Below are 112,207 nucleotides of genomic sequence, written 5' to 3' on the forward strand. Positions count from 1 at the left end.
ATCACTAGGCAGGTGGTGTGGATTAGGGATGCTCTCTAAACTTCAGTATGATACATGCATCACACAAGAATGTATAATCCACAAGCCTGCAGCTTTTTAGTGTTTAACAGCCACCTGTACGTCCATATTTTCCTTGATTGCCTCATCTTCTAGCCTCTTTACTCCTCTAATCTTCTTCCTTTTGTCCCATTGTCTCCTGTGCCCCATCAACCAACTCTACCACATTTGTCACAATCTATCATTTCTATTCACCTACCTCTCCTCTGCTGCCTTCCTTACTAATTGAAATTCCACTGGAGCTCAGGGACCTTTAGGTGACCCCTCACGCAACAATTACAATTTATTGATGGAAATCATACTCATCTTCTTCAGTACTCATCAGTAAAACATGTATGAGGTGTGAAGTGTTCCAGTAGGAGCTAAAATCTGAGTAATCTGATACAATTTATTAATACAAAGTTATTTTTTGTTTCCTTTTTTAAAACACAGTCCATAATATTAAGAGATATTAATATTATTATGATATTATTATTAAAATAATCATAACAATAACAATAATAATAATGATAATACACTTTATTTACTATAGCATCTTTCACACATATACTGCAACTCAAAAGGCTCAAATGGTGGCAAACAAAACAAAACAATACAATAACACAGCACAGAATAATAGGAATAAATGAAAATTTTAAAATCTTTTATATAAATAAGTAGGATTCAAAGCTAAATTAAAAAAGGCGGCAGAATTTTAAAACCAATTCTAAAAGAGAATAACTATAACTATAATTTCGGTCCTCATTTAATTTCGAATAATTGTTACAGAACCAATCTTAAGTACTTTTAGTACCACATACAGTTGTATGTCGTCCGCATAGCTATGAAAATACCGTGTTGATGTAGAATTTGGCTGAGTGGAAACATGTATGATGAAAAAAAATGTTGAACAAGTATTGAACCCTGTGGAACACCATATGTAATGTAATGGGATTTAACACGTGCTCACCAAAACAACAGTCTCCCTGTTGAATAGGTATGGTTTTGTTTAGTTGCATTATTTTGTTTTCTATTTGATTTTAATCCCCGGCTGCTCCAGGTCACATGTCGATGTGTCGCTGTCCTTGAGCAAGACACTTAACCCTAAATTGCTCCCGAAGGCTTAGCCATTAGTGTATGAATGTGTGTGTGAATGGGTGAATGCTGACATGTAGTGTAAAGCACTTTGACTGGTCGGAAGACTAGAAAAGTGCTTTATAAATGCAAGTCTATTTACCATTTACCATTTGATGGTTATGTGCTGTTTGTCATTGTGTTTGATTTTGAAAAACAAAATATATTTAAATAAATAAATAAATAAATAGGTATGGTACCAGTTGAGGACCTTTCCAGAGATACCAACTTCATGTTTCAAACTATCTATCAGGACAGTGTGATCTATTGTATCAAATCCAGCACTTAAATCAAGGAGGACCAGTATGATGAAATAATAAAAGGACAACTATTGTAGGTTTCCCATCACTGCCTATAAATCCACTCAGATCAGTCAAGTTGTTTGTCATTTAGATACATTAGATCATTTAAATTAAAAAACAAACATGCTAAGTTAAAATCTAGTAAATAGTCTTTCCCACGCACTTATCCAAGAAACCAAAATTATGGAGACAATGCAAGCATACAGACTGGTTGACCTGCCGTGGTGCACCAGGGCAGGTCAACCAGTCTGTATGCTTGCATTTTAAATTCAACGAGTTATACAAGTGCAGCCTGCAGCCCTTCAACAGATAATGGGCCATGACCACGCAGGAAAACATAAAAGAGAGAAGCAGGGTGGGGAAGACATAACAAAAAAGGGATGAATACCTGGTAATGAAATGGAATCTCATCTTCCATCTGAAAAGAACATCAAAGGAGATGCTTAATCTCAGGAGGCACTACTTTGTCATCTGACGTGCATCCCCTCTGTCTCTCAATCCCTCTCCATCCATCCCGCTCTCTTGATGAGATGGATGATGATGAACGTGCGTGAGGGAGGGAGGGAGGAAGGGAGGGATAATACCTCCTGAATACATGATGAATGTAGTCATTGGGCTTAAAGTGACTGGGGGGCGAGTGGCGCACAGAGCGTGCATGTGAGTGACACAGAGCACCATCATCAACGCTCCCCTGCAGCCTCTCTCAGTCTCCTCCTGGAGAGAGACACATGGCATCACGCAACACACAAGACAAGTCAAAGACAGGATGAAATATTCTTGCTTCCTTTTTTTTTTTTTTTTAAACTGAGGCAAGAGAAAAGAGGCAGTGAGACGCAGAAGTAAAGCAGCATCTTGTGGCATCCAGCTTTTTTTCTAAGCAACAGGATCAGGAGCCGTGCTCCTTGTGCACAGCCTGAGGAGGAGGAGGAGGAGAGAGGATGCTGAACAACATGACGGACTGCGAAGAGGGAGAGGGGGGATCCAACAGCCAGGGTGAGTGACGCTGGCCACTGATGAGAGAGAGGAGTGGGTGGCAGTTTGTGGATGTGGATGCGTATGTGTGTGTGTGTGAGTGTCAGCGTGGGTTCTCAATGTGTGACTGAGTTGGGGAAAGTTAGGGAAACAAGATTATGTCATTTCATCTGCATTTTTGTGTGTGAAGAGCTAAGAGAGACAGAGATGGAGAGAGGAAACTTATGTCTGCTCTGGTTTTATGGACACAAAATATTAATATAATATAATTTATATGTAAATATTAATGATTCACATGTTGAGAGAATGGAAACAACAAGTGGATGTGGTCCAGTCAAGCATCCGTCCGCTCCATAGCACCTTCAACAATTGGCTCACACTTTAATAGGTTACTCTATCAAAAAGTAAGTAGAACTACAAGCCAAGTATACCTTTCTGTAGGCCTATGAGGCAAGAATACTTAATTATACTTTTCTTAAGTATATCTCAATCAAACAATTAAGTACAAGTAGGCCTATCAGCTAAGTATACTTAGACTTTTTTGTATACTTGTCAGTATGAGCCAAGTATAGTTAAGTATACTTTTGTTAAGTATATATCTGATGAGTACATTAAAAGTAATGAATGAATACCAATAGCACACTTGAATAAACTTCTTTTCGGTAAGGGATGCACTGCACTTCCTGGGGTTGCATCACTTTTTCCTCTTTCCTGTTGTTTTTTTAAAAATGAGCTGTTTATGGTCAGGTGGATGGATGAATTTGACATCTTGGTTGCGGTATTTGTGTTTCAGATGTGGTCGGTTCATGTGCCGGTAGATTCATACGTCCATGTCAAACACCTTTAGCACTCTACTACAAAAAGGTTTCCAGCGGACTGAGTGCAGAGCGTCTGGGGAAACCAGCCTTTTACTCTCAAACTCTTTCATGTCTCTCTTCATCAAGAACATCGCCAGGGGCAATATCTGCCTTTCATAATGGTACATGTGTGTGGCCCTGAGTGTTCGTATAAGTGTGTGTGTGTTTGCGTGTGTGTGTGTGTGTGTGTGTGTGTGTGTACAGTCTGAGTGTGCCCAAACATGCATGCAAATATGTCTTGGATGGCACCTTTCCATATAAATTGCAATATGTCACCAATTTCACCTTCATTTTGCTTTCATTAGTTATTATTAGAGCTGCAACGATTAATTGATTAGTCAATCGACAGCAAATTAATTTGCTACTATTTTGATAATCGATTAATTGTTTCAGTAATTTTTCAAGCAAACACATTCTCTGGTTTCGGCTTCTCAAACGTGAAGATTTGGTGTTTATCTTTCAAATATCTTGAGAGTCAACAATGAACCTAACCTGCATGTCTTTGGACTATGGGGGGAAACCTGAGAACCCGGAGAAAACCCTCACTAACACGGGAAGAACATGCCGTTTCTGTATTTGTTATATGAAATAACACTTCTGCACTGCTTACACCATTTCACCTCCCTTGTGTATTTCTTGACAGAGAAGTTAATTTCATTGGAAAGAGTAACTTGTTCCATTGCCAGCCAACTGTTGTATGTGTCTGTGAGGGAGACAGTTCATTTTAACATCACATGAAGTACAAAGATCTTGATCTTTTTTGGCTTGTTGGCTTGATTTTCTTCCCCTCGCACATCGCAGGGCGGGATTGTGAATCCACACATGTGCAGCCAAGACTAATGTATATTTGGAAAAGAGAAACTTTTCTACCTCTAAAGGACGTATTATTGTATCAACTTGCAGACTTGGCGTTCCCCCCGAAGCCTGTTATTCAAAAGTGTAAAGGTAGAAAATTGGATTACACGCACACTTACATTATATTGAGTGGAAATTCAGTCTGCAGTGATCCCTCTCTATTTTCATAAAAATTAACTTTAACCCTCTGAGACATGCGGGATCACCGGTGATTCTGACCGACATTACTGTCTTTAGAAGGTTGTAGCGGGCTCAGTCTTGAAGCTAGAGTGAAATCATGGTAGCTTGGAGGCTAAATAATGCTCCAAAGGTAGGCAACATTTTTGAGGTGGAAAACTGTAATGGGCATTTTCAAAGGGGTCCCTTGACCTCTGACCTCAAGATATGATAATGAAATAGGTGCTATGGGTACCCACAAGTCTCCCCTTTACAGACATGCCTACTTTATATAATCACATGCAGTTTGGGGCAAAACCATGTATAAATGTGTTATTTTGGCATATTCTAATGGTGTGTTTGAATATTTCTACATACTGGGGTCCCTAAACAGTCTTCAATTACATAAATTGGGTATGACTGTAAAGCTGAGACTCTTGTGGATCCAATGAGCTCAGTTGTATTCATGTGTGATGATGTTAATCCCCATAGTAGCCATTTCATTGTAGTGAGACCATTTTTTGAAATTTGACCTCACTTTATAAAATTGAGGTTTGAGGCTGTTCACATTTTAGCTCATTTGACCAAAGCACAGGTGTTACTAATAACAGTCATGAGAGTGACCAACTCTGTGCCCAGCTATGCTGCGAGCTAAACTCACTCCCAATAAAAGACAGCAGTTGGTCTTTGAAGTTTTAACTGGAGGATATTGTAAAACTCTGAAAACAGTATTAGATGAAACACCAAAAAGTCAATGGTAGTGATTACATGTCAGAAAAAGAGGAGATATCATGAACAAGAAGTAATAATACATTACAAGAAAACTGGATTAACAAAAGTATAGATTAGATTATCAAATTAGTTATTGTCCCTCAGGAACAAAAGTGTCACCAGTGAAAGAAGAACAGTAAAGCGAGCCCATGTAATTTATGTTGAACAAAGGCCACTAGGGCCACAAGTGACAATAATCAGATAAGGATAATTCATCAAGTGTAGCAAGTATAACAATAGCACAAGTAGAGAAAGTAAAATAAATTTGTTATAAAGCAATATCTATCTTAATTTAGCTAACATTAGTTACCGTTATGGACATAAACTAATAATCCGTATGCTTGATCTTCCATGAAAATCCCAGAATTGGTGTCCATGTGACCCTGAACTTTCTAAAGAACATGAAAATAAAAAACACACATCAATCAACCCTGATATTGCAAGATTGTGAATAAAAATGTGACTTCATCTTTTGCAAATAATTCCAGACTTTGAGACGTCAGAAAAAAAAATAATAAGCTTCTACAATCATGCTAGGCTCTGTGAGGTTATAATTAGGCCCAGTGCTTTGAACTTCATGCTAAAAAGTGTTGGCAGGTTTACTACCCTAGTTTGGCTTGTTAGCATGCTAACATTTGCTAATAATTAACATTAAACATAAAGTACAAGTGAGGCTGATGGGAAAGTCATGACTTTCCTTGAGGCAGATACTCCTTATGCCAGTAATTTCCAGTCCTTGTGTGTATTAAACTTTAAAACAGAGGGATTATTAACTTTTTACTTTTTAAAGACCACGATTTCAGTGATTACACCACAGGGGTGACTACTGAGGTGGCATTGGTACACTGGAGTGTGATGTGAACAGAGCACACCGAATATGAGTACACTAATGAAATACCTTCTCATTATATTCCTGCCTGATTTATGAGATCCCTGGAGGCTGCACGCTGTAAACGGGCTATAAAAATGGATGTAATCTAATCAATCAGCTCAACAGGAGTGATTGTGAGATGAAAAGAGGAATTTGTCATAGACGGTTCAGTCCTGGTGGAGGTTTACCCTACAAACATTTAAGTTTGTTTTGTTTTTTGTTTAAAAAAAAAACAGCGATCGACTTTTCTCATAAACTACTTTCCTATTCAGTTCCATATCAATGTGTCTACACCCCTTTCAGCTCTGTGTTGTGATTTATAAATTACCTTTTAATACGTTTTAAACATCGTGCAGTATCCATTAAGGCATTTTGTACAACATGCAGTCGAGGCTTTAAGAACTGATGAGTAGCAGTAGTATGTGTGGGAGCTTCCTCCTGTTTAACCATTTCAATCTGAAGACTGACTTGGAAGAACAAAAGATGTCCGTTCGCTAAAAATATTAATATAATATCTTTGAGGAGTTATGTAAATCGAGTATACTCAGAAATACCAGTTTATTAGGTACATCTCTACAGTGAAATGCAGTTCAGTAAAAAAATATCCTGCAATATCTCCTAACATTGTGAGGCTTATATTCAGTTTTTGTTAAGATTGTGTAAACTTTCTGGTAATTTCTGAGGCTGTAGTTAATGGTGTTGTTGTGTTGGACTGCAAAGTGGTGGAATGTGTATTGTCATCTTTTACTGAAGTAAAAATAGCAATATAAATATATCCTATTACAAGTTCAAAATGTCACTTATACAAAAGTATATAAATATTAGGTGTAGCAAAGTGTCATACGTAAAATGCTCATATGGCACCATTCAGACTATTCTTTTTATCATATGTTTATATATTATTGGAATATTAGTGCTGTTTCAGTGCTGTCAAAGTGGAGCTAATTCTAACTACTTTATATACTGTTGGGTAGTTGAATCTATAACAATGCAAATCTGAAAAGTAACTTAACTGTCAAATAAATTCAGTGTAGAGTAAAAAGTACAATACAACCTCCTGAGATCTAGCGGAGTAAAAAATACGAAGTTGCTTTTAGGATGGAAATACTCAAGGAAAGTACAAGTTAATGGATGCAGACTAAATATAAGAAACACATTTTAATACAAAACAATACATTACAACACAATCACATGTCGAAGTGTCCTTGAGCAAGGCATCTAATCTTCAACCATCCAAATTAGGATAGAGTGATACCTGAGTGCTTTTTCAGGCCGTCAAACTGACAGTAAAGTCTTTAAAATGGGTGAAACAGTCATTCACTCCATGTTCATAGTACTGTAGTGTCACAATGGAGCGGTAACCAAAATACTGCTTGTATCATCTGCAGCAGCTGGTGCAGGAGATAAACAAAGGTCATGTCAATGTCAAATTTTTGGCGGAGTTTATATAAAAGCAAGTATTGGCACCACGTGTGAGTAATGCAGGGTCAGACGTGAGGATTTTATTATAGATAATACTGATAGATGAAAATAAATGCACATGCAGAAAGATGCAAACAAAAACAGATAATATTAAATAAAAAAAAAAGAAAGAAGTTAAAGCAGCAAAATAAGACCACTTCTTTGTGGCTTTGGACATACAAACTCAAAATCTGAAATTAAAACATTCAATGTAAATTAATTTGAGACTTAATGTGGTCTTATACTAGTAATTCCACATCTATTTTTAAATGATAAATTAATGATTTAGATTTTTAAAATTTATAACAATATCATTTATAATCTATAATAATTTTTATTATTTTACAATTGAGTGTTAATTATCAAGTAATCCAGCATTTGCTCCAAAATCTTGTCATGTATGAGGTGTACAAGGTTAGTCTTATATATCAGCTGTGTGTTTTAGATATTTAGGACTTTTAATTTTAGCGGTTTGTTCACACATTTATGGCACACGATGGCAGGTTTGCAGGCTGCCACCTGTCTCTGTGTCCTTGTCATTTTGGTCGGTCATTACGAGCTCTGGGGGCAGATGGTCTGGAACTCCCCTCTTAGGGCTGTTCAGACTGGGAGAGATTAAACCTTGGTTGGAGGTGCGTGCACACACACACACACACACACACACACACACACACAACACACATGAAAATGCAAAATATTTGCCTGTGAATATTAGGGCTAAGGCTTTTATTGTGAAAAGCAAGAACGGAATGAATGAGTGGATTTGGTATTTGATCCGTCTTGGTTTGGTTGATGCCTTTATTCACGGTGCGAAAGCTCAGAATACCTTGTTCCGAAAAAAAAGTGCATCGCTTTTAATATTCACGTTCTCTGTGAAAGTAGCTACTCGCACTACACTATGATAAAAACAGCAAAAATAGAAAGGGATCAAGTTAAATAAATGAACTACTGACTTAAGTTTTAACTTAAAGGAATATTATTATACATTAAAGAAAACATCCTTATTAATATATTCCATTTCTGCCAAGATATCCCCCTAATTATCATACACTGGTCCTTTAATGCTTCATTTATGTTAGACACAAAAGTTGTGAACACTTAGTCAAAGTTTTTGTCTCACCCATTTCCCATCCCTTACTAAATATGACAGGAAGTTTTGCAGTGCAGTTACTAAAATTAACGGGAAGTTTTGCATTGCAGTTACTAAAATTAACAGGAAGTTTTGTAGTGCAGTTACTAAAAGTAACAGGAAGTTTAGTAGTGAAGTTACTAAAAGTAACAGGAAGTTTTGCAGTGCAGTTACTAAAAGTAACAGGAAGTTTTGTAGTGCAGTTACTAAAATTAACAGGAAGTTTTGTAGTGCAGTTACTAAAAGTAACAGGAAGTTTAGTAGTGCAGTTACTAAAAGTAACAGGAAGTTTTGTAGTGCAGTTACTAAATGAACATGAAGTTTTGTAGTGCAGTTACTAAAAGTAACAGGAAGTTTTGCAGTGCAGTTACTAAAAGTAACAGGAAGTTTTGCAGTGCAGTTACTAAAATGAACAGGAAGTTTGGCAGTGCAGTTACTTAAGAGGAAGCTTGGCAGTGCAGTTATTGAATATAACAGGAAGCTTGGCAGTACAGTTACTAAAAGTAACAGGAAGTTTTGCAGTGCAGTTACTAAAAGTAACAGGAAGTTTTGCAGTGCAGTTACTAAAATGAACAGGAAGTTTGGCAGTGCAGTTACTTAAGAGGAAGCTTGGCAGTGCAGTTATTGAATATAACAGGAAGCTTGGCAGTACAGTTACTAAAAGTAACAGGAAGTTTTGCAGTGCAATTACTGAATATAACAGGAAGTTTGGCAGTGCAATTACTGAATATAACAGGAAGTTTGGCAGCACAGTTACTAAAAGTAACAGGAAGTTTTGCAGTGCAATTACTGAATATAACAGGAAGTTTGGCAGTGCAATTACTGAATATAACAGGAAGTTTGGCAGTGCAGTTACTAAAAGTAACAGGAAACTTGGCAGTGCAGTTGCAAGCATGAGGGGACAGAGACTTCCTCCAAGTAGCCATGTTGTGCTAGAAGTAACATTAATTGCTCCATGTAACAACAAGCTTCAGACGGGACCACCAGAAGTGCCAGATTCATCTTAATTGGTTGCACTTCACATGCCTCGGTAAGCTAACGTTAGCTTCTCAGTGCTATTTTGCTAGTTTTGTTGTGTGTTTGCAACAAAGTTATTTCCATGTTCTGGCATTTTACTGTGGTTTATGAATATCTAGTATCATCGAGTGTCATATATCGACTAAGACATAGACACAATATACACAATATACACACTAACATAATAATCTTAAAACCTCTCAGATTTATCTTCTGACCTTTAGTGTGGGTCGCGACCCCCAGGTTGGGAATAACTGCTGGTCGCTTTTATCAGTCAATGTACGTTATTGAAATTAATCACTTCAACCTGGATGGTTTTAACTAAATTGCTTGTCCTCTTTCAGGTGAATGGTTAATGGCTGACGGGAAACAAATCAATTAATTCTGCTTAAAGGAACAGTTTAGGGCAATATGCTGATTCGCTGTCCAACACAGAACAAGATGAGATGCATGATAATTGTTTTTCATATTTTTGTTGATGGAGGCTAACTTGCTGAGCATCAAATGGACACATGCAGGACTTGTGGTTAAGAAGGCAAAAAAGCATATTATATATAGTGTTCCTTTAAAGGAATAGTTCAACATTTTGGGAAATACGCTTTATTCCCTATCTTGCTGAGAGTTATATGAGAAGGTCGATACCACACCTCCTGCCCTCCATAACACAACCACAGCCCGCTGAGATGGATTAATCTGCTTGCCAGATGTCGTTAGCTCATCCACTGGTGTTTGAATCTGAATCAATTTGTCTGATTGCCCATACGTTAATGCAGAGTGTCCACCATTGTAATTCCACTGAGAGAGAAGAGTCACCTGACACATTAGCATAGGTGGCTGAGTGGTGCACAAACAAAACCTCCTTCTCCTCCTAATGCAGATGACGATTCATTGCCTTTGCCAGGGTCATAGCCGAAGGCTAAAGGACAAAGAGTCACCCGTTACTACAGCATATTATCACATTATTAGTATTAACCAGAGTAACAGAGGCAGCAGCATCATTAGTATGATTGTGTTGTAATAAACAGGTAATTAATTGGGGAAACAACAGCAGTTACTAAAAGCCTAAGAATAATACTTCAACATGAGGGATATTGTTTGTTTTGTTTAGACATGAGCAGTCACGTAATTGTGCATGAGGAATTATCTCATCACAGAGGACTGCTGCATTATTTAAAGCTGCTCTCTTAATGCCATATAAAGGATTTTCATATCGCTCCTTCTCGGTAATTTCACTGATGTGTCCTCAACTGATTTACAGCTTTAATAGACTGGCTCAAGGCAGGAAACGCACTGTACATTTGTCAATGCTGATACAGGTTTGACATGTCAGATTTACCTTTCACCTCCAGCGTGTGGCGGATGCGGTTACCGAGGGCAGGTTTTGAACAGTGAGCAACAGGAAGATAAGTCATGTCAGTGATTACCAGTAATCCTCTGACGAGCTCTTCAGTTACTGAATGAAGAGTGTGTCAGACACTGACTTTAATCCATAAAGAGTGAGAGGTCACACTGTGGAAGTTGGATTAAGAATATTGTGCACATTTATAGAGATTGATCCAATTCATTATGCTTAATGTGAACATGGTCCATTTTATTTCACAATAAACCCACCTCATGTCTTCTTATTGGACGAGCCTTGGTACGTCGGATAAACACTTTCAATAACCTACTGTAGATGATGTAACATCACTGCACTATTGTTATTGCATGCTGTGATGTTAATATGTGTCATCATACAGAGGGGCCTTTATTTACCTTTATTTTGGCACTTTCCTTTAATGATTTTGGTTGGAAGTAAATTATTAGGGTGGTCAAACGATTAAAATAGTTAATCGCAAATAAATCCCACATTTTTTATGTGTTCAAAATGTACCTTAAAGGGAGATTTGTCAAGTATTTAATACTCTTATCAACATGGGAATGGGCAAATATGCTTGCTTTATGCAAATGTATGTATATATTTATTATTGGAAATCAATTAGCAACACAAAACAATGACAAATATTGTCCAGAAACCCTCACAGGTACTGCATTTAGCATAAAATATATGCTCAAATCATAACATGGCAAACTTGGGCCCAACAGACAACAAAAGCTGTCAGTGTGTCAGTCTGCTGACTTGGCTATGACTTGCCCCAAACTGCATGTGATTATCATAAAGTGGGCATGTCTGTAAAGGGGAGATTCGTGGGTACCCATAGAACCCATTTTCATTCACAAATGTTGAGGTCAGAGGTCAAGGGACCCCTTTGAAAATGGCCATGCAAGTTTTTCCTCGCCAAAATTTAGCGGAAGTTTTGAGCGTTATTTAACCTCCTTCTCAACAAGCTAGTATGACATGGTTGGTACCAATGGATTTCTTAGTTTTTTTTTTAGTTTCATATGAGCCCGCTACAACCTAAAAATCGCAAGTTGCATTAATGCGTCAAATAAATTAGTGGCGTTAAAACAAAATTTGCGTTAATGCGTTATTATCAGGTTAAGTTTGACAGCCCTATAAATTATTCATTAGGGTCAATATTGTGTAACATCAGATTGCTTCCAGGAAACATATGCAAGAGAAAAATTAATAGTATGTCAATGTCTTCCAAAATTACCTGTACGAGCGCCCCAAAAAAGAGAGCGATTTCTGATCTGATGTAGTAACGCTCTGTTGGGCCGGACATTAGACAGAGAGGGATCGATTTTAGATGTTTAGACTGTCATTTACAATTCTACAATTTCATTTAGCTTTTTATGAAAAGTTCATGAAAAATGTATGAAAATAAGTTTGTCATGGTGGTATTGTGCAAAAATTGTACCTAACACCCATTTGTGCAGCATTTAGGTCAATTCTGACGATGCAGAAGTTGTACTTTTTTAGTACGTTTATGTGCCCAAATCATGCAACCTGAATTGTTTTTTTGTCCACTTTGGGGCAGCACAACAAGCTGTAAACAAACATAAACTTGGTAAACAGTTGCTTATTCATACATCCAGCAGATACAGAGCAACTTTAGCATTCATTTAGAGTCGTGTGTCTGACCACCTGATGATCCAATATTCACTCTCTTTTAGCTCTGTTTTTGGTCTCCACCAACTCCTCAGAGAAATATTTGGCTCTTTAGCGACTAAATGTTTCACTATGTTAACCAGCTAGTCTCTAACTGTGTCTGTCTGCTTTTTGGTGCTGATCAAGTAGTACACAGTGTTCTTTAAACAGTAAAGTTGTGGCCTTAAAACCAAAACAGTGTGTTTATAGAAGCTAAAAAAAAAAGCTCAGTAGAGTCGAGGAGAGCTGCAGAGTCGGGGGATGATTATCTGTGGGTTTGTCGACACCTTTCACATTACACATTTGATCCATTGATAATATAAAATATTGGTAATAGCAGCTTTAAGATTGGGGCAAGTGTTTTTCTGGTAATAAGAGCCACACATTAAGATATGTTACGTCTTCCTTGTGCTCCCCTGTGACACCTACTTTCTGCAGCACTTTGCAGTGACATGACTCACTGAGGCTCTGATGGCTTTACTAAGACCATGATCACACTACAGAGGTCGACACTGTGAGATCCAGGAGCAAAGCGATTGAACTGGGGAAAGAGAAGTGGGAATAGTGATAGCGCTCTCCTCTAATCCTCCCAGTGAGCCACAACATCTCTCCCAACCAGTCGTCTTAGATTGGAGATTATTAAAAACAGTGCGGTCTAATCCTTTCTTCCTCATCACTTTCCCCTCCCACAGCTCACTCTCAGCGGTCCAGTCACTTATTTCTCTGTGCCATAGAGCTCCATTGTTGTTCCAAAACTGTTAAAAACACATCAGTGAGGCCCACTTTTAGCCTGACTGACGTGTTCCTTCATTACAATAAACAGTAGTTTCCACACTCCCACATACACGGAAATACTCCTACTAGAGCACCAGATCTGCAGCTGAAAATAGTCCCTAAGAAAATACACAAATTACTCCTGTTTGAGTAAAATTTGATAGAAACTACGGTGTAAAGTTTCATCACAATACGACATTATATTGATTCTTTGGACAATGATACGATATTTGATGATATTACAAAGTCTGCCAGGTGGCGTTTTCGATTTGACTCAATTCATGGGCCTGCAATTGATATGAGACGATTTCATATGTCCATTTAACACAATCAGTTATATTCATATCAACTCAGAAAAAGCAACTAAAACATGATTTTACAATTGTATTACTGGGCTCTGTATGAAGGAGGTGCATTTGGACTTGCCATGGGAATTTCAAAATAAAGGCATATCTTAAAGATGATGTTTTCACTTGCATCGATGATATTGGATCGTTGATCATTTAATCGATATATCGATCCAGGTTGATATATCGTTACACCCCAACTAGAAACTACAGTGCCCAGCTGTACTTTTGACCCGTTTCACTGGAATTGAGTCTGAGAGCCACAGACTGGGTGGGTCAGAAAGTTGAGAGGGACTAATGCATTGTTGAATTTGATCTTTTCATTGGATTTGTTGACAAAACTAAAGAATTCCTACAGTTCGGGTTTCTCTTCTCCCATCTGTCAGTTTACTTTATCACCATTTCTCACCATTACATACATCTATAGAAACCTTTCATTTGACTCTCATATCCCCAAAGTGCCTTTACCTGCACCTGTTTGTTGTATCCATGCACACTCATACCATGTAAAGGAGAGTGATCCAGTAAATAGTGAAGATCCCTTTCCTTTATATCATATGGTAAAATCCCCCTTATTAACCTTCATACACCCTCGAGTGCATCTATCTGTGGATGAATCATTTGCTGTTCCCTTGTTGGGGAAAATGTGGAGAACACTCAGTTACTGCCTGGCCCGCGGCCTGGGATTTGTTTTCATCTAAAAAGTACAGATGAGTCAGTCATTACAAAGACTTTTGGTTGCTTTTCTCTTTTTTTTTTCGTAACAAATAGGCCGAGGTCACTTTAATTATGGGAAAATTGCTTTAGAGCTTGTTCCATTGATGCTAAATCTGCTCCCCACACTCATGTTCTTGGTTCACGGCTTCTATTATATCAATTGTACACTCTTGTGTTGTCTAACTGGAATCAAGACGATACTTTCTATAGGTGTAAAAACTTAAAGGAAAAGTTTGACATATTGGGAAATATACTTATTTGGTTTCTTGCCGAGAGTTAGACGAGAAGATTGATAACATTCTCATATCTGTGAGCTAAATATGAAGAATCCATAGCCTGGCAACCAGCTGAGACTCTTGGTTTGATGTTAAGTTAGAAATATAATGTTTGCTCCTGTGTTTAGGCTATACCTCCTGTATTTACACACTACAGCATATGTGGGTCTGTGTTGCATTGCGTCTTCTCACCACATCTGAGCCTCTCCTGGCTCACAAACACGTGAACAAACACAGGAACAGGGTGGCCTCATTATCAGCAGAGTTATACAACGAACCAGTTCTCACCAGTAACCGAGTGCTATTCTCTCTGGCCAACACGCCCGTACGTGTTGGAGAGACAGAAGTGTAGAGTGATATCAGAGGCAACAACATCGGTTTGACACTAAAAAGTGTCACATCTGGAAATGTTGAGGCTGGTTTGAATTCTGAGCTGTTTTTTGTCTTGAAGCACCATGATTTGATCTGTTGACAAGTTGAAGGGTGCAATCAAGTTTGCGTTCCTGATACATGTGTCTCTTGGACTGGTGAAGTGCTAGTGATAGAATTATTATCTCGCCATCAACACGCAAACTTCAGGACTTTATGCAAATGTACCACATGAGGCAGCTGATGTGAAAGTTCTGTTTGGCTGTAATATCAAACCAAAACTAAGGGGGATGTTACTGAAACTCCACACTGGGCTATTTTGACACGTGTTGTGCGTGTCTGGAAAACAATGGAGCGCAATAGAAAGTATTTTCTGCTGCTGAACATTAGATTTCGGTTCAAGATAAGACATTTTTGGTAGTGCAAGCATGTATTTATCAGAAGAAGAAGGCTGTATGTGGGGATATAAGAACTCCCACTGAGCAATTTGACATTGTAAATATGTTTAACAGATGTATATTATGGGTCTATGTGTCTGTAGACGTTTAGTTTAGATTCAAGGTTGAAAAGTAAAAGTTCAGTAGACATCTAGTCTTAGCCTCGACGTTGTTTCAATCTGTGAATCTGTCAATTAACAAACAGTTATACTGTAAATGCGGGGTGTGGGCAGTGCTTATGTTAAAGATTTACAAGTTTTATGCATTTATAGAATAAGTAATAATGTTTTTAAATTATGGTCTAAAACCGGGCTATATGTAGCCAATAAATCCTGTGATCTATATCAGAGCTAAAGCATAAAGGCGATGTTGAAAAGACATCTGCTGCTCAGTGGGTTGATGTTGTCTGCTTGAGAAAAAGATCAGTGATTGAATGAATCAAAAAATTAAATCAGTCTGGGACACACTGAGCACAAAGCAAAGCTGTGGCTGATCATTAGTTTTGAAGGCATTTGATCATAAACCAAAGCATTGGACAAATTTAAATTCTGACCTTATCCAATGTTCAGGGATCAGCAAAGTGATTACAATTGATCCAGACAGGAACGTGGATTATGTGAACCAAATTTCTGTGGCTAAAAATGTATTCATGAGGTTAGGGAAATGAACGAGCTACTTTAATGTCGGGCTGCTTTTGAGAAGCTAACTTCACGTGTCTTCATGCTCAAATCAGAAACTGAAGAACCTCCAGATTATTTTTGAACATTGAATGACTTCTGCAGGACATTGGAGTGAGGTGAGATCAGCAAGTATCTGTGTGCCAGACACACTCCAAATTAGAAGCAGTGAATCAGGACTATTAATGACTTCCACACATCTTAGCCGAGATGTGTGTCAGCTGGCATATTGGCTGCCTGCGACTCCGTTAATCCAATGCAAGTCTGTTAAAAACTGTAATCAATCTGTTCGTTAGATTTTATGAGATGAAAGAGGCAGTAATTTCATTCTGATGGGAATGTTATTAGTTTTACAGGGATTTGGTCATAAACAAAATATTGGACTAATTCAAATTCTAACCTGATGATAGTGCTAGAAGAAAAGTTAGGCAATGGCAATCTATCCAGTAGGTTTTCAGATATTTCAGACTGGACGAAAGCATTACTAAAACACTTTTTAAAAGAGAGTCCAGCAGGTGCAACAGAGATCCAAGTGACAACATAATTCATCATATGATATTGCTTCTGCTGCAGAAAATGCCATCATATGCCACCATCGTTTAACTCAATATTCTGTCCTCATTCCTGTTTTAATGGCAAGTTTCCATTTTTGTCAGAAAGCATCACATTTCAGTGTCACCCCCGCTGACTACAATCTGTCTGAGAGGCAGAAACACAGTCAGGCAGCCGGCTGTGTGCAACACAGAGTGTCAGTCAGGAGATAGATTTAAATTAAACAAATGACTTCATGGAATTAGCTTTAATTCCTCAGTTACAGCAGGGGAGGTGAAAATGAATGAGGTATGTGTGTGTGGTTGCTGTGATTGTGACGTTTGCTGTGCAGCTGATTGGTGCAGTTCGCTCACATGCAGAAGTTAATTTCTGCCTTCCTCTGTGGCCTCCAGCAGCTGCTGGATAATCCCCTTGAGCCTGCGTCCTATTAAGCTTTTAAAAGCCGGTATAAACTGTCCATTTTGTAATAGCCATGTCACATCAAGGGTACAAATCTACACCGCCCACTGCCTTTCATCTGCATGCTGCGGTCAACTCGCAATCACAGCTCGGCCTGCTGCAGCAGCATCATTATGAACGTTTTCAGATCTTGTAATTCTGTAGTGATGTCATCATTGTGAGCCGATCACTTCTTATCAATAGGCTTGTTCGAGATGAACTGCGCCTCGCCTGGAAAGTAGATGAGATTAAGCAGCAGCAGGGGGCGGTGAGAAAAAGACAAAGATTGATGATTTATTAAATCAGTAAACATTGTAAACATGAGTTTATCTTCTCAATTGCTAGTTTCAAGTCTTCTTCAATACAGCATGATGTTCATTTAGTGAATTAGGGTCCCATTTAGAGTCAAATAGACCACAAAGCAGGGTATGCTTTAAGGCGTGGCTACCTTGTGATTGAGAGGTCGCTACCACGGCGTGTTCAAGATTGGGAGTTGTCCGTGTTTTCATCTTACAACTTTAACCCTTTCACAGTGTGTTTTCAGTTCATGAAAGTTAATTATATCCTTTTTTGGTCGCCTGAAAGTGTCTCATTAAGCGTTCGGTTGTACTTAACTCCACCCTCTCGTGTCACTTCTGGTTGCAAAAAACCAAGATGGCGACGGACAAAATGCCCAACTCAAGGCTTCAAAACGGCAGTCCACAAACCAATGGATGATGTCATGGTAACTCTGTCCACTTGCAGACCACATTCAGATAGTTTGTAATTATATATATGTGGAAATGTGTGTGTGTTTGGCATCGTATTCTATCCTTTATGTCTGCCTTGTAAAGCACTTTGCAATTACTTGTTTTTTTTAAGTATAAATAACTTTCATTTATATTTTATCAGCCACACAAGATGTATTTGTTAACAGATTAAACCTTTGTTACACAACATGAGACTGATAGCCTACAATCTAGCATTAAATATTACAGTTATACAGAAAATTTGTATTTTCTACAAAACGTGTTTGTTGTCAAAACTAAGAGCCAATCAGTCAGGCGTTTCCCATCATGCCTTGGGTTTTTGCAGTCGGGGGAGAGCTGCTGCGGCCGCCTCGATCTCATGAGGTTATCGTTGCCTACGTGTGCATGATGTCAGAGCAACTCGGGATCAAGTCAGATACAAACCTAATCTCATCTCGAACAATCCTAAAAGTCACGTCTGTCTGTCCTGAGGATAAAACAGGGATGTAGACAGATAAATCTTTGAATCTGCTGAACATTTGAATCACATACTTATCTGCAATGTTTTGTTTTCAGGGTACATTTAGGACAAATCCGTCATTTAGCTATTTGCTTGTGTTTGCGTGTTTGCGTGTTTGTGTGTTTGCATGTGTGTGTGTGTATGTTTGTGTTTTGGACAGATCTCGACACAAACATCTCCCTCAAACATAACCGCATAAACTGATGTTGTAGTTTAATATAGAAGCAGAGCAGAGCTCCAGTTAATGAACTCTGTATGCACACAGTTAACCGTTTGTAATGTCAGCTCATTTATTATTTGAAATCTGTAGTTTAATATCTTCTGTGCCCTTTTCCCTTCAAGCACTGAATTAGCTAAATCATAAAGGGTTAGAGCACTATAAACACCCCAACTTTGAGGTGGAGGCTGGGTAATTAACTTTTGATTGTCTTTCCCAGCCTCCCTCTCCACAGCAGAGTTCACACTGTGAACACACACTCGTGGTCCCCAGTAGATTTGACTCTAGCGCCACCATGAGGTTGATATTTTTGGCTTTTAGTAAAATGTTTCAACAACTATTGGATGGATTACCATGAAATTTGGTACAGATAACCATGAATTGCTCTTTGATTAGATATGAATATGTATCTCAGATTTATACAGTAAAACATGACTGAGCCATTAAAGGCTGAACTTATTTACTTACAATCTAAACTGCGTCACCCAACCATTCATCCCTGCATTCATCTCTGCATATACTGAGATACGGGCTGAAAAATTGCAAATGCAATTTTGTGTTTTAGAGGTGCATTCGAAATTAGTTTTAGCGCATGCAATGCATACAGACAAAGGAATACAAAAGAGCTCATCCTGGGGCAGTAATTTGCTGTGGACAAGATGAATATGGGTCAGATGGGGTGACTCATCCTGATCTGACCCGCACATTGAAGACAAAGTCCACTCAGTACTTTTGTGTCGTTGCTTCACATGTTCAGCCCCACAGTGAAACGTCACCTCAAATACACTCATTGTGTCTTTTCCCTCATGCTTTAATGGGCTTCTGCACCTGATGTGCGTATTTTCTGCTTCTAGATTATATATTACAGTTAAGTTTTCATTTCTGTGGTGGTGTTTGGGAGTTGAAGCTTTGCGTGGCAACTTTACATGACAGTTTTTCTTGATATTCTCAGGTAGGCTTTACAACTGAATACAGATAAATCTTAAGTGCTGTTCACACCCGTATGAACCTTGTATTTCTCATCAGTTGCAGGAATTTATCTATGTAGGTCACTTTCGACACTCTTTAATCTCCCAGCCAATGATTCTTCTGTGTTGTGTAATCAAAGGGAAACTGTTGTCTGTGCTTTGATTTCATCAGACGTGCACTAACATTTCATAAGGCTCACATATACTACAGGTTGTCCAAATTGTCACAGACATCTTTTAGCCACTTGTGAGCTCAAACAGAGGCAGAAATCCTCGGGCAGAGCACTTCTAGTTGTGTCACAGTTAAGGCTAAAGACCAAAAATGTGTTATTCTCCCTGCATTACAGCCCCAGGTAGCACTGCCAGACAACCTGACTCAGTTCTATATTTTAAAACATTTATAAACATATTTTGAAATCACATGTCTGCAAGAGACCCAATAAAAAATATTTGGAAAAAAAATGAAAAAAGATTTACAATATATATAGTTTTATATAATAAAACTAATGTCTTACATTTATTTTAAATGAGCATAATGTTAGAGGTAGTCTAATACTTGGATGCATACACTTTATGTCTCCACAGTTACAATAGATTGTAGTGATGTGACCTTGCACTGACAGCAACAGCGACTCTTTCATGCTGTGCAGAGTAAGCATGTTTGATCCATACCGCCGGGCCATTAAGGTCTTTGTAAACCAGGATTAAAATCTTAAAATTATTGCTAAACTTCCCAGGATATTTGAGAGATGGAGCACTGTGGTCAGTTTTAGTTCCTCTCAATAAAACGATCTTCTTTCAAATGCCTGAAAAGAGCTTTAAACCATCCAGGTCAGAGCAAGTTATTCAGAATTGCAGTTTGAAAATATTTTAGTAATATGACTGAATGACTTAGTGCAACACATCAGGGCAGCGCTAAAGATAACTTCAGTTGTACTAATCGACTGACTGAAACTTAATCAATGACAATTCTACTAATCAATCAGTTATTTGTGTCTTTTATCCAGTGAAACTCTTGTTTTTTTCAGATTTTCTACAAAACTGTCAACTATCAAGGGAAAATAAATAGTTGGGTGTCATCTGCATAGCTGCTATATTCGATCCTCAAGTATCATCACTTGTAGTTGTTTTAAAACTGGTAATATAGGCCACAAGAGTTTCATGCCGCTGGAAAGAAATACAGACAATTTCTCTGTCTGGAAAATTCTTCAGAAACTTTAAGGTCTTCCCAGTGCATGTCAGTGGTCCAATTTATGCTGAATCCATGCCTTTGTGCTCTGAGGAATAGGAAGTTATAAAGTCAGTCGTGGTTCATAATATGTGATGTTTCACACAGCTGAGCCCTCGCAGGGAGAGCAGGTCTTTATGCAGGAGGATTTGTGAAGAGAGTGAAACCGTTCAGTTAACTACATCTCTCGTCTCGGACAATATACGTCACCAACACCAGCTAACTAGCTAACTTAGCTATGACCACACAGAAATGAAATGTTATCTTACCTGATGTGTTTTATCCAGCGACTCCTGGTCTTTTTATCAGCCAGGAAGAGAAAGAACAAGCGAGACGCGTTGCTCATGCGAGTACATCCCAGTATGAAACACACAGACATTGTAGCTTCAGAGAGAGAGAGAGATGTCACTTACGCGACTTTTGGGTTTCGTCTTTCTAATTACGTATTTTCACAGTCTGAAACTCCGACTTTCTTTATTTGTAAAATGATGTTTTAAATTGACAAACATCATATGTGTGATTCTTGACGCAATTCAAAGGGGATCAAAAAAATATTTATCTCTCTCCGTTGACTACCGTTTATATTTTTTCCGAAATAAGGTCCCATTGGATCCACACGAAGGAGTGTGACTTAGGCTTTCTATTGTGACACTGACATGTTGATAACACTTTATAATAAGGTTATAAAATGCATAACTTATGCTTTATAAATGCAGGAATTAATACAGGATATGTCATGAATTCTAGTTGCTCACTATTAAGAAAAGATCAAGTCAGTAGTTCCCCTTTAATGATTGTTAACTCACAGTTATTTCATGAATTAGCTTCAATCAGCCTCTCTGAAAGCAGAATCTGTTCTCATAGAAATATGAAGCTGTTTTTATCAAACTGGTAGTCAGACGCAAACATCTACATGTTGCTGCATGGCCCTTATTATAAAGTGTCACTGACACATTTCTAAATGCATGATTCGGGCAGAAATGAAGAAAACTACTATGACAGGCGAAATTAGGCTGATGTAACGTCGTCTGTCACAGTAATGGATCAGGAGATCGATTCCAGCGAGACCTCGGGTTGGTTGGTTACACTCCAAGGTCACTCTCTGATTGCAGTGAAGGATGAGGAGGGGGATGTGGTTTCTAATCTGAGTTAGGAAACACACATGTGAGGTGTGCTTTTGTACAGCTTGTAAATGGATGATTGTTGACATTTGTGGGGTATGAAATACACAAATAGCTCAGCACAGCTTTTATTGTTGTATGTATGTTCTGCAGTGTAATGAAGGTTTATTACACAACACTCACCATCCCATGGGTAACACCTCAGGGCCGCCAGCGGGAATCCATCACTGCTTATTTACTGCTGACTTTGACACGCAAATGTTTTAGCAGCTCATTAAGGGTCAGGATGAAGAAAACAGAGGCTAGATCAGATCCAGACTGAGAAGTGTTTGGTTCAGTTAATTTGCCTCCACTAGAGCCCCAAAATGTTTAATATTTAATAAAAAAAAAAAAAAAAAATGTTCAAATATATAAATTAACCAAAACATGTTGAAATAATTTAAGAAATGATTTAAAGTCAACCTCATTACTTTAAAAAGTTATATAATTTTTATTAATGACACTTCATAACTTCAACGTCACCCTTTTAATTCAGAATATCACACCACAGTGTTACCACAGAAATATGAACAACTTATACTATAAAAAATATGTCACAAAACACATACAATGCTTATACATGCACAGAGAGAAGCCCTCAAACACACACACACACACACAAAGGCATGTCGTAAAACATGGTTTTAAAAGCTGATTTCACTCTAAGCCAAGAGCTGAAATGAGCTTTAAATGCAGATTTAAAATCATGGTGGATTACAGAATACTCAGGTGGTTGGCTTCAACGTAATCTAAACTGCAACTAAGAGTAGAAATAACAGACCTGCTGTGATCCTTAATGTCACAAAATGTAGTTTGACTGGTCAGGTCCTCGTTATTGTCTGCTGAACAGTCTGAGATTATTTGCTTCTTAACCTATAATTAAAGCAAAGTAATAATCACACTTAAAGTCATTTTAAAGGTCTTTTCACATCACTAATGAAGAAGTCAGGAGGAAAGTGGGATATGTGTTGTGTTCAGGTATTGATAGAAAGCTGATAAAAGCTCTAATCCTTCATGCATCTCAAAAAACGACATTCAAATTGAAATGCTGTCTAATCCAATTTGACAGGCAGCGCATCTTTAGGGGAGCAGTCCGTCGTTCAAAGGATTATGTGCTGCGTGAGAGCAGTTTGGCTGGCATTTGACTCTCCTCTTTGCTTTAAAGATTAGTGTATAATGCTGCTGCAGCCTGGGGAACTGAAAGAGACGACTTGATTGTGTGGCTTTCACCGACCAGGAACAGGATGTCCCCTCATGTGGCTCTTTTTCGCAACTTGTACAGGCTTTTAAATGTCATCGTACTCCAAGATAATTTAGCATACCATTTTTACTGCTTTAGAGGTAGACAAAGAGGAAGAAGGCAAAGAGATGAGATATAATGAGACATAATGAGAAGTCATATGGGTGAGGAAAATGTGATGCCTCAAAATGTGAACATAAATTCAAGACTGTCAGACTTGGATTAAAGAGGAGGTGTTCACAGTGCAGACAATCCCATAAAAGAAGATAGGGCTGGGCTATATATCGATATTAAATCAAGATTGTGATATGAGACTAGATATCGTCTTAGATTTTGGATCATAATATGGCGTAAGTGTTGTCTTTTTCTGGTTTTAAAGGCTTCATTACAGTAAAGTGATGTAATTTACTGAATTTACCAGACTGTTGTAGTTGTTCTATTATTTGTCTTTTACACTTAGTCATTATATCCACATTACTGATATATCTCATTGTGAAAGAAATCTTTCTGGCTTTTTCTTAATTTTATATTGTGAGTTATATCTTGTCTTCTCTGTCTCTTCTGTCTGTCTTTGTACAAGCCTGTCTAACCTAGAAATTACATTTATATTACGTTACGTTACATTCCCTTTTGTCCAAAGCGACGTATAGTAAGTATATTCAAACCATGTAGGAGCAAGAGCCTGATATCCAAAATTGGGAGTGCATAGTGTACAATACAACTAAGTGCTTAGTGGTGTACTTTATTTTTTAAGAAATGAGGCATAATGCTTGCAAGGATTGTAGATATGAAGACTGGAAGGGTGTCTATATACTACTAATATGCAACAGCAAATGTGTTTTGTATGAAATGTAATGCTGCCTGGATCACATTTTCTGTCAATAAAATGTGGAAAGGTTGTTAATCAACATATCTGTCATGTCACATACTCAATATATTTCATTTGTTTTTTCTACAAAGCATGATTCAAGGTTTTTATGGTCATGTTCAGGCACTAGCAGCATTTGGTTAATATTATGAAAAGATCATAGTTCTGGTTTAATATTGGAAAAAGTCAACAGTTATTTGAAGCACAAGACAAGACTTGTTTACCAAAACTGTGATTTCTCCCACACCCGAGATTCAGGACGCGAACTCCGCTCTCTGGGTCAAAGTCCTGTGATTTGTACGCTCCTCTCTATGACTCACATGCTGTATATAAATGAAGCACGTTTCCATCCAAAATAATTGAGAAAACAACCTATTTTTTTTACTGTATAAGACGGTAATCAAATGCTCCACAACAAGCAATGAGTGGCCACAAGATGAGATGTGAAGTCTTTAATCAAATCCCTTATTCCAGTAGAAAACCAAATCAAATCCTACACTGGTCCGTCCAGTATTAAATTCCAATTGATGGATATTTTCATCACACTAATTTGATTTATTAAAAATCTACTATTCATTTTGGTGTCAACATAATTACATCATGTCTGCGTGCAGCTGTGAGTGAAGACGACTCTAAATCTGCTGGTTGGTGTTTCTGTGTTTCAGGTGATGGGATGCCCAAAGAGAACAGTCCGTTCATCAACAGCAGTGCAGCCAGCGACGCCGATAAGAGTCAGTATGACGGAAAGAATATGGCTCTATTTGAGGTGAGGAGAGTTTTCACAAACCAGTATAAAACAAACAGTTTCATAAATAATATAACTGTGTGTTTGTGTGTTGCAGGAGGAGATGGATACCAGTCCAATGGTCTCCTCTCTGCTCAGCAGTCTGGCCAACTACTCCAACCTGCCGACAGGCAGCAAAGAGCACGAAGAGGCCGAGAATAACGAGGAGGGGGCACGTCCGTCTAAAAAACCTGTCAAGGTAGAACACTTCGAGTGATCCGTTCATCCCAACCCTGCTGCAATCTGAACCAGAAGAGCAGGTTTATCAGAAAAAAATATCATAAAACTAACTAGGAGGCACCAGAGAGCAAAAGTTTATATACTGTATGCTTTTATATTTATTCCTGTTGTCTGTCTTCATATTCATTCATGATTGTTTAAATAGGTAGATACTTTAATAAACACACATATGTCTTTATAGGTGCATACAACCACATCACAGTGTGTTATAAATAGGGCTGTCAATCAATTAGAATATTTAAATGCAATTAATCACATGATTGTCCATAGTTAATTGCGATTAATCGCAAATTAATCTCACATTTTTTATCTGATCAAAATGTACTTTAAAGAGTTGTCAAGTATTTAATACTCTTATCAACATGGGAGTGGGCAAATATGTCTGCTTTATGCAAATGTGTGTATATATTTATTATTGGAAATCAATTAACAACACAAAACAATGACAAATATTGTCCAGTAACCCTCACAGGTACTGCATTTAACATAAAAAATATGCTCAAATCATAACATGGCAAACTCAAGCCACACAGGCAACAACAGCTGTCAGTGTGCTGACTTGACTATGACTTGCCACAAACTGCATGTGATTATCATAAAGTGGGCATGTCTGTAAAGGGGAGACTCTTGGGTACCCATAGAACCCATTTTCATTCAGTAAGGGGTTAAGGGTAAGCGCAATATGAAGACGCTGCTCAGGCTGAGTCACGCGAAGGATCCTGCGGCGCGGGCATTCAAGAGCATCACCGGCTTTCCCCCCGTGGACAGAACACAAGCAGTTACTTTGATCTGTCCCTTCATCTTTCACACACATCTCCTCATAGAGCGCTCTGCAGAATTTAAACAATTCAGACTTTAAACGACAAACAAAGACTTGATCTGATAAATTATTTTGTTTTCTGGTGTATTCTTTACACTGTCACTTTTTTGATAGTGTTAAAAATGTAAAATATTCTGCCCTCTGCCTCCTGGTGGGAAATGCAACCAGATACAGTAGTTAAGAAATTTGTAATTTAAGGGGGAAAGGGTTATCAATCTTAACATTTGGCCTAATGGGTAAACTTTTCTTCTACACATTGGCAGATATTCATGCAGCATTTGAGAACTGTCAGCAACAGAATAATGATCGATGGACAGATGTATGTAGATATTTATTATTCATACTAAATGTTTGAATTTGTTGCTGCCATTCAAACAGATTCACTGACAGAAACAATGAGGAAAAAGGAGAATGAACATCTGTCTTCCCACTTCTCTGCAGAGAGGTTATTTAGAGGAAATAGACCCATTTAAAGTGAACAAAGAGCTTGTCTTCCTCTCCTCCACCGGATTACCATCTCTTTGTTTGAAAAGAATAAACCTCTTTCTTTCTAATGAAAGAGTTGGACAGCATTTCATGAATTTAAAAGGCAGAATAGATTTATGGAGACAGAGCCTGAACAACAAAGTGCACGACTGACAGATTATAACCCTCAATTTAATCCATTCACATGGAAAGTAAGATGAGCGAGACTGAAAACTAAGACAAAAACTTTGATTAATCACTTTCCATGTTTGTGTTTCTCAGGCTCCACAGCTGGGCACTCTGATGGGCGTGTACCTGCCGTGTATCCAGAACATTTTTGGAGTGATCCTCTTCCTGCGGATGACCTGGATGGTCGGGATTGGAGGCGTGTTCGGCTCCTTCATAATCGTCTTCATGTGTTGCTCCACGGTGAGTACATCTGCTGTTGTTGTGTAACACGACCGCTCGCTATAACTAACTGCTGTTCTCAGAAAACAAATGTTACATTAAAATATGCCTCATAAATTTAATGCAGGACAAGAGAGCTGTAAACATCCATTTACAAGATTATATCAATTTTAAAGTAGTTTTTCAGCACACGCATAGCCAATTTGGGTAATATGTGATTAAACTAAAGGCTGCTATAATATATAACATGTTGTATAATTATAATTTGCATCGCACAGATGCTGCTCCATCAACAACCAACTCATGTGGAAGTCTTTAGGGGGAGATAGCAGGTCAACAGTAGATGTCACATAGAAGTGGTGTACATCATCTGAAAGCTGGGAACCCGAAGATTAATTTGAGATGCAGTTCAGCACTGTGTGTCAAGTTGTTCTAATATAATAAAACATAATTATTTAATAATGTAATTATGTAATAGTTATTATGTCTCATAAGTTGTTGCAGCAATTTTGGGGTTGATACCATTTGTTACACAGATTTGGTGCTAAATATAACCATTTTTTAGTTAAAGAATTGATAAAAAATGATCAAGAGCCCTCCAGAGCACCACATTAGGATACCAAGACCTTGAGGAACACCATGGATAAAGCCATGCTGTGATTTGGTATCAAAAACGTTTGACATTTGGAGATTTCTGTAAGAATTGCATTTTTCTGCGATTGGATGGCGAGCACTTCTGTTCTGGAAACTGCTCAGAAACCCCCTTATTGTCAATCTATCTAGGAAAGCCATCCATCCTCTCTCTAGGTCTCTAGTTTGTGGTTATAAAATGTCATGAGGCTGTGATTATCCTAGAGGTCACCACAGGTCATTTTATACAGTGAGGTCAAATTTCAAAAAATGGTCTCACTACAATGAAATGGCTACTATAGGGACTAACATCATCACACATGAATACAGTTGATTTCATTGGATCAACAAGTCTCAGTTTTACAGTCAAACCCAATTTATGTAATTCCAAGACTGTTTATGGACCCCAGTATGCAGAAATATTCAAATACACCATTTTAGAATAGGTGAAAATAACACATTTATGCTGCATGTGATTATCATAAAGTGGGCTGGTCTGTAAAGGGGAGACTCGTGGGTACCCATAGAGCTCATTTTTATTCACATATCTTGAGGTCAGAGGTCGAGGGACCCCTTTGAAAATCACCATGCCAGTTTTTCCTCACCAAAATTTAGCCTAAATTTGGAGCGTTATTTTGCCTCCTTCCTGACAAGCTAGCATGACATGGTTGGTACCAATGGATTCCTTAGGTTTTTCTAGTATCATACATTCACTCTAGCTCTAGGTTAAAGGTGATTATTAAAATCCTAAATTTAGCTTAAACCTCCTCTGTTGTGTGCTGCTTTTTTCAGACGATGCTCACAGCCATCTCCATGAGTGCCATTGCAACAAATGGAGTCGTACCAGGTGAGTGGATATCTGACGGGATGTATTAGTGTGTTTGTGTGTGACAGAGCAGCTCACTGACTCCTCTGTGTGTTTGTGACTCACAGCTGGAGGTTCATATTACATGATCTCTCGCTCTCTGGGGCCTGAGTTCGGTGGAGCTGTTGGGATCTGCTTCTACTTAGGCACCACTTTTGCAGGTGCCATGTACATACTTGGCTGTATTGAAATTCTGCTGGTAAGTAGCCTTAGTTATTAAATAACTGACATGTTTATTGTTTTTTGCAGCCAGAGGCCTTTTTCTTTGTCATAACAGGAAAAGCACACGTGTAACTATTTACTAATTAGTCCTGTTATTGTGTATGCAGCTGGCTCACTGGTATGACTACAGGGATACTTCAATAGAACAGATGCAATATTAATTTATTTTGTAATCATATATCATAATTAGCTTTATTAGAACCAGTATGCACATCAAGCACCACTGGCATCGTTAGAAAGAAAATCAGATGTTGTCATCACAATACAACATACCATTGTTACAAGAACATCTGTTCATTATAATGACAAAATTATAATCAGAATATTTTCGATTTTGCATCAGATGTTGCAGTTTATTCTTTTCCTTTCTCTCCAACATTCAGTCATCGTTGTGGTTTCTAACATACTGTTGTCCTTATAACTGTGTCACAATAAAAGTATTTTCTTTTAACTAAGGCTGCAACCAATGATTATTTATATTATCGAATAAACTGCTGATTATTTTCTCGATAAGTCATTGCATCATTCCATCTATAAAATAATAATAATAATAATGATAATCTTTATTTACATAGTGCCTTTCAAAACACAGTTACAAAGTGCTTTACAATAAAAACAGAACACATTAAAAACATAAGGATAATGAAATGTACTAAAAGCCGATAACTAAACACATAAAAACCCAGAGTGCAAAACAACTAAAATGTCATAAAACATAAATAAAATCACAGAAAAGCAAAAAAATTAGTTTTTAAAAGTGATTTAAAGGACGCGACAGAGTTTGCATCCCTGATCTCTTGATCTGATTACTATTTCCCAAAACCACAAAGTTTACATATTCAAATGTGTTGTTTTATCCAACAATCTGTCCAAAACCCTAAAATATAAAATGTATTATCATATATGACAAAACAAGCATCAAACAGTCAAATTTGAGAAGCTGGAACCAGGAACATTTTTACATTTTTGCTTGAAAAATGACTGAACTAATTAATCAATTATGAAAGTAGTTGCCAATTAATATTCTGTCAATCGACTAATGGATGAATCCATTATTTCAGCTGTTATAATGGGCAAACTTTCTCATTTGACAACATATAGATATGTATTCATTTTAGTTAAAACAAGTAAATGTTCACATTATAACAAGGCGTTGTTTAGTTGCTCTGCACTGATGTGGAGACCAAATATATAAAAGCACTCTAATTTGTTGTAGCATTTTAGCACAGGGTACCTGTTTAATTATTATTTCCTTGTGCTTCTACCATACTCCACCCTTCTCCACCTCTTTCTCCCTCATTTGTTCCATTATTTCAGATTTATATCATTCCCCAAGCAGCCATCTTTAAGTTCGAGGGCGTGGAGGGGCCGGAGGCGGAGTTGGCTCTCCTCAACAACATGCGGGTGTACGGCACCCTTGTGCTGAGCTTCATGTCACTGGTGGTGTTTGTGGGGGTCAAGTATGTGAACAAGCTGGCGCTGGTCTTCCTGGCCTGTGTTATCCTCTCCATCGTGTCTGTTTATGCCGGCGTCATCAAGACTGCCATCGAGCCCCCCGTCTTCCCGTAAGTGACTCGTTCATTCACAGGTCAAAGTCTCCGGTGATGATACGAGTATGTGACGATGATGTGTTGACTTCCTTTACAGCGTCTGCCTCCTGGGAAATCGAACACTTCTTTCTAAAGGATATGACGTCTGTGCAAAGATCATCGAAATAGACAATGAAACAGTCACCACCAAACTGTGGCGGTCCTTCTGTGATTCTGAGAACCTCAATGCCACGTGTGACGAATACTTCACCAACAACAACGTCACAGAGATACAGGGCATCCCCGGGGTCACTAGTGGCATCCTGGCAGGTAAGAGACACCTTATCAATGATATACCCTCTATTGATCATCATTATGAGGATCAAACCCTCCTCGCATGCTCATTTAAATGCTCCTCTGTCTCTTAGAGAACCTGTTTGGTGTTTACCTGGAAAAAGGGGTGTTCCTGGAGAAGCGTGGGCTTGTATCAGTCGCAGATCCAGACAATCCTCCAACCAGCACCAACCGCTACGTCCTGGCTGACATCACCAGCTTCTTCACCCTGCTGGTTGGGATATACTTCCCATCTGTCACAGGTTAGCACCAGACATTATAAGCCCAGTGAAAAGACATCTGAAGGGAGAAGAACTATCAAAACTATCTTTAAAGCTGCTCTATTTACATTTTTATATTAACAATGGATCAAATATATTGTGATGCAGGTAGTGCTGAACCAATCAAGAATTATCACAGAATCTGCAGATCCCCTCATGCTCTTCTGAGCATGAGGGGTCTTTTAACACTTTCGTCAGTGTTGTTTCCAAACGCAGCAGCGAGCTGTTTTCAGTGAAAAACTCACTGTACTCAAATTTAAATGTTATCATTTTCTTTGTTATAGTCATCTATAGTGGTTATTTGCAGAAAAACACACAATTCAAATGATTAGGAAATAAAAGATTGTATTTTTATTTATAAAAAAAATCTTTGCATTAGTAGTTCTAATTATATATTATAAGCTGCTTCGAGCTAATGTTAGGAAGTTAAACACTTCATAATTCTTTCTCTATTATCTATTTCATATTGTTGTGAAAACATCTCCTTCAAACAACTGTTTTTATTTAAGTTTCTCGCCAAAAACTACATTTTACAAGATTACATTTGAACACATCATGATAATGTTAGAATCCGTACGGATCACAGATCAACCACGGTCCATTATACTACTAGTTTCTGCTGCCCACAAGTGGCCAAAAAACACAATTATTGCAGGTTTAAGAGCACGGGTGAGATTATTATTGTTGATATCTGCTGAGTTAGGTGTTCCACTTGGGGCGAGACAAGGTCAGAGCCTAGATGCCAAACATCAAAGCTGTACATTTTCTACATTCACATATAATCTATTCCAGAAGTGAGTTGGCTGACTGTAATAAAATTTATTTCGCAGCTGTACCATCTTTCCAAAAGCAGATCTGTCCGCACTGAGAACCTAATTGTTGTGATACTGGTGATATGACTCCAGTGGAGACTAGATAGAAAGAAAAATATATGTTACCTCCCCATGCAGGTGTAAAAGCGCAAAGCTCCTGATTATGTCATCTTGCTCTACTCACAGGTATCATGGCGGGCTCCAACCGCTCTGGAGACCTACGTGATGCTCAGAAGTCGATCCCCGTCGGCACGATTGCAGCCATCACCACCACGTCTATTGTGTGTATCCTTCACTGAGGCAACTCTGTGGATCTGAAAGTGCTCATTGATGACTTTTATATAACCTTTTGCATGTTATCGTAATATTTGGATCAAACATTTCCAATGATGTATTTCTTAACAGCTTTTCCCCAGACATGTCCAGTGTGGTGCTGTTTGGTGCCTGTATAGAAGGAGTAGTCCTGAGGGACAAGTGAGTCTAATTATGTAGATTTGTGTAAATGTTGTTGTGTATATTTTGCAACTTTTTTAATGCTCAGAGCATGATACCCAAGACAAAGGTTAGTTTGTAATATGCACACTGATGGTAAGCTGTTCTCTCTCTTCATATCTTGGCTTGGTCCTCCCCCTCTGGTCAAGATTGCTTCTTTTTAAGTCATTATCTTGCATGCTTTTCAAGTCAAGTGTTGGATTTCTCCGCATGTGTTCATGGGGCTGCAGTCAGAGATGCTCCAAAGAATAGTTTGGACAGTGGTTTCTTTTTTCTACACTCACCATAGCCCATACTTATTGGAAATATTAGCAATAAAGCACAAATCTAAGCTTCCTCTTGCTTTGTCCAAGATAAGCAGCCAAAATGTACTTATGTCTATCACATGGATCATCAACTAGCGAGAGTGCTGAGTGCTTTTCCCGGAATATGCAGCTTTAGTGCGCCAACTGCTTGACATGCGTAGTAACAGTAACTAAGGTAGTAAGGCTTAGCAAGCAGCCATACATCCGGTTATACATCAGTTTAAGACATTGGTGAATGGTGAAGCTAATGTGTGTTATTACATTTTCTGAGTATTTTGTCTTCACCTCTCTCCTCTCAGGTTTGGTGAAGGGGTCAGTGGTAACCTTGTGATCGGGACTCTGGCGTGGCCGTCTCCATGGGTCATTGTGATTGGCTCCTTCTTTTCCACTTGCGGAGCGGGACTCCAGAGTCTGACTGGAGCTCCACGTCTCCTACAGGCCATCGCTCGAGACGGCATCATCCCGTTTCTCAGAGTGTGTACACATGTCGCACTCAAATGCATCATAAGCAGAAAAAAGTGTTTCAGACTTCTCAGAGACAGACTTGTTGTGTATTTTCTGTAGCTTCAGGCTGCAGAAACAAACATGATTATTACATTAATGCATTGTTAAAATTCCATACTTTATTTGTATACCACTTACTGTCCAAGAAGGTGCTGTGAAATGTGATTTAATTTGATCCTTTTTTATGTTGCTGCAGGTGTTTGGGCATGGCAAGGCCAACGGGGAGCCCACCTGGGCCCTTCTGCTCACAGCTAGCATCTGTGAGATTGGCATCATCATCGCCTCCCTGGATGCAGTCGCACCCATCCTCTCCATGTCAGTACACTGTAACTTGTAATCTTGAATTTCCCTTGGGATCAATAAAGTTACTATCTATCTATCTATCTATCTATCTATCTATCTATCTATCTAACTTCACACACTCACTCACACACTGTATGTTTATTGCTGTGCAAGCCTACTGTAGTTAGGATGCTTCTTTCTGTCTCACTTGTCTGTTTCTGTATATCTCTCTTCCTCTCTCTCTCTCTCTCCATCTCTCTTTAGGTTCTTCTTGATGTGCTACATGTTTGTCAATCTTGCCTGTGCCCTGCAGACTTTGCTGAGGACGCCAAACTGGAGGCCGCGCTTTAAGTTCTACCACTGGTGAGTTTGTGTGTGTAAAAAAAGGTAACATACATATCAGTGCCATGCTGTGATGCCTACATTTGAAACAAATACTATTAGGAGAAATATTCTCGGTAACAGCACCTGTGAGATGACGATATTAACCAGTACTGTGTGCACCTGAATCACAGTGGGGATCTGAAGCCCGTCTAACTGTACTCCAGCATGAGTTTAGCAGCAGCAGACTGAATACAAACCTTTCTATTTACAAGCTGTGTTCCAGCCAGAGGTGTGAAGCTGTCAGAAATCCCCAGTTTGACCAAACATGGGATGTTGTGTCTCCCGCAGGGCTCTGTCTTTCTTGGGTATGAGCCTGTGCCTGTCGCTCATGTTCATCTGTTCCTGGTATTACGCCATGGTCGCCATGGGCATCGCCACCTGCATCTACAAATACATTGAGTTCTGCGGGTAAGTAATCATCATGACAGCATAGGACTAAGATTGTATTACAGCAACCAACTTGAGTTCTCGTCAGTTTTCTTTGCAGTACATCCAATTATTATGCCAGTAGCTATTGTTTTAGTTTAATGACAGTGGATTGGGCTTGTTTTTATTCACCATAAATGCTACTGAGCACATATACTGTACATCATGGTGCCTACATTATGAGCCAACTTATTAATGTGCTGTGTCACAGAGCGGAGAAGGAGTGGGGTGATGGGATACGTGGCATCTCTCTCAGCGCTGCACGCTTCGCTCTCATGAGGCTGGAGGAAGGACCGCCACACACCAAGAACTGGAGGTCAGTCCACACATCTTCAACTTTTAAACTGTGACAGTTAAATAGAGCTGCAACGATTAATCGATTAGTTAGTCTACTATTAAATGAATTGCCAACTATTTTGATAATCGATTAATCAGTTTGAGACATTTTTGACGAAAAAGAAGTAAAAATTCTCTGATTCCAGCTTCTTAAATGTGAATATTTTCTGGTTTCTTTACTCCTCTATGACAGTAAACTGAATATCTTTGAGTTGGGGACAAAACAAGACATTTCAGGACATCATCTTGGGCTTTGGGAAACACGGATCGACATTTTTCACCATTTTCTGACATTTTATAGACCAAACAACTAATCGATTACTCAAGAAAATAGTCAACAGATCAATCGTTGACAATGAAAATCATTAGTTGCAGCCCTACAGTTAAGCTTAAATCACCTGTTAAATCTAAAATGTCTTTAACTAACTGAGATGAGTCATTTGCTTGGTCCTTTTTTTTTTTTTTCCAGGCCTCAGATCCTGGTTCTTGTGAGCATGGACGCTGAGCAGAACGTAGAGCAGCCTCGTCTGCTCTCTCTGGCCAATCAGCTGAAAGCAGGGAAGGGTCTGACCATCGTTGGCACCTCAGTTCAAGGAACCTTCCTCGACAACTACGCTGAGGCCCAGAGGGCAGATCAGGTCCGTCCACTAATCTCTAACGCAGACACTTTGACTTGTGACATAAACACAGTGGATTAATATCGCTCAACTCTCAACACATTTTTTCACAGACACTAACAGCTGTCTTCCCCTCTCTGTGGATTTGTAGTCTTTGCGTAAGTTGATGGAGACGGAGAAGGTGAAGGGCTTCTCTCAGGTGGTCATCTCCTCCAATCTTAGAGACGGGACGTCCCACCTGATCCAGGTTGGAGGACTGGGAGGTCTGAAGCACAACACTGTCATGGTCAGCTGGCCACGAAACTGGAAACAGCGCGAGTACCACCAGCAATTTAGGAACTTTATTGGTAAGTCTTAAGAAGAAGAAGATGAATTGAACAAAGTTAGGTAACCCTTTCCCAGGCCCTTCTTTATATTTTATAACACATCCATTCTGTCGCTCTGCAGAGGTGGTTAGAGAGACGACTATCGCCAGTCTGGCCTTGTTGGTTCCTAAGAATATCTCCAGCTACCCGTCCAATGGAGAGCGCTTCACTGAAGGCTACATAGATGTGTGGTGGGTTGTCCATGATGGAGGCATGTTGATGCTCCTGCCCTTCCTACTGCGTCAGCATAAGGTGGGATAATATTCTTTACGCTTGAGAGGTTTTCATATGATTTTGTCTAAGGAAAAGTAAATAATGAACACAAATTACGAAGGACGCAGAGGGTTGCAGAGGGTAAAAAAGAACACTGAGAACATTTTGTTCATCATCTGTGAATGTTCCTGTTTTGTCCCGTAGGTGTGGAGGAAGTGCAAGATGCGCATTTTCACTGTGGCTCAGTTGGATGACAATAGTATCCAGATGAAGAAAGACCTCATCACATTCCTCTATCACCTGCGCATCGATGCTGCGGTGGAAGTGGTGGAGATGGTGAGAGACTTGTCTGGCACATAACCTGAGTTCACAAACAAGAGGATTTTTGTTGTTTGAAAAAAATAGCTTTTTGTTCTGAGATAAACCCAGTTTTTTTTTTTTATCCATAGAACCAAACTTTCTTTCATAATATGACCCCGTTTCAGTATTTGACAACTGTATGTTAGATGAAAAATGTATTTTTTCTCTTTAAAGCATGACGGTGACATCTCAGCCTACACCTATGAGAAGACATTGGTAATGGAACAACGATCACAGATCCTCAAACAGATGCATCTGACCAAGAACGAGAAGGAGAGAGAGGTAAACCAGAAACGTTTGTACCATACATAACTGGAGAAACCCTGATACCTAAAGAAGGTTCATATCATTTTAAACCGCTTGGAACAACCTGAAATGTTAGTCAGCGTAGGACCCTAAAGACATTAATGTTGACTTTTTCATTATCACTCTGTGCGCTCCAAATATCAGCTCTGGTTCAGGGGATTGGTTTATATTAAGGTGTTGGTGTCTGGACTTGTTTTCACTGATCTGAAGGAGGAAAGACTGAACTCCAGAGTAAAATTACAATTGAACGTAATCCATTTCCTTACTATAGATCCAAAGCATTACAGATTCATCCCGTGGGTCCATTCGGCGTAAAAACTCGACTGCCCCGCCGCCGCGGTCCCGGCACAGCATTGACGAAGGAGCCAGCGTGGCAGAGCAACCAGAAGATGAGGTAATGCTGCCATGGCCCTTTTAGGAGAAATAACTTGTTTATTTATAGTCCTCTTCACCTCCTCACCTGCTGTCTCTCTGTGCTCCGGCTTGGGCAGAATCTATTGTTTGATCTATTATGTTTTATTACATCACAAAAGCAGCTACCACAGCAGCAATGTTTTATTCTTTCCGGTGGCTGCCCAGTGATTTCCCACTAGAGTTTCACCTACACTGACAGGTGTCTCCTTTCTCTCTTTCACTGTCACGTCACGGTGTCCATGTCTCAGTCTGTGGCTGTCTCCAACCCAAAACAGGTACAGCTGATCCACAGTAAGAACGCCTCCAAGCCGACCAGCCCCACAAGCCCCACGGCTCCCGCTGCGCCTGCAGCGACCCCAGAGTCGGCCAAAGACCTCTTCAACATGAAGCCGTGAGTGACCTGTCAGTTCCACTCAGCTTCTAGCGCAAAAAAACTGACATGACGGTTGTGTCTAGAAGGTAACATGCAAATTGGGAAACTCTTGCGAGATGGTTATGGTTAGGCATTGACCTCGAATGGTTAAAGAGGACCTATTATGCTCATTTTCAGATGCATACTTGTATTTTACGTTTCTACTAGATCATGTTTACATGCTTTAATGTTCAAAACATGCTTTACTTCTCCCATACCGGCTGTGCTGCAGCACCTCTTTTCCCCCTCTTTCTGAAACTGTTTGACCTCTAGTCCCCCCCTTTAAGGTTACGATAGGTCGTCTGGCAGCGAATCTCGCGAGACTTTTTGCAAGTTTTCACAATTTGCAGATTACCGTCTAGACATGACACATGACATGCACACGGGGGCGTGGGTCAGGGGTAAATATTTGTCTATATTGACCCATGTTCCAGGGATGAAAGATACACATTGTGTTCCTGCGCATGTGACAAACAGAACTTTGAACTTAACCAACTTACACAAATAGGCTTCAAATCCTGTGTGAGCACATGTCCTGTTTGTAATTCGCCGTAATTATTTCCCCTCTAACATGCTGCTGCAGGGAATGGGAAAACTTGTAAGTATTTTCTTTTTTGTGGGGAGACACACTGTGTGAGCTGAGCAGCTGAAAGACTGATTTGTAAACCAAACCCAATGTGGCCTTTTGTTTCTTGCATCAGGAACCAGGTCGACGTGAGGCGCATGCACACAGCGATGCGACTCAATGAGGTCATCACGAAGAAGTCCAAGGAGGCAAAACTTGTCCTGCTCAACATGCCTGGACCACCCAAGAACCGTGTGGGCAATGAAAACTGTATCCTAAATCATTCATATGACACACTGCGGTCTATATATCTTTATCTTTGCTCAGTTCAGTTCAGATCCTCATAGTCACACGCAGCTAGGGTGAGGGACTGCCCTGCATTTTTATCCCTTGTCCCATGTTCCACATATTGAGACGATGTCCCACATTTTCATTGGCTCTAGTTTTCAAAAGTCAAACCACTGCAGGACAGACGCTTTTCTAAAATCTGGCTTTTATCCAACGGCTGGGAAGAAAGCAGGGAAGGCTGTCATCACGGGGCTGTAATATTTCACCGGCTTTGCTACACTATGCCCAACGTTATGCAGATTTAGTCGGAATGTGATGGAAACTACCACAAAGAAAAGGAAGAACAGCTACAACAAAGACTATGAAACTACTTATAAGTATTGATAAGCTGGTGGAAGGCAATTCTTCGAGTTTTTTGTGAAATTTGCCAGTTATTTTTCAATTTCACACAGGAGGACTATGACATGAAGCGACACAGTTTATGTGGGTCTCACAAGAGACTCAAAAAGAGATGTGCCGATCTATGGATGCATTCGGGCAAAGCATAGAGATGTTACAAGATAAGGGGCAGAAGAGAAATGTTTATTATTTAAGTTAGATAGACATTATATCAAAATTGTAGACTACCTAAGACTAACTACAATGTAAAGCCATCCGTAGCAACAGTAAATGCTCCGAGAAAGTGCTCCGGGACTGTGGTGACGTAGTATAAAGAGTGAAAGAGACACATGGTGGGAAGTGAGGTGGATGGGTTCAACAAACACAAGGCTTTCATCCAGGAAACCGCTGTTCCTGTCCCATGCGTCACGTTTCAATCAGCTGTCCATTCATGTCCCGTGTTCACAACCCTTCAGTGTCATTTTCACTGTGCAAACGTAGTAGTTTTAAGCCAAACCATGTTGTTCTTTCCTAAACCTATCTTTAGTGGTTTTGTTGCGTGAACCTAAAGTGCCGTCAAGGGTAACTATAGTGGTTTGATGCCAAAAATATAGTGACGCCAAAGTGCATGACAACGAGTTGGGTTGTGAACATGTTGCAATATCACAATCTCAAATTTGCCTTAGGGGGTTTTACAGTCTGTACAGAATAAGACACCCTCTGTCCTTTATGACCCCTGCAGCGGTGGAGGAAAAACTTAACCAAAAGAAAAAGGGGGAAAAAATGGAAGAAATGGATCCCTCTCCCAGGACGGACATACAGTATATGCAATAGATGTCATGTGTACAAAATAAACCACATAATGATCTATTACACAAATAATGTGAACATATATGAGAAAGATGGATCAAGGAGGATGTCAAGCAGCTTCCAGTGTCGCCAAACACATAGAGCCGGCTACACAAACACCCAGAGGGAGAGAGACAGACAGCTGTTTTAGCTTTTTGTGTGATTTGCCAGATGAAAATTTCAAAGACAAATGGCCCCTGTAACTACGGGGGTCGCAAAATGATTAATGGGGCAGGAAATAAGAAATACAGATACAGTTCTGCTGAAAATATCTGTTTTAATTTCTTGGACTAGAATAATAGAATCTTTGTTTCGTGAAATATTGGATGATTATACATCTTTGGGCATTGAACAGTTATTTAAATGAAACCATTTGAGAAGTTTAGAGGGGAAACCACTCTCTCATAGATGAAACATGTGACAAGGGACCCCATATAGACACAGCTTTTTTGTAGGAGGTCCATAAGCCAAACAGCCTGGGACCATCCATTATCTGTAACCGCTCATCCTGTTCAGGGTCGCGGGGGGGCTGGAGCCATTCCCAGATGACATCAGGAGACACCCTGGACAGGTCGCCAGACTATCGCATGGCTAGGCTGGGACCTGATGGTATACATTTTTAAATGTAAACTCCTAAAGGTACAGTGTATAGGATCTGGTGACATCTAGTGGTGTGGTTGCAGATTGCAACCAACTTAGTACCCCTCCGCTCACTCCTCCCTTTCCAAGACTGCGGTAACGTGAGCTGCCGAGCACAAAACCGTGGTAACGCCGTTTGCCTCACTCAGAGGCCATCCTTACCATAATAACACTACTTTGGCGGTACCACGGTTTTGCACTCTGCAGCTCACGTTACCACAGTTTCACAAACTCATTCTAAGCTAACAAAAACACAACGATAGCTGGTTTCAAATGATTATACACTAATGAAAACATAGTTATGAATATTATATTCCATTTCTGCTAATAGATCCCCTGAAATGTTACACACTGTTCCTTTAATCTGCAAAGTAACAAGTATAGCTTTAAAATAAATGTAGTGGAGTGAAAAGTCATAAGGTAGATGTAATGTGTTTTCTGTTTTCTGTAAGAAAACTACATTCCTTCACTATCTCTCAGACATGGAGTTCCTTGAGGTGCTCACCGAAGGTCTCAATCGGGTCCTCCTGGTGCGTGGAGGTGGACGTGAGGTCATCACCATCTACTCCTGAAGGGCTTTAAGGTCTTTTAAGGGCACCTACACAGACTCTGCCCTCTCCCACTACTGTATATTGTTCCAGGAATATCCTCCCACCATCTATTCGTTTAACCTTTTAACCATTAGACCACATGGAGAATTGTGCAACAGTCAACTCTCTGTTCTTGACCTGTCAGCTGATAATAGTAGATGAGTTAATTCTGACAGTTTATTGCAAAACAAAAGACTAAGCTTCACTTATTCTCAGAAAAGGGAATTTTTTCAGACATTTCTTTCCCTTTTCTGATATGTTATGTCAACTTTCTGTCCCTTTGCTTTTGTTCCTGGTCATTTCTCAAAGATGAATGTTTTTTTTCTTTTTCTGTAATTTATTAATTGATGTTATTTATGTATTTATTCATCTAATCATGTCTGTCTTTGTCCTGGTCTGTTTTTGTCTTTCATTGTATGGTTGGAAGCACACAAGTATTAATATTAGAGGTACTGGTTATGATATTGATGTTGGAAAAGGGACCTTCCTGTGTTCATGTGATACATTCACATCAATTAATAGGAGTATTGAAAAAGCAGAGGTGTAAGCTGTAAATAGATTCACCTCTAGTTTGCACTCATTTTAGTTTCATAAGTCGAACATTATACTTTTTGTGAAAATGCAGGGATGATATTTGCAGTTTGAACAACATGATAACAACCGTATCGTCACTGGCTCGTCCTTGTTATGGCAGAGATTTTATGTCATTGCAGAGAGCTTGAGAGAAATCTAAATCAGAAGTAAATTATTTGATGCAGATTATCATGATCCCAAACCCGATTGTTTGACTTCATTATCCTCACAGTCGGACAGGGATCATATTAGATTGAATGGACTCAGTAACATGCTGTAATACAAAGCCTTTGAGCTGAGCGACAGCCACTTTAAATATTCCACATTCACTAATCGTTTGATATATATTACCTACGGTTTTCTGCTGTTATGTCACCATGTTTCCCAGCATACCCAGCGAGCCCAGAACATGTCCCGTGGTAGATGTTGTGCTAGTTGATCAGGGTGCACTGGGATCTTTATCTCTCTGTTGTTAAAATAGTTGCTGTAAATTCCTCAAAATTGTAAAAGATAAAGTAGATGTTGGTACATGATTTCAAATGGCATATGAAATCAGCATTTTGTCTCCATACAGAAATTATTTACATCAGTTATTTTTTCTCTATTTGGTTCAGCAACATCCTCTTCACAACTCTTTAATTAATAAACCTTCCTGATTACTTTCAAACTAAATGTGCCAATATATAATGTAAAATGTTTTGATACCAACTTTAGAATAAAGACAGTAAAAAAAAATCTAAATATAATATTTTAAGTAGAATTTAAATGTAAGATGTAAACGCATTTCGGACCGCGCAGCTGATAAAAGCTTGTAGAACTTTTATATATAATATTATTATAAATATATTATTGTGTAAAATGTTAAGGAGAAAGTCAATGAATGTAGGATTTTATTTTTCATTTTGACTGTCAAAAAATATTAAATGTTTAAACTTATTACTTATTCTTTGTTATGTTTATAAACAGAAATTTTACAACATAAATCAGTGTAAGATAGATACACATCGATATGTCAGAAATTTTATCTCAGAGAATTTATTTTTCTAATGGTGCGGTTCAGAGAAAAGGTTTAGAAACATATTTAATCAAATTTAAATATACTGTATATTATGCCTGCTGAGTGCACCATATTAAAGGAGTGCATTGCTAGTTTAGTTTCTTGCCAATAGTGATATAAGAAATTTAATTGAATTTGCTGCTATACTAATAACGCCATTTGAAAATGTGAAGGAATTAGCTCTGATGTTGTCAAGCAAACATATGAAGAAAATATATTGACAAATAATAATACCTACAAATGAGATCATTTTAGAGGAATCTCAGAAGGTTCAGATTACACTGTTTTAGGATTATTTATGTATTGAGTCAGATTATCCTGCAGAGTACCTGTCAGACGTTTAGTTTTTGTGTGTGTGAGTGTATATACAGTGGATGTTTAATTTCTATGTGTATTTGAACATACATAAACTCATGTAGATGTGCTGTTTTGTTATAGATATTCGCACTTGTCAAAATCAACTGAGTCTGCAAACATTTCATAGTATATGACCAGTAAGTGTCGCGCAACAGTGTTCATTATCTTGCCCCAAAAACGTGGATAGTTTATGATATCAGTATGGCAACAAAGTGTTTAGTAATAATAGTTTATGATAACATATAGTTAGCTATTATTTCCCTCTTGCCCTTGGCCTATTAGTGCCATACAGTATTTTACTTAGAAAATTCTGCATCACTTTCTAGAAAAAAGCATTCAGTATATTTTCCAGGAAAACATAAGACTTGTAAATATTCTTATTTCCTTCAGATTTATAGTATTGTATTATATTTTCAATGGCGTAGCAGATACAGAACCTCACCTCATCATACACATATTGATATGTCCTCTTTTTGGTGAATATCTGTGCAGCCTTCAGTGTTTCCCTTATACCTCTGAAAAGTGTGGGTGCAGAACAAAACTGTATTTACTTTTGATTCATGAGAAGCTCATGTAGTTTTACAGGTTGATATATTGGTCACCAGAAGTCACCATTTTTAAACTCCCTCACCAGAGTGTGTGCGTCTGTGTGCTGTGACTACATGCCTGTATGCTGTGTGTTTGTGTGTGGACCTGATACTTGGTTGAATGAGGACAGTGTGTGTAACTGAACAGCAAGATAGAGTGAAGATGGGACATTTGTAAATAGATGTGTGATTTTAGGCGTAGAGATAACAGGTGTATCGTGTGTTAACACAGGTTTTATAGATATAAAAATAGGCAGTTTGTATTGTCTTTTAAAATGATAAACAAACTTTGTTTTATGTTCTACCATGTCTTATGCAGTTATGTACAAGTAATGGTTTAAAGAAACCATTTTATATGTGGGCACCAAATTCAATAAATTAAAATCATTTTAATACAATGGTGACAGTTCAGGTGTCTGTCATTTTCTTCTTGAAGTGGCTTTATAATTTGAAATTTTTGCCTCCTTTTCCTCAGCATCACTGACCTCAGTAGTCATACAGTTACGATTTGGTGATACTTGGATTAAAAGGGCATCATACAACACACAATCTATGTTGTGCACATTCATCTGTTCTTGCTCAGGCTGCATCTGAGCAAGAAGAATGAATTTGCTTTTTAACTGTGCTTCAGTGTTATGTCAGGGATAAAACCAGTCATTTGTATGTGAAAGTAAGTATTCATGTTGTTCTGAAGTGAAAGGAAACAAGAGTCTACAGCGGCTCTGTGACGCTTTACTTTTGTAGGCACAGCAGTTCTTTGAGCTAGATGTTAACGTCAGCATGCAAACATGAGCTACGTTCCAAATCGCATACTATTTCTTTTTGCTTTTAGTACGTACTGTTGCATACAGTATGCACACAATTGGGACATACTACTTCCTCACAACATTGCACCTTGAACTTTGACCCTCTTGCTCATATATTACACTGCACAGAGTGTTGTGAGTCAGAATAGCCAGAAAAGCATGCTGGTTTGCATACTGCAAAATACGACCGGATGTAGTAGGACATCCTGGTATTTTTGGCATACTGCATTTGACATACTATGTATTGGGACATACTAAATATTTTTCTGGCATACTAAATAGTATAGTACAGGTACTGGAACACACAGATGCTCTCAGTGACAATGTTAACATGCTGATGTTTAGCAGGTATAATGTTTGTCATCTTAGTTTAGCATGTCAGCCTGCTAATTAGCACTAAACACAAAGAACTGCAGAGGGAATGTAAGTAATTTCTGACAGGTATTTAGTCATAAATCAAAAGTTTTAATACAAAACAAGTCACAATTTTGACCTGATGAAGGCATTACATAAAAAGTTACAGCATGAGGCTTGGACTAATGATTTTTCCACTGCACCTTGACCCTTTTTGATCAGATCGAATCAGTTGCAGAGTTGACGACAGATAACCTGTTTGCTCTGCTTCTGTTTTAAAGAAGGAACATCAACAAAAATCACGATCTTAAGATTGGTTGCTCGGTATGCACTTATTTGCATTCTCATTACATTTCTCTGTACTCTGATTTGCATTCAGAAATACAGGAGTTAGCATTTTTGTTAGCAAATTTGGGGGGAAATCATTTAATTTGATGGTATATCAAAGGGTAAGAGAGCTATCCGCATGCAGCAGATGTTAACAAAGAAGTTTTATACCAGTCTTCTGTTCTCACTTACTTCTTGAAAATGTTTCGGTCAAAGTGATTGATCTGGACAAAACCACTGCACTGATTGTGACAAGCAAGTTGAAGCATATATCATCACTGACTCCATAATTTAACAGACATTATGTCACGACTGATTGAAAGAGGCTCACAGGTCAGCCAACTTTCTTTCACAATATTTCCAAATGGAAGTCAGCCAGCCGCGATGACAGCAGGAGAAAAACATTACAGTTTAAATTAGAAATTCACATGGCAACATAAATGATGTTACTTAATATATAAATTCTTTTAATGCATATTTTATTGTTAGAGGAGACATGTTTGTGGTAAATGCTTTGATAATGGTTTTACTCTGTCTGATAAAAATTGTTTTGGACATTGGGTGCTTACACAGTTTATGAGTCAGGCTATTGTGAATTTATAGATGAAAAGTCCTGCTGTCTGTGCTGTAAAATAACCACAAAAACGCTGACGTATCAGAACTGTTGTGTATCAGAACATGTCTTATTACAACGGCCAAAGTCTACGCAGCCGTGTTTCTCTGTGAGGGTGTGTGTGTTTGAGAGTGAGCAGGAATGACTGATGTCTTTGACCTTTCTTATCTAAACAGATATAATACAGACTGCAAAGGAAATTACTCTTATTTGTCCCAAAGAGCTGCCAGGATGAAGACGCGGTCTACCAGCCTTCGAGTGAAGTTACCTGTGTTTGTGTTTGTCACACAGGTGATTATTGTTGTCTTGTATGCTGCCTTTGTCACCTACGATGAGCATGCGGACGCCAGATTCCAGACCAACAGGACTAACCCCATGGACAACACAGTTTACAGAGACTACCCTATTTTTACAGACATACAAGTCATGATATTTCTCGGCTTTGGGTGCTTGCTGGCATTTTTTCGACTCTATGGCTTTGGGGGGATGGTTTTTAACTTCCTCACGGCCACTTTTGCCATCCAATGGGCCATTCTGGTGCAGGGGTACTTCCAGTTCAGCCACGAGGGTAAGATCCACCTCGGAGTGATCAACCTCATAAATGCAGAGTTTGCCTGTGCCGTGGTGTTGATATCTTTCGGGGCAGTGCTGGGGAAGACGAGTCCGCTGCAGCTGCTGGTCATGGCTCTGCTGGAGGTGCCGGTGTTTTCGGTCACAGAATGGGTCGTGCTCAAGTATCTGAAGATCAACGATGCAGGAGGCTCCATTCTTATTCACCTGTTTGCCTGTTATTTTGGCTTGGGTGTCACGTTTGTGCTGTACAGGCCTTCCCTAAATGAAGGCCATGCAAAGGAGAACACCAGCTACCAGTCTGACATCCTGTCTGTGATGGGGACCTTGTTCCTCTGGGTGTTTTGGCCCTCATTCAACTCAGCATTGACCCTGAAAGGAGACGACCAGCATAGAGCCATCCTCCACACTTTCATCGGCCTCAGCGCCTCCACTCTCACAGCTTTCGCTCTCTCTGCCATGCTGAACAAAAACGGTAAGATCACCATGGCCGACGTTCAGAACGTGACCCTGGCTGGAGGTGTGACGGTTGGGGCATCTGTGGATATGATGATAACACCTGCAGCTGCGTACGCTCTGGGTATGATGGGCTGCACTGCGTGTATGCTGGGCTACAAGTACTTGAGCCCCTTCCTTGCACGGCGCTTCAGGATCCAAGATCAGTGTGGGATACATAATTTGCACGGTCTGACAGGGCTTATATCCTCCACTGCAGGGATATGTGGTATACTGGTGGCTAATGAGGAGATGTATGGCCCGAGTTTGTATGAGATCTTTACCCACAGAGCACCAGTAGAGGGAGACCCTAAGCTGCAAGAGCTCCAGATGTTGATCCCCGGTATACGGCCAGGGTTGGGGAGGACTGCCAGGGAACAGGCTCTCTTCCAGGTCGCAGCTGTGTTCTCCACCATAGGAGTGTCAGCGCTGGGAGGCGTCCTCACAGGCCTCGTCTTGAAGCTGCCGCACCTCGCACCACCACCCGATGATTTATGTTTTGACGATGAGCTGTTTTTTGATGTTCCTCATGACTACGATTCACCACTTAAACTCAATAACACAGTTACAACTGTTCCTCATGACTACGATTCACCACTTAAACTCAATAACACAGTTACAGCAGAGGATTCTGCTGCCTGACATGCAGCAGCCAAGTATAGTCAATGCATCCCGACTGAAGAATGAAATGTAAATAAGCATATGTTTGTTTTTATAAGTAATGGATTTCGCCATTATTCAACAGTGTGTAACAGTTCATTAAATTAAAGTTAATATTCATTACATTGTAAATATGATCATAAATAATTATGAAAAACAATGCCATGCAGTGACACTGTCCAACATTTTCTGTCTAATTTAAACAGTAATGGTGTTATTTATTGTCCTACATGCAAACAAAAAAGGAAATTGAGTGTTTGAGCTCTCTTGGCCAATTCATCACAATTTTTTTTATGTGAAATAAACACTTTTTAAGCTGTGTGCAAATTCATTTTCAAGCAATTATGTCAATAATTTAAGCTGTGAACAGTCAACTAAAGCTCCAAAAATTCAACATCTTTGAGATGCACAATCTTGTTTTCAAGGGACATCAACAAACAATTTAAACTATATAAATAAATAAATAAAAAATGCATTAACATAAAAACTGCACAGGAGCAAACAGGGCTCAAATCTCTATTAAAAGCATCATCTGCACAAAACTAATGAGGAATACAATTAATTAACTGCCAAATGCAGTTATAGTATGTGAATAATACTGAGAAGTGAAACCTCTATATTACTAAAAGTACAGTAAAGAAAAGAACTACAACTGAGAACAAAAGTAGTAACTAAAGGTAAATAGAGTCAAGAACAAGAAGGTAAACAAGCCAAGAAGTCATGAATCATGAGTTGGGCGAGTTATTCCTTTCTGGTGATGTTTTAAAGTTAAAAGCTCATCTTCAAATTTTTTTAGAAGTTAAAGGTATAGAAAAGAAAGTGTGTGGCGTACTGTATGTTTAAGTGAGTAAATGGAACTAAAGGCTTTACAAAAAGGAAGTTTATTCAAGTGTGCTATTAGTATACTTCATACTTCAAACTTAAAATAAGAGAGTATACTTTCCGTTTACTTTTTATCTACTTATCAGAGATATATAACAAAAGTATACTTAAGTATACTTGGCTCATACTGACTGATAGAGCTATAGGTGATAATACATGAAACAATGATATGGAAGATAATGACACATACAAAATAATAAACAAATATTGTTTTAAACTACATTTAAAGGTATGGGTTTCAGAGGTGTTCTGGTAGCCTATAATATGATGGTAGTATTATCTAGAGCAGGAAATAAAAGGGAGACCATTGACATTTATTATTACTCATCACTAGATGGAGACACAGAGCCGTGAAACAAACTAACGTGACTGTGTTCTCGCAAGGAAATGCGTGATTTCAAAGAGGAGCTGTTGTTGTTTGATGAGATGTTTTGTCATTCAGAGGCTGTTAGTTAAAGATCCTGCAGAGGGCGCTCATCATATTATATTTTTACCTTTCTGTATGTACCTCTTTACTTTTTTTATTATTATTATTATTCACAAGATTAATGAATTTACAATAAGGCAAAAAACATTACAATAAAGTTATCATCCTCAAAACTAAGCAGATATCACAATAGACATAAAACATTTACACAGAAAATAAAATAATATATATATATATATTTATTATAAATATTATTATAAATATATAAATAAATATAAATATTATATAATAATAATTTATATAATAATATAAATATATAAATTATAAATTATAAATAAATAATACAAAATAAATAAAGAAGCATGACATAAATAAAAAAAAGTTAAATAAAAAAAAAAGGATTAAGCGATTATTAGTTATAGGGTCAGATCATTTTCAAGTAATATATAGAGAGCTTTGGCATGTTTTGATTTCATTAATTTAAGGGACTTAATATAGAGTTGATGTACCTGTATACTTCTTCTGTCCTTGTGGTACTGCAACACCCGAATTTTACCTCTGGAGATCAATAAAGTCTTATCTTATAGGTAAAGCGTCAATATAATGACAATGGCAATAATATTTAAGATATTTAACTCTGTATCGTGGGAGCATATTTATGGAGTTATTGTGAGAAAAATATGTAGGATTTGGGATTTTTTTGTGACAGTTTAATTTTGGCATATTCTGCTTGTTTAGTGTCAACATTTCTTTTCCTTTTTTAAAAATATTTATTTTTATTAGCAAAAGGCTTACTTTACAATTCAATTCCAACGTGTATCAACTTAATTCTCATTATATTACGACTTTATTCTCGTAATATTACGACTTTTTTCTCGTAAAGTTATGACTTTATTCTCATAATATTACAACTTTATTCTTGTAATATTACTACTTTTTTCTCGTTATATTACAACTTTTTTTCTTGTTATATTACAACTTTTTTTCTCATAAAGTTATGACTTTATTCTTTTGATATTACTACTTTTTTCTCGTTATATTACAACTTTTTTCTCGTAACATTATGAATTTTTTCTCTTAACATTACGACTTTATTCTTTTAATATTACTACTTTTTTCTTGTTATATTACTACTTTTTTTTCTCGTAAAGTTATGACTTTATTCTCGTAATATTACGATTTTTTTCTCATAATATTATCTCTTTTTCTCGCTATATTATGACTTTTTTTCTCTTAAAGTTAGGACTTTATTCTCGTAATATTACGACTTTCTTCTCGTAAAGTTATGATTTTTTTCTCATAATAATACGACTTTCTTCTCGTAAAGTTATGACTTTATTCTCATAATATTACAACTTTATTCTTGTAATATTACTACTTTTTTCTCGTTATAGTACAACTTTTTTTCTTGTTATATTACAACTTTTTTTCTCGTAAAGTTACGACTTTATTCTTTTAATATTACTACTTTTTTCTCGTTATATTACAACTTTTTTCTCGTAACATTATGAATTTTTTCTCTTAACATTACGACTTTATTCTTTTAATATTACTACTTTTTTCTCGTTATAGTACAACTTTTTTTTCTCGTAAAGTTTTGACTTTATTCTCGTAATATTACGATTTTTTTCTCATAATATTATCTCTTTTTCTCGTAATATTACGACTTTCTTCTCGTAAAGTTATGACTTTTTTCTCATAATATTAAGACTTTTTTTCTCGTAAAGTTATGCCTTTATTCTCATAATATTACGACTTTATTCTTGTAATATTACAACTTTTTTTCTTGTTATATTAAAACTTTTTTTCTCATAAAGTTATGGCTTTATTCTTTTAATATTACTACTTTTTTCTCGTTATATTACTACTTTTTTTTCTCGTAAAGTTATGACTTTATTCTCGTTATATTACGACTTTTTTTCTCTTAAAGTTAGGACTTTATTCTCGTAATATTACAACTTTTTTCTCGTAAAGTTATGACTTTTTTTCTCATAATATTACGACTTTATTCTTGTAATATTACTACTTTTTTTCTCGTAATATTACAACTTTTTTTCTTGTTATATTACAACTTTTTTTCTCGTAAAGTTATGACTTTATTCTTTTAATATTACTACTTTTTTCTCGTTATATTACAACTTTTTTTTTCTCGTAAAGTTATGACTTTATTCTCGTAATATGACGATTTTTTTTCTCATAATATTATCTCTTTTTCTCGCTATATTACGACTTTTTTTCTCATAATATTATGACTTTATTCTCGAAATATCCGATTTTTTTCCCCTCAATGTGGCCCCAAAACTCCATCGTACATTTTCTCTTTGGCCCTCACTGCATTAGACTTATATACTATATACTTAGACTATAAACTGTGATACCTTCATAACCATGCTCATTTTTTATTTTATTTTTTTTGCCTGAAATGGCAATGCCTGTTTCGATAGTAAAGGTTGCTGACCCCTGAACTAAAGTACTCTAACATAATGATACTGTGTAGTTTCCCTGTGGGGGTGGAGAGAGAAAGACAGGAGACTTCAGTTTCAGGCAGAGAGCGGTGTAGTACCGCTTGTCTCCAGCAGGTGGCGGTAAAGCGACACTAAACACTACCGCTGCCTCACAACCTCCGAGCAGAGAAGAAGACTCCGAAGCAGAAGAAGGAAGCGGAGCGTTGATCAGCAGGCCGCGACCCGCCACCACCACGGAGACAGTTTAGTCTCTAACAGAACAAAAAGGTTACATAACTACGACAACTGCGAGCTCATCTTCTCTGTGTGTGATCTACAGAGACGGAGCCGTCGAGACGAGTCTCTTCAGCATCACACTGCCCGTGATATTTTGACTTTGGCTCCTCATTTCATCAGATATCAGACGGTAAAGCATCAATGTTTGCTAACGGAGCTAACGGAGCTAGCTCGCTGCCGCGGAAACGCCGTGAACTTGTTTATGTTGTTAACGTTACTACTGTCAACATCTAGGAGCCACGATGCTTCAGATGGGTTCTTACTGATGTAGTTTAACATGTTTATCAACGTTGATAGACGCAGTGCAGTCAAACGCAGTGGTTAATTAGTAATAAGGGTCATTGGAGATGTTAGCTTCTCCAGGTGGCTGGTTAGCGTTAGCTTCCTGTTGAGTGCAACGCGTGTTTATCTGTTCTATTGCTATTAACATGTGTTTGAGAGCTTAAGAGTGGTATAGTCAATTAATCTATAACCAAGATTAAATGTGAAATTGAGACACATTTTAAGGAAGTTCAGGTGAACTATACGTCTGCTATTTATAGCAAACGTGAGTCTAGCGTTCATCCACTGGGTCTACATCTTATTTATGTTTTTGCACATATATAAAACTGCACAAAATCCAGTCAATAAAAACAAACAACAAATGTGTCAGAAGAGGTCAAGAAGCCACAGGCTTTATACAAACTGGAGAAAAAAATAAACAATAACAAGAAAGATCTAAGCTAATATAATAAAAAAAATACAACAACAAGAAGTACACAAAATGTGCCAAAAAACCTAACCAAACAGTGGAAAACAATCCAATAAAAACAATGAAATACATACAAAAAACAGTACAGAAAAAAAGAAAATATATCAAAAGATAATTAGACATCTTTAATATATAAAACTTCATGAAAAATCCAGTCGTTGAAAAAAACAAACAAGAAATGTGTCAGGAGAGGTCAAGAAGCCTCACAGGCTTTATACAAACTGGAGAAAAAAATAAACAATAACAAGAAAGATCTAAACTAACATAATTTTAAAAAATACAACAACAAGAAGTACACAAAACGTGCCGAAAAACCTAACCAAACAGTGTAAAACAATCCAATAAAAACAATGAAATACATACAAAAAGCAGTACAGAAAAAAAGAAAATATATCAAAAGATAATTAGACATCTTTAATATATAAAACTTCACAAAATCCAGTCGTTGAAAAAAACAAATGTGTCAGGAGAGGTCAAGAAGCCTTACAGGCAACCCCAGGAGAAAAATAAACAATAACAAAAAAAGATCTAAACTGACATAATTTTTAAAATAAAACAAAAGTTAAACAACAACAAGAAGTACACAATGTGTAACCAAACAGTGGAAAACAATCCAATAAAAACAATGAAATACATACTAAAAAACAGTACGGAAGAAAAGAAAATAGATCTAAACATATCAAAAGATAATTAGACATCATTAATATATGAAACTGCACAAAATCCAGTCAATGAAAAAAATAAAACAAGAAATGTGTCGGGAGAGGTCAAGAAGCCTTACAATATATATATATATACAAGGGAGCTCCCCCCAACTCCAGGAGAAAAATAAACAATAACAAAAAAGATCTAAACTAAAATAATTTTAAAAATACAACAAAAGTTAAACAACAAGAAGTACACAATATGTGCAGAAAAACCCTAACCAAACAGTGGAAAACAATCCAATAAAAACAATGAAATACATACAAAAAAAAGAAAATATATCTAAACGTAAAGATAATTAGACATCATAATTAAATGTGATGATAATTTCCTTTTAAAATGTTCTAAGGATAACGAGCTCTTGATAGCATGTATTTTGGTGTTCCATATTTGTACACCATGATATCTGAGGGAGTAAATTGACCAAAACAGTCATTGTTTACGGTTATAACTCCTCTGACTAACCTCCCAAACAACAAATCTGGCTCAATTATAAGGTGATGTGAAAGCTGATTAACAAATAAGACATTTCTGTTGGTCAAACCTTATTATGTAGCCGCATAAATCCTCAACCAGTCTTATCAATCTAAACTTTATTACAATCATCATATACAAACATGAAATTTAACCTGTGCATTTAACCCATCCTAAGCATTTAGGAGCTGCTTTAAACTGGTAAACGCTATAATGAAGATCCAAGACTCCTCTACTTTTTGTTTTTTTGTTTTTTACATTTAAACTTTGATATTGCAATATATTGTTATTAATAGTTTTTTATTTGTTTGTTTGGTTTTTATTTACACGACAAACATTAATTACTTCTTTATTTTCTTCCATTTACATGCATGTTCTTTTTAAATATTTATATATTGTAATTTGCTTAATGAATTATATATATGTTTTTGTTTTTATTTTGTTCTTTTTTTTATTTTTATTTATTATTGAATTGGCGCTTTGGCAATATTGTTCACCTGACAGTCATGCCAATGAAGCAAATTGAATTGAACTGAAATTGAGAGTATCAGTGGTGGTAGCTGTAGTGGAAGAAAGCGTGTGCCAAACTGCTCCAAACCGCATTATCCAGTTTCTTGTTTTCACTCTCAGTAATTGTTTCCTGTTTTGTAAAGGTAATTGTTGTTTACTCTTTCACAGGATCATCATGGCTGATGATTTTGACGTCGAGGCCATGCTGGAGGCTCCATTCAGAAAGGTGGGTTGCAGATTACAGAGATATGAGGCCTGTTTCACTGTTATGATTTTACTCTGTTGAGTCCTTTTTATACATTTGCTACTGTGACAAAGTTTACTTGAATGTTGTGTGGTGTAATTGAGTATTTAAAACGCAATACAGAATTATAAATAAATCCACATCTATCTCTCTTTATAGACTTCCCTAATGATATCTCACCTCTACTCCCATGAATTCATCTTTGATTCCACTGTGAACTGTGAAAAAAAGGAAGGTAGTTATTGTGCATATACTGATGTACTGTGGTTCACCTTAGGACTAAAAGAGATTCAACCTAGAACAGCCAATCCCTATTCGGTTGCAACAAGGTGAATGCCAATGGTTGATAAGCCCATCTTTACCTGTCCAGCAAAGGAGGCAGTATTCAGATTTACAATCTGCATGCCATCACTGTTTCTGAATGTGTAGTCTTATATAATCAGTTTTAAACCCCAGTTCTGAAATGTCTTCTTATACTGTGTTGCTTTGACAAAAATGTTTCACTCTTGTCTCTTGAAGTAATTCAACTTTAACCAATTTGTTTTTTTAGATAGAATCATGTATGAAGTTGTGTTTAGAAAAAATAATTTCCCCAAATGAATAAGGGATGAATTGTGTTTCTGTTTTGAATCCAATAGTTGTAGTATGACAACAGTATGCTTGAAAATGCAGATATTGCAGTTGTGGAGCTTCATTGCGCGAACACATGAGCCATGTCATGATTTTATGGCAAAATACAGGTGAATTGTTAATTTATCTTGCTAGTAAATATGAATACTGCCTCTTTGCCATAGTCAACTGTAATCTGAATCAGCATCTTGATTTTGCATGCTACACGATACCACAGATATTGATATATTACTAGAATGACTGTAAAATAGTAGTAACTTCATTTCTAGCATCATTGTATTATATAGTGACTTACTTTTCAGTATTGAATAATTCCTTAAGTCAAAAGGTTGGAAATATTACTTATAATATCATGCAAACTAAAGATAATGGCAGTGTAACACGTGGCTGAATTGATGGATTTCTTTCTTTTATTTTTATTTATTCATTTATTTTTCTTGGGCGTCAATATTACTAAGAAGTGTGAATCCCTGTTTGCTTCAGGGCAAGATGTGTGACAGAGGTGGCATCGAGCTCTTACAGTCCAAGAACGAAAATGGGTGAAGATCACTGGACTGACACCAACCACACAGGATCTCTTTTAGTGGTCGTGGGCCATGCGTGGTCACATGATTAGGCACAAATAGTGGCATTGGTACGACCTATAAGACGGGGGGAATGGTGGAGATGATCTGACTTCTGCTTCCTGAACTTAGCTAATATGTTGGACACTCTCCCTTAACTTTGCTTTGTTGCATTAAGTACTGAGCAGCCTTGTAGAAAAACAGGAGTGGGATGGGAAGCTATTGGGGTGGTGGAAGGACACTGTCCATGACAGTAGGAAGTTTTGAAGTATTATTATTAATTGAATATATTCTGCATTTTCTCTTGTCCCACCCCATCCCCTTTACCTTGACGACTTGAAATGTTTCATCTACGTCCTCATGATGTTCTTCTATCAACCTTGCTTAGGATGAGATCAAGTCCTCTCATGCAAATGGACATGACGACCAAAACAAGAAGTAAGTCTTGATATATTATTTGGCATATTTTGGCTTTGTGGTTCTGAACTACATGTGGTTAATGAATTTAATTAAAAAATGTTTTTTCACTTTGTACGACGATAGCAGTGTTGTAACATGTTTCAGGAAAAGGAGGAGCCGGAGCAAGAGCCGAAGCCCCGGCTCTAGGAGGAGAAGGAGCAGGAGCAAAGACAAAAAGAAGGGTAAGAAGAGGAGCAAGAGCCGAGAAAGAAAACGTACCCGCAGCAGAGAGCGTCATCGCAGCAACTCCAGAAGCAAGGAGCGTTCTGGGCGGTACAGAGCACGCAAGAGCCCAGTGTATGTGACCTTTTATACTTGATGACTTATACACCCTGTGTCCACTTTATTAGGTACACCTGTGCAATCTAATGCAATCCAATGCAACAGTCCTGCGATAACATCTGTCTTCACAAAGCTTATAGTGTTCCGTTTGGGCGAAATTGTCCGAAATGTGTAAATTCAATTGTATGTTTATTATTGAGGTAAAGGTGGTGTGCTGGACTACATTATATTGAGGTGTTTAATATTTTTTTTGTCCTCCATATTCACATGGGGGCAGAATATTAGAAACTCCTCCCAATATAATGCAGTCCAGTACAACACCACCACTAACTACGGCCTCAGTGGTAAAACATTTAATTCATTTAACACCTCCTACGACAGTGTCAAGAACAATATAGGCATCATAAAAGTAGACTTAATAGCAACACATTTGTATTAAATTGCATAAGATTGTATGTGTACCTAATAAAGTGGCAACTGAGCCAAAAGCTAGTTTTTTTTTTGTATATTCGAACAAGTATCTAATATTGTCCTCAACTTTCTGCTTTGACAGGACACAATAATGTTCAGAAAATGTTGAAATTAAATATTTGTGTTGGAAATATCAGGTAGTCAAATAGGTATGCAAAGTTCCAAACTTTGTCATCGGTATATTACGAGTTGTTCATAGGCCTTTTTCACAGCAGACATTTTGACTTGTGATAGTGGGAGTAGCACAACATTAACAACGGCTCTAATCAAGTTTCCCTGTGAGTCATGACGGTGTGACAATGAGCCAACATGCTTTAAACCAACATCCTGAAACTAAAGCAACTAAATAGAATTCAGCCATCGTTCATTTTATTATTTACACTTGGGGTTTTTCCTACTGCGACGTGTGAAAATGTCTTCTGTGAAAAGTGCCTCTGTGTGGGAGAACCGGAGGCATTTTTCGATGCCGGAGCAGAAAATCACTTGTTTGCTGGTTTTTCCAGTAAGAGAACCGCAGTAGACGTCAGTGCAAACGTTGAACTACAAAGTTTGAATGCCCTCTTGTCATGTGTTGCTCACAGCACAGCATGAAACAAGCCAAAACAGGCCCCTGTATATTTCCTCATATACAGCATGTGCATCCAAAACCAAAGTAATTCTTCTTTATGTTTCAGCCGGAAACGTTCCAAAAGTCGGAGCCCCTTCAAAAAAGAGAAGAGTCCCATCAGGTGAGATGAATCTTCACATTACTGCTTTTTTTCCCCCTCAGGTCTGTCGGTACATTTCCTGATTTTGTTATAGCACCCTGAAATCCAGTGATTTTCTTCAAAATTCACTTTGAGGGTTTTACAGATCTTTTAAAAATGTGTTTTTATTCAAGAAACTCTGAGGATGCTATCGGGCCGTATAACAAAATCAGGGAGTAAGTCTATGATTTTTCCATAAGTATTTAAAAATTTCATCCATCATTTATTAAATCGTTTGAATGTTTGCAGAGGCATTCTTTTTTAACAGTGCTTTTTCTCTTTTTTTTAAGGCAACCAATTGACAATCTAACACCCGAGGAGCGGGATGCCCGCACAGTTTTCTGTATGCAGCTCGCTGCGAGAATCAGAGCTCGAGACCTGGAGGATTTCTTCTCCGCTGTTGGAAAAGTCTGTTTATTTTCAAGTTATTGTCACATATAATCCATCCAAGTCTGTGTGTATAACTGATCTCTTGAATCGTCGCCGTTTCCCTCTGTAGGTGAGAGATGTGAGAATGATCTCGGACAGAAACTCCAGGAGATCAAAGGGCATCGCATACATAGAGTTTGTGGAGGCTTCATCTGTACCTCTGGCTATTGGACTGACTGGCCAGAGGCTTTTAGGAGTGCCCATCATCGTCCAGGCCTCTCAGGTGGGTGTCTTGGATTATTTCTACCTGACCTGACAGAACATATTAAAAGCAAATACCTCCTTATTAAACAGATTTTTCAAATGGAAACTGATTTAACCCAGATAACATTTGGATTCGGACAAATTATGTATTTCTACGTTGATATACTTGATTACATTTCTTTCCACATGTAATTACAGGCAGAGAAAAATAGAGCCGCAGCCGCTGCCAACAACCTACAGAAGGGCAGTTCAGGTCCAATGAGGCTGTACGTGGGCTCGCTGCACTTCAACATCACTGAAGAAATGCTTCGGGGGATCTTTGAGCCTTTTGGAAAGGTCAGGAACAAGTTTCTCATGTAAATCATCTTTATTTTGACTCGTTTTGTAGACGCATTCATGACGATCCTCCTGTATTGGTGTGTTTTGTTTCTAAAGATTGAGGGAATCCAGCTAATGATGGACAGTGAGACTGGACGATCCAAAGGATATGGCTTCATATCGGTAATTAAAGCATCTTCATATCATTGACAATGCTTTGGTGTTTGCAGCTGGTTTGAGTCTAACCTTTTTCTGTTTCTTAAAGTTTGCAGATGCAGAATGTGCAAAAAAGGCCTTGGAGCAGCTGAATGGGTTTGAGCTGGCCGGACGTCCGATGAAGGTGGGGCATGTTACAGAGCGCTCCGACTCATCGACAGCCAGCTCGTTCCTGGACAACGACGAACTGGAGAGGACTGGCATCGACCTCGGCACCACGGGGCGTCTACAGCTCATGGCTCGACTAGCAGAAGGTTTGTATCATGATTCACGGGGATACGATGCAATATATTGCAATACTATAAGCAAGGCGATACATTGCAATATTTATTTTTTTTAATAGTATAATACTTTTAGGAAAACTCATAGTATAAAGAATACACCCATTTTCATGAAATCATTAAAAAGTTTATTTTTTTACAATCCTTATAACATTCAACATCATAGCACTACTTTTAAACATAATATTGCGATACTCAAGTGTATCCATATTTTGTTACACCCCTAGTATCGATCATACGGAGGCACAAACTTTACCCTTGAAAGAAATCAGAATCAGGTTTATTTCGCCAAGTATATACATACAAGGAATTTGACTCTGTTTTTTATGCAGCTCTCTCAATGTACTTAAACAGAATAGAAATAACAGAACAGAGAATACAATAATATAAATAAAATAAAGATCAAATGTCTATATACAAGTCAAGTGTTCGGGAATTATAAACAATACAAATAGTGCAAAGAATGAAATACTGGATGGATATACAGTACATGGAGTAGATGATTGTGTACAGCATGTACATGTGTAGTACTTTAAAGTACATTCCACAATTTTGAGAAATACAGGTGTCCACAGAGTCGTATAAGATCAATACAAGGACTGTCTTTTTGTTTTTTTAACGTCTTTGTGTTTCTAACTCGTAATCATTCAAGGTGTCAAATTATCGTGATATTATGGGTCTTAATTCAGTGCAGAACTCACCTACAGCTACCGGGCTCCATCGTCTTTTCATAAAACATGTCCTTGATAAAGACTTGATAACCCAATAGTGTGCTGCAGTTTTGTCGACACGCCGCACCGTGGGATTTGTGACGTTCACCTGGCTTTAAATACTATAACCCCCAATCCTACCACTGAATAGATTATTAAAAAGCTGAAATGATTTGCTTATTAACCGATTAGTCAATCGACAGCATAATATTCTTAGGTTCCAGCCTCTCAAATGGGAGAATTTGCTGCTTCTCTTAATCATATATCATAGTAAATATATTAAGTAAAACTAATACTTTTTGGGTTTTAGACAGCTTTATTTTGGGCTCTGGGAAGTTGTGATTGGCATTTTTTCGCTATTTTGATATCCCATGTTGCAGCTTTACATTTTTATGGCTATATGTGTCAAACTGTTCCTACCAAGCGGCTAGTCGGACGCCCAACCCTGATTCTCTGCATGGTTAACAAGACAACGTATGAGTAATGAGGCGTTAATATTTATTTTTTCCATTTTTGACTGCTGGGACACAGAAAGGATATTGATCTTCTTATCTAACTCTGCCTGTTTCCTAAATGTCACAACCTGTCAGTGGCACGAAGCAATCATAAGATTTAGTTTCTTAAATGAACACATTTGTCTCTCCGTCCACAGGAACTGGTCTGAAGATCCCTCCTGCTGCTCAGCAGGCTCTACAGATGACCGGGTCCATACCCTTCGGAAACATTTCTGCTGGTCCACAATGTGAGGGTCTAGATGATGGAAAACAATACACAAACAAACGTTTATTTATTAGAAAATTTCTGTGACAAATGATTTTTCTCTTTGTTTCAGCTCAAAGTTCTCAAAGCCAAGCCTTGAATCTCCCATCACAGCCGCTGGCCACACACTGCCTTCAGCTGTCCAACTTGTTCAACCCACAATCGTAAGGATATTATCATTTGGATAGTTTCATTTTCTTTTTCAAGTTTGTCTTAAATCAACACTGACATGCCCGTATGGACACTGAAAGAGTTTTTGGTTCTCCATAATTGTTCCTCCTGTCCATAACTGGCTGAAGAGATCTTTTCCTAAAGCGACTTCAGTGTAAGTGATGGAGAACAAATTCCAACTGTAGATTGTTTTGAGTGAAAATGCCTCACAAAGTTTAACCAAAGCGAATCTGAGGCTTTAAGCAGTCCGAGTAGAGCTAAATTCACACTACACAACTTTCAAAGTCGTCAGATCGCTGTGCTGTTCACACTACACAACTTGCTGTCTTGTAATCGGCAGTCTTGAAGTTTTCACACTACATGACTGACCGGCGTCAGGGAGGAATCCCTGATGAGGTCTCCAAACTACGTTTTGTCACAAAAACACACGCAAGAAATACACGGTAAATGACGTGATACAATAGGCGAGACACATTGCTAATGTTGCTGGCACTTTTATTTACAAAATAGCCTGTTTTCACACACTTTTTTTTTTTTTTTTTTTTTTGGTATTTATTCCTCTAGGTGCAAAAACAACTTTGCTCCGTGTTGTAAATGCAACGCATACAGTCAGTTCCTATTGTTACAGGCGACCCCTCCTCCGACAGGTTTCCCCTCAACCCGCTCTCATTGGCTGTAGCTTGTGGCTGGAGTCCCAGACATTTATCATGCTAAATATCTGGGATGTGTCTGCGTCTTTTGAAGAGTTCACACCTGACGCTCGAGCAGCGAGCCAATGGCGATTTGCCTCTGATCTGGGGCTATTGTCCGGGAGCTCCAAAAACTGACAGGGAGTGGAAAATCAGAGCTAAAGTTGTGTATCGTGAACTAGGCAGTAGACAAACCAAGTGGGTATTTTCTAAAGGTACAGTCAAAATGGTACAAAATTCCTACTTTGTTACGGACCTTCTGCTGCAGCTCAAAAAGAAAACCGAGTGGAGGCACAGAGGAAATGTTCTCATTAAAAACACTAACTTTATAAGATACCCACATTATTTGTCTATCACAAACGGCCGAGTCCTCATATTAGCTTCAGCCAAACTAACACAAAACAAGGACTGTAGATTTTGTCCCCATCTCTTGCATTTAAATTGCTGTAAGGGATTGTTTGCCAGTATGAACAGGAGGAACAATTACAGTAACCATTAACTTTCCATGTCCATATGGACCAGTCAGTATTTTAAGAAAAAAAAAATAATCTTTTAAAATCCTCATTTCAGGAATACCAACAATAAGACATTTTGAAGCCATTGTATTTTTTAACATTCCCACACTTGTTTTTTCAGGGAAAACGATCCCACCTGGGCCATCGAGATCCAAGATGATGTTATTGAAGAGTGCAACAAACACGGAGGAATTGTTCACATTTATGTTGATAAGAACTCTGCTCAAGTAAGTTTAACACTTCAGGGTCTGTTCACCCAAATAAAACAAATTCCACTTATCCCAAGTGGACCAAATGGGAAATGGTATTCATGTTCCTGTTGATTCACAGACTTCACTGTGGACAACATGGTAGAAAATAGTTTAAGAGGAAAACTGGATCCTGAGACATTTTTTGTAATCTTTTCTGTCTTTTTCCCGTAGGGTAATGTGTACGTGAAGTGTCCCTCAATACCAGCAGCGATGGCAACTGTAAATGCGCTTCATGGACGCTGGTTTGCAGGTATGCGATGATTCAATTTGGTTTTGAATCCTTAGAATATAACTGTAAAAAAAAACAAATGGAGAAATTTTTCCAGGTTTTAACAGTTTCTTGTTCTTTCTCTTCCAGGCAAAATGATAACCGCTGCTTACGTCCCCTTACCAACTTACCACAACCTTTTCCCTGATTCAGTGACAGCGAAGCAGCTTCTAATGCCGGCCCGTCGATAGTCTGAAACCTGCTTATTAAAAAGTCAGTGTAAATACATTTGTTTGCAGTCATGAAAGCGTCATTGAAACTGACGCATTGAAATTAGTTGGCTGTGTGTAATAAAAGTTGCCTCAAGTTCACGTGTTCACCATTGAATATTAGGCAGGGTTTTCTTTTTTTTTTCTTTTTTTTTTGAGTTGCTTTTCAAATTTTTCGTGGGTTTGTGTTGTAAACTACCACTGAGAAGTAATCCGCAGTTATCTATTGGTCTGTATGTTTTTAAATATTCCTGTCTTATCTGCTTGTTTAAATCAACAGTTTTAGACTTAAAATAAATCGCAAAGAGTTACAAAACTGTGTTGGGTTAATAGGCCTTTAAATGCCAAAAGTATATCAATGTCAACAATAATCCTTTGTAACTTTTTACAGCCATAATTTCATTTTTTGTATGAAGGCTCCCAATAAACTTTGGCAAATTTGACAATTCATTTTACGTTTTTGACGCCTTTATTTGGGAGTTTGTCGTCCCAGTGCTTTACAGAACACAGGGCAGAGCAGGGTTTGATTCCCACCCTCACATCGAGGCCCGGTCCCCGACAGTGGAGTGAGACGAGTCTCCTCCCAGGGTTTCGGAGATATACAACTGGGGGGTTATACAACAGAAAACCTGAAATTGTAACATTTTTCTGTATTGTTACAAAATAAATATAATAAAATGTTTGCTGGTAGAACCCTAACCTATATAATATATAACCCTAACCCTTACATAGACAATATATAACCTTACTACAACCTCTATTCAAACATGTGAAAATGGCGGCAGTTGATGCAGGAGCTTTTGTGGTGCTGAACAACGTACCTTATAGATGTAAGTTATAATGTTTCACGTCAGGCAGATATTTTGGCTCGTAATGGACGGGTAAAACCCGAAGGAGGCAGCAGTGCAACACAAAGGATGCCAGCTGCCACAAAACCCCGAAGACATTTTTGCAGGTAGCGAGCCGCGGTGAAATGTTGCGTGGGTCATTTCCGGTATTCGATTCGAGACGACCCTACCCCAATGAAATTCACGCACTACTCAAGTAAGTACAGAGTGCACACAGTGCACTACACTGAAGTGGACTTCAGGAAGTACATGGATTGGAACACACGGTATGGCGTTTTTCATAAAAAAATTTCGACAAACTATACTATTACTTTTTTACGATGAAATTTTATGACATACTATACAATGACTTTTTCATAAAATGTTTTGACATGCTATACTATGACTTTTTTATCATAACATTTTTCAACATGCTATACTATGATTTTTTTCCGTAAAAATTTTCTGACATGCTATACTATGACTTTTTTTCAACTTACTATACTATGACTTGTCACTTTTTTAGACTTTTTTTTAGTATGTTGAAAAAAGTCAGTCTAGTATGTCGAAGAAAAAAAAAAAAATCATAGTATGTCGAAAAAAGTCGTAGTACAGTATGTCGGAAAAATAAAAAAAAGTCATAGTATGGCAATTTTTTTTTTATTTTTTTAAATCGTAGTATAGTATGTCAAAAAGAGTAAAACAAGTTATAGTGTAGTATGGCGAAAAAAAGACATAGCATAGTATGTTGAAAATAGTGATAAAAAAGCCATGTATAGTATGTCAGAGATAGTCACACTATAGTTAGTTGAAAAAAGTCATAGTATAAAATGTAAAAAAAGTTATAAAAAAGTTATAGTATGTCAAAAAGTCATAGTATAGTATGTTGAAGAAAGTGATGTCATCTTATAGTCTGTTGAAAAATTTGATAAATAAGTCACAGTACAGAATGTCTATAAAATGTGATGAAAAAATTATAAAAAGATTAAGTACAGTAAGACGAAAAAAGTCATAGTATAGTATGTTGAAAATAGTAATAGTATAGTTTGTCAAAAAAGTAATAAAAGTCATAGTATAGTATGTCGAAAAAATGATTAAAAAAGTTCAAGTATAGTAAGTTGAAAAAAGTGATTACAAAAAGTCATAATAAATTATATTATGTTGAAATAGTCATATATTATGTCAAAAAAGTGTCAAAAAAAGTGATAAAGTCATAGTATATCAAAAAAAGTCAGTATATAGTATGTCAACAAAAATGATAAAAAAGTGATAGAATAGTATGTCGAGAAAAGTCATAGTATAGTATGTCAAAAAAATGTGACATGAATAAAAGTTATAGATTATTATGTTTGGTATGTATGGGGTTCGGCACACCAAGATGAGCCACTTATTTGAACAAGCGACACAAAGGTGCAATTTATGATTTACCTCAAGTGTTTTTACACTGTTTTTGTTGTTACAAAAGACTTCAAGGATGAAGACCAACAGGTTTGTTTTGCAAATTTACATCTGGTTGACCACCCCACCTCCATTAAAAAGCAGTGCACAGCCGCTTCCCTGATCTTTTCTATGGAACCATCTGATCAACTGCGTGGTAACAGGGACAAGTACAAGATGATGTACTGCTGCATTTCCCTTTTGTGTTACACAAATGACACAAGACAGTTTTAATGCAGGTACTGTGAACTTTATCTTCTAACAAAAGGTATTGCAACAACAAAATAATTTTAACTTTACAAATCTCTTTTTTATCAATTAACATTTTCCTTTTTTTTTTTCCTCTTTTTTTCAAAATTTTACTCTTTTTTTAATTTTTTCCCCTCCTCCAGAAAGTCGTTGACATCTAGAAAAAATAACATGGTTAAAGTCTTTTGTGGCAACATTTAATGTCTGCAACTCGGCACACTTTCTATGAAACACAGCTGTGCCGGATTCTTTCTAAACTATCGAATTGTGATCGTTACAAGGGATAGAATCTACCACAACCAAAGACCTAAACTTCTGATGTTATTGTCAAATTGAAAAGTAACAAACTCTTTCATTTAACCAAATAAGCAAATACTGTAACTTGATGCAGATATTTGCAAAACGTTTTGGCAGTGGGGAGGGCTAAGCACAGGTGATGTTTGTAGTAACTGTAAACCTTGAATACTGCATGTGTTATAAACAGTCAGTTTCTGTAAGGATCCATTCACTGTTGAAATGTCTCTTAACAGATAAAGAGCAGTTGTTGCTGACCTGAAAGGGCTCTTCACTTCTTAGGAGAGCATTCCCTCGCCTGGTGAGCCTGCAGGACAGCAATCGCCTCGTCCACCTGACCGAAGCAAAGGAAAAAGACAATGGAATAATTCAGCAATACCAGTCACATCATCGATACCACTCTCATGTCTGTGCGGTAAATATGAAACTACAGCCAGGAGTGGGTTATCTTAAGCTGGACTCAGACTACAGGAGTTTTAAAATCCTAACCGATTTTGAAATCGAGTTGCACCACACACACTTAAGAAGAATCTTCACAGATGTTCTTCTCTAGGGAGAAGAACATCTGTGAAGATTCTTCTTATCATGCACACACTAGTCACACAGTACAGGATATTATTAAGATTATCGTGCCAGAAGGAGCAACGCACCACCTCGTGATTTCAAGTGATCTCATGGGGAAGGAGTAAATGGAGACAGACGTGGTGCAACAACTGGCTGTAGTAATGATTTACAGTGAGAAAAAAACAAAAGCAGAAGGCTAAATGTGTCTAGATGAGAAATGGTTGGGAAGACGCGGTCAACACGGGTCGTCTATTTTTCAGCGAAAACTGTCGGTTTTTCATTGGCTATTGTGACCCCGCTTGGAAAGTAGTGACGTAATCAGCCAGATTTTAACTCCTAAATATCAAACATGTTTGAAATGATCAGGGCGGCCCCGATGAGTCTGCGAACAGTTCGGGAGGTTTAAGTCTGAATCTGTAAACCACTCACATTACCAGGTAATCTTGGCCGAACATTGGTACCGATAAAGGTCCCAAACAGGATTTCCACTCTGATTGTCGGGAGGGGTGGATCAGAGATAAATCGTCCCGAAACTCCTGTAGTCTAAACCCGGCTATCTTAGCATAAAGGCTGGAAAGTGATAGCCTGGCTCGGTCCAAAGGTAACAAAGTCTGCCTACCAACACCTCTAAACATCACTAATTAACACTTTATATCTCGTGAAAACAGACACCTTAGTTCTGGTCCGGTTCCTGTTCACACTGACTTTTTACAAAGGAACCAAGAGAGAAAAAAGATCACTTCCTGAACAGACACTAAACAAAGCTCTCCTAATTCGATAAACACTTACATTAATTCTTCACAATAAAAGTTCTGTTATTTTGCTATTTAAAAACTTTTATTATGAAGCAACAAAATCAGGAAATGTCGGGTTTTCATCAGTGGTAACTGCTGAAAGCTAACATGAAACCGTAGAATAAAGCAGATATCTGAAAGTACAAACAGGGACACACGAGAGAAACTAACGGGCAATGCTAGGATAAACACTGGTCTCTGATCTGAACCGTCCTAACGAGCACAAGTGCATACTCTGTGCCGACTTGAACAACAGAATTATACCTTGGAGTGCAGGGACTCGGGCGTCTCCAGCATGTGCAGCAGCTCCGAGTTGTCGATCTCCAGCAGCATGCCAGTGATTTTTCCGGCCAAGTTTGGGTGAAGGGAATGGATCACTGGGTACAATCGCTCCCCTATGTATCACAGCAAGGAGAGAGGATTAACAACCAAATACACAAGTTTCTTCAATCTAAATAAAAGAAGAAGAAAACAAAAAGCCAGAATTGAACGATGGCACACCGAGAAGCTGTTTCTGATCCATGGGTGGAGCTGCAGCCAACATCGAAGTGGTGAGCGGCTCGTGGCCTTGAATGTGCACTGGTTGCTCCATCACAGGTGCAGGAATAATCTGAAAACATCGAGTACAACAGAAAAACTGGATGTAAACATAACTTTGCTTACAAGAAGGTACACAGGGTTCAGGGCACCAGAAACTTCTGAAACACCCAACAGTGATGATCACGGTAGTTTCTGGTCCTGGGTGTGCAATGGGATTAGAGAGCAACAGTACAGTACAGACTACACTACCTGTATTCTTGTCATGGGTGCAGGTATAGTAATGACCTGCTGGACGTTTCTCACTGCAGATGAGTACTTGTACTGGCCGCTTCTGGTCATACCAGGCACGTCAGTACGCCCTCCTACAGTCTGGGTGCCAATGTTATCTAAATAAAGACATTTCACATGTCCGAATTTACCATCCACGTAACTGGTACATTTTAGAAGGATGGAGCTTATTGTGTAGTCAGACTTCTGATACTTACTTGTCTTTTGTGTGGAGCTTATGATGCGCGGCGCCTGGGTGGAGGCCTGTCTGACTGTAGCGATGGGGGTCGGTCCACGTCGGGGCACAGCGGTACCAACAAACTGGGTTGAGTAGGGGCCTAAAAACGGGGGGAGACGACATTTATACACATTGCATATATCCACATATTCATGTGAACATAAAACAAATGACCCACTCACCCTGCAGTCTCGGTGGTTGTCCTGTCCAACGAGGAACTGGTCTCATGTTGCTGACAGCATTGTGGTTGTAGAAAGAGCGACTGGGAGGCTGCAAGATAAATATTAGTTAATGGGGTTATATCGCAGGTCAACCTCTGAATCACGTTTAAATGAGGACTTTGTAATTATTGGCCAATGATAACAAGTGAACTGAATAGATAATTAGACTTGTTACACAGCACAACACATTCAAGCAGAATCCTAAATAAACTGTGAAATACGTCTATAGCCCCATTCAGACTGGATTTATTTCTCCAGGGGAGGTGGGGTGATTTTAACATTACCTGCTCTGGTCAGCGATTTTAATTCCATCAGTAATGCACGTGCAAGTATTTTTCACCCCAACTCCATAATTACAGCCGCCATTACCTACTTTTTTTGGCAAGCTCGCTAGTTCGCTGGCAATGTAAATTCCGTCCAGTGCAACACATTTTAAATTTTTCTTTTTTACACAGGAAGAGTTGCTTAAAAAAAATGTAAGCCATCAGGAGAGCGAGACCCGGTAAAAGCTCTTGTAATGTCAGCTACAGGTAGGTACTGATATTTACTATTGGATAGACCTTCTGAATGTCGACGTCTATTACAGACCACATCCTGTAATTTTCTGAGGATTAAAATGCCATCAAGAACGATGAGTTAAATGACCAAGGAGCACAGTGAATATTTTATTCCCCACCCCCTTCTGTATTGTTAATCCGATCCAAATTGGGTTTATGGCTAGGTGGGGGGAAATATATCAAAATAAATAAATACAAATCAGGGAGGTCATCCATCAAATCATCTAGTTGGTTTTTGAGAGTTACATTTGCTGCAATTTCCGATGTAAGAGAAGTGAAAGCATCACTACTAGAGATTTATTTTGCTGTACTAATCAAAAAAATTGGGATGCAATTGACAATTCTTTTTCTTTATGTAGCAATGAACTCAATTATTGAAAAGCAATCAAAAACCTCTAGTGATTTGCAACATGATGATTATCAAATTCCCTCTCTGTTGTCACTGTTCAAACATCAATACCTGTGGTACAGTCATGTAGTATCCGGCCTGCTGGTAAGAGTCAATGATCGGACTCGTCATGGTCCTCAAAGTAGCGAGTCTCTGCATGTATTTATTGGTCAGGATCGCTTTACGCTCCTCCCTCCGCTGAGCCAGAGCCACATACAGAGGCTTGGTTGCAACAATTCTCCCGTTCATTTCAGTCACTGCTTTGGTTGCTTCCTCAGGTGAAGAGAAACAGACGAAGCCGAAGCCCTTGCTTTGGGAGCCGTCTGTCATGACCTGCAGCAAACAGAGAAATGTTTAAGCTACTTGACATCAGAGATGTAGACTTGAGACGCAAAAATGAGGACTTCTGCTGTGAGACTCGACTTACTTGAGACTTTAATGCCTGAAGACGCAACTCTTGACTTCAAACTTGATGGGAAAAAAAGCTGAGGAGACTTCACTATGTGATGCAAAAATATTGAAAACTGACTAGTTGTGCCTTTTTGAGCTCTGACAAACTGTCAGGAATAATTAAGAACAGGACCAGGATGGCGCAACATTTCCATAACCTAATGCACATTTTAACAGTTGCTGCTGCTGGCACCAGAAAATTAATAAAATAAATAATTTAAACCTTGCAAAAGTGAACATAATCCTGGTGCACAAGTCACAGAAGTACTAGTTCCTGCTTTAAGAGCTCCTGTTTGTTTTTGTCAAATACTTGATGTTTTTATTTGTCTATTGTATTCATTTTTAGAAAAAAAATTTTTTTATGCCATTCACCATGTTATAACAAGACGTCAGATACTGAGCATACAAATGGATGTGGAAGTGGACTGTGTTGTGGGACTGGTTTGAGAAGTAGAGAAGAGAATTTTATCCTCCACTGTGAAAATGTTTTACTGCTCAACTACATTGTAACTCAAATTAATTCAAGTTCAAGTCGACCAGAGCGGTTCTTTCCTTCTGTGTATACTGTTTTCACATAGCAGCTCTAAGACAGGGCACTTCCTGAATACCTATGGCATTTTACACTGTATGAAATAGCCGAGCAGCTGGAGGACTTTTCCTTACTCATAGCTCTTCGACTCTTTCTTGGTAAGAGTGCATCTCCAGACGGAACAACAATACGGTTTAATTTGAGCCTGCATGCATGTTTTGTCAGTCTAACATTGTTGAAACAGAGCAGCTACATTGGTAGAGAAAGCATTAAGTTAGTGGACTGCCAGATTGTATTATAGTTTTAAGTTTTATTCCTACCTCTAATAAATCAATAAAATATCACAATGATTGTGACGCGTGTGTCCTCGCACATTTCAGTAAAGAAGGCCCGAGTCTTGTCTCATTACCTTGGCACTGGTGATGGTGCCGTAAGGGGCAAACTCCTTCCGGAGTCTCTCGTCATCTATGCCATCGTCTAAGTTCTTCACATACAGATTCACCCCCTGGAATCAGAAAGAGTAAAAAATGCTAAGTTTCATGCTTCCCAACCATTTTGTCCGTCCTTTGTTACAAATATATACAGATATACATTTCACTTTCCATTCCATTTTGCATAGTCCTCATATGAGTTTGTAAAGTGGCTCATCACCCTTCTGCATAAATGTCTACATTGCAGTGATGTTAGTAACCATCATCCGATGTCCGAGTTGTCCTGCATGTTGAAAGTCCTGGAATCGCTAGTCAATCAGCTGAAACCAGTACAGTACACATTAATCTGATTTGGGAAACATATAGTACAAACCTTCTGAGTTTTAAATATTAAAAAAGTTGACATTTTGGAAATACACTTCTTCACTTTCTTACCAAGGTTATTAGATTAGAAGATCAATATCACTCTCATGCCTGACAGCCAGGAGATGTTTGGCTTAGCTTAGCATAAATACTGGAAACAGTGGGAAACAGCTCGCCTGGCTCTGTCGGAAGGTGACAAAATCAGCCTACCAGCACCAGTTTGTTTAATCCGTAAAGAACAAGTGTTTCACAAAGGGTTCTGTGTCGGATCATTTTCTGTCCGGGTGCAGTAACTCTCAGTATATCTCCACTGGATGTCTGGTAACTTCACAGTGATGACGAGACACCAGGATATTTGGACAGATCCATGCTGGCTGTTTGTTCCCGTTTCCAGTCATTATGCTACGCTAAGATAACCGGCTGCAGCTAAGTTTGCGACAGTTGCAGCACTTTTTCAATAAAAGGTTTGAATAGATTTGTGCAGGCAGAAGACCAACTACCGGGATACTATTGACCCAGAGCAGCTTCTGGCAGTGACTGAGGTCAATTGTTTGTTTTTTTTAAATTAATTTATTAATTATATAAATTTTAATTTCCTTTTAGCAAAATGCTCAGTGAATTTTCCTCTGGTTAACTTTTTTACGAAGTGTATACTGTATGTCTAGGGCTTTTATTGTGAAAGGTAAGGATGGAAAGAGTGGATCTGGCATGTGCTGCCTTTGTCAAGGTTGAAAGGAGTAATTAACCTCTGTGTTGTTGTACACTATAGTGTACATATTGAATATGTCCGTTCCCCATAACGTGATTGGTTGATGCCTTAATTTGCAGTGCGAAAACTCAGAAAAAACTACCTTGTTCTGGATAAAAAATTGTCACTTTTTCACCACGTATTAATCGCGGTCTGTGTGAAAGTATACATGACAAAAACAACAGTTCGAAAAATTATATTGATGAGCAAATTAAGAGGTAGTTTTCAGACAAATATCAGCGTGTGAGCTAGACACAGCTGACTATGACTAATTACCAAGTTGCCAAAATGAAATGGACAATAAAGACAACACAGGGACAAAAGTTATGAATAGAAAAAACCCTAATCACTAAAACTGTAGGCTATTCAAAAACTATTAAAAAGGTTTTTTTTGGGGTTTAGTTACTCTTAAATGCCATTTATAGACATGCCTCCTTTCTCAGGCCTTTACATTGTGTCTACCAGCTCCTGGGTTCATTATTGGGAATATTGACAATACTTTATAGAATAAGGTCAGCAAGTATTTTTTCACAAAGACTGACACAAAATAACCCCAATTATTTATGTGGAAAAATGACAGCTCATGTTATCTTTGTTGTTATCAAATTTAAAATGATCTGCAAAGATGTCTATCCCCGTTAGTAACTGCTTTAAATTAACCGGAAGTGTGTTTAAGTTTTTACATTATTTTCTTAATTGTTCAGTGTCCCTGTAAGCAAAGCATTGCTGTGAAAGAGCACGGGTGCTCAGCTGAACTACCTTGTATAAATTAACGTCTATAAAAAAACATCCATTGTGAACACTACTGGACCTGCCTTTTTATTATATCTTTACAATTTATCTATAAACATCCATTATCGGTAACCGCTTATCCTATTCAGGGTTGCAGGGGGGGGCTGGAGCCGATCCCAGCCGACATTGGGCGAAGGCGGGGTACACCCTGGACAGGTCGCCAGCCTATTTTTATAAACGTTAACTCTAAATAGGTAAGAGCAAAACCATTAACAATGTCTTCAAATGACAATGCGCATATGCATACAATGCAGCAGCACCTGATAGCGCTGGATGCGGTCCTGTTTGATCTGATCAAACTTGCGCTTGAGCTCTCCCTGGCGCTCCAGGCGCTTCTGAGCCCGACCAACGTAGAGGATCTTCCCATTGAGCTCCTTTCCATTCATTTCCATAACTGCCTAGGAAAACAAGAGGAGCATCAATATGTTTAACAGATTCTAATATTGTGTTCACACCAAACGCGAAGCAAGTTTTTGCCTCGTGTTACTCACGCAAGTTTGGCCGGTGGATCATTTGTGTTAATTTGTGTCACTCGCGCTAGACGTGCCAGAGAGGAGGGTCTTACCTCCATGTAGATACCGACAGCGTTTCATCAACCATGGCCAAAATAACCACTATTGCTGCTTTGTACGTGTTGTGGAAGTCCCACATATATAAGAAAACCAAGGGGCGTTGTGTCTGGTTACATCATCCAACATCATCCAACATCATCCCCAGTGCTCTGCGAATGTCTCGAGCCGTATTCACATCTGAATTCATGCTTTGTCTCTGTATGCAAGACGACAAGCAAACAACTTTTAAAATGCTTGTATTCTGAATGTAGGTTGGATCGATCAGTGCTAGGCTATGCTAACATTGTAGCTGCTCCGTCAACGCTCAAAATAATAATCTAGGCATAAATACGGCAGTGACGTTATTGTATCTGGGCTGCAGGTTTGTGAGTCTCTGTCCCACTGTACACAAAACTCACTTAATGCAACTTTAAATCTTGAAACCAACACTCAAGATTCTCTTAATTGTGTGTGAATACAGTTATTGGCACATTGTTCTTTGCCAATGTAGTGAAATAAAAACAACTCGGCTGTAAGATATGGTCTTGAGTACGGTTCATGTGTACTCAGGTACGGTTTGCAGCAGGTGTGAAAGCCAACTGTACCAAATCACAGAAGTGGACTGCTATTTAACGCGAGTAACGTAAGCAGACAGCGAGTAGTTGTGAATGGGCAGGCTTTTTCCAACACCGCTGGTCTCCGAAATCTGTATATGCTCGCAGCATGCGCCGATCTCATCCTCTGGCCTGTACGGCCATGGCTGATAAAGCAGGAAGGCAGGCGAGAGGTTCCTTAAAATATAACCAATAGCAGGCATTTGGGGTTGGGCAATGTTTGTTATTTTACTTAGCTAATTTAATGGTCTAAGAAGAACGAGAGCCGCTCAGCGGGCAGAGAAAGAGACAGCGGGGGAAACAAAGTGTAGAGCGGCATATTTTCTCGATGAATTAAGGGTTTATTTCGACCAAACCAGAGTTGATGATTGTTGGAAAGACTAAACAAGACGGTTTTGGTGAGTTTTATTTTGTTTGTCGAGTTTGAATGAAGTGTGTTTTACAATGCTCTGCCGCTAGAACCGCTGATCTCAACATGAACAAATACACGTAGGTGATGATGCAAGTGTACTCGGGTATGGAACAACATTACTAATGTGAAAGCTGAGCGGCGGGAGCTTGGAGAAGGGGGGCAATCGTACTCGGGCATGGTACAAATCAATCGTACCTAATATGAAAACGCCCTTAATGTCAGTATAATGAGCTGCTACTGTTGGCAGGTATCAAATCTGGTGAAAATAGAAACTTGGCACACACTACCTTCTGAGCATCCTCGTGGTTGGCGTAGTTCACAAAGCCAAATCCTCGTGAACGGCCCCTCTCATCCTTCATCACCCGAATACTGAGAGTCCTCCCTGAGAGTTTGAGCACAAAACAGTCTGTAACTATCTGATATGCAAAGTGATAGTTATACAAATTTATTACCAACTGTGGCAAACAATTCATCACAGAAAGGCTTCTAACTGAGTAGGAGAGCAACACACAATGAATTTAAAAAATGTGCTCTCTTACCAAATGCAGAGAAGATTTCCTTGAGTTTCTCATCAGTGTAGTCTTCACCAAAGTTTTTGATGTAGACGTTGGTGAACTTCATAGCTTTGGTGCCAAATTCCACCTCTCTTTCCTTGCGGGACTTAAAGTGGCCAACAAAACTGCGGACAGAATCAAACCCATCACCGAAGGGACAATAACGAAGGGATATCAAAGCAAGAATAAGTTTGTCTTTGGCTTCAGCACACAACATCAAAAACGCCACAAGACCGTTGATGAGGACAAACATCAAGAACACATCAACAAACAACTTGAAGACATAACGGTGACAAAACATGTATTTAACACAAATAATTATTTCAGTAAATATTGTTCACAGCAGATCATATTTAAGAACAAATATGAATCTTCCTCCTTCCATTGTGAGTGAAAAACCTACACTGTATAGACACAATAGCTTTCTGATGATCTTGCTCTGCCTGTTTAGCCCTAAAATCACAATACACACAAAGACAACAAACCTACACACAATTCCTACTTATTCACTGACCTAAGCAGGGACAACTGACATGTTCCCCACAGCAAGTGGGCCTTTGGATTGACAATGCCAGATTCCAACTGTTTACCTGTCTTTTGACTGAGCAAAAAAACATGGAAAAGTCATCCAGCATTAATTCACAGTTTATATAGTTAACATGCATATATATATTCTGCACTACTCTTTGCCTCAACTTCCTTTATAGAATGCATTTTTGCCAACTTTTTAGATTGTATTTAGGTTACTCACACTTTCCTATCATTCAGCAGCATCCCATTCATGGTTGCAATGGCCCGGTTTGCGGCCTCGTGAGTCTCAAAGTGAACAAATCCATAGCCTTTGGACCCTTTCTCATCACAAACAACCTACAAAGACAAAGGACTTAAAAATCATGCAGATTACAGAGCTTTTGCTGCAAAAAAAGCACCTTTCATTTGAGTTTTAAATGTGTAAAATCTTCTGATTTTAAATTGTCTGATAATTTTAGTGTGTGTAATAAGGCAAAATATATTGGACATTTTATTACAGAACAAATGACAGATGGAGATATTTATAGGCAACGCCGCATGATGCACAAGCAAACATTCTCTAGCTTAAGTTTAGCTTCTAAACAGATGGAGTGAGCATGTCTCTGTTCAGAGCATATTGCACACCACTCTATACTGCACACTTGTGGTCAGACTTCAGAAAAGCAGCTTACAGAGACTTCAAGTAGCTTATAATGGTGCTATGAGAATATTGCTTGGTGTAGTGTAAGTGAAATGTTTGTGGCTGCAGGAGTCATTACTCCAATACTGGAAATCCTCTTGGGCTTATTAAACATAGGGTGTAGTACTACATGCTACCAATCCCAGCTAGGGAGACATTGATATAGTTGTCTCTTTGTAGGACACCAATTTATAGTCTTTTTAAACCGTGAGTTTTTGTTGTGCCTTTGTATGGAATTTATCATATGTAATGTCTTGTCTTTTATCAGCTGAACAAATAAGAGCAGAGAGCTACGTCAACCATACAGTCAGTAATCAGAGGATGACCAGGCCACTTACCTTGCAGGACAAGATATTGCCAAAGGCTGAGAAGGTATCGTACAGCGCCTTGTTGTCAATAGACTCGTCCATGTTCTTGATAAAGATGTTTCCCACACCAGACTTCCTGAGTCCTGGGTCACGCTGAGACCACATTATTCGGATAGGCCGACCCTTGATAACATCGTAGTTCATTGTATCCAGGGCGCACTCCGCTAAAAAATAATATTAATAAAACATTATCAAGTCCTCCTTTTAGTCATAAAAAGTATTTTCATTCTATTTATCATAAAGCACCACCACTCATCAGGCAACTTCCACGACAAGGACCCCTAACCTGACACAAATTAAACTATGGGCCCCCATTTGACAAGACTCTGACCCAGGGTCCCTCATCTGACAGGATTTTTGCTTTTAGATGTATATTACGGTAAGGCCGTGTCCAAAATCATTCACTACTCTTTACTCAATATCCAGAGAGTTCTATGTAGAGGACCATATAGAGCAGCTATTCTCAACCACTGGGCCTTAGAGCACCATCTAGTGGGCCACGGAGGTACTTCCAAATGGTTAGATAGACCTCTTCAAAATCCGAGGCCGCTATTCTGTGTTTCAAAGGTTGTAGCAGGCTCAGTTTCTCCGTTTTAAAGCTAGAGTGGAGATACTGGTATCATATGAATCTAAAAAACCTAAGGAATCCATTGTTCCCAACCGAGTCATGCTAACTTGTCGGAAAGAGCACTAAATAACGCTCCAAATTTGTGCTACATTTTGGCAAGAAAAAACTGGCATGGCCATTTTCAAAGAGGTCCCCTGACCTCTGACCTCAAGATATCTGAATGAAAATGGTTTCTATGGGTACCCACGAGTCTCCCTTTTACTGACATAGCTAACGTTCTTGGATGCAGTGACAAAAAATGGAACAGTTTCTTAAACGAAAAAGTGATGTTGGAGACAACCCTGCACCAGTAAAAGCTCCACAGCGTGTGGTGAGGAAATATGACCCTGATTACTTTGGATTCATGATGGCAAGCGCTGATGGGTGAGAGTAAGCTGAATATTTATGTGGATCTTTACAGCTGGTAGTGGCATAACACATATTTATAGCCCAGTTTGTCATTTACTTGGGAAGGTGGTCCTCGGAAATTTTGTATTAATCAGAAATGGGCCTCAAGTTACAAAAGGTTGAGAACCCCAGATATAGAGGACTATATAGTGAGCTCATCTGCAAAATGAGAATATGAAAAAACACCTTCGGACACTACTCAGGTCATTTTCTCTGAGCTGTTAATTACGCCATTGCTGTCGCACAATTAAAATGTGCCATGTGAAAGGTAAGAATTAACCGTTGTGAATGTGGGGCAATAAGCGTATTTTCCCAAATTAAAAAATACAACGTACTTTGTAGCCGTTTGTGTCATGATGCGCTGCTCTGCTCACATTAAATGCATAATTTTCGCATTAATTTGTCTCAATCGCACTGCTCTCTTTCCTCTTGTCCGTCTGCCATTTTTCCTTCAGCGCAATGCATGATGGTATATAGTGCTCGGTTAGTGACCATCACTGTCCCCTTCTTTTCACAGTGCATTGTGGGATACTTTGAGTCCACTACATAGGGTATAATAATTCTCACTATACATTCGGACAACACTACAAAATGGCAATCTCCCTATATAGTCCACTATATAGTGGGTAGTGAGTGATTTTGGACAAAGTGTGTGAAACCCAAGAGCAAAACAGTCATACATTCTGTCATTGTGTTACTTGTGGATGGAATTATAGTGAAAATAAATTCCCCTTTTTGCTGGGGACCCCGCTCAAGGACTCCTGGGGGCCCCCTGACCCCACTTTGAAAACCGCTCTTCTAGTTGCTGTAGATCCATAGTGGGTGGCACCATGTTGCAAAGTGGCTAATCCAGTGTATTACTTTGAGAAACATTTAAGTGTGTTGATTTAATTTTCCAGTGATTAAAAATAAAAATTGCATTTGTTGCATTTTTTAACGTTTGAATTGGCCAAAATGGGTACGTTACCATCAGCTGGTTGCTGGAAGTTAATGTAGGCATATCCCAGAGATCTGCGGGTGATGATATCACGGCACACACGGATCGACATGATGGGTCCAGCAGGAGAAAATTTCTGGTAGAGCATTGCCTCCGTCACATCAGGATGTAGGTCGCCTACATACAGAGAAGCAAGGGGATACGCTGGTCCACTGCTGTTCATCTTGGGACAACTAGTTCAAGAAAGAAGAATGTTGTGAGTATTACATAGCGTCATTTTTACATATTACATAAAGCAATATTTTGAAAATCATAAAGATTATATCCTCCGAGTAGCCAGTTTATCACAGTAGGTACTCCGAGCTACATCCCATGCAAACCTATACAAACAGCTTTGCAACAATTTTCTAAATTTAGGTTATCATATTCCACTCTCTAAGCTCATTTCTGGGGCTACAGTGATATTAGAAAGACCTTTTAATATGCCCACTTTCTGATCTTAACCTGTGCCGGCTCACGGGGGCTGGACCCTATCCATACATACACCTATTGGGTGAGAGGTGGGGTGCTACCTGAACAGGTCAGTTATACTCAAAGTTTAAGGTCTTAGGTTGTGTCCATTAATATGTTATCTTTTTATTTTACCAGGAAGTCTTTTGAGATACATTATTTCTTTTACAAGAGACATCTGGACGAAATGGCAGCGCAAGATTGGCATCACATAGTTACATAAGAACACACATCATTAATTTACAACAAACTCCCCTAAAATATAATGCAACGCAATTTAATAGCACAAGCTACAGCTTCCAAAATGACCACAAAGCTGAATCAATATTAATACAGTTTCAACAAAAGCTTAAGATTACAACCGTCATGAAGGTTAAGGGTGTAAGAAAATATCAGATATTGGGATATTATGTTTTGTGATACTGTATTGATTCTCAAAATCACTGTATTGATTTTTAACTAATAGTTTACATGCAAAGATTAACTCAGTCAATACTTTATTTAGTTTGCAAAGATATGTGACCTCTCAAAGTAGTGCTATGATGTTGGATGTTACAGGGACTGTTATAAATGCAAATGCAGATCCCACTGTTCCTATTGCACAAAATTGTAAAAAAAATTTCAGAGAGAGGTGATGATAGTGACATCATCAATGTGTGCAAAAACATAAAATGTCACAGAATGATGCATGTTTTTGGGATACAGTGTAAATATAGTACACACCGCATTTTTAGCTTTATAAAATGTTTAACTATGTTGTATGTATGGAGCTGTAATGTATGCAAAAACATACAGACAACATACAGATTTACAGTATCTATTCATCAACAGGAACCCTTTTTTCCTCTGTCTATCTACAGTACCCATTTATCATATATTAGACTGCATTGTGCCATCTAATATGACAATATAGGCTACATTTACAAAAGGATTAGACACTTCTGAAGACTGAAATGTATATTTCACTCACTCCACCATCCCAGCAAAGATTTGCTTCGTATAGTAGACCTATACTAGAGTTGTTCAGCTGGACATGTGGCAACTTTTGACAACACATTTAACATTAAAAATGAAACCTGATGATAATTTAAATAAATGAGTTAGTCAACTGCACTGAAATATCATCTTAGTCCCTGTTTGGAAGAAGTTTTGTGTGAATTCAAAATAAAAATATGATTGCGCTTTTTATGAATTTTTTTTTTTTTTAAATCACCATGCAGACAGTAGAGATGACGTATGACAATGAGGGTAAGATATAGACCAACATTTAGAAACACCTCTCTGTATAATGCACACCTCCCTGTATAATGCACACCTCACCTTTCTGTATAATGCACACCTCCCTGTATAATACACACCTCTCTGTATAATGCACACCTCACCTCTCTGTATAATGCACACCTCTGTATAATACACACCTCTCTGTATAATGCCCATCTTTCTGTATAATGCACACCTCCCTGTATAATACACAGCTCTTTGTATAATGCACACCTCACCTCTCTGTATAATGCACGCCTCCCTGTAAAACACACACCTCTCTGTATAATGCACACCTCACCTCTCTGTATAATGCACACCTCCCTGTAAAACACACACCTCTCTGTATAATGCACACCTCCCTGTATAATGCACACCTCTCTGTAAAATACACACCTCCCTGTATAATGCACACCTCACCTCTCTGTATAATGCACACCTCCCTGTAAAACACACACCTCTCTGTATAATGCACACCTCCCTGTAAAACACACACCTCTCTGTAAAATACACACCTCTCTGTATAATGCACACCTCTCTGTATAATGCACACCTCTCTGTATAATGCACACCTCTCTGTATAACGCACACCTCTCTGTATAATGCAATACAGTTCAACACAGCCCCTTCAAAACAATCATAATGTTGACTAATCAACACCTCTAAAACTGTTTCAAAACATTACAACCTTCATGCAGGATAGGATTTAACTAATGTAGGATTTATTAGACTATATTAATTTAAGCTAGCTAGGTGTACCCTAACAAATAAATATAAATTATGTATGTTAATTAAAAGGGTGGACTAGCTAGGACAACAGGAAAGTTCAAAAAATATCAATTGGCTTGTTACCAACTAGCTAAAGTTAAGCATGCTAAATGTAACTTTACACCCTTTTCTTGAGCACTTTTACATCAAAACTAGCTGATACCTGCAGCAGGTGCAGTAACTAAATCTCCATTAAACAAACCGTTTAAGATTAAAGGTTACTTACGGTTTTTAAATAGCTAAATAGTGATGTATGAGTCTCTGTGTAGCAGCTTGTTAGTTCAACTCTCTCCACATGGGCGGGCGCTTATTTTCGTTTAATTATGACCGTGGAACACCTGCAGCCTCCTCCGCGTACCGTCGTGAGAGGGCAGAGTTCAACTGACTCCGCGGTGAAAACTAGTTCTCGCATATCTAAAAAATAAAATCCCTAAAAATCATATTTATTTCGCCCTCTAGTGGACCTGATATCATAGCCCACCCACAATTTGTCACCACTGATTTTAAGCTATTTTTTTATGAAATTAATGAACAAAAATGAAGACGTAATTTGCCTGTTATCTTAAACGAAACTTTATTTCACTGAATGGTCTTTGACACTTTCCTATTTCTTACATGTATAGTGAAACTAGAATGGTTTTAAGATACATAAACACAAAGCTAGAATTACACCAACCATTTGTTTATCTCCATTTCGTCATTGCTTTTTTAGAGCTATTCTAAAATTTTCACAACCACGTGTGTGCACTGGGTAATAGACTGTTACAGAAGCAATTTTTTTAGCCATAAGACTTGTCAGTAAAAACAAAGCAAGTAGATACCTGATATACAGACAGGCTTCGTTCCACATTCACTAACTGCATTTTCATCAAGCATAATAATAAACTGACATGATTTTTTTTTTTTTTTCAACAGAAGATTATTTCAATTCATTGGAGCACTGTCAGAGTAAAACAGACTGTCAGCTATAATGTGGAATGGTGTCTTCAACTACAATATGTGGAATGTAGTGGTGATAAATGGTATTGTGACACTGAGCTTCTTTCCAAAGTGATGGATTGGGCTTCTCCAAATTGCACCTTCAAAATAGACCTGATTTTTTTTTTGTAGGCAAGCATTCACACCAGCCATCTTTAACAGCAGAGAGATGCACCTGGGTAGTAGAAACTGACGTCAAGATTTAGCAAATTTAAGTTTGTCTGGTCTTACTCGTTCCCTTTGAGATTTCTTAAAAACAACAAGCAGATGCTGCCACAGAGGCTGCGAGAGAAAGCCAGGCACAGATTTTTTTGGGGGGGAGAAAACAACCGCTTTAAAGAGGAATATTTTGCAAGCAGGGTTGATACAGTGTGGTAAGACATTTTCAATTAACATCAATAAAAGGTTACTTTAGGTTTTACATACAGATGATAGTCAATCTTGCAAAATACATGGAACCACATTTACGCACATACAATTTTCATTGTACTGAGATCAAGCAGCACCTGAACAGTGAGTAATGTAACTACAATGACAATCCATACTTAGTTAAAAATTAAAAAAAAGGAGCACTGCCTTCCCAAAAGCCTAATAATGTGGAATGTCTTAACAAATCTAACATGACAATTTAAGGGATCCCTTAAAAACTTAAAAACTGTGAATTTGTGAACATGATCAAGGAGCATTACACCAAGATGTCAGTGTCACAATACAGCCTGCCTCCTTTCTGTATGAGCCCACAGCAGAATTGCGGTTGGTTGTTAATTAACAGGATTGTACATGTGTCTGGAAATTCAAACACAAAAACTGTTTTGGGGTTGTGAAGTAAATGGAACGCCTACCATCACAGTGTTTGGTGGAAATCAACTGCCAGTTTAATTACCATACAATAAAACCTATTGTAAATATCATGAGGAATCACAAATAAGAAAGTAACAAAAAAAAAAAGGGATTAAAAATGCACAACAAACTAGCTGGGACAAAGGGATTTGGAAGGACGATTAGAATTCACAACACCCCCCTCCCCCCCAGACCACACACACACAATCTTTCACATCCTTTCACACTTGCTCTCTCGCTACATACAGACATACACACAACGCCGATAAAAACAACAGCAACATGGACTCACTAATCAATACAACATGTTTCCACAAAGTGACTGAATCTGCTAACTGAAAATTACCCTGTCACCTCACAGAGAACTGAGAGGGGTAAACTAGTTGGTCAGGAGCAATTCAGGCTGCTTGTCATACAGAAGTGGGAGGAGCTGATGGAGTGGAGGGGGATGTATATAAGCTGTCTGTGTTTAAGATAAGAGTGTAGGTGGATTAACAGTGCAATTCCATTAGTTTTCCCCGTCTCCGGCCTCTCCCTCATCTGCCTGGTTTTCTGATGTCCACAGCTGGGAAAAGAGAAAGAAAAAGTTATAATTTGTTTTGAGTAATACACCACGATCAATCAGAGGCAAAACAGCATGGGGAGTAAAACTCACAGTCAGGTTGTCCCTTAGTAGTTGCATGATCAGGGTGCTGTCTTTGTAAGAATCCTCGTTCAAAGTGTCAAGTTCAGCGATGGCGTCATCAAAAGCCTGAAACCCAAAGATTACACTTGTTATTTAAACTTAAATAATCCAGCAGCATCCTCTAAACATTATGTGGCACTGACTATGCAAAAAAGTCTTTGAGCTAGAAAAATAAATAGCTCAAAATCTCCTTACAATGTAAGCAAGTAATCACATGTACCCAAGGTACATGTACTGGCTATTTGTGATTTTTATTGTCTTAAAATATTAAAAAATTACAGTTTTCCTATAAAAGTTTCATAACTATGACATAAGACTTCAGTTCATACCCCCTTAGCCAAGGCGCAGGCCTGGTCCGGGTTGTTGAGGATTTCATAGTAGAAGACTGAGAAGTTGAGGGCCAGGCCAAGCCGGATAGGGTGCGTTGGCTGCATCTCCCCCTTGCTGATGTCAAAAGCTTGCTGGTACGCTTGCTGGGAATTATCCACTGTATCTTTAGGGAGAAAAAAAGAACAGAAATTAACTTTCACTTTTTACATTTTCAAGCAGTATTAATTGATGTTTTGGCCACCTGGGGGCAGCAAAACAAACAAGCAAGCAACAATGACATACTGTATTGTCACCTTATAATTGAAATGGCAAACGTGTTAGCTAACAGTTGCCTATTACATATTGAGCTGACAGGGAGCCACACCAGCATTAATTTGGAGTCATCTTTGTGAATGCCTAGCATATGTAAGTCCAATATTCCAATATATGTAAGTCCAATATTCACTCTCCTTTTAGTTTTGAAAATCTGGCTCTTTAAGTGCTAAATGCGCCACTGTGTTCACTAGCTAGGGGCCAACTTTGTCAGTTTGCTGTTTGGTGCACGGCAGGTAGCCTGCCTTCTGTATGTCAGAGGGGGTTGCTTTATTTTGCTTAAATAAAAAAACACACAAAAAAACAGCTGCCTGCCATTGCTGGAAACAAAGTTGATGAGAGGTGTAAGAGTGAACCAAAATAATAAATTTGCGGGCAGTAAAAACAAAAATTTGTTAAAAGACGCTTCGTAGAGCTGAGAGGGATGACAGAGTTGGGTTATAATACTCTGTGGGCTCATCACTACTTTCACATAGTTATTTGACGAATTGTTATTATAAAACATTAATTAATGCTGCTTTAAGCACATTTGCTACAGCACAAATTCATAATGTTAATCACTTACCCTTCTTAGTATCCCCAGATGCAACCTCAGACAGGTATCTATAATAGTCGCCTTTCATTTTCAGATAGAACACCTTGCTCTCAGCAGCAGTCGCATTGGTAATGAGAAAGTTGTCCAGTAGCCCCTGAAGACAACAAGTTAAATAGATCAGTCAGACTAAATTACACACCTAAGCACGTTCTTTTACAAGCGTTTGAATAAGGACTTTTTTTAAACATCACAGAAAAAAAAAAAAAAACCCTTACGAGCACATCATGGCAGATTTCCTGCAGCTCAGCTTCAATCTTCTCCCGGTATTCGCGTGCCATCTGCTGCTTTTTGTCATTGCCCTCAGTCTTCTGCTCGATGCTGGAGATGACGCGCCAGGATGAGCGACGTGCGCCTACCACATTTTTATAGGCAACGGAGAGCAGGTTGCGCTCCTCGTTTGACAGCTCCGTACCTTGCTCTGTCACCGACTTCATAGCTGCAGCCATGTCATCGTAGCGCTCAGCCTGCTCAGCAAGCTTGGCCTTCTGTACCAGGTCGTTCTTATCCATTTTCTAGATTTAAGAGAAAAAAGAAAATAGAAGTAAAGTGTGTGAAGTTAATAAAAAAAAAAAAAAAAAGACAAGGGAAGAAATGTTCCACAATAGGATAGGATAGCACTTTATTTATTTATCCCCGTGGGGAAATTACAGTTGCACAGCAGCACAGATTCTAACAGAAGTAAGTAAAATAAGAATAAGGCATACAATAAATAAGATTAAAGAAAAAAAACACCCGTCCATATTGTCCATTCAGCAGACATTTTCAAGATTTTTTTATTGTCACGCTGGTTATACAGGTACTATCGTGTGAAATTGCTTTTTGCTGAGAAGCTCCATTAAAATAATAAATTATAATTTAGTAAATACTTTGTACAAGGGCATATTAAGAACATATACAGCATAAGATATGTTATAGTGTGAGAATGTGTCGTATGAATTATTTATTTATTTATGAACTTTGTGTGTTATGAACTGATTTTATTTAGGACTTATAAAGCAAAAGACACCCAATGGAAAGTGAGGATAAGCATTGCGGACTGGGCCCTTTGGCAAGTGGGTCAACCATACACACATCACTACTAGCTAAGGATGTAGCTGCTAGGTGGCTAGTGCCAATCCCTTTTCTCGTCTAATTTATACTACATATGACTGAATCCACTTCATCAACATCTACCATGATGTAGAATGGAATATAAACAATATAAATATGATATATAAAACGGGTTTAGTGGCTTGTTTTAATGTTATTTCAGTCGACACTAAAGCTACACCAAGCAGGTTTTTAATGCCCTCCCTCTTCCTTATATGTTGCTAGCAATGCTAGCGGAATATATGGTACATTTCAATACCTGATGTCAACGTTAATGTCGTCGTTTTAATCATAATTTACTCCTATATTTATTGTGCGAACCCTAACAGGATTAAATGGTGAGTTAAATGCTAATCTTGTCGTGTTTATGATGACGCAAATCGTAAGTGGAGAGAGGCTAACTAGTCGTCTAATGTGAACCCGCTATATATATAACGGCATTCATTAGCTTAGGCCAACGCACACTAACGACTCACTTTCCGGGTAAAATAAAATAAAAACACGGTTATAGTGTCGTCAATCCACGTTTAGTATTTTATTAACAATCTTTATACACTAAAATATTACACTGTAATGCGTTATATTATGGTTAAATGTCATTTTTAACAGCTGTATGTATCACGGCCCGCCCAGGCTGAGACACTGTCAGAACAAAAGTGTCATGGCATCCGTTAGCATTAGCTCGATGCTAAGCAGCGAGCTAATGCTAAGCTAACTCCGCTAGCCTCTTAGCTCGGTCCCGTTATCATGATGGCTTCTCCTCTCAAACAGGATCCAACCAGACACGATGAATACAGGCCCGTCTCTGAAACGCTCAGCCACCGACGCATTATTACTCACAGCATTATAGTATGTGTAAATGTGTGTAAAGTGCGATGTTATTTAGACACTTACAATATTGGCGACTTTTTTTTATTCCTGCTTTTTTCTCTCTCTCTCTGGACAATTCACAGCCTCCGTCCTCTCCGTCTCTCTCAGCGTATCGTTCAGTTCAGGGCAGTACCACTTCCGCTCTACACTGCTGCTGCTGCTGCTGCTGCCACTCTCTGATTCCTCTTCTTCTTCTCTCTACCACACATCTGCCCTTACGTAATGCAACCACTGCTCCATGCACTCAGTAAGAGCATTACTGTAGAAACTACATTATTATATATAACACATTTTGTGCGCCTTATGATCACATTTTCATAAGATAACGGATTTAAAAAAAAAAAATGTTATTTAATTTTTTTAAATTCTCATAGACAGAGATGGTTACAGGAGGCTTTTTTCCCCATTCAAACTAAATTAAAATCACATTTTCATAAGCTAACGGATTTAAAAAAAAAAAAAAATTAAATTTTTGTAATTCTCATAGAGATGGTTACAGGAGGCTTTTTTTTCATTCAAACTTAATTAAAATCACATTTTCATAAGCTGACGGATTTTAAATTTTTTTTTTTTTTATTTAAATTTTTTTATTCTCAAACTTAATTAAAATCACATTTTCATAAGCAAACGTTTTCTTAATTTTTTTTTATCCTCAGAGAGATGGTTACAGGAGGCTTTTTTTCCATTCAACCTTAATTAAAATCACATTTTCATAAGCTAAGTAATTTTTTAAAAAAAATTTGAATTTGAATATTTTTATTCTCATAGAGATTTTTACCATTCAGACTTAATTAAAATCACATTTTCATAAGCTAACGGATTAAAAAAAAAATTCTAATAGATTTTTTTCCATTCAAACTTAATTAAAATCACATTTTCATAAGCTAACAGATTTTAAAAAAAAATGTATTAACATTTTTTTATTCTCATAGAGGCTTTTTTCCATTCAAACTAAATTAAAATCACATTTTCATAAGCTAACAGATTTAAAAAAAAATGTTATTAACATTTTTTTATTCTCATAGAGGCTTTTTTCCATTCAAACTAAATTAAAATCACATTTTCATAAGCTAACAGATTTAAATTTTTTTTTTTATTTAATTTTTTTTATTCTTATAGAAGCTTTTTTCCATTCAAACTAAATTAAAATCACATTTTCATAAGCTAACGGATTTTTAATTTTTTTTTTATTTAATTTTTTTTATTCTTATAGAAGCTTTTTTCCATTCAAACTAAATTAAAATCACATTTTCATAAGCTAACGGATTTTTAATTATTTAATTTTTGTATTTGTACGGATTTTTTAATTTTTTTTAATTTTAATTTTTTTTATTTTCATAGAGATGGTTACAGGAGGCTTTTTTCCATTTAAACTTAATTAAAACATAATTATAGCTGCTGATCCTCTGGGCAACCCCTGTTTTACATTATCCAAGACTGGGCACAGCATTTCTGCTTTAACATGCCTGCATTTAAACACACATTACATAACTATATAAACAATTATGGACAGGATAATTGTTTACCTCTTATTGGGTGTTATTTGTATGGATACATTTCATTAGTAGCTGTGGCTCTTTACACATACGAGAAATCCCCTTTTTGCTTTGCATCTTGCACAGAAAGGTCAAAGTAAAGGTCAGTCGCAGAGTGTGACCTCTGGAAGCGAACGCGGCTTCAGTGTTTGCTAAGCAGTTCAGCGTTTTATCAGTGCAGGTACTTGAATGTGATAAATCTGTCTGGAGCATAAGCAATAGAAGAAAAAAAAAACATCTGTAACCAGGGTCTGAAGTTAACCTTTTTCCTCACCTGCCACTGTGACAGGTCACTGAACATTTCTACCGGCCACTCAATTTTGTTGTCTACCACTTCTGAAATCTAGGTAGAACGCTTTAAAATTGTAAACACTGTGTCAGTGGTACCAGATCGTAGAATTTTGGAATATATCATGTAACCTTAATGCCATGACTATATTTAATTAAGGCTTTAGAGTTGCTTTTTAAAAATAATATTTCTTAATATAAGGAAAACCTGTCTGCAATGGTAGCAGGTTACCTGAAATTTTAACCTGCCACAGCCAACATTTACCCTGTATTTGGCAGGTGGCAGGTGCTAATTTTATTCCCTGTCTGTAACCTTAACATGATGTCTAGGGGAACACAAAGTGTAACATAAAAAGTTTACCCAACCTTTGAAAAATGATGGGACCGACTCAGTAATAAAATAGCTACTGAAGCACTTTAAGTGTAATAAAGGGTGACATTCATTAAGATAAAAATTATTAAAATAAGGCATAGAGGCAAATAAGGCTTGCCTGGCGTAAGAGCTTGTTTGGCATTTTTTGCACAATAAAAGGACTTGTGATTGACTGTTAATCCAAATTGTTGTTGATTCACTTTCTGCCCGATCAACTAATCGATTAATTGACTTATCGTTTCAGCACTATATTTGAGAGTGAGTGGTGATAAGTGGCTATTCGCTGTATGCAGAGTAGTTGTAACGGTAGCGGTTGTATTATCTGTCTGCAGAGAGGAAGCATGTACATTTCCCAGGTGTGATTTTTTAATACTTCACATAATGTTAAGCCATGTCTGTTAGAGAAAAGGTGGTAACTGTATTCATTAAGAAACAAAACTACATTGTCTAACGGAAACTGCTGAAGATACATTTTGTAACTGTTCAGATGCTTGAATGTTAAAAGGTTCATCATAGGTCAGAAAAAGGATACAGCTGCCCACCTTAAGGCTGGGCAATGTGGAGAAAATCACGACTATTACGAGTATATTGTAGGGTTGACCAGTGGTGCTTTCACAAAATATTTACACATTGAGATTTTTGATAAATAATCACAGGTAATGTGGATGTAATGACTAAGTGGGTAAAGGCAAATAATAGAACAGCTAGAACAATCTGGTAAGTTCAGAAAATCACACCATTTTACTGTAATGTAGCCTTTAAAACCAGGAAAAGACAACACTTATATTATGATATCCAAAATCTAAGATGATATCTAATCTCTTTTCACTTATCACAATATCAACATAATATCGATATATTGCCCAGCCCTACTGCACACCAGAACTCATCTATGGCAAACTGATTTATAAACAAACAAAAGAAAAATATTCCATCACCCTTAAAAATGACTGTTCTTTCAGAAATAGAGTCACTTCTAATAAGGGAAGAGCCCTCTCCTAAAGACACAGAGCACATTAACTGCTTTTATTGAGTTGGTATTTGGACTGAGGTATGAAAAGGGACATATTCAAAATAGTTTTCTCTCTCCAGTTCAGTGCGTGCTTTGGCAATTTCTTTCATAAATCACACCCATTTTTCCCATCAATTACTGGAACTCAGGACCGCTCCGTTTTTCCAGTAACAACATTCTTTTGTCAGTTAAAGTAAAATGTAAAAGCAGCATTCATTAGGTTTATGCCTGCATATATTTCAATAATCACTTTGCGCTCAGTGTCAACAGACACATTTCTTGTCCGTTTACTACAAAAAAATACATTATATAGTCTTTAGAATCGCCCTGACCACTGACAGCAACACAAACACAGCATGTATTGAGTTAAAGCTTGTCTCCTTTTCTTACTCAACAGTATACTGGCAGCTTAATACAAAAACTGGATGGAAAATTTTCCTGCTCACATGCACCTCCGATCCCCGCCTAGCAGACAGACACTCTCGTCTCTCACCAGCAACTAAGACACAATGATGCAATTAAGGACTTTAATTTTCACATCTGTTATGCTCCCATGGATACTGTCTTCTGCAGCAAAAGGCGAATACATGGAAGCGAGAAAACCAAGGGTAAAAATATCTTTTGGGGTTTAAACACTGTAAATGAGCGGAGTGGATGAAATGCATCTAGAGTTGGGAGGAAAAGAACAGCTATCATGAAGATGTCTCCTTTTTACAGAACGTCACTTCTTCAATCTTTCAAGACTATACCGTTCAAGACATCGACCCTGACCAAGCAGCTCCAGAAGCCCACGGTAAGGTTTGTTTAAACAGACGGAAGTTTTCAACAACTGTTTCAAAGCAGATTGTGCAACACTTGTTGAGGCTTTCTTCCACATTTTTGTGAATGTAGCTAAAGCCCAGATTATGTAATAACGGGGCTGATCAAGTGTCCTCAGCTAAACTGTGTGTAGTTTTAAGCTGCACAGTCACATCGCTGAGACCAATTAGTCGACTTATAAGAAGAATAAGGAAAAAACAAAACGTTTTTCTGTGCAAAGTTGACGAAAAAACATTGGGATGTTTTCAGAGATGCCGACATGCCTGCTGTGTGTTTGCCTGATTGGATCTGTTTACTGTGAGGAGGTGTCCCCAGAAATGTCCGCCATCCCAGCACTGCCAAAGGAAACAGGATATCTCTATGCACGTTTCAACAAAATCACAAAAATAAGAAACAAAGACTTTGCAGACATGGGTAAATATTAGTCATTTTGATAGTTATCTCCTCAGTGAATGTCATCTTTCGAGCCTTCTCCGTTTGTTTTGTTTGTTTTTTCCCCCCCAGCCACATTAAGAAGAATCGACCTAACTGGGAATCTCATCACTGAAATAGACGATGGAGCTTTTTCAAAACTTCCAAATCTTGAGGAGCTCACTCTTGCAGATAACAGACTGACTAAACTTCCCATGCTGCCCGTCAACCTGGTGTCATTCAATGCCAATTTCAACCAGCTTAAAACCCAGGGTGTAAAGGCAACTGCTTTTAAAGTAAGTCAGCCCACTGATCTCATGTTGAAATGTTGCAGACATTATGTACTTTGCATGTGTTTAGATATTTGATAACAGTGGTCTTTTTGTTGATACAGAAACTCACAAGACTGGCTTATCTTTACCTTGGAAACAATAAACTGACAGCAGTGCCCCAACTTCCAGAGTCTCTTCAAGCTGTGCACCTGCATGTAAGTTCATACAGTATGTAATTCACTGCAATCAATCAGAGAAGCTCTGCAGAAGCTATTTGTTTGTTTTCAGTCTGCGGTCGGAGCCAGTAGTAGTAGATACATGATGGGCAAATTGTGTGTCGTTGGATTGTTTGTCCTGTGTCTGTTCTGCAGAACAACAAGATCTCGACAATAACAGATGAGACGTTCTGCAAAGGTAACACCAGTCACTACATCCGGACCAACATGGACGAGGTGAGACTTGAAGGGAACCCCGTCACGCTGTCGAACCACCCCAACAGCTTCATCTGTCTGCAGTCTCTCCCTATCGGATGGGACGGCTGAAATAACCAATGCATGCTTTCGAGGGAGGTAAATGAAGGATGCAGATACAGAAATAGTAAAAATACCATTTGCAAAATGTAGTTCTTTTATATACTCAAATCTACCGTACAGTGTAAGACCTCTTATAATCACAAAGAATTACAGAACCAGATTTAAACAAAGGTAAGACATCTCTGTATTTTTTTCTTTTGTTCAAATTTGGTTGAGACTGTTTTGTCTTGGCAGGTGCTATGCAATGTTTTTATAATTCAAATCAATATGAGATTATTTCATTGTTTCATTTGAGCTGACACCAGTGGTTTTATAACGGCTAATGTTTCTTCAACTGAAGATCATATTAACAATAAACTTGCATGTTTCTCCATCAGTCTTTCACTCTTGACTCCTTCATAATTGCGAAACGGTTGTTGTAACACGCTATGAAGTCCATTCCAGCCTGTTGGAAACTAGTAAGGGAGCGAGAGTCCAAGGAATGTGTCCTTAGACGACACGTAAAGTCCACATTAAATCCGATCATCGTTCACTTGGCTGCAGGCTCATTGGGAGCTATCAAGCCGTCTGCTATCTTCTGCTGGTAACCCCGTTCTGATTGCTTTCTTCGGTAGACATCATCTGGAAAACAGAATTAACAGACTGAAATGAGATGTAACATAGGCAGCTTTGATACAGTTAAAGCTGCAGTGGTCAATAATATTAATAATGACTGCACTCTAACTGAGTCATCTTTATTGTTAACTTGTTTTCACCTGTGCTTTTCCTGCAATGACAAATCAAAATGTCTGCAGGGAAAAAGGTCTATACCAGGACACTGTAACCAAAACAGCTGGAATTGAGTTATGATATTTTACAAGTAATATTCACTTGTGCTTTTCCAACTGTGACATGTCAAATTCTCTTCTGGGAAAAAGACCTATAAGTTATCCTGCAGAATAAAGAGCAACTACAACAGATAGAGAAACTACTTAAATGTGCAAGCTGAGGAACGGAAATTGAGAGTCTGTTCTCTGTAGAGCAAAACAATTTTCTGTGTCCTTAAATGGCCTCAGAATACTACAGGATCAAATATGCAGGGCAGCTTCTTTTTTTTTAACACGAGAGGACTTGACTCCTGAAATGGCATATTTGAGCACATCTGGAATAAATGGATGTGGGTCCAGTCAGAGTAGAAACACATTATTTTCCTTTTTAAATCTTTTGAGTGATCCGGTATGTTCTTACTCTCTACAGGTGTAGCTACAGAGATATTAATGCAAAATCAAAAAATATGTGCAGCTGTGGAAAATACTGTCCTAAAGTACTAAGTTTGAGGTTACTTTGAAGACTCATGCGTACATTTTACATACAAAGCATGTGATCAGTTTCTAAATTATGATGCACTGTAAAGTACTAAACAGTATATAAGGTAATTAGCTCAACCTCTACCAGATACAACATTAAAAAAGTTGCTTAAAGATGAATGCATCAAGACTTAAAGTCCTATGATATAATATATTAGAGTTGAAATAATTAGTCAATTAATTAATTGGTCGATCAAAAGCAAATTAGTCAGCAACAATTTTGATGATGGGTTAACTGTTTAAGTTATTTATCAAGCAAAAATGCCCAAACTCCTTTAGTTCTAGCTTCTCAAATGTGAGGATTTGCTGCTTTTCTAGGTTATAACGCTGTTAATAAAATTTTCATTTAATTTTTCTAAATTTCCTTACATTTTATAGATGAAATGAGTTGATTGATACAAAAAAACATAAATAATAATATATCTTAACAATAAACACACTTCTATTTTTTATTTGAAGTACATTAAGTAACATTTTGAATGGAAGGTTACTTTTACATTGTGGTATTGCTAAAGAACCTCAGTATTTCTTCCACCACTGGTGATGATCCTCTCAATATCATCTCAGATTTTTGTTGTCATATTATAATGATGTACAGTATCTTTTCATGGTTTGAATGTCTGCATCAGGGTCTAATGATATAAATTCCCACTGATGATTTGTTAGTTTGAAATAATATCACCCACGTGTAGTTTATGTCATAATCAGAAATACTTTATTGATCCCCGGGGGAAATTACATTACAGTTGCCCTTATATATAAGCATAAAGAAATATTAGAACAATATAAATAAAAGGAGTATGTAAAATGTACATAATACTTAATACAATATATAACTCAATATATCTAGAGTAACATAAATAAATAATAGAAATAAGCAATTAGACATATAACAAATATAACAAATATATACATATATGTGCATCAAAGACATACAATATATAACCACAGTAAGTAAATCAAAAATGCTAAGAAGTGAGATCTATTAAGTGTGTTAAATATAAATGCAAGAATAGTATAAATATGAATTAAATAAGAATATTTATTGTAATGTACAGTATAGTTGCAGTATTAGTGCCAGAGTATTGCACAGTTGAATTATTGCACAACGTATTGTACAGTTAATTTAAGTCAGTATTGCACATAAGAATAATAAGAAGAAATGATGAGTAGTAGCTGCTGATGGGTGAAATAACATAAAAATATCAACTTCATAGATAATGTGGTACTGAGTCAAGATATATTGTGATATTTATTTCTCTTTCAGCAGCTTTAGTACATACAGTGTCCTCCAGCTGCATGACGCATCTAACTGTCTGTACTGGGTACTTAAAAATGCCTGTTTTTCCATCTTTCTCTCACTTTTTCCACATTTTCTAACGACAGTGAGTGGAGGAGCAGAGGAGGGGAGGAAAGTTAGAGGACATATTAATTGAAAGGTCAACAAGGGTGTTGTTGTTGTGTCCATAACAGTAGTAGGACCATATTAAGTTACTGAAACATGCAGCATGGCAAGTTTTGCATCGTTAAAACTATTTAAAATCAAGTGAAGCAGCTTTGCCAGACATAAAGTAATGAACATACTCTGGCGTGGTATAATATATAATGCTACTGGCTGGCTAAGGCTCTCACTTAGCAAGTTTTTGGTCTATTATTTGTTTTTAACACTCAAAAGATGGGCTAACAAGTAATCATATTAACGTCAGCTAGTTTATATAGAATAGAATAGAATAGAAAGCTTTATTGTCATTGTATTAAATACAACGAGATTCACAGTTGCCACTTCTGGTCAGGGCTTTAAAACAAATACTTGACAAGACTAAACGAGACAGGTAAAACATATAACAGGTAAAACACACACACAGTTATAAAGCAAATAAAACAGGTAAAATAGATGTAATAAATAAATATAAACAGAAGTGTTATACTAGAAGTATAAAATATAAAAAATAGATGTAATGTAAACAGAGGTAATTGCACATGTAGAATAGGTAGGGTAGATGTAATAAATAAATATAAACAGAGGTATTACACTAGAGGTATGAAATATAAAGTAGATGCAATAAATAAATATAAACAGAAGTGTTACACTAGAGATATAAAATATAAAAATAGATGTAATGTAAACAGAGTTAATTGCACATGTAAAATAGTTAGGATAGATGTAATAAATAAATATAAACAGAGGTATAACACTAGAGGTATGAAATATAAAGTAGATGCAATAAATAAATATAAACAGAAGTGTTACACTAGAGATATAAAATATAAAAATAGATGTAATGTAAACAGAGTTAATTGCACATGTAAAATAGTTAGGATAGATGTAATAAATAAATATAAACAGAAGTGTTATACTAATAGTATAAAATATGAAAATAGATGTAATGTAAACAGAGTTAATTGCACTTGTAAAATAGGTAGGGTAGATGTAATAAATAAATATAAACAGAAGTGTTATACTAGAGATATAAAATATAAAAATAGATGTAATGTAAACAGAGTTAATTGCACATGTAAAATAGTTAGGATAGATGTAATAAATAAATATAAACAGAAGTGTTATACTAATAGTATAAAATATGAAAATAGATGTAATGTAAACAGAGTTAATTGCACTTGTAAAATAGGTAGGGTAGATGTAATAAATAAATATAAACAGAAGTGTTATACTAGAGATATAAAATATAAAAATAGATGTAATGTAAACAGAGTTAATTGCACATGTAAAAATAGTTAGGATAGATGTAATAAATAAATATAAACAGAAGTGTTATACTAATAGTATAAAATATGAAAATAGATGTAATGTAAACAGAGTTAATTGCACTTGTAAAATAGGTAGGGTAGATGTAATAAATAAAATGTAAACAAAGGTAGTTGCACTTCAGGTGTATATTGCATCAAGGATATATTATTTTATATAGCTTACAAGTAAAAAATAATATTTTACTGTCTTAAATAAACTCAATTTGTGTGAAGTTGTACTCACAGAAAGTCTCGTGTCCTATCCTCACGTTGATCATGATCCACTCCATGACGCCTCCTATGCAGAAGAAGATGGGGAGAAACCGGTACGTCCCAAGACGTTTACCCGGCACAAGACTCAGTATATATCTGATATTATTACTCCTAGTAAACATCCTGGTGTACAGACACACACAGAAGTCTTGTATGGATATAACCCGTCTACAATACAGCAGGGAAACTCTGCTCTTTCTTATGCAGTCTGTGCTTTTAACAACATGTCCTTGCTTTAAACTTGTTACATACAAGAGCAACTGGCAGTGAGGAGAGGGTGAGCTCGTTTTGTAACCTGGCGTAAAGCAAACGACAGGCGGTGTTCTAGAATGTAAAGAGGAACATACGGAAGCTCGACATTGGTGTACAAAACGAACGCACTGAGGAAGAGAAGAGAAGGGTCGTAACATCCGGTTGTTTATGTGCATACATCCGGTTATGTGTCACACTGAACACTGCGGTAAGATTAAGAAGAAAATACAGAAAATACACATAAAAAAACAGGTAAAGTTTTTATACATATATATAAATATATATATATATTATTTATTTTATTATTATATTATATATTATGTTTATTTTATTATATATATTTATTCTATTTTTTTATTTTATTATATATTATTTATTTTATTATATATTTTTTTATTATATTATTATATATATTATTTTTTTCTTTTCGTAAATACAAAAATAAATAATTAAAAGGGTTTCTGTAGGCATTCCGCCATTTTGTGCATAAGTAACATAACCGCATTAGAGCAACTATTGACACATAATGAGACTGTAGTCACCCTGGCATGTTGTGCAAACATCCGGTTATGTGTCACACTGAACACTGCAGTTAGATTAAGAACAAAATACAGAAAATACACATAAAAAACAGCTAAAGTTTTTTTATATATATATATATATATTATTTTAATATTATATTATATTATTACATATCATATTATTTATTTTATTATATTTATTTATCTATTTATTGTATTATATATATATTTATTATATTATATATTATTTATTTTATTATATATTTATTTATTATATTATATATATATTTTTTCTTTTCATAAATACAAAAATAATTAATTAAAAGGGTTTCTGTAGGCATTCCACCATTTTGTGCATAAGCAACATAACCGTATTAGAGGAACTATTGACACATAATGAGACTGTAGTCACCCTGGCAAATTGTCTTCCTGGAAAGTTTTTGAATAAATTAAATTGAGGACTACTGGTACAGTTGATATTGAAAAATAAGGTCTTTAGGGTCAGCGTTGAATCTTCAGGAGTGTGACTGTCAGTATTATTTGAAAGCTTTTTGTCTATGAAGTTCAGTCCATCAATGAGTAGCAATGCAAGTTTAAAATCAATGTATTGAATGTACTGAAATGTACACCTCATTTTTGTTTGTTTCTGACTTGGCCAAAAGCAGTTGTCAAACTAATATTACCGTGGCATTTATATGGAAGATGAGATCTGCATCATGGACATCTTTAGAATACTTTCTTATTTCAAAATTTAAAATTAAATTGGTTTTCATGTCTTAAAAACTTTACATTGTGTAGTGTCATGAACACAAACAAACAAATATAGCCTGGTGTGGTTGTAAAATCTTGATGAATGTATAGATGTTTCAGCATGTTTCTTGTTTTGTAATGCCTTTTCTATTGGGATTCAGTAAATAATCTACAAAATAGGTCACTGGATGGAAATCCAATGATGCCAAAGGGTTGCACTCCATGGTTGCAATGGAAAACAAAAACTAAGTTAATGTCACAAAGTAGTTTGACACAGCTAGTTTGTGTTTCCACTTATTTTCAATCAATGAATGATCGGAACTGCATTACTAAAACATTTTGTTCCTAGTATTCAATTTAGAAATTAGTTTTTTTGACAGGAAAATGTCATTGAGGACATCATTAGCTGCTATCTTTAATTTGTGTTTTACAACAGGAAGTAAGTGAAAGCATGATGGCCAACTGGCAGCTTGGCATAAGGCCTGCAGCTCTCCACTTGAATCACAATTATGAATGTAACTTTGCCAGAAAACATTTTGTAAAAACTTTTTTTAAAATTGATGCCACATTGCTCAAATACTGATTAAAATGGTTAACAACACAATTTGCCATGTGTGCTAGCACAAGCTCTTGCAAGGAGCTTTTAAGTGGTTGGATGTTTGAATAGCTGACATACAGCAGGTAAATATCAGTGCAAAACATCAAGTTAAGGTGAAAAGTACAGCCATAAGACAAAACTAATGACTGACAAATACACAAATGGGTTTATTTTGGCTGGAATGACACATCACTGTTGATATGAGCTCTAAACTGTAACAGTATGACATAATACTGCAAAGCGCACAAATACATATACAAACACAAGACAATCAGACACATGCAACAACGACTAGGGTCTTCAGAAATAGTACCATACAAGGAGATAAGAGAGCTAAGAGACTAGTTTAAGATCTACTATAAATTGGGCTAAATAATCATAATTTATTATTATTAAAAAAGGTTCACTCCTGACAACTCCGGATCAAAAATGGTTCAGTGTCTGTAGTCCAAAACATGACCAAGACAGCTTGAGTATGTGGTACAAACTTTTTACAATCAACTCTTTCCCCCTGAAATTGTGACCTAAATGCATATTAAGACATAGATTTGATAGTGTATTTAGGCATAGAGTCTTAAATCATGGCTACCTGTTTTACAATCACTTCATCACTGACTTTAGAATAAATAGATGCAGGTATTGGAACCACATTAAATCACAATTATTCCAATAAAAATCAATGTGCCCACATTTTTAGCATCGTTGGGGTATAATTGTGTCCCTAAATAAATAAAATCGTAATAAAATCATTGCTGTAGGGTCTTTCAGCTTCAAGAGAATTGCCATTTTTGTATTGGAGACCTTAACCTCAATGAAGTATTCATTTTTCAAGAAATCTCAAATAAGCAGACAAAGAGTTCTTAAACTCGAAACAGGCGAATAGATCAATAATTCACATTCATTCATTGTTTTTATGCCATTTGTCTGGACTTTGAGCCTTGTGCCACTGTACCACATTTATCAAAATAAGAAAACAAAAATCATTATTAGTGATACATTACTGAAACAGGTTAACATTTGTTGTCTTTTTGATCAGGACTTGTGTAATATGAAGACAAATCAAACAGTAATGTCCCCCATGACGACACTGCTGTAACTCAGTCTTCAACTTTGTGAGCTGGTCTACAGAAAGTCCAGTGATGCTCCACCGTGTTCTCGTTTGCACGCTCACTCATGTGATGCACACGGGTGTTGCGGATGGTGAAGCCTTGTTTCATGATGTAGTCCATGAGGTGAACCCTTAGGGCCACCTCTTGGTGATAGTCACATGGTCCGAAGGTGAAAGACACCTGGCAGTCTCTGGTGTCCATCATGTGTTTGTTCCACTTGGTGAAGTTGTTGGAAATACCTTCCAGCAGACCGTGAACCTTTGTGGTGATGGTTAACTGTGTGATGATAACAGCGACCGGGTTTGAATATTTGGACAGTTTCCGAGTGCTGGAGAGCTCCACGACCTGCTCAAAGATGTCGGGAGGGTACAGCGGCTTGGGATCGTTAAGGCACAGGATTAAAGGTTCGATCTGGTAGAAGTCCGCCTCTTTCCTCAGGAGGTCTGTCTCTGTGAAGTCCAATGGGAGGGTAAGCTCAGATGTCCGCAGGAAGTTCAGGATGTACCGGAAAAGTGTCCCATCGCGATCGATGAAATAATTCCCTTTGGAATCGCGGGTTGTGGGAAAATCTCCACGGAACATGGCACCCAGCATGGAGTCTGGGTAGCGCTGCAGGGTGGATAAACTGGTGGTGTACAAGTGGCCTCCCACGTTCAAGGTAACAGGAGTACTCATCTAGGGCAAAAAGGAACAGAAGAGGATAAGAATCAAAGGTTTTTGTGAAGTTAAAATAAGCTGTAGGTGATAACATGAACAGTGTGAATTTCAGGTGCCAAGCTAGCTAAATAAATGGAGTCTAATACAAAGGCCCTGCGATAAACCATGTAGTTTGTGGTGCTGTGTGTTGAATTATATTACATTATAGTGACACATTAAGTGTTTCTAACATTTTTGTCCACTCCATTAATACCAATGCGACTAAATATTAGAAACACCTTTCAGAATAACGCAATACAATTCAACAGCACCACAAACTACAGCCTCCAAAATGATCAAAAAGTCAAATCAACACCTCTCTAAAACAGTTTTGGTAAAATCCCAACATTACAACCTTCATGAAGGTAGGACTACTGCAGGGAAGTTATTAAGACTGCATTAGTTTTAGATGCTAGATGTAAAACTAAACTGGCAACAGAGTGAATTTAACATGTCTTTATCAGAAACAAACATCTGACATTGCTCTTATTTCTAGTCTGACTTCTATCCATCTCTTACCCTATGGCCCCAGTCTCCATTATCCATTTGTAGAACAATACCCACTTGGTCAGAACCAAAATAGAGAGGGAACAGATACGCTTTGGCTTAATTCAATTTCACCTGTGAAAAAACAGTCACATTAACATGAGCTGTAACAAAGTTATGCAGAATATGACTGACACAATCATGTAGAGTCATGTAGTCAAATCATGTGTTTTTCCAGTACAGATGAGAGTACCTGTGTGGGTGTACATGAATAATGTTCTACTTGTTTACTTAGAAGGAGGTGCTCACTTTGTGGATTAAATGCACTACTATAGTCAAGCACTTGTGAGTTGTATTATTTCTACCTAGATTGAATACATGTGCATGCTGGTAAAGCAGCAGTTTGTATTTGACAAAACAATCTCACAGCAAGGTCCATTTAGTAGCTGTTTGAGGACGTTTAATCACATTATCAAAGTTTACTCTCTGCATTTCCATGACAACTGGCAAACTCCATCTGCTGATGAAGATAATGTGATTTGGTTAAAAGCTCCAGAACAGTTGCTAAGTAAATTAACTTAGATATATAAGATAAAATAAGATGAGCCTTTATTAATCCCCAGAGGGAAATTCAGGTGTCAAAGCAGCAACATCAGCAAACAGAGTGAAACACAGGAGAGGTAAAGGTATACACACATTATTAAAAACAATAACAGAGATATAAAAGATACAGAGTGAATGGGTGAACATAGTGTGTGCAGTCCGTCAATAAATAAATGTAATATGTACATATGTGCAGTCTATGAAGTGGTATATAGGATGTATAGTGTAAAGTGCGCCAGTGGTTAGAGTCCACAATATACAGCTAAATAACATAAATCACGATTCCACTGAATTGAAAGTGAAACTTGACGATACTAAGTGAACATAAACCCATTAATTTACATTTAGTAAGTTACCCACTTAGTTACTTAGCAACATATAACGACTTATTAAGGGCTGAATGCTAGTGAAGCCAGCTAGCTAATGTCTGTTTGATAGCTGCTGTTAAAAGTAGCAATCCAATGCATTTAAATACCGCAAGCAAATAAAATATATTTTAACAGATAAAGATGTTAATAAGTTGTTAACATAGCTTTGATGCACTGAGGTAACGTAGCGTTAAATACAACCCCAGTGGAAAGAGTTTAGCTAATTGCTAGCTAGCGAGCTAACACAAATAGCATAGCTAGAAGGCTAACATAGCTAACATAGCTAGCAGGCTAACATAGCTAGCATGCTAACATAGCTAGCAGGCTAACATAGCTAGCGAGCTAACACGGCTAACACAGCTAGCAGTCTACGAGCCGTTGACGTTAACGGCTGTGACTACTACGGTTGACGTCGGGATCTTAGCTAGACTAGAAGGGAAGTAGCATAGAGGTTGAAACAACAGCCTTACCAGCTCGCTTTCTGGCTTATTCAGCGGGCTTGCGGGTTGGTGTTTATCGGTAGAGTCAGTGATGTTACCGGGCAGCTGTGCTTGGCTCCAGGCTGCAGCAACACTGCGCACACAGTGAGGGTGAAGAGGAGGAGGTCCTGCTGCAGCCGCACAGGCTCCTCTGCATGAATACACTCACACATACAGATACAATGCAGATAAATGCATGGGACTTTTATTATCAGGATGCATTTTACAGCACACATTAAATGCGATTCATTTTCTAAGAGCACTATATAATCCCTTGCTTTCTGTCTTAATGTACTTTTTTTTTCTTTTTTTGATATTAGACATCTGCATACATATATATGCATGTCACGTACAAGGAACATGTGAAGCATTGCAGTGGAAAAAGGGATTATTATCACAAGTCTTTTAGTTCAGGAAGATTTCTTTGTGCCACCCTTGGCGTCTTGCTGCATGATGATGATGAACTCCAGGATGAGTTTGGCTGTCCGAGAGGGCCTCTCCATCACCACAGAGTGACCACAGTTGTCCAGCAGGTCCACCCTGCATCCAGGCAACACCTCTGCAATGACTGTAGCTCCAGAGACATCCACCACCTGCACAACAAATACAGGACAATTATCACGTTTATGCCCAGCCAACATGGTTATGTGGGCCCCACATGGGTTATGCTGGGGGTACCTGGGTACCAAGTGGGTATGGGCCCAAATGGGCATCTTATCTGGGGCCCACTTGGATCAACTAAGTAGGTCCCACAAGGGCTCCCCAGGGCTACCCAAGTGGGTCCTAGTTGGGTCACTACTGGGAAAATTAGCGCATGGGCTCAAAATGGGCAACACAAATGGGGCCCACTTGGGTCAACTAAGTTGGTCCCACATGGGCTCCCCATGTGGGCTACCCGTGTGGGTCCTAGTTGGGTCACTACTGGGAAATTAGTGCATGGGGCCAACATGGAAACTGTGGACAAACCCACTTACAACCCATATTTCAGGCTATGTAGTCCCTATGTAGTTCCCACATAGTACTTAAACCTGGGGCCAAGATGGGTTTTGGTTTATGTTGCCCAGATTGGGTCCATATAACACCCAGTGTACTCCTGCATGAGACCCACAAGGGCAATTGGCACGGGGCCATTATGGAACCCATGGACAATCCCATATAGAGCCCATTTTTCAGCCCATTTACCACCCACATTGGCCCCACATACAAATGTTGGCTGGGTGTAGATATGAAGTTTCTCTATTCAGACCAGAGAGAAGCCTGAGCCACCACCTTCAAGTTACAAGTTTTAGTGGAGCGGATAACATCAATTTTTCAGTCAAATCGTGCAAATAGTGATACAAGTCCCAAATTTGGCATGGTGATTGCAGAGGGGTCACTAAGCCAGATTGACCTGCTGATAATGATTTCTCTCATATAAATTCATCTACTTGGTCGATTTGAGTGATCTTGGTGTCAAATTATCTGTTTTCTAGCATGCTGGATCTCATTTTGATAATTTTAATAATTTTTAACTGCAATATGGCGGCCAGGGAATCGAGCATCAAGACCGAGCTGTTTCATTTCCCCGCCGAGAAAGTGTGTGTGTGAGAGTGAAATACCTTGCACGGTCATTGTGACACACAAGGAGACAAAGCCATCAGCAACAATAGGAAGTCCCTGAATGCTGTGACCCAACGCTCTCATGAGGAAGCAGACACCTAAACAGACACAAAATGGCCACCATATTACAGTTACATGCTAGTCATCAAAACTAGATCCAGCATGCTAGAAAACAGATAATTTGACACCAAGATCACTCAAATCAACCAAGTAGATAAATTTCAATCTTGGATTTTCAAGTGGCCAATCGTTTATATTTGCTAAGTGTCTCCTCTGGAATCATCATGCCAAATTTGGTGCTTGTATCACTATTTGCATGATTTTTTCTCTATCTGCTCCCCTATTTGTACACAGCCACATGAATCATAGGGATTAGTTTAGAAGCAAAAGCTGCCATATCATCACTTTTGTATTTATGTAGGCTGCTGGGTCACTGTGGGATATCATATATATACGTTACCTGGTCTTTTTTGCCCCATATCACTTGTAAAGGTGCAGTGATCAGATGTAAGTGCTCCTGTAAGGCATATCTTGATGTCTCACCAAGAATCTCCATAAATACTAATATAAAAAAAAGAAACAAATGTGTTAGTATGGATGACTGTATGGTACGCTTACATGGGAAATGCTAAAATGTTGTGAACTAACCTTCTTCATAAAATGTGTTGTGAGGCTGTCGGACATCTACCATTCCTTGAAGAATCTAACAAAACAGCAGCAGAATAACACAACCATTGAATACTGTAGTAAAGTGAATATTATCATCCGCTGTGAGTGCATGCAAAGTGAAATCCATAATGCTTTCATTTTCAGAAGAAGTGTGGACCTGACCTGCTGAGGGATTTTAAAGCGAACATGAGAACAAAGTCTGAACATGTCCTCCATCTCCTCGGGCGTGGTAGGGATCAGCGGGATGTTTAATGTGTAATTGCTGTGCTCCAAGTCCTGCAGGTGATTGTCAAATTTGGTCTCACATGGGTGTCTTATACCTACAGGATAAAATAAATGTTTTTCAGATTAGAAAGTGATGACGGACACGATAAACTATAAAGGAAAGGCGAAATAATTAAGGGTGTGCGTGTGTGTTATTATGATCATGTCAGGTCATGTCTTGTAAGTCTTTATAATCAGTATTATGAAACTCTTAAAGACAAACTGGCGGAAACAGCAAATGGTTGTAGGCATGAAATTAATCCAAGCTCTGTGTGACTTAATCTGCTTTTAAAGGGGCAATCCAGCTATTTAGTTTTACACTTAGTTGGGGGACTTTCAAGAGACATATTCAAAAACAAAATTGAAACAGCAGAAACCAAGATATTCAGACTTTGAGTTTTTAATATAAGCCAAACACCTAAAATGTTGGATCCTACATTTCCCATGATGCAATTTAATAGTGTCTTTCAATAGATCCTCCCTCCCTGGCAAATGGAAATGGATCCAACTGAGGACATATACTGTTAGTCTAAAAGAAAATAAGCTTCTACTTTATATGTGACCACTAGTTTATATATTTTTAGGTACTCTACCAACGTCTTTCATTCACACTACAAGAGAGAATATGGTGGTGCTGTTTTTACCTGAAAAAGACTTTACCTAAATCTTAAGTCCTAAGCAGAGTCAGCTATTATATAATTATTATATATATATATACATATATATATATATGTATATATATATATATACATATATATATATATGTATATATGTTATATAATTAATTAACATTATATTTCAAAGCATGTATATGTATCTTTTCCTATGTGAAATGTTAATTAATTAATCTGTATGTATGTTTTTTATTTCACTACTTAATTTTGAATCATCATTCCCTGTGTAGATATGTTATTATACGTTTTTTTGTCAAGGCAGTGGGGGGATGGGAGAAAGTGAAAATATTCTTTGTCAAATATCTGTGAACAATGCTCTTTTTCTTAAATAAAAATATTTTTAATAAGCAGAGTCAGCTAATGGAAGTAGCGGAGCTCTCCTCTGAGTGAGGTAATGCCCACATCTTTCAAACTCAACACCCCCAGTTTGTAATGCAAAAACTTGGAAACTCCAAACCCAAGCCCAGATGACATCATTATGACATCATCAAGGTTAATTTCTTTTTTTTTAAAAAAAGCTCCCTGTAGAGCCACAGAAGACGTGAGAGAGCCGCTTTAAAGTGAAAAATATTTACAAATTTCTGAGTCTGACCTTTCTTTTGGCAAAACACTCGAAAGGTCATTAATGATGTTGCACGCACACACATGCACACATGCACACACACACACACACACACTCTGACTGACCGTCTGGACAGATGAGAGTGATGCTACAGATCTCTGAGGGGTAGTAGGCTGCGTAGACCCCGGCTACATTTCCCCCCATGGAGGTTCCAACCACATGGAAAGGTTTCCTGTTCAAGCGAATGCATTCCACAAACTGAGAAGAATGAGGGACAAAAAAAACAGATATTCAGTGGATTGATTTTAGGTACCTGACAAATACACCCTTGTATTTTTAATTTATCTCTCTTCAGTGTACCTGATGGATCCTCCTGACCTGCCCCTGAATGGAGTAATCCTCTGTGTTGGTGCGTGTTGTTCCCTCATGACCAGGCATGTCCACACACACTATGTGCAGATGTTTTGGTAGATACTAGAGCGGTAGGAGAGATAAAAAGTACAGCTTAAAACTACTAATGTATGCATGGAAGCCAAGAAACACTTGGAATCTTATAAGCAACTGAATTCATAGCATCAAAAAAATTTACTTTGGAAACCGTCTATCTGAACTTATGTATTAACTTGAATTGAATTCTCCTCTGTGACATTTACAGTTTCAAAAACTAGATTTTTCACAAATTCAAGTTCACAAATTCAGATGTCCAATGTTTCCAGTCGCTCATCTGAACTTTGTTTTCTTGGATCATCTGACTGACAGACTGTAACCTGATTGGACAGATGTCTGCTTGACAGCTCATCCTTTGCATCCAAAGTAAAAAAAAGATTGAATTTGACCAGTTTAATTTGAGCAAATTTTGGACACTTACATTTTCTGAATTTATCTGAATTTGTGAACCCTTAAAAAAGAGCAGTCTTTTTACAAGGTTCAAATTCTTGTGGCCTGTGCCTCCATGTGTATGTCCTCAAAGTTGTAATGAAACTATTTCCTTGTTTCACATTAGTATAAGCAACCTGTGATCTTGTTATGTTGATCTCGTCACAGCTTCTTTTAAAAATGGCAAGTTTCTTTTGATGAAATCCGTGAGTTCATAGCAACAAACTGTTTTGTTTGGTGTTGCAGCCCCCCTGACCTTGACGACGGTGAGCCATGTGTCTTTGTGAGCAGAGAAGCCATGCAGCATTAAAATGGAGGGTCTCATCCCGGGCTTCCCTCTGTAGGCGTAACAGAAGCGATAGCCGCCGCAGTCTGCGTAGCGCACCTGCAGGCCCAGAGTCCTCCTCCAGTACCTGAAGAGGAGCAAGTTCGTCTCAGCCTTTACACACACAGACACGACGGCACTGAAATTCACATTTGAGCCAAGTGATAATGGATGCAAATTATTATGAGCATGTGTTGCCAATTTGCTTCATGTTAAGGCTCGGATACACTAAGGGTTTAATGTTGAGGCAAATTTAGGAATTCAGGCTTTATAAAAAAATTAACTGACATGCACTTTCACACAGTTTATGTTCATAAAAGTAATATTAATGTGTTTAAAAGGATAGGCTCACATTTTTTAAAGTCAATTTTAATGCAACACACACAGTCTAAGTAAAATTAAAGTGACCAACAATGCTTTTCAAAGTACATATAGGCATGTGAGTGTTGTTTTAAAACCCAGGCTGATATTAGGGGATAGGTGGATAAAATAATGCACAAGACATGAAGAATGTTTCTATTAGAAGGAATGGTGGAGCAGCCATAAAAGACTTGAATATGTAACTCAATGTAAACATCATATAGCTTCAGTGAAGGACTGCAAACAGATCACACAGAAGATATAAAGAAAAAATGAAAGGAAACTTGTGATAGAATGATTATTTCTGGCTCATAAGAGGGAATTCACATCCGGTATTAAACATATAGAGTGAAACCGTACCAGTAATACACTTTAATGAGTGCAGAGGGCCAGAGGAGGAAGGAAGCAACGAAGGCCAGGATGGGAATCGCCAGCGTTCCCCCGGCAATGATAAACAAGTTCACCATATCCAGATCAGCCGCCATGGCTCACCTAACAAAACACACATGAACACACACACATTTTACATACATGGAGTATGGATCTCATGAGCTTAACATGTTGGGGGAGGGGTAGAGTCAGTATCCATACATATGTTTTGTTGAGATAATAAATAATAACTCACTAAAATAACATCTCTCCATGCCACAATAAGCCTTTTTTTAAAAACAGTAAAAACTTACTTTTCAGATGAGTTTTTTCCCTCTTTGTATTTTGTGTCACAGGCAAACCACTGTGAATATGTAGGTTAGTTTTACAGCATGCAAGTACTTTTAAAGGTGTTGTTGATGTGTTGAAAGCATAAATAGTCAAATTATCTTTCTGATACTTGGAATAAAAAAAACTATCCCTGTGGAGTGCAGTTAGTCCCGGCAGATTATGTTTGCTCTGGATAAACTCATTGATTATTACTCATCATTGGGGGAAACCGGGCCACTACATTATTCGGTCAATCTTTTAAAGTGAACGTACAACAGGCTGCTTCTGACTGAGTCCAGGCAGTACACTGACAAACATACACATTTATTGGATAACCACTGTGAATTAAACAAAATATAAATAAATATAATAAACCTACAGTAACGGATTTTACTGGTGTGTAACAATGATTTTTGAAGATATGATCACAGCATATACACAGATTCTAATCAGCCTAGACATTCATTCCCAAGAGGAGGTTTGATCATATGTGTAAGGGTTCACAAAAGGAAGAATATCAGATTACAGTGGCAAAATTAAATTTTCTTTTCCTTTCGTAGCTTGTCAAGATTAAGATACCAAATCCATTATATTTCTGTAACAACATTTCTTACTGCACATTTCCACAAGCAATATTTGAGTTCATCTTGATAAAGATGGTCTTCAGGCCTTGGCCACTGCTGTGTTAGTATTGGCGCTGCAACGATTAATCGATTAATCAACAACTATTTAATTGATCGCAAACTATTTTTGATAGTACTACCACTATAATTGATTAATCAGTTTTAGTATTTTTTTTATAGAAAAAAATCGAAATTCTCCGATTCCAGCTTTTTAAATATGAATATTTTCTGGTTTCGTTACTCCTCTATTACAGTAAACTGAATATCTTTTTTGCCATTTTCTGACATTTTCTAGACCAAACAACTAATCAATTAATCAAGAAAATAATCAACAAATGAATCGACAATGAAAATAATCGTTAATTGCAGCCCTTATTGGTATCAGGTTTTACTTGTCAGTGTTTGATGTTGGATGCTAAAAGAGCAAATTATGGTTTTGACTCTTTTCCACCCATTGAAGACAGTTTGGAGTTCTGAATATTAATGTAAATGTGTGATGTAAAAAGAAATAGGAGCTAATTTTTGGGGAAAACACACAACGGGCAGGCAGGAGGGTAGGTGGATGGGTCCAACACAAACTCAATGCTTTCATCCAGGAAACCGCTGTTTGGTCCCGTGCGTCACGTTACAATCATCCGTTTGTTTGTGTCTCATGTTCACAACATTCAGTGTTATCTTCACTGTACAAACATAGTAGTTTTAAGCCCAACTATGTAGTTCTTTCCTAAACCTAACTATAGTGGTTTTATTGCCTAAACCTAAAGTGACGGCAAACGGCGTGACAAAGCGACGGTATGTGACGAGTTGGGATGAGAACGTGGAGGCAATGTTCTAGAAACTTCTGTATTGTCATCACTGATGGGCAGAAATTAAAATATAGAGAGAAAAAAAATAATGATACCATTAAACATACCTCATTTGTATGTCGCCTTGGACAAAAAGCATCTGACAAATGTTCCAAATTAAAGCGCACTATTTGACAGCGCCTTCGAGTCACACTTGGTGGACATCACGTGGACCATGTTTCACAGTCTGACTTTGAGCACCCTCCACCAATGGAGCATCAGTAAGTCACTGGATGTGTTTCCTCTACTGTTAGTTTGACTGACGCATCCACATCTGAGTTCAAGCTCAAGCTTCAAGTCCAAAACGTACCACAGGGTGTCATAATGGAGGCAAACTGGGGAGTGCCCCCTGTTTGCAGTCAGTAGTGAAGCTCTGAGCACAGACCACTGGGTGTCACGACATCCACAGTGTGCGAGGCGTCATCCGCTCTGCTTCAGATGACAGTGAAGCTTTGAAGGGTTTAGATACAGATGTCTGATCCAGCTGTGGACTACATATTTCGGTCTCACACCTTCTTCATGGGTACTTTGAGGTTTCTTTGACTGAAGGGAAGAAACAGAACTGATGAACCTTGAACATACTGCCCTCCAGAGGTGATAGATCCCGGATGTCTGTATATTAAAGTGGCTTAAAATGGGGTCATTTAGATACATACAGATACATAAAAACATGTGTATCACAACTGTGAACAGATAATAAATTACATTTCCTGAATGAGGGGGAAAATGTTTATATGGAAGGAGACAGCTACATGTATAATTCTCAATATTTTCATACTGTGTAAAAACAACTTCAGCATTAATCAGTATCAATGTAAATTAAAGCTAAATGAAGTCCAAGACTAATGCAATGTGCAGCTGCCATTCTGCTGCATCTCTGGTCCACCACAGATGACCTACATACAAACTAGAGCAGAACAAATGGACACGGCAACTCTCTGCAGAGAGGCTCGTCTTGCGTGGGAATGATTCTCATATTTGGGTTTATATAGGACGAAGAGGCTGTCCTCAATCTGCTCACATGTCACATACACAGTGTGTTCCCCAGATTGTCTGAGCCTCACGTCACATTAGACGCATCATCCTAGTCACGTCACATTGTGTCCTGAGAGGGACCCTTGACACAGCAAAGCCTGCTGAACAGAAATGACGGCGCCACAGTAGCAGAAAACTAAAAATGAGGATCAGATGCGTCATAATGGAGGATGCAAACACATGCAGTCAGTTATCTCCTCTGGACATATGACCGTATGGATGTTGCGAAATTTGAAATTTAGCAACAAGCTTGCCATCCTGTTAAGAAATATACTACATCCTCTTCCAGAGACCTACTATCATTGTGGTCTGACTGCTCAAAAGGGGTAACTGCACTGAGGGCTTCACCCTGTAATCTTCCAGCAGTAGTGACGGCCACCACAGTCAGTAGTCACATTAACTCACATCATCAAAACTTGTGTGATATTATGTTACAAATACATAAAGTTAAAGTCTTACAAGAGACAGATTAAAAAATTAACTGTCAAAATTGAAGCAGCAGAGGCCGGGATATCCCGACTATAAAGTCACGCTACAAAATACTTGCATCCTACATTTCCCATAATGCAACTCTGCCCTGTGCTAAAACATCATAGGGGACTGCACTGGTGGTATCATGTCGTGAAAGGCACTGGTACCCAACCTTGGGGTCCCGATCCCCATTAGAGGTTGCCAAAGCTTCATGGGGGGGTCACGAGGCCTTCTTGATTTTAAGACAAGACAACTTTTAAGAAAATATACAGTTGGCCTTTATCTCAGCATTTCATTCATTTCTATGAAGAAAACCAAATGAAACTGACATTTTTAAAGTTTGAATTATTATGTAAACCAGTTGTGGAAGAAGTACTCAGAACTGTTACTTAAGTAAAAGTAGTAATATACCACAGTGTAAAAATACTCTGTTAAAAGCAAAAGTCCTGCATTAAAAATCTAGTAGTAAAAGTACATATTAGAATCAAAATATACTTAAAGTATCAAAAGTAAACTTACTTGTTATTATGCAGAATGGCCCATGTCAGAATAATATATATTATATTGTTGGATTATAATTATTGATGCATTACTGTATGCATCACATTAATATTGCAGCTGGTTATGGTGTGGTAGATTTTCAATACTTGACTACTGAGCAGTTTAATCTAAAATAATATATCACAATTTATTAAATTAAATTAATTCTGATTATTAATACAAAATATTAAGGATAAGCGGTTACAGTCAATGGATGGATGGATTAATATGTAAAGCTGTCATATAAATGTAGTGGAGTAAAAAGTACAATATAGTGGAGTAGAAGTATAAAGTAGCACATAATGGAAACACTTAAGTAAAGAACAAGTACCTCAATATTGTACGCAGTTACATTACTGATATAAACTTATATAAAAAATTCACAGGATAAGGTCACGGTGAAGACTTGATCACAAGCTATCTTCACAGAGCCTTCCCTCTCTGCTAAACAGCTTCGTCCTGCATATCAAAACAACCAAAGAGCTGATAGAACAATGACCAAACACTGAATTTGTCAAAAAAGAAGCCTATTAAGGATGTATGATTGTCAAAAAGCTACAGAAATACTTGGAAAAACAGACAGAGAATTGTATTAAAAGTCTCTATAAATAACAGGAAAACTCATCTTTGATGAAATATTCAAGTAATCTGCTGGAAATTCATCGTTCGTTTTACAAAACTTCCTGTAGGTATTGTGTTCATTATTTGGGTTAATTGTAGTTTATCAGTTGTTATGTATTGTTATTATTATGCATTGAATATAATATGAAATATCCATAAAGTATGTCACTTAGTCAGGGGTCGTCAGTTTACTCAAAGACAGAAAAAGGGTCCTTTAAGGAAAAATGTTAGGAACATGATCCAGGAAGTCCAGTTGAAGTAACAGATTAATGTGTTTAAAGGTTTATCAGATGCCAAAACACTGCAGAACCACTTGTGATACTCAGAGACACGGCAACTATTTTATCTTCTGTTCCATTGACGGAGTTAAACAGTACAAATACACAGTAATCTGCCAGGAATGTGCTCATGCATGTATTTGATTGGCCAAACACATTGTTGTTTCTCCCCTGCCTTCACCCCGCTACGCAGACGAACCGGCTCCATTCACATGACCAGTCAGTCGGTCTGGACAAAGCCTTAAGCCCAAGCCAAGATAACCCTGATGACATCACTATGCCATCATCAGGGTTATCTTTTTTAAACTTTGGAAAGCTCCTTTCAGAGCCAAAGAAGACATTATACAGCTGTATTCAAAGCTGTGGAGTACTGCTCATGACTAAACTGACTTTTATATAAACTGTCTACAAACCTGGAGAAATTAGTACATAATCCCTTTCTTCAAATTTCTTATTTTGTTTAATTTCTACATTATTATTATTATTATTATAATATTTATTTTATTGTAAGTCTCCAATGCCTTATTTAATTGTTTTTGTGTGATATGTTTATTATTATCAAAACTAGTATTTAATTAAGTTATAGTTTTGCTGCTGTTGGTTTAGTGGATTGTTACTATTGTCATTATCACCTGTGTTATTATTATTATTTGTACCTTTGTTTACATTGTTGTCCCTATTTTGTCACACTTTTGTTGCAAACTTAACTGATATCGAAGGGATAATGTACAGCGAGCCGGTCATTGTTGTGAAATAAACCCCGACAAGGCGATGTGGCACCCCAACGCGAAGTGGAGGGGGTGGACCCACGTCAACATTGACCCGCTTGCTGTACATTAGCCTGCTTATCACTCGGCTTCTTACTAAAGAAATCAATAATTTTACACAAAAATGGTCCGCCAGAGTCCGACATCAGAACTGCGCCCATAGCAACGGTCGGTTACACATATCAATGATCTGCTATCAAGAAATAACAGACTGTAGAGCGCCGTGATTGACCAATAAGAATAGAGTATTTAACAAAGCCATGTAATAATGTGATATAATCAGTATGTAAAATCCCAATAAACACATACAAAAAACAGTCTCCCTTTGACAAAAAGATTGTTAGATGGAATTAACCTTTACAAAATATATAATTGGTACATACTTGATGTAAAGAAAAAATACCTGAAAATGAAG

General features: G+C 37.8%; 9 protein-coding genes and 1 long non-coding RNA gene across 25 annotated transcripts; 5 read left to right on the forward strand and 5 right to left on the reverse strand.

The window, feature by feature from the left end:
- Positions 1–2,076: 2,076 nt before the first annotated feature.
- Positions 2,077–40,931, forward strand: slc12a5b (solute carrier family 12 member 5b). Of its 3 annotated transcripts, none has more exons than XM_037773917.1 (26): positions 2,077–2,465; positions 24,773–24,873; positions 24,950–25,090; positions 26,699–26,845; positions 28,247–28,301; positions 28,388–28,518; positions 29,859–30,106; positions 30,189–30,400; positions 30,499–30,666; positions 31,683–31,781; positions 31,913–31,970; positions 32,593–32,767; positions 32,994–33,112; positions 33,344–33,442; positions 33,752–33,871; positions 34,101–34,205; positions 34,695–34,863; positions 34,994–35,189; positions 35,290–35,459; positions 35,625–35,756; positions 35,955–36,062; positions 36,358–36,480; positions 36,776–36,891; positions 37,496–37,510; positions 37,614–37,747; positions 40,112–40,250. In XM_037773917.1, the coding sequence occupies exons 1-26, from the start codon at positions 2,411–2,413 to the stop codon at positions 40,201–40,203; spliced, it is 3,288 nt and encodes a 1,095-aa protein (XP_037629845.1). In that variant the 5' UTR covers positions 2,077–2,410; the 3' UTR covers positions 40,204–40,250. The 3 variants fall into 3 exon arrangements, with proteins under 3 accessions (XP_037629845.1, XP_037629844.1, XP_037629846.1); XM_037773916.1 differs by having other exon boundaries at positions 2,079–2,465; positions 36,749–36,891; positions 40,112–40,931; XM_037773918.1 differs by lacking the exon at positions 2,077–2,465 and adding an exon at positions 9,453–9,574 and having other exon boundaries at positions 36,749–36,891.
- A 4,115-nt stretch (positions 40,932–45,046) lies between these two features.
- On the forward strand, positions 45,047–46,951 carry LOC119490481 (ammonium transporter Rh type B-like). Of its 2 annotated transcripts, XM_037773920.1 has the most exons (2): positions 45,047–46,531; positions 46,583–46,951. In XM_037773920.1, the coding sequence occupies exons 1-2, from the start codon at positions 45,127–45,129 to the stop codon at positions 46,600–46,602; spliced, it is 1,425 nt and encodes a 474-aa protein (XP_037629848.1). In that variant the 5' UTR covers positions 45,047–45,126; the 3' UTR covers positions 46,603–46,951. The 2 variants fall into 2 exon arrangements, with proteins under 2 accessions (XP_037629848.1, XP_037629847.1); XM_037773919.1 differs by having other exon boundaries at positions 45,054–46,951.
- A 3,596-nt stretch (positions 46,952–50,547) lies between these two features.
- Positions 50,548–61,975, forward strand: LOC119490474 (RNA-binding protein 39-like). 10 transcript variants are annotated; one of them, XM_037773896.1, is made up of 17 exons: positions 50,548–50,800; positions 53,279–53,336; positions 53,514–53,585; positions 54,936–54,985; positions 55,091–55,303; positions 56,434–56,487; positions 56,640–56,681; positions 56,796–56,913; positions 57,005–57,157; positions 57,337–57,474; positions 57,574–57,639; positions 57,722–57,926; positions 59,316–59,405; positions 59,496–59,586; positions 60,919–61,024; positions 61,220–61,298; positions 61,407–61,975. In XM_037773896.1, the coding sequence occupies exons 2-17, from the start codon at positions 53,286–53,288 to the stop codon at positions 61,505–61,507; spliced, it is 1,629 nt and encodes a 542-aa protein (XP_037629824.1). In that variant the 5' UTR covers positions 50,548–50,800; positions 53,279–53,285; the 3' UTR covers positions 61,508–61,975. The 10 variants fall into 10 exon arrangements, with proteins under 10 accessions (XP_037629824.1, XP_037629827.1, XP_037629826.1 ...); XM_037773898.1 differs by having other exon boundaries at positions 50,549–50,800; positions 55,112–55,303; XM_037773897.1 differs by having other exon boundaries at positions 50,562–50,661.
- Positions 59,271–79,797, reverse strand: pabpc1l (poly(A) binding protein, cytoplasmic 1-like). 3 transcript variants are annotated; one of them, XM_037773894.1, is made up of 17 exons: positions 79,640–79,797; positions 76,906–77,108; positions 74,894–75,087; positions 74,097–74,212; positions 73,860–73,946; positions 73,331–73,470; positions 73,079–73,173; positions 71,475–71,612; positions 69,290–69,385; positions 67,974–68,234; positions 66,918–67,005; positions 66,716–66,835; positions 66,480–66,616; positions 66,192–66,300; positions 65,955–66,085; positions 64,591–64,666; positions 59,271–59,413 (listed from the first exon to the last, which is right to left on the reverse strand). In XM_037773894.1, the coding sequence occupies exons 2-16, from the start codon at positions 77,096–77,098 to the stop codon at positions 64,604–64,606; spliced, it is 1,968 nt and encodes a 655-aa protein (XP_037629822.1). In that variant the 5' UTR covers positions 77,099–77,108; positions 79,640–79,797; the 3' UTR covers positions 59,271–59,413; positions 64,591–64,603. The 3 variants fall into 3 exon arrangements, with proteins under 3 accessions (XP_037629822.1, XP_037629820.1, XP_037629823.1); XM_037773892.1 differs by lacking the exon at positions 59,271–59,413 and adding an exon at positions 64,018–64,195; XM_037773895.1 differs by lacking the exons at positions 59,271–59,413; positions 73,860–73,946 and adding an exon at positions 64,018–64,195.
- A 173-nt stretch (positions 79,798–79,970) lies between these two features.
- On the reverse strand, positions 79,971–85,314 carry LOC119490475 (14-3-3 protein beta/alpha-1-like). Its single transcript, XM_037773908.1, has 6 exons — positions 85,137–85,314; positions 83,369–83,665; positions 83,124–83,247; positions 82,246–82,409; positions 81,887–81,982; positions 79,971–81,796 (listed from the first exon to the last, which is right to left on the reverse strand). The coding sequence occupies exons 2-6, from the start codon at positions 83,660–83,662 to the stop codon at positions 81,740–81,742; spliced, it is 735 nt and encodes a 244-aa protein (XP_037629836.1). The 5' UTR covers positions 83,663–83,665; positions 85,137–85,314; the 3' UTR covers positions 79,971–81,739.
- Positions 85,315–88,745: 3,431 nt separating this feature from the next.
- On the forward strand, positions 88,746–90,728 carry ognb (osteoglycin, paralog b). Its single transcript, XM_037773937.1, has 6 exons — positions 88,746–88,928; positions 89,038–89,113; positions 89,389–89,553; positions 89,644–89,846; positions 89,945–90,037; positions 90,194–90,728. The coding sequence occupies exons 1-6, from the start codon at positions 88,830–88,832 to the stop codon at positions 90,362–90,364; spliced, it is 807 nt and encodes a 268-aa protein (XP_037629865.1). The 5' UTR covers positions 88,746–88,829; the 3' UTR covers positions 90,365–90,728.
- On the reverse strand, positions 90,519–95,008 carry LOC119490496 (small integral membrane protein 4). The gene is made up of 2 exons (XM_037773938.1): positions 94,694–95,008; positions 90,519–90,976 (listed from the first exon to the last, which is right to left on the reverse strand). The coding sequence occupies exons 1-2, from the start codon at positions 94,842–94,844 to the stop codon at positions 90,885–90,887; spliced, it is 243 nt and encodes an 80-aa protein (XP_037629866.1). The 5' UTR covers positions 94,845–95,008; the 3' UTR covers positions 90,519–90,884.
- A 1,982-nt stretch (positions 95,009–96,990) lies between these two features.
- kctd6b (potassium channel tetramerization domain containing 6b) lies at positions 96,991–100,754 on the reverse strand. Of its 2 annotated transcripts, XM_037773528.1 has the most exons (3): positions 100,576–100,754; positions 99,168–99,269; positions 96,991–98,627 (listed from the first exon to the last, which is right to left on the reverse strand). In XM_037773528.1, exons 2-3 carry the CDS (start codon positions 99,192–99,194, stop codon positions 97,941–97,943), a joined length of 714 nt encoding a protein of 237 aa, XP_037629456.1. In that variant the 5' UTR covers positions 99,195–99,269; positions 100,576–100,754; the 3' UTR covers positions 96,991–97,940. The 2 variants fall into 2 exon arrangements, with proteins under 2 accessions (XP_037629456.1, XP_037629457.1); XM_037773529.1 differs by lacking the exon at positions 99,168–99,269 and having other exon boundaries at positions 100,576–100,712.
- Positions 99,677–106,196, forward strand: LOC119490255. The gene is made up of 5 exons (XR_005207366.1): positions 99,677–99,814; positions 102,997–103,081; positions 103,591–103,639; positions 104,708–104,761; positions 105,475–106,196. It is a non-coding gene; the product is annotated as an uncharacterized LOC119490255 (long non-coding RNA).
- On the reverse strand, positions 100,574–106,452 carry abhd6b (abhydrolase domain containing 6, acylglycerol lipase b). The gene is made up of 8 exons (XM_037773527.1): positions 106,274–106,452; positions 105,485–105,641; positions 104,713–104,826; positions 104,478–104,610; positions 103,015–103,172; positions 102,832–102,886; positions 102,644–102,744; positions 100,574–101,177 (listed from the first exon to the last, which is right to left on the reverse strand). The coding sequence occupies exons 1-8, from the start codon at positions 106,396–106,398 to the stop codon at positions 100,995–100,997; spliced, it is 1,026 nt and encodes a 341-aa protein (XP_037629455.1). The 5' UTR covers positions 106,399–106,452; the 3' UTR covers positions 100,574–100,994.
- Positions 106,453–112,207: the final 5,755 nt, after the last annotated feature.

The sequence above is a fragment of the Sebastes umbrosus genome, chromosome 6 (assembly GCF_015220745.1).
Source record: "Sebastes umbrosus isolate fSebUmb1 chromosome 6, fSebUmb1.pri, whole genome shotgun sequence".
NCBI classification, from domain to species: Eukaryota; Metazoa; Chordata; class Actinopteri; order Perciformes; family Sebastidae; genus Sebastes; species Sebastes umbrosus.

Bases quoted from the DNA above. Each gene is read 5' to 3' on its own strand.
- slc12a5b (XM_037773916.1), top strand. From the start codon at position 2,411: ATGCTGAACAACATGACGGACTGCGAAGAGGGAGAGGGGGGATCCAAC. The intron at 2,466-24,772 runs GTGAGTGACGCT...TCTGTGTTTCAG, and splicing joins GGGGGGATCCAACAGCCAGG to GTGATGGGATGCCCAAAGAG. The intron at 30,107-30,188 runs GTAAGTGACTCG...CTTCCTTTACAG, and splicing joins ATCGAGCCCCCCGTCTTCCC to CGTCTGCCTCCTGGGAAATC.
- LOC119490481 (XM_037773919.1), top strand. From the start codon at position 45,127: ATGAAGACGCGGTCTACCAGCCTTCGAGTGAAGTTACCTGTGTTTGTG.
- LOC119490474 (XM_037773896.1), top strand. From the start codon at position 53,286: ATGGCTGATGATTTTGACGTCGAGGCCATGCTGGAGGCTCCATTCAGA. The intron at 53,337-53,513 runs GTGGGTTGCAGA...CTCTCTTTATAG, and splicing joins TGGAGGCTCCATTCAGAAAG to ACTTCCCTAATGATATCTCA. The intron at 54,986-55,090 runs GTAAGTCTTGAT...GTACGACGATAG, and splicing joins CATGACGACCAAAACAAGAA to CAGTGTTGTAACATGTTTCA.
- pabpc1l (XM_037773894.1), bottom strand. From the start codon at position 77,098: ATGAACAGCAGTGGACCAGCGTATCCCCTTGCTTCTCTGTATGTAGGC. The intron at 75,088-76,905 runs GTAACGTACCCA...ATTATTTTTTAG, and splicing joins CTTCCAGCAACCAGCTGATG to CGGAGTGCGCCCTGGATACA. The intron at 66,301-66,479 runs GTAGTGTAGTCT...CGATGTTTTCAG, and splicing joins CACCCATGACAAGAATACAG to ATTATTCCTGCACCTGTGAT.
- LOC119490475 (XM_037773908.1), bottom strand. From the start codon at position 83,662: ATGGATAAGAACGACCTGGTACAGAAGGCCAAGCTTGCTGAGCAGGCT. The intron at 82,410-83,123 runs GTAAGTGATTAA...TTCTCCCTAAAG, and splicing joins ATCTGGGGATACTAAGAAGG to ATACAGTGGATAATTCCCAG. The intron at 81,983-82,245 runs GTATGAACTGAA...TTTGGGTTTCAG, and splicing joins CCTGCGCCTTGGCTAAGGGG to GCTTTTGATGACGCCATCGC.
- ognb (XM_037773937.1), top strand. From the start codon at position 88,830: ATGATGCAATTAAGGACTTTAATTTTCACATCTGTTATGCTCCCATGG. The intron at 89,114-89,388 runs GTAAGGTTTGTT...GGATGTTTTCAG, and splicing joins AGCAGCTCCAGAAGCCCACG to AGATGCCGACATGCCTGCTG. The intron at 89,847-89,944 runs GTAAGTCAGCCC...TTGTTGATACAG, and splicing joins TAAAGGCAACTGCTTTTAAA to AAACTCACAAGACTGGCTTA.
- LOC119490496 (XM_037773938.1), bottom strand. From the start codon at position 94,844: ATGTTTACTAGGAGTAATAATATCAGATATATACTGAGTCTTGTGCCG. The intron at 90,977-94,693 runs GTGAGTACAACT...TCTGTTTTCCAG, and splicing joins GATAGGACACGAGACTTTCT to ATGATGTCTACCGAAGAAAG.
- kctd6b (XM_037773528.1), bottom strand. From the start codon at position 99,194: ATGGATAATGGAGACTGGGGCCATAGG. The intron at 98,628-99,167 runs GTAAGAGATGGA...TTTTTGCCCTAG, and splicing joins ATGGAGACTGGGGCCATAGG to ATGAGTACTCCTGTTACCTT.
- abhd6b (XM_037773527.1), bottom strand. From the start codon at position 106,398: ATGGCGGCTGATCTGGATATGGTGAACTTGTTTATCATTGCCGGGGGA. The intron at 104,611-104,712 runs GTACACTGAAGA...CATTCTTCTCAG, and splicing joins AGGTCAGGAGGATCCATCAG to TTTGTGGAATGCATTCGCTT. The intron at 102,887-103,014 runs GTCAGGTCCACA...CTGTTTTGTTAG, and splicing joins GCTTTAAAATCCCTCAGCAG to ATTCTTCAAGGAATGGTAGA.